A 142,705-nucleotide genomic window follows, 5' to 3' on the forward strand; every position below is an offset into this window, starting at 1 on the left:
GCTTGGATAGGTTAGTTAACGTTTCTGTGCCTCAGTTTCTCCCCCTATAAATTGGAAATCATAACCAATACCCAATAGCTGGGATGACTTGGGTTAATGTGTGTAAAGCCTGGCACACAGTAAGCGCCATGTGAATGTCCGTTATTTTCTTTTACGTTAAAAAATGTCCAAATACCAGTGTTTTAAAAGGAACGTTTATATTAATACCTTCAATGGAAAACCAGTGTCACCTGCTCAGACGAATAGGAAACCATACAATAAAATAAATTTACTGTACTGGAAACAACAACAGTACCGTTAAATTCTGGTTAGGTATGGTGGCAGAACCAAGTAGAGCGGGCAGTGTTAGAGAGGCTCAAGCCCCATTAGTACCAAACAGAGCCGGCTTGCCTCAACTGAAACGGAAGGCTGGCAAGACAAAGGAAAAAGAGGAATTTAAATGCCCTGTCCACGCTCACCTGACAGGTAACCCATCACACTCTGGAAAACACTCTTCTGGGACTTCTCAATATTAAGGCCTTAGATGACTGTGGACACAAAGGGCGCATACCGGCTGAGACAGCTTTCTTAGCTTTTCCTGCCGCAGGATATCTGGGGCGGTGTGTCTGGAGGGGGCCTTGTCCTGAGAGCTCTCTGGTTCCCTGTTGTAGAAAGTTGGTTCACTGGGCACTTGCGGGGATGAGCACTGGGTGTGACACATAAGTGATGAATCACTAAATTCTACTCCTGAAACCATTATTACACTATATGTTAACTAACTTGGATTTAAATTGAAAATTTTAAAAAAAGGAAAAAAAAAAGAAAGAAAGACGGCTCACTCAGTAGGAGACACTTGGCGGGGGTCCCGTTCCTGCCCGCCCACCTGCCCAGTCCCGGTAGAGCTCTGAGCGCTCAGAGGTGGGAGCCAGCGGGAGGGTGGTGGGGGGCGAGAGCCTGGACCGGAGGGGCGGGGCCCACCAGGCAGGGTGGGTGGGCAGGGCGCAGGGGCGGGGCGCCCGGACCGGAGGGGCGGGGCCCACCAGGCAGGGTGGGTGGGCAGGGCGCAGGGGCGGAGCGTCCCGGCTGGAGGGGCGGGGCCCGCCGGGTAGGGTGGCTAGGGAGAGTGCGGGGGGCACCCGGACCGGAGGGGCGGGGCGAGCGGAAGGGGTGTACGAGTCAGAGCCTGGAGTTTTGGGCCAGACCGCGGGGAGGAACTGGGGCGCAGGTGGCTGCGCGGTGAGTGTTCCCCGATCCGGCACCTGAGCGCGGGGAGGGGCTGGACGCCCAGAGTCCGGTCCCTCGGACTCGGATATCTGGCTTCCCAGCCGGACTTGGGGAGGCCTTGCCCTGGTTTTCCGTTCGCGTGTCCCGGCCACTAAATAGGAGGTAGAAGGAAAGGGGGCTTCTGGAGGTAGGGGAGCCCCCTGGCGGGCAGTGTCTACAGAGGATAGGGAGGTTTGGGGGGCGTGAGCAGAACTTCCGGGCCCCGGGCCCAGGAGCCTTTGCTGTCTGGAGAGAAGTTGTGTCTGGCCTTCCTGGTGGGTGTGGAGGGAGAACTTGCAGGATGAGAAGTCCTGAGGCGCAGGGCTGGCCTGGGAATTAGGAGGCCAGATTTCGGGTCTTAAAGGAGGCTACCCTCTCTCCGGGCCTCAGTTTCCCCGTCTTCAGCATGCCTGTGAGGGGGTGGGTGTAGGTGAGAGAGGGCCGGGGTGATCTCTAACCCTGCTTGGGGACTTGAAACTCTTAGGGGAGCCTTCTGCCTCCTCCCCTCCCTTGGTGGGTGTGGAGACCCCTGCTCATCCCCAGGCCCCCACACCAGGGCCTTCCCAGCCTTGCATCCTGTGTGCCTTCCGCCTTCTCCTTTAGTCCTCATGTTGGGGAGCAGCCATCTGGTCCTACTTGCTTTTGAGCAAACTAAAAAGCCTCCCCAAATCTTCTCTGGGAGGGCCTCCCCCAGCTGGACCCCAGGCTGTGTGTCTGCTCTTAGTTTCTTCCCCTCTTTCTGAGCCCTTAGGCTTGTCCCTCTTGTGGCCTCCGTCTCCCCATGGGCTGGTCTTGTCTGCCTGGTCCTGTCCCCTTGGTAAAGACCAGAGTGACATTTCCATTGCCTCTGCTCTCAGATTCTCTTTGCCAATTTGGGATCTGAGGCTGGGAGGCACCCCTATCTGGCCCAGCCACCTCCCACCGAGTGCAAGATCCCTCTGCTGGGTATGCCCAGTGACAGTGAGTTACGAGGTGCCCGTTCAGTGTCCTACGGCTCTTGTTACAATTAGCTAAAATCTATGACTTGCAGATTTCCCCTGCTTGGTTCCACTTCTGCCTCCTGGAACCATGCAGAGTAAATGCATTCTTTTTTATTTTGAAAGAGAGAGAGAGGGAGAGAGAGAGAGAGAGAGAGAGGGACAGCGTGAGTTGGGGAGGGGCAGAGAGCGAGGGAAAGAGAGAATCCCAAGCAGACTCTGCCCTGTCAGCGCAGAGCCCCGTGCGGGGCTTGAACCCATGAACCACGAGATCATGACCTGAGCCGAAATCAAGAGTTGGACGCTTAACCAACTAAGCCACCCAGGCGCCCCAGAGTAAATTCATTCTTTTATTCATTCAAATGATCTTTATTGATACCCTGGGTAAGACAGTGGGGCTATAGTGGTAAAAAAAAAAAAAAAAAAAAAAAAAATCAGACAAAACTCCCTGCCCTCATGGAGTTGGTATTCTAGAAAGGAGGAGGACAGCAATCAAATAAGTACATATGTGATATGTCAGGCGGTGAGAGGTGCTGCGGAGAAAAACAAAGCAGGCATGGGGGATGAGGGCTGGGGTTGGGTATTGCAATTTTATATAGCATAATCAGGGAGGGCCTCCCTGAGGTGGTGACAATTGAGCAAAGCCTTGAAGGAGGTGAAGGGTGAGCTATGTGAATATCTGACGGGAAGGACAGTTCACCTGTAGAGGGAAGAGCATGTGCAAAGGCCCTCAGGTAGAGGCATGCCTGGTGGGAGCAGGTCCAGCTTGTTCTGGGAACAAGGAAGAAGTCTGTGTGGCTGGAGCAGGGTGGGTGAGGTGCCCGTGGGGGATTAGTAGGACATGAGTACTGAGAGGTAAGGGGTGAGCAGGTGGGTGTCTGTTGCATGGGGCCTTGAAGTCCACTGTGAGGACTCTGGTTTTTACTCTGAGTGCATTGGGATCCACTGGAGGACTTTGAAGGCAGGAGTCACCTGCTCTGACTCAGGAGTTAGCAGAGACTAAGTCAGACTGTAGAGAGGTGAGGGCAGAAAGCGTGGAGTGGGGGGACGGCGAGGGGACCACTGTTGTCATTCTGGGAAGAGGCCCTGGGGGCTTGTACCCATGATATAGAGGCCGTGGGGAAATACCAGATTTTCCAATTTGAGGTATAGTTTGAAGGTAGAGTCAGGGAGATCTGGATGGGAGCGAAAGGTAGAGTCAGGGATGGGTCGGAGGTTTTTGGCTGGTGAGTCTGGAAATTTGGCCCTGCTGTCACCCGAGATGGGGGCTGTTTAGGGGATCTGGAGTGTTATGCTTTTCAAGTGTGAGATGCCCATTAGGCAGTCAGATAAGTTTAGTGGGGAGGTTGGAGCCAGGAAGAAAGTTGGGGGCTGGCATTTCAAGTCAGAAGAGCAGGTGAGCTCACCTAGGGAGGGAGACACAACTCTGGGGCTCCCAGCATCAGGAACTAGCCAAGGAGACAGAAGGAGCAGCCGGTAGGATGGGAGGAGAAGTCAGAGTTGGGGGAGTGTTTCAAGGAGAGAGAGCGAGAGAGAGAGCATTCTGATAGATGCCTTTGCGGAGCTAGCCAGTCCAGAGCTGAGAGCCCAGCAATGTGCACGTCACTGGTGGACATCTGGGGGGCCCAGGAGGACGTGCCCAGAGGGCATGGGAGGGGAGGACTGGAGGAGAGCAGTACGGGCAAGAGACAAGGGCTCCTGCTTTGAAGGGAGTCACAGAATTGGGGTGGGAGCCGGCAGAGGAAGAGAGGGCTCTTATTCTCCTGATGGAGAGACTGCAGTCTGTGTGCGGGAGGGAAATGGTCTCCCAGAGAGAAGCTCGGGGAAGGGGGCAGAATACAAGAGGGTTGCAGGAGGGGCGGGGCTGGGTCCAAGGCCCCAGGGAAGGCCTGGGCCCCCCTGAGATAAAGGAGCCAAGGTTCCCTGGGCCTCCCTCCTTCTCTGGCCTGCATGGGCCCAGGGGGCTGAAATTTCAGCCCTTAAGCAAATCAGCGGGCTCAGAGGTCTGGAGAAAGTCGGCTGGCTGTGGTCTCAGGAAGGAAGGAGGTGTCAGGGCCTGGGCCTGGGCCCCGGGCCGGAGGGTCAGGGGAGGCCCACGTGGGTTGCCCCTTTTACTTGACTCTGTTTCATGCCTCTTTCTTTTCATGGGCCTCACCTTCCTCAAGAGAAGACTGTGAAGGACTCCAAACTTGCAGTAACTCAAGTAGAGAAGAAAAGACAGTAGAGAGTCTGAAGGGGAAGTCTGAACAGGTGATAAGGAGGCAAGAAGCTGGATTTTCGGGACGGTTTTTTATGAAATAAGGGTTGACTGGTCATCTGTTTTCTCTTGCTCCCAATTTAAGCTAAAGCAGGAGAAACTTAAGTTGGACATGATGAAGAAATTCCTGAGCTGGCAGCAAGGCCAGGTTTTCCCCCCGGATATTTACAAGGATGTTACGAGAACAATGCCTGCTCAGAGGCAGGGGTCTGACCAAATTGGTCCTTGGGGATTCCGCCTGCTCTGAGGTTTCTGGAAGGAGGCCAGGGAAGAGTTGGGACTTTCCAGCTGCTGGTGGGGGACCAGAGCCCCAACCCTTAGGGCTGGGGCCTGTCTCTCCCTGCAGGTGTCCACAAATCCTTGATATCACCAGTTGGGTGTGTGTGGCTCAAGCATTGTTGGTATGTTTGGGAAGGGCCCCTGCTTGTCCCCTTGTGGGTGAGCACAGTTGTGGGTGTGTCTCAGGTCGGGGGGAGGGGGTCTGTCAGTGCAGGTCATGGTGGACGCACAGGGCTTTCCACCAGGATGGATGAAAATTACCTACTTCTGCACAGTGGCTTGGCCAGCTCTGGCCTCCAGACGATCCTTTCAGGATTTCCCCGGGAGCTGGGGTCTGTGGGGAAATCTAGACCCGCCGGTCCTGTGTCACTCAGCCTTTGCCTTCATGCCCAAGGCCTGCCCCCAGGGGACTTGGCCATGCCCACCAAGCCTAATGATCTTTGCAGGGGGAGAGGGTGACCCAGGCTCTCCCGAAGCAGAGAAGTGGGCTGCTGTTCATTCCCACGCATCCTCTGGGTAAGAGGATGTCAGCAAGGAATGTCAGGTCTCCTGTTTTTGATTCCTGGCTGCACACATACCCGCCAGGCATTGGGTCAGAGGGAGAGCGCCCACCCCATCTCTGGGCTGTTCCCAGAGGGAGGTGGTTCTTTGCCCCAGGTCCTGGACAGGTGTGGCGGTGGGTCTGGCGTTTCTACAGCTGAGAGCTATGCCAGGGCCAAGCCCAGACCTCTTCCTACCTGTCCTGTTCTCTCCTTTCCCCGCGCCCCATCTCTACCCTCCTGACTCCTCTGCTTGGCAGTGGACACAGGGCGGAGGCCTGCTTGTCCAGAGAGATCTATTCCAGCTCCTGACTTACAGCAGCCGCTGCACGGGGGATGCCCTCGCAAGCTGCCAGAACTGCAGGTAACCTTGCTGCCTCAGTTTCCTCATGTGGAGCCCAAGGATTTCCATCCTAAGTGTTGGCAGCAGTCTGGGTTGGAGACGTCTCCTGTCCCTTCCTTTGGCTGGCATATGTGGACCGGCGTAGAATGTTCCAGCCCCTCCCCTTCCTCGGTGGAGTTTTGATTCATAAGCATTCCCCCCACCGTCCCCCGCGCCTCCCCGGGGCTCAGCCCTGTGCCAAGCTTATGGATGCCAGGATGAGTAAGACCCAGGCTTCTGCTTGGGCCAAGAAGGACGGGAGACACATAAACAGTAACGAGGAAAGTTGCAAAATCTCTAGGCACCTTGGCATCTGCTCCCTTGAGTATCTCAGAATGTCTCTGTTTTGTAAAAACAAGGAGGTGTTGCCCTTCCTTTTCCCTTTCCCTTTCCCTTTCCCTTTCTCTGGGCACTGTACCAGTCCGCGTCCCTGGTCCCTGTGACAGTTGCACAATGGAGCCCACTGAGAGATTTTCTCTGCTGCTTGGGGACCCTCCCAGGGCTTGGAGCTCAGAGAAATCTCTTCCCCTCAGACTCCCAGAACCCAGAGTCTGAAGGCGGAGCCCAGAGCAAGCCACTGACAGAGGCATGACAGCATGTAATGTGTGGTGCGGTGGCGGGAGTGAAAGGGAAGGGAGGGCCTGGGGGCAGTTGGGAAGGAGGCGGTGGTAAGTGGGGTCCGTGCTCTCCTAGGCTTTGAAATGACTTAGTTTGCGCTATGATTTTTGCTTCACCTGGGGCTGAGATTTTTTTTTTAATGTTTATTTATTTTTTAGAGAGAAAGAGAGACAGAGTGCTAGTGGGGGAGGGGCAGAGAGAGAGGGGGACACAGAATCTGAAGCAGGTTCCAGGCTCCGAGCTGTCAGCACAGAGCCTGATGCGGGGCTTGAACTTATCATAAATGGTGTGAGATAATGACCTGAGCTGAAGTCGGACACTTAACCACCTGAGCCACCCAGGTGCCCCTGAGATTGTTTTTTAAGTTTATTTATTTTGAAAGAGACAGACAGACAGAGTAAGCACGCATGCGTGAGCAGGGGAGGGGCAGAGAGAGAGGGAGTCCCGAGCAGGCTCCGCTCTGTCAGCACAGAATTCGATGCCAGGCTTGAACTCACGAATATGGCCTGAGCCGAAATCGAGTAGGACATTTAACCGACTGAGCCACCCAGGTGTCCCTGGGTTGGGATCTTTATGGCAGTATTCTGTTCTGTCCCTTGGAATCGCAGTGGGTTACCTACCAGGCATGGGCTCGGGCCCCTGTGTGGAACCCAAATATGGAGGGGATTGAAGGCATGCTTTCTGGAATTGCACTGCTTACGTTCAAACCCCAGCCCCACCTCATCTGTCTGTGAATTCTTGTGTAAGTCAGTTGGCCTTCCCGCGCCTCAATTTCTTCGTCTGTAAAACGGGGCCGACATAGCATCTGCTTCAGAGTGCTGACGAATTCACATGTGAAAGCATTTAGTATGGTGCCAGCATTTTGCCTGTGCTTAGTAGCTATTAGCTGTCATTGGAGAGAGTGCTGCTGTCCGCCTGAATCCAGCCGGCAGGGCATAGCCCTCTCCTAAGATCTCAAAGAGTGTTCATTTCCAGGTTCCTTGGGAACATTGCTCATAATATCAGCGCAAGCCTTACTAAACTTCTTAAGGCAGGGAGGAAGGCAGATGTGGAAACCAGGGGTCTTGATTTAACTCCTGGCTGCTTCGAACTCTCTGTGGGACCTTGGACCAATTTCTTGCCTTCTCTGGGCCCCAGTCTGTACATCTGTATAATGGAGAGTGTGGACTGGGTGATATCCGAGTAGATCTGTGGCCTCTCCGGACTTCGGGTGGGGCCGAATTGCCCCCTCCACTGCCCCCTGCCTGCCTCCAGAGGAGTCCTGTGCTGATCTCACTCTCCTTCCCAGGTTATGAGATGTGCACACAGGAGGCTCTCCAGGCGCAGAGGAGCCAGCTGGTGGAGCTGCTGGTCTCGGGGTCCCTGGAGGGCTTCGAGAGCATCCTGGACTGGCTGCTTTCCTGGGAAGTCCTCTCCTGGGAAGACTACGAGGGCCTCAGCCTCCTGGGCCAACCCCTCTCCCAGTTGGCCAGGCGCCTCCTGGACACTGTCTGGAATAAGGGTGCTTGGGGCTGTGAACAGCTCATTGCAGCTGTCCGGGAGGCCCAGACCGGCTGTCAGGCTCCGGAGCTTTCCTGCCGCTGGGATCCCCACTCACCCCACCCAGCGCATGACCTGCAGAGTCACCGGCCCGCCATCGTCAGGAGACTCTACAGCCACGTGGAGGGCGTGCTGGACCTGGCACAGGAGCGGGGTTTCATCAGCCGGTATGAATGTGATGAAATCAGGCTGCCTGTTTTCACGTCATCCCAGCGGGTAAGGCACTTCCGTTTTGGGCGATCAGAATTCATAGGAAAAGAGTGTTTAGTCACCGAGACTAAGTTGCCTTTGTGGAGTCAGCCCTCTGGGGAGAAAGGTGATGGGATGCTCCCTAACAAGGCAGCCAGGCAGGTAAAAGTTGTTCAGGGCCTGCTTTGTGCGACTTTGGGCTTCTCTCTGGGGACTCTCCATCCTTAATCTCCCCTGTCTCCTTTCCTCATCTGTAAAGCATCAGTAAAGCTCTCGGGAGAAGTCACTGAGTTCATGTGCATGATGCTTAGAACGGTGTCTACCAGATTCACTGCTCGTTTCCATTGGCTGCTCTCAGCTCTGTTCTCAATGCTATTCTGTACTCGTATGCTTTTTGGCTCTCTTGAATTAACAGCTCAACAGATCATGAAAATTCGTTGGATTGTATCTGTATTTAATAATTTTTACGTTGCACTTAGTACATCATTTAACTTAATAGTTAATCGTTAATTATTAGTAAGAGCCTGCTATGGACTAATGTAGCCTAAATGTCCACATTGGATTTCTGATATGGACTTGCATTGGCTCGTGGACCTTCAGAGCTGGGGTGCAACTCCCTCCGAGGATGCCATTCCACGAGACCAGAAAAGTGTCTTGGAAACTCTTTATTCACTTTTCCCCAGACAGTGACCCTCAGGGCTCTTGTGATACAGATGGAACAGTAGCTGACATCCCATTTTATATATTGGAAAATTGATGCCCAGAAAAGGGGTTTGGTGGCATGAGAGTGCCATGTTGGACCAAGTAACTTGACTCGTTTGTTCATTGTTAATTTATTCATTCATTTATTTGGCCAGAATATAGGTAGATGCCTACTATGTGCCAGATTCTTGAATCTTATTGGGCTCGATAAGCAGGCATTCAATAAATACTTGTTGACGAAGCACATGGATTATTGAATGAATTACAGCTAAATTGCAGCATTAGGATGGGCTGAATTGGGGGACTTTCTAGTTTTTATTTGACTATTTAAAAAAGTGTATTTGGCATTTAGGTAAGTGGTTGAGACTGATAGGATAAGCCAGTCTGTCCTCAAGACTGTTTTAAAGCTAGCTCAAGGTGGCTGAGTATTTACAGAGCAGATGTGATGTGGTCCCCTCTCGTTACTCCTTAGTTCACATGAAACCTACAATTGTCCCCTGAGTACTAGCTCCTTGATCCTGGCCCTGTGGGGATTACAGAAGACATGTTAGTTGTTGCACCTACCTTGGTGTCTTTTGTGATCTGTTGAGGGGATCAAATCAGCCCACACGGGAAGTTAAAGAATTGTGTCTTGTCATTTTTGATGGCGTGTTCAACAATGTGGTCTGGTCTGGATGCTCTGATGGGTTTAGAGAAGGTGGCCTCGGGTCTAGAGAAAACAGGGCACTAAGAGAGGAGGTAATTGGGTTGATGAAAAAAGAAAATAGGAGAACTCATGGGCCAAAGAAGAAATCATAATGGAAATCAGAAAATATTCGGAACCAAACAATAATGAGAACCTGGTTTATAAAAATTTATGGGGGACAGTGAAAGCAGAACATTGAAGGAAATTTGTAACCTTAAATACTGATATTAGGAAAGAAGAAAGGCTGCATTTTAACAAGCCAAGAATCCATCTGAAGAAAGGGCTCTGTGGGCAGCAGAAGCAGGGAGGGCTGGGACTGAGCTGAGTAGCTGACAAGAGATCTGCAGGTGGTAGGAGTTTACAAAGGGACTGGGCTGCCTGAGGTTGAAGTTTTTAGAATCCAGTTCTCTCTGAGCCTGTTTTGAGCTCTGGAATGCTATTGTTCTCGAACTTGGTGGCTTTCCTCCAGTGGCTGCATTTCTGACAAGTGTGGGTGGCTCTTGTGGTGTGTCCCACTAACCTTATCTTCCCAATCCAGGACTGCCTTGTATACTCTCATATACTGACCTTATAATTTCCTGTAAAGAGGTGGTTGTCATAGATTGCAGGTTGGGGGCTGAAAAATGCTATGGAACAAATCAAAATGTAAGGTAAAGAACCATATCCTTAAATACCCAATGCTACTATTCACCGAGTGCCTACCATGTGCCGGGCACTGTCCTTAGCCTCTATATTTATTGTCTCTAAGCCACACTGCTACCTTCCAAGGGTGTAGTGTTGGCTATACTGTTTCTTAACAGTGAACACTACTACCCAAACTACCCATTTGAGAAGTGGCCCAGCTAGAGTTCAAATCCAGGCCTGACTGTCTCCAGAGCTTATGATCTTTACTCTCTGACATGAAATATGGGGCTTCGTGGGGTGAACTCGCACAGGTGAGCATAACAGTTGCTAGCAAACCTGAGGCTGTAATACCAGCTGTCCATCTGACTCGTGCACCTGCTAAGGTGGCTAGGGCCAGGGTGTCAGACTGAATCGCTTGACTCTTTTACAATATTAACTCCAACACCTCTAACTTGGGAAATGTAGCATGCCAACAGAGAAACGTATAATGCCCTATATGGTGGTATAAACATGTTCCCATTCACCCATGCGAAGGCATAGAATGTTACTAGTACTTTCCTCGATCGCAACCGCTAGCCTGACTTCTGTGTTAAATCAATTCTTTGCTTTTCTTTATAGTTTTAATACCTTATGCAATGATTCTCTGAGCAATGTGTTTTGTTTTGAAAAACACGTAGCAAGCACAAGCATAGCGGTGTCTGGAAAGGGTAGTGCTGCCTCACTTTCTTGGATGCAGGCTCCCAGGAGCAGGGATGCTGAACAGGGTCTCAGGGACATGGTCTGGCTTCACCTTCTCAAGTTTGTATGGGCTCCTGCTGAGAAGTCAGTGGGCAAAGTCATGAGTGAGTCCTGAGAAATATAGGATTCACTACAGCTGGAGGATCTGGTAGGGCAGATATGAGTCAGGGGCCGGATGTCCAGCAGGAATATGGTCAGAGGAAGTGGGCTCTCTGTGTGTTCGGTTGTAAGCTTGTCAACGGCTCTTCCAGCTCCCAGGAATAGGGCCAGGCCAAACACTTCTGTGGGGTGAAATGGGTGTCCTCAGCTGACCCAGGCAACAGGGGGCGAGAGAAAGAATGACATCAGCCTGTGGCGCAGACACACCAAATATAGACAAGGATTAGAGCCAGGCCTGCCTGGACATTTAGGATATAATTACCCTCAACACATCTGAGTCTTGAGTCACACTGCTCCAATCTTCCTCGACTAGTGGTCTTCTGCTTGCAGTGCGGAGCCGTCATCCCAAGATTTCCCTTTATGGTCCTCTTGTGTTGGTTTTCTTAAATCCTGATTACTATGTCTTCCTTTTCATGGTTTGTTCTATTCTGGGAGATCAGGTCTCACCTCTGCTTTAAAATGAGTATATAGGAGTTAAATTTTAAGCTCTTCTATATCGCAGACTTTCCTCGTATTTGGTCAGTAATTTGGCTGGGTATAGAATTCTGGGTTGGTCATCATTTTTCTTCAGAATTTGAAGATGATCACTCCCTTATCTGCTGTCTTCCAGAGAAGAATTGCTAGAATTCCAAAACTATTTTATAGCTCGTTCTGGAAGCATGTAAAATTTTCTTTTGGCCCTTAACATTCTGAAATTTCACAATGATGTGCCTTAGTGTTTTTCCATTGTGCTGGACACTCAAGGGGCACTTTGAACCGAAAACTCATGTCTTTATTGTCTGGAAAATTTTCTTGGTTACTTCATTGGTGATTTCTTTCTGTTTTCTCTCTTCTCTCTTTATGGAACTACTATTTGAATTTTAGGACTCCTGGACTGATCCCCTAATTTTCTTCTCCTTCTTTTCTGTTTTCCATCTCTGTGTCCTTTTGTACTACTTCCCCTATGATATCTTCAACTTATCTTTAAAACCTTGCATTTTTCATTTTTGCTATCACTTTTAATTTCCAAGAGCTATTTAAAAATGTTTCTTATTATAGCATCCTGTTTTTGTCTTATGGATTCAATTTCTTGTCTTACTTAAGGATCATAATGATACGGTGTGGGTTTTTTGGTGTTGTTGTTACTGTCATTGTTTGTTTGTTTTGTGGGGGGGCAGATTTTATTTTTTCACCCTGCATCACCTTTTTATCCTACAAGTTGCTTTTCCCTTCTCCACTTATTTGGGCTCAGTCTCCCATAGTAGATGCTTTCTTTGGGCATATGATGATCCTTAGTTGTCTTCTCATGACTGAAATAGACTCTCTAAAACTTACTGGAAACTCAGAGGCTGCAGGTGATACTTGTCTACCTTGAGTTTCACTGTAGACATTTTGGGAAGTGGTTCTTTTTGTATCTTGAGACCTTTCCCCCTAGGCTGGTCAAGTTACCAGTGTAGACGTCACAGACCTCCTGCCTGGAAGTAAAGGTCTGACCGCCAGAGTTGTGGGAACCCAGTGAGTAAGAGGGCTGAGGGCTGGGTGGTTATAGTGTTGGGGAGAGGTATCAGCATTCAATACTCATTTTGCATGTGGTCATTTAAACCTTCTTTTAGGGTATGACACCCACTTCCATTATTGTACCTGGTGCCTCCCAGTCCAGGGACCCTGTTTGAGCCTTTCCAGAATGCAAATCTCCGCACTTTGCCATGGCAGGGCAGGGACGGTTGCTGTTGACTTGGAGTGGGTAAAGGAAACTGGAGATCTATTTTATAAACAACTTTGACTTAGCCCTCCTTAATTTGACCATTTCCTTTGGTTCTCAAGGTACCTGATGCTTTTTTTTTTTTTTACATGAAAAGATTTTTTAAAGTTCGTCATTTCTTTCTTTTTATTTATTTTTTTTGACAGAGAGATAGCAAGCAGGGAAGGGGCAGAGAGAGAGGGAGAAAAAATCCCAAGCAGGCCCCACCCTGCCAGTGCAGAGCCCTATGCGGGGCTGGAACTCACGAACTGCAAGATCACGACCTGATCCAAAATCAAAAGTCAGATGCTTAACCGACTGAGCCACCCAAGTGTCCCTGTACCTGATGCTTTTAATCCCAGAGACCTTTATAGATTCTGAGATGTACATTGTGTGCTTTTCAACCTGCCCATTGTTGGATGAGGATTTGGCCTTCGGGGCTCTTCTAAGTCTATTACTATTTATTCATTTGGCAAGTCCTTAAGTTCATGCTCTGTGCCAGGCACTGTTCTAGGTGTTGAGGATATATCGGTGAACAAAACAGACAAAAACCCTTGTCCTGGAAATACTCACATTCCAGTGCAGGGAGACGGGCAATAAGCAAAAGGAGGAAATGGCAGAACATCCTGGGAGGTGATATGTGCTGTGGAAGAGAAGTAGAATGTGTCTGAGGGTTCAGAGTTACAGAGTTGCACCTGTAGGTGTGGGGGTGGGTGTAGATTAGGGGTTTTGTTTTGGGTATCTTAAGCCGGAGGTGTTTACGGAACATGTAAGTGGAGACAGCAGGGAGGTAGTTTGAGATGTGCCCAGCGAAGGTTCAGGGGAGCAGTTCGGGTTGGCGATGAAAATGTGGGAGGTCGTACTCAGAGATGGGATTTCAAGCCTCAGGGCTCCATGAAATCACCTCTCTTCCAAATGATTTGCAGCTTCCAGAACTGTTTTTCCTATCCTTGCAGGTTTATAGATTTATGTCTTTTTTTTTTTCTTTCCTTTTTTTATGTTATTCACTCTTACTCGGGGCCAGATTGGCTGTGTGTTCACTCTGCCACGTAATACCGTGTCTTGCTGTTGTGGCTGTTTTACTGGCGTTTTATTGGGGTGGGGGGAGAGACGTCTATGAAATTGGAGTAATCCGCGGAAACCTTCACACACCCGTCCGTTGGCTTTCTGGAAAGACACCGACTTTTGCTTTCCCCACAGGCAAGAAGGCTGCTGGATCTTGCGACCGTGAAGGCGAATGGGTTGGCCGCCTTCCTTCTACGACATGTTCAGGAATTGCCAGTCCCGGTGGCCCTGCCTTTCAGTGGTATGTATATGTTCTTCTCAGTTCATCAGAAAGGGAAAGAAAGGCTGTACAGATTGAAGGTTAAGAGCGAAACTCCAGAGCGAGACATCCGTTAGATTTCTCCTCACTGGCTGTGCAGGCCTCCCTCAGGCTCAGTTTCCTGATTTCAAGGATAACACCACCACCGACTCACTGGGCTAGTGGGAAGATCGAAAGGGTTCCCATGTGTAATATTAGGGTTAGCTTTTATTCGTGAGCTGCACCGTGAAAACTGGAGCTACCACGCGTTGACGCTAAAAACAGGTGTCCCATACTGGCCAAACTCTGATTATCTGCACTGAAAAGGAGACACTTTTGAGATAGGGCTGTTATCTCTTGATTTCTGCAGTCACTATCAGAAACCCCAGGACCGAGTGGACTTAGATAATGTGGTATCTCTCATTGCACACGTTCACCGACCCATCTCTGGAACGGGAGGGGGCTCGGATAACTCAGCTGCAACAGCTCAGGCGTCCTCCCGGGTGCTCTGTTTGCGACAGTCTTAAGAAATGGCTGTTATTTTTTCCACTTTACAGAGGTGAAAACTGGGGCAGGGAGGGCGAGTGACGGGCTGGGGAGCACAGTGCTCCGATTGGCCCTTGGTTAATGTGTGCCATTGACATCATCAAGCACAGCTGGCTTTCATGCGTTTTACCACTATGACATGGTGCAAGATCCCCAGGGTGACAATTCCGAAGTTGATGATGGACATGTATTTGGGTTTAAAATGAGAGAGGGGCGCCTGGGTGGCTCAGTTGGTTAAGCGTCCGACTTCAGCTCAGGTCACGATCTCACGGTCCGTGAGTTTGAGCCCCGCGTCGGGCTCTGGGCTGATGGCTCAGAGCCTGGAGCCTGCTTCCGATTCTGTGTCTCCCTCTCTCTCTGCCCCTCCCCCGTTCATGCTCTGTCTCTCTCTGTCTCAAAAATAAAATAAACGTTAAAAAAAAAATTTTTAAATGAGAGATACCTTTTTTTTTTTTTTTTCCTTTCTCCCCCTGGAGAATTTTATATTGTTGGTGGCTGGAAAACCTGCCTTAGAAATCAGGGTATTAGAGGGGCGCCTGGGTGGCTCAGTTGGTTGAGTGTCCGACTTCGGCTCAGGTCACGATCTCACAGTTCTTGGGTTCGAGCCCCGCGTTGGGCTCTGTGCTGACAGCTCAGAGCCTGGAGCCTGCTTTAGGTTCTGGGTCTCCCTCTTCCTCTGACCCTCCCCTGTTTGCGCTCTGTCTCTCTCTCTTTCAAAAATAAACATTAAAAAAAAAAAAAAGAAATCAGGATATTAGAGAAAAAGGTGTATATCTTCTGGTATCCGTTCAGGGCTCCTGGTATATCCAGAGGGCATTAAGAGCGGTGATAATCATCAGCTCTGGGAGCAGAAGAGGAGACACAAACACAGGGCATCTCCTTCGGATGCATAAATACAGCTTTGGTATTCCAAGGGTGCTCTGTGAGAATTTCTTGTTCCCTTCTGAGTTGAGAACAAATGGGCCAGTATTTGGTTGGGAGCAGTGAGGCCATGATGCTCTAAGGTCCCCCAACCCTGGGGCCTCTGGACCAGCACTTCCTCATTCCCTAAAAGGGAACTACCCCCTGACACAGGAAGTGGTTTGTTCGCATTGGCTACTGGGCTAATAAAGGAAAAGCAGCAGTCCTGTGGGCATACCCTGTGTTGCAGAGGGCCCGCGAAGAAGATGGGGAAGTGAGTCTTGATTAAAGAATCTCGTCCACGTGCTTGACCCGGGCACCCTAGTGACGCTGAGGCCATTCAGTGTCAGGTCCACTTGGATCATCCAGGATAATCTCCCCATCTCGGTGTCTTTAGTTCAGTCACATTTATCGAGCCCTTCTTAAATTTAATTTGATTTGTTTTAATTTATGTTTTTATTTGAGAGAGAGAGAGAGAGTGGGGGAGAGAGAGAATATCTCAGGCAGGCTCCATGCTTAGCAGGGCTCCATCCCATGACTCTGGGATCATGATCCGAGCTGAAATCAAGAGTTGGACGCTCAACCAACTGAGCCACCGAGGCGCCCCTGGCTAGTCCCTTTTTTTTATTATTAAAAAAAAAAATTAGGGGCGCCTGGGTGGCTCAGTCGGTTAAGCGTCCGACTTCAGCTCAGGTCATGATCTCGCGGTCCATGGGTTCGAGCCCCGTGTCGGGCTCTGTGCTGACAGCTCAGAGCCTGGAGCCTGTTTCAGATTCTGTGTCTCCCTCTTTCTCTGACCCTCCCCTGTTCATACTCTCTCTCTCTCTCTGTCTCAACAATAAATAAATGTTAAAAAAAATTTTTTTAAAATTAATGTTTATTTATTTTTGAGAGAGAGAGAGATACAGAGCATGATGGGGGGGGGGGGTGGCGAGCAGAGAAAGAGGGAGACCCAGAATCTGAAGAAAGCTCCAGGCTCTGAGCTGTCAGCACAGATCCCAACGTGGGGCTCAAACCCCACGAACCGTGAGACCGTGACCCGAGCTGAAGTCGGACGCCCAACCGACTGAGCCACCCAGGTGCCCCTCTGGCTAGTCCCTTTTTAGCAAGTCCAGTAACGTGTTCGTAGATCATACGGATTAGGACATGGGTGCTGCTGGTGTGCCTACCAAATCCTTTAGTAATAATGATAATAAATACCATCTTCTGAGAATTTGTCATATGTCAGACATTCTTCCAAACTATTTTATCTCATTTCCTCCTGTAACAATCCTTCAAGGTGTGGATTGTCCCTAATTCTGGGGATAAGTATACTGAGGCCAGAAAGGTTGAGTGGCTTGTGCAAGCTAATGGTGGACCCAGCTTTCAAAGTCAGGTGTATCTGACTTTAGAAACTGTGCTCCTAGGCTCTTACACCGTTTGTCTTTAGAAAGACACAACCGAGGTTGAGTGGTGAAGGCTATCTGACCAGTATGGCGGGACAGGCATTGGAATGCCGGTCTTCTGATCCCAGCCCAATGCTCCTTCTAATCTACAGATCTTCCCGATGTCAGTAATAGTAATACCACTCGCTAATATCCTTTGAGCATTTTGTGTTGGGCACTGAATGGAAGCACTTGACTTGAATTATCTTAATTGGTCCGTGTAAACCCTATAAGGTAGGGACCACCATTTTCCCCCTTCACAGGGGAGGAGACCCAGGTTAAGGAAGGTTACGTGACTATCATCAAAGCCCGTAGCTTGCAAGGGGACAGCCAGGACTGGCCCGCGCCGGCTAGTGTCTCCACACAGAACATCACATTCCCCCATGCACCTGCTCTGTCAGATGGCGTCTTCCCCACGATCCTGCCTCATTTGCCTCTTCTTCCAGATGCCGCGTGTGAGAAGTACATGTCCAAGCTGAGGACCACGCTATCTGCTCAGTCTCGTTTCCTGAGCACCTATGATGGGGCAGACAATCTTTGCCTGGAGGAAGTGTACACAGAGAATGTTCTGGAAATCCGGACAGAGCTGGGCGTGGCCGGCCCCCCACCGAAAAGCCCCGCCACCCTGGGCCTGGAGGAACTCTTCAGCACCTGTGGCCACCTCAACGAAGACGCTGACACCGTGCTGGTGGTGGGCGAGGCGGGCAGCGGCAAGAGCACTTTGCTGCAGCGGGTGCACTTGCTGTGGGCCACGGGGCGCCACTTCCGGGAATTCCTCTTCGTCTTCCCATTCAGCTGCCGGCAGCTGCAGCGTGTGGCAAAGCCGCTGTCCGTGCAGACGCTGCTCTTTGAACACTGCTGTTGGCCCGACGTCGGCCGCCAGGACGTCTTCCAGTTCCTCCTTGACCACCCCAACCGCGTCCTCTTAACCTTCGACGGCTTCGACGAGTTCAGGTTCAGGTTCACGGATCGCGGCGAGCGCCACTGCTCTCCGACCGACCCCACGTCGGTCCAGAATCTGCTGTTCAACCTACTGCAGGGCAACCTGCTGAAGAACGCCCACAAGGTGTTGACCAGCCGTCCGGACGCGGTGTCGGCTTTCCTCAGGAAGTACCTGCGCGTGGAACTCAACCTGAAGGGCTTCTCGGAAGAGGGCATCGAACTGTACCTGAGGAAGCGCCACCGCGAGCCGGGGGTGGCCGACCGCCTCATCCGCATGCTCCGAGCGACCTCAGCCCTGCACGGCTTGTGCCACCTTCCCGTCATCACGTGGATGGTGTCCAAATGCCACCAGGAACTGTTGCTGCAGGGCGGGGGGTCCCCAAGGACCACCACGGATATGTACCTGCTGATCGTGCAGCATTTTCTGCTGCGCGCCTCCCCGCCCGACGCGGCCCCCCGCAGCCCGGGGTCCGGGCTGCTTCGAGGCAGGCTCCCCGCCCTTCTGCACCTCGGCTGGCTGGCCCTCTGGGGCCTGGGCATGTGCTGCTACGTGTTCTCCTCCAGGCAGCTCCAGGCGGCACACGTCGACGGCGACGACGTCTCTCTCGGCTTCCTGGTGCGCGCCAAGAGCGTCGCGCCCGGGAGCGTCGCCCCCCTGGAATTCCTGCACATCACCTTCCAGTGCTTCTTCGCCGCCTTCTACCTCGTGCTCAGCGCCGACGTGCCACCGTCCTCGCTCAGACGCCTCTTCCGCTGTCACACGCCGGGCGGCTCGCTCCTGGCCAGGCTGCTGCCCGCGGCGTGCGTGCGGCGCCCGGGGCGCGAGGAGGGCGGCGTGGCGGCGTTGCTCCAGGAGGCCGAGCCGCACAACCTCCAGATCACGGCGGCCTTCCTGGCGGGGCTGCTGTCCCGGGAGCACAGGGGCCTGCTGGCCGAGGGCCAGGCGTCTGAGAAGGCCCTGCTCCGGCGCCGGGTCTGCGCCCGGTGGTGTCTGTCGCGCAGCCTCCACAAGCACTTTCACGCCATCCCCCCGGCCGTGCCCGGGGAGGCCAAGAGCATGCACGCCATGCCCGGGTTCGTCTGGCTCAGCCGGAGCCTGTACGAGATGCAGGAGGAGCGACTGGCGCGGGAGGCCGTGCGAGGCCTGAAGGTCGGGCACCTCAAGCTGACCTTTTGCGGCGTGGGCCCCGCGGAATGTGCCGCCCTGGCGTTTGTGCTGCGGCACCTGCGGCGGCCCGTGGCCCTGCAGCTGGACCACAACTCTGTAGGTGACGTTGGTGTGGAGCAGCTGCTGCCTTGTCTCGACGTGTGCAAGGCTCTTTAGTGAGTGTTGCTGGGCGCTGCCCGCTGTGCACGGGTTGGCGGGGGGGGCAGGGGGGGGGGAGGGATGCCACCCCGGAGATGCCGGTGTGGGAGCACCAGGCTGGGACCCAGGAGTCGGGGCCCAGCGCCAGCCCCGCCACCCCTTCTGTGCAACCCCCAGCCCAGCCCCTTCCCGGTCCGAGCCTTCGTTACAACGTAGGAGAATGACAGCCGTGCTTATTGAATGTCCTGGGTGTCAGGCACTGTGTTACACGCTTCCTGGAATTAATTCCTTTAATCTCCGTGACCACCCTGGGCTGTAGGCAGGGACGTTATTATTCCCCTTATCCTCAAAATTTTTTAATGTTTACTAATTTTTGAGAGAGAGAGAGAGAGAGAGCATGAGCGGGGGACTGATAGAGGGTCTGAAGCAGGCTGTGTGATCCAAGACTCAGCTCACGAACTGTGAGATCGTGACCTAAGCTGAAGTTGGACACTCAACCCCCTGAGCCACCCAGACGCTCCCCATTATCCTCAAATCGAGGCTCAGAGAAGCAAAGTGACTGGTCTCGAGTGACCCAGGAAATGGTAGAGCTGGGGTTCACAGATCACACCTTTCCGGGGACAGGTCTGTGCTCCCCACAAGCAGCCTATCTATGGACAGCGTTCAGGGGCTCCATGAGAACCTTGAAGTGATGTGCAAAGTTTTGTGTGCTAAGTGTCTGTATTAGGAACGAGCCGAAATTTAGAAGTGACTTGTGCCCCACGAGAGATTTTAAAATCCCAATGAGATGAGGATTTCAGGATCCGAGAGCTGGAAAGTGGCCACGGACTGCCACCTGCCCTCGTAGCCCGCATGCTGTGCAGGGTCCAGATGAGATTTTCGCCACCACCCGTACTGCTCCCAGCACCCTCCCCCCGCCCCCTCTGAGGGCGGGAGCTTTCCCCCTTGGGAATGTCTGTTCCAGCACCCGTGGGCCAGGTGAGAGCAGAGGGCATGCCCAGGTCTCGTGGCCAGCGTTCTGCAGACTCCCCAACTTCCCTTCCGTCCTTGAAAGGGGATGTCCTGCACCCTGTTTAAAACCGCTGAAAAAGCAGAAGGTAGCTTCAAGTTAAAATCGACTCACAGCCTTCCAGGGCTTTTGGTCTATCCCAGGTGACTTTATTTGCCCCGAAGCAAGGGACAAGCCTTTCCTTGAATATATTACGATGGCCTACTTCCTCTGGGCTACAGCATTAAGACTTTTTTTCTCTCTTTGGAGCAAACATATGGATATCTCTTAGAAATTGTAGGGTGGCCTGTGTTATCCTTTCCATAGGGACCATGGTCATAAGTTTGTTCACATAATGTAATAATAATATAACGTTAGCATATTTTATGCAGCTCACGTGTGCATTATAGGTAATGTATGTTGTGAATATATCAGGAGGAAACAGATGACACATTGAAATTGGGTGGTTTGCGGACTGTTTAGAAGGGACTGGGCAGCAGTTAGGAAGAGCGAGAAGGGAAAGTGCAGGGTCCTGGGGCCAGTGACTGTGGCGGTGGGGGTGGGGACGGGGCTGTCACCGTCCTCAAGCCTGGAGGGGCAGGGCTGGGGGAGAGGTGTGGAGAAGGCTGCCTGATAGAAACTGAGGCTACAGAAAGCTGGAAGGGTGGGGTCTGGGGGAATAAACCCTGGCTCTTCCTCCCCTTCTTGCTCTTGCCTTGACCCCCAGACAGAAAGCCAACACAGGGTGCCTGCTGCTGTAGTCCATGGGCATCAGCCCCTCAGGACCGAGAGCCAGGTAGAAAGAGGAAAGCGGATCTGGCCAGGGAAATGGAAAGATGGCCAGCACAATACTCGATCTCCCCAGGAAGGAGGAACCGCCATATTTTCACTCAAGAAGTCCGAGACCTATCTGTGGGAGTCATTTACCTGATAGAATTATGAGTCCATTCTTGTGGATACTGAGCCCATAGTTCTCAAAGGGGTCCTCGAGCCCTGGGAGGTCAGGAACCGCTGGCTGGGATGATCCTTCTAGACCAGTCCATCCCTAGAATGAATGGATCCTCTCTCCTCAGGAAAGCCTTGCCACTCCCAGGATGTGTCCAAGGGCTGAGGGGGGGGCTAGAGGTCTCTCTCCGTTTTCGGAGGAAGATGAGGATGCTCATCTTCCATGCTCAGCCTAGAGGTGCAGAGAAGCATGTAGAAATGCAGATTCGGAAGCCTACCCCCAGCGATTCTCGCTCCCTCGGTCGGGGCGGGGGGGGGGGTGCGGCCAGGGATCGATGTTTTCTAACTGACATCCCTGGTGATACTGCTCCAAGGAGTCCAGAGCCACCCTGTGAAAACAGCTGGTCTGTGGGAACCAGCTTGATTTTCCATGAGCAATAAAAGACCTTGACTAAGTTCTACTGCTCTTTACTCTCCACACAGAAATTGCCAGCATTATGTGGGAGGGGAAATGATCTGGAGGTCAGGTATTTCCTGTGTGTGTGTGTGTGTGTGTGTGTGTGTGTGTGTGAGAGAGAGAGAGAGAGAGAGAGAGACAGAGAGACAGAGAGACAGAGACAGACAGAGAGAGACAGAGGCTGGCGAGGTGCTCCTCTCCCCCAGAGCCATACTGTATCTCTCCCACTTGAAATGTTTCCATGCCAACAGAAACAAACCCTCAGCCTCCAGGAAGCCTGTCTACAAAGTGCCCCCATATAGCTTTCTTTAGGCCCTGGATCTGACTCTAGGGTTCTGGCTTTCAAAATTTTTTGGCTGCAGGGGGCCTTGGGACAGAGGCGTACAAGGTCATGCTTAACGGTGGGCTTTAAAGAGCCAGACCGCCTGGGGCCCAGATCCTTTAGGTGCTGTGCAGCCTTGGCAAAGTCACTTCACTTGTCTGTGCCTCAACTGCCTTCCCTCTAACGGACATCATAATGGTACCTACGTCGTGGGCTTTTGTGAGGATTAAACACCTTTACTATTGGGAAGCGCTTGGGTCGGTGCTGGCACATCAGATGCCCCATGTGTGCGAGCAGCCGTGATTACAGCTACCTTCTGCCTGCGCCAGGCACTCACAGGGCTTTGTGTGTGCTGTCTCTTTAAATCCTCTCTCAGCCAGGTGAGGCTGGGAATACCATCTTCCCCCCCCCCCTTTTTTTTTTTTACAGCAAATAGCTAGTAAGTGGCTGCTGAGGATGAGAGTTTCCACGGAGGGAAGATTCCAGATCCCCAAGCTGTTAGCCTTTAAGTCAGGGTCTCCCAGATCTGCCCGAGGATGAAGAATCCTAGGCACGGTTGTTAATATACACAGATCCCTGGGCCCCAACCCCGCACCCCACCCCCACTCCCAGAATTGCCAGCTCCAGGGGAGGGGCCCCAGAGTCTGTATTTTAGGGATGCTTTCTGAAGATCTTGTGATCAGGTGAGTTTGGGGGCGCCACCCCGAGAGGAGTGTCAGAGGGGGCTTTCTGGGCAGGGTCTGACGACAGGAGTGATGTCACTGGGGTGAAGTGCTGGACGGCAGGGCCTCCCTGACCACGGCTCACTTGCTGGTGTTCCAGAGTCTTGGCCACTCTTGTCTGACTGGTCTGCCGTCTGGTACCCACCGTCACCCCCAGGGTGGCCTGGCTAGTTCCCGACACACCCTCCCAGCTAGGAACCTTCTGTGAGGCTGCTATGGTGATCATTTCTGTTTTACAACATGGAAACAGTGCCTCAGCCTAGGACTCCAGTGACCCGCCGGGACTCCAGCGTTCTTTAGCAGGAACTCTGGGGCCCCACCTCCTGAGCGGTCCCCCACATGGTGCATGACGTCAGCACCCTGACCAGGGATGGGGGCGTCTCCTCTTTCTTGGGGTGCTCAGCCCTTGCGGTGTTTCCCAGAAACACAGATGCTGGCACTTTGGGCACGAGCAGAAGTCTCTTTTGGGGTCTTGTTTATTTCTCTTTTCTCAGCTCCATTTTCCAAATCTATTTGTCTTTTTTTCTTAGCTTGCGAGATAACAATATCTCAGACCGAGGCATCTGCAAGCTCGTCGAACATGCTCTTCACTGTGAGCAGCTGCAGAAGTTAGCGTAAGTCGGGCTCGAGTGGTGGACATCGTGTCCCCGGCCACGCTCTGGGTCCTGCTGTTTGGGCAGCAGCCGTGAGCTGCGGCGAGGGTGTTGGCATATTTGGAGGGTGCAGGTGACTCCTGGGTCGCGGGAACGGGCTACCCTGGGCTTGGGGTGGTCCCTGACTGCTGTGCTAGGTCTCCATGTCTCCTCTCCTTTGGAACGTTCCAGTCTCTTCAACAACAAACTGACCGATGGCTGTGCACACTCCGTGGCGAGGCTCCTTGCGTGCAGGCAGAACTTCTTGGCTTTGAGGTGAGCCCAGGGCTTTCCTATTCTGTGGAAATTGTTTTTCTTCTTCAGAGCTGAGTCAGTTCGGTCTGGTCCTGGCCCTGGTTCGGCCCCTACTGGGCTCGTGATCTGCTGACTGAATCAGGGGCAGTGTCTCCTTTGAGCAGGGTTTCGCTAATGCTGTGACCTCCCCAGCAAACCCAAGATTGGCTCTGCTGAGGGCTGCCTGCCCTTTGACCTTTGGGCCCCAGGGCTGAAGATGGTTTCTGGGACCCTTTCCTTCCCTGTGTCTAAGAGTGTCACAAGCTGGGGTTACCGGGTTCCCTAGTGTTCATTGAGCACGTGTTGCGGGGGGAGGCACGTGGAGTCACCTGCCACCACAGCTGTGACAGCCAGTTGCTGAAAAGCTCTCAGAAGGTCCTTGCCCAGCTCGGTGGGTGCCGGCTTTGCACTCCAGTCTTTGATGTCTGCCTTTCTGCTGCTCCTGACCTTCCTGGCTCAGTGGGGGTCTCTCTCCCATCTGACACCATTCAGTCACCTGTCCTGCTGGCCCCCGGGTCAGCCTGGCTTCTCTTTCTCCCTGGGGTCTTCTTGCTTCCTGGATTTATGTGACAGTAAAAGAAGACAGAGTAAACCATCGCTTTTGTCCATTCTTCGTACCTGCTGGGCTGGGTTTGGGGTTCGAAGCCGCCATGTTAAAATTACTAACCATGTGGCCCAGTCTCAGGCAGGGCTGCTGAAGCCAGCCCCAGTGGCGCTGTTCTGTACAAAGGACTCTCTTCTTCTTTTTGTTTTAACTTTTTAAAACTTAATTCCTTTTGAGAGAAAGAGAGCGAGCAGGGGAGGGGCAGAGAGAGAGGGAGACAGAATCCCAAGCAGGTTCCGCGCTGTCAGCACAGAGCCTGATACGGGGCTTGAACTCACGAACTGCGAGATCATGGCCTGAGCCCAAGTCAAGATTTGGTCGCCCGGGCTCCCCACAAAGGACTCTCTTCTGTTGCTACCACCTGCTCCCCCAGACTCAGGATGCTGAGAGCGGCTGTGGCCAGAGCGGGGGGCTAGCCTATCCCCCAGGGAAGGCTGTGGGGTAGTATGCTCAGAATTTGAAGCCTGGGTTTTGGGCTGGTATAGCAGAATAGTTGAGAGAGCATGGGGTTCTGGGGCCAGACCAACTGAGGTTTGGATCTAGGATCCCTGAGATTTGAATCCTCATTTGCTATGTGACCTTGGGTCAGCCCAATGTCTCTGTGACTCTGTTTCCCCTTCTGTAAAATGTAGATAATAATTACAGCTTCCTCCTAGGTTGTTGTAACGGTTAAATGAGTTAGGATACATAGAAAGCTGGCGCGATATGGTCAGTGCTTTATGGAGGGAGCTTAGTGGCTAAAAGGTGGTGGGTAATCATGTAAATTCTCAGCGTGTTTATCTGTTTATCCTAGGTAGTTCAGCCCTCCCAGAAGGGATTAGATGCGGAACTATTTGTTGGGAAAAATGCCTCCGAGGGGAAACGGGGAAGGGGGCTGGAGGAGGCTGGGAGAGTCAGCTCACTACAGCGCAAGTCTGACCCTGAGAGACGGGAGAGGGAAGGAAGGAAGGCTGGGAGGAAGCCTCTAGACCTTGGGGCAGTTCTGAGAGCACAGAAGGCTGTGGGGGAGTCCTCCAGCCAGATTTGCCCAGCAGAGTCTTGTGTTTCCCAGTCACTGGCTGGGAGCAGCCTGTGGGAAGCGACCTTGAATTTCCCGGCACAGCAGCCTGTGGTCAGAGGTGTGGGAGGGCACCCTGCCCCTTCTCAAAGAGGATAATAGTGCCTGCTCTGCAGGGTAGTTGTCAGCCAGAGTGGCTTCAAGGGCGTGAAAGTTCTCTAAAAAGAGGAAAAGTGTGTTATTAATTCCAGGAAGCCTGGGGTCGTGAGTAAGAGTTCTGGGGACCTCTCCAAAGTTCTCTGAGGTATCTGGATACGGCTGAACCCTCCCTCCTCCAACCTCCCAACCCCCCTGCAGAATCCCTTGCCCTTTCCCAGCAGCTTTGGCGGAACAGGTGAAAGCCACCTGCAGCAACGAGGGACCCAGGAAAGCTGCAGGGGGCACGGAGTCTGGCACCAGCTGGTGGCTGAGACAGGAGGAAAAGGTGTGACAGTGGGTCACCCTCCCTCCCCTGGGGAAACCACCTCGTAGGACAGCTGACAATAGTGCCTCCTGCCCATACCTGTCACACTGCTTTGCAAAACAAGTTTCTCCCCACTTTTTCCCCTTTGCAGCTGGAGAATGAACTAGCGGGAGTCACGGTTGAGTAAGGTTGGCCAAGCAGGAATAGACTAGCACCCGGGCAGTCTGCTCGACAGGCAGGAAGAAGTCGGGCTGCCTCAAAGCTTTTCTCCACGTTTCTGTGTCTGGGACACACTTCCTCCACCAGCCCGGGTGCTTCTGGGCACTAACACCCCCACGTCCGTCCCACACTCCTTCAGCCTCCCTGCCTTCTTTTCCAGGCTGGGCAATAACCACATCACTGCCTCGGGAGCCCAGGTGCTGGCTGAGGGGCTCAGAGCCAACGCCTCCTTGCAGTTCTTGGGGTAGGTTGGATTCTGGGGCAGAGGGGCCCCCGTGGGGGCGGGTTGGGGGACTTAGCAGGTGCAATTTTTCAGCTGGAAGGCCCCAGAGGCAGCGGGAGAGAGCGGGTGGCCCCTGGCTGCCTCAGTACTTGCCTTTCACTCAATAAACAGGAAGTTCAGGATGTGGGGGGTGGGCAGTGCCCCTGAGTGGGTGGCAGGAAGCCCTCTGGTCCTCACTGGTGCTAGGGCTGTGCCTCTCACCTTTGGGAGCTTCTGAAGAGTGCCATTGCCTGGGCCCCACCCAAGGGGTGAGAATCAAGGGAAGAGAAGTAAGTGGACCAGGCTGGAGACGGGACCCAGGACAGCAGGGGGCTTTGCCGGGTCCTTCTGAGCGTTTGTGGCTGCAGGGTCATGCCGAGCCTTCCAGTGAGGGGAGAGGAGTCAGGCACAGGCTGGGAGGGCAGTCCCACAGACCACAGGTCCCCAGAGTATGTGTGTGTGGGGGAGGGGCTTCCTCTGGTGGCTGAGTGACTACCCCCCCCCCCACCCCCGCCCCTAGAGTTGCAACCGGGCAGTCCCCTGTAGCCCTGCTGCTGTCCTGCCTTACCTGGTGTGAGCTGGCATCCATTTGATGAGAAATGGGAGTCTGAGAACCCAAGACTGTAGGAAGGGACACTAATCTTAGGGCCCAACCCATTTCCTCGGCCGGCAAGCTGCCCACAAGCTCAGCCGGAGCTAAGGGCGGAACCGGGTTGCTTGAGAGATCAGCACCTTTTCCACGCTGCATTACCAGGAGCACAGAGTCCAGTACAAGGGTGGCCCCAGCCCCACCAAGCTCTCTCCTGCTCGAGGTCACAACCAGCGTATGCGGGCTGTTCTCTTTCAACACCTCTTTGTTAAGGCACCTGTCTGCACCAAGCACTGTGCTAACCCCCCTGCCCGCCCCCCCCCCACCAGATACTATCATATGACACAAACCGTTCTGAATATTGGTTTTTGGTTTTTTTTGTGTGTTTTTTTTTGCCTGCTTAACAACATATCTTTTGTACCATAACGACTTCATTTTTAAAACACTAGCTGGTTGGTATTCCACTGGCTGGATGCCTGTAATCTATGTAACTGGCCCCATGTTGGTGCGCCCTTACGTTATTCCAGGTTTTTCGCTATGACGTAGTTTTTTGCTCTCTCCCCAGGGGCGCAGAACAGTGCTGGCACACAGCCAGAGCTCAATAAATATTAACCAGATGAATGAAAGCGTGGTGAACATCCTAGCTCGGCTAGCTTTGCTCACATGTGCACAGACAGGTCTGGGCTAGCTTCCCATATGTAAAACAGCCAGGTCATAAGGAACGAGTTGGGCTCCACCTTTGAAAAGGGAAGTTTCTCAATTTCTGTGGGCCTGAGGGGGATGACCCAGGAGGTGAAGGAGTATGACACCGTGAGGAAATGGGGGACATTAGGGAAGAACAAGAGAGAGAGCTGGCTTGCGGGAGAAGAGTGAGATTTGTTTTGGGTGCTCCCAGAGGGTAGTTGAGGACCTGTGGGTGGCAGGCACCAGGAAGCAGATCTGACCTACATATCAGGAAAAATGTCGCCACGCTGTGAATTGACTTTGAGAGTGAGTGACTGAGTTCCTTGTCCCTGAGGACGTGTGCTGGGTGGGCCTCTACTATTCTGTAAGTCTGACTGAAAAATGAATTCAGTTTCACCATCCCTCCCAAAAGGTGGAGGCAGATCCACTTTGCTGGGGCCTAGGAGCCCCTCTCAGATCTTTCTGGAAGGTCCCAGAGAGGCAGAACCATGGAGAGGAAGGACACTGTTCACGCATGTCTAGAACACATAGTAGTTACTCCCTGACCAAATGACAAAATCTGTTGGCCTTTTTAGGTTCTGGGGCAACAAGGTGGGTGACGAAGGGGCCCAGGCCTTGGCTGAAGCCTTGGGTGATCACCAGAGCTTGAGGTGGCTCAGGTAAGCTTTGGGGTCTGCATGGTCACAGGGAGCCAGAATGAGGAAGGGAGGGGCCTGGGCCAGTTTTGAGGGTCCTTCATTTGATTGAACTTTGTTCTTAGCCCCCTGTGTTAGGCAGTGAGATGCGAAGAAGACCCTTGGGTTTGGAGTCAGGACACTTGAGTCTTTCTGGGTGACTTTGGAGGTGTTCCTTCTCCCCTTAAGGGTCTTGATTCCTATCTGTTAATTGAAGGTTTGGAGCTGAATCAGATATATTTAAAAATTTCTTTTTAGGTTTATTTTGAGAGAGAGAGAGAGTGTGTGTGCATACACGTGCGCATGAGCAGGGGAAGGGGAGAGAGGGAGGGAGGGAGAATTCCGAGCAGGCTGCACGCTTACACAGCGCAGAGCCCCCCATCACAGGGCTTGAACCCACGAACTGTGAGATCGTGACCTGAGCCGAAATCAAGTCTGATGTCCCAATGACTGAGCCACCAAGGCGCCCCTGGATCAGATATATTTTATCTCAAGGACCAACTGCAGTCCATGAGTAATGGCTACCCAGGACATCACGTTGGAAAGAGTTCTAAGGCTGCTTCTTAGCTTAATGAAAATGAGCACTGTAGTCAGTTGGTAATGTCTGAACAAAGCAGACCAGGATGTGGGGCTATGTGCGTCGTGCATTTTGCCCTTCCTGGGTTACCTTATCTCTGAGGTCCCTCCCTGCTCTGATGTGTTTTTGTTCCTTGATTCCGTCCAGCCTGGTGGGAAACAACATCGGCAGTGTGGGGGCTCAAGCCTTAGCCTTAATGTTGGAAAAGAACGTGACACTGGAAGAACTCTGGTGAGTTGAGGGGTTCCCTGCTTTGAGGAGGCCTCATTCATTCCCTGGCCTCCTCCATGGAAGTCGGTAAAACAGAGGTGGATAACCGAGTGGTTGGGCTGTTGGGTTTGTCCTTCTATGTGCTGGGTGCGTGAAGCTGATAGAGCCTGGCACGTAGGTGCTAATTCTTTGAATGGAATTATATTTCCTGGTTTGTCGGCTTGTATACTGCCTCCGTGTGGCCTAATGATTGAGGCCCGAGACTCTGGAGTCAAGCAGACTGAGCTTCAAGGCCTGCTGTGATCTCAGGCAAGTTAAATAATAAGCTCTGAATCCCAGGTTTCTTACCTGGAAAATGAGGGGCTGACTGCTTCCAACTGTGAAGCGTATATGGTTACATGCATAAAGTCTTTTTTAAACACAGGTGTTCCTTTCCCAGGTTGTATTTTATTTTTAAAAAATGTTTATTTTTGAGAGAGAGAGCGCGTGCGCGGGAGAGGGGCAGAGGGAGGGAGACAGAGGCTCGGGAGCGGGCTGTGCACAGTGCAGAGCCCGACGTGGGGCGTGAACTCACAAACCTCGAGATCGTGCCTTGAGCCAAAGTCAGAAGCTTAACCAAATGAGCCACCGAGGCACCCCACGTTTTGTGGATTCTAAGGGAGGCTGAGTGCCTAAGAACGCGGGAGAAGTAGAGTAAAGGTCTCCCTGGAAGGTGGAGTGGGGTTTGGGGCAAGTTAAAACGTGAGCCATAAACTGTGCTCACACTGTTGACCTGAAGCTGATTCTAAGTCTCCCGTCCTTTAGATGCCACTAGCTTGGACTTCTTATGACATGTTCTGGGCAGTTCCCAGTTCTATCAGGGAGATAAATATGCTGATTTCTCCAGGAAGCAGAAGGCCTTTGAAACCCATGATCACCGTCACAAAGTGGATATTGTGGTGGGATAGCTCTGCTGGTGTCCCATTGATTATATCCTGAGTGGACTTTGCCACTTGGAAATTCTTGTTAGAGGCATGCCTCGCCATTGAGTGTATCAGTTATGACTACACTAGGCTGCAAGTGAGGGAAGAACTCTAGGTACAGTGGCTCAAACCAGTAAAGGGTTTCTTTATTCCGTGTCCAACCGGTCTGGAGGTAGGTGGCGTAGGGCTGGTGTAATGGCTCCATGAGGCCAGCAGGGGTCCCCAGTCGGTGGCTTCGCCTGAAGCCGTGGTTGGTTGCCTCATGGTCAGCAGATGGCTGCTGTACCTGCGACACTGCTTCCGTGTCCCCAGATTCAGTCTGTGTATCCAGGAAGGGCAGGAGGCCCAGGCCACCTCTCCCTTTTATTTTATTTTTACTTTTGTTGTTGTTTTTATTTTTAAAGTTTATTTTGAGAGAGAGAGAACACAAGCAGGGGAGGGGCGGGGTGAGCGGGAGAGAGAGAATCCCAAGCAGGCTTCGCACTGTCAGCACACAGCCCGACGCAGGGCTCAAACCCAAGAACCGTGACATCATGACCTGAGCTGAAACCAAGAGTCGGATGCTTCACCGACTGAGTCACCCAGGTGCCCCAAGCTCTCCATTTTAAAGAGAATTTCCCGGAGCCCCATCTGTCAACCTCCCCTTATGTGTTCATGGCCGTGTGGATGTCACTGGCTGTAGTGGAGAGTCAAAATGTAGTTTTTTCACCAAGCGCATGCACATGGTTGCCCAAACCGAAGGAGGCTTCCATTAGTAAGAAAGGGAAAAGGATATTAGATCACTGGGGCATGAGGGTACCTTTTATATAGAGGAGCCCTGGGGTGAATTCTCTCCCAGAGACGTCCCTGGAGTTGAAAACCCTCATACTCTTACTATATCTTTTCTTACTTCATCGGCTAAATATAGATTTTCAGATGTTGGATTTTCTTTTTTTCAAAGTTTTTTTTTTTTAATGTTTTTATTTATTTATTATTTTTTTGAGACAGAGACAGAGTATGAGCAGGGGAGGGGCGGAGAGAGAGGGAGACACAGAATCCGAAGCAGGCTCCAGGCTCTGAGCTATCAGCACAGAGCCTGACGCGGGGCTCAAACCCACGGACTGCGAGATCATGACCTGAGCCGAAGTCGGAGGCTTAACCGACTGAGCCACCCAGGCGCCCCAGATGTTGGATTTTCTAACTGGGGGGCAAGCAGGCTAATCCTTATCGACATCGTCTTCCGTAACAAATGTTACCATATGAACAGGATTTTCTCTCTTTTTCTTGCCAGCCTGGAGGAGAACCATCTCCAGGATGAAGGTGTGTGTTCTCTTGCCAAAGGACTTCAGAGGAATTCAAGTTTGAAAGTCCTAAAGTAAGGAACCTGTAAGGAGCCGGGATGATAATGACAGGCCTTATAGGGGGCAGCGTCGGGGGAGAGGGGGGACAAGGGGTGGACATGGGCAGCTTCCCACCTCTCTAACTCATGCAAACGTGGCCTGGCAGAAAACGGCTGGTAGAGTCAGGGTTCCCCCAAACACAGACCGGGATCCAAGGGCAAGTTATTTACTTGGGAGGTGGTTCCAGCAAACCCTGGTGAGGGGTCAGGGAAATGAAGCAGGGGAGGGAAGGGAACCCATGGCAAGTGGCCAAGCCTGTTATGGCCCTGGTCGTCCCCGAGGGCAACCGCCTCAGACTTGCTGTGGGGCTCCAGGAGCCCCTACCCAACAGAGAAGCGAGGCAGCAGGGGTATTTATCTGCCAACTGCCTGTCCTTCATTTGCGTGCTTGTGGGGATATTAATTTTCCGGCACTTCTGGCTTGCCCTGCGCGAGGACCCTCCTGGGGTCAGGAGAAAGGCCTCAGGCAAAGAGGGGAGGTCTTCCCAGCAGGCAGCCCTCAGAGTTAGAGGTGAAAGCTGAGGGCGTTTGGGTGGGTTGCCGACAGCATCCCTCTCGCGGGGCCATCTTTGGCTCAGGCAGGAGCCAAAGGGAGACCTGTTCTAACGGTCATCGTTAGTGGTTTCTCTTGGGTTATGCAGGCAGGCGTGCTTGCATTTATTCATGTGTGCATTCATTCATTTCGTTGTTGTGCATTCATGCATATATTCACCCACTTATGTATCGATGCAAGAAATATTTCTGGAGCACCTGCTGTGCCAAGTGCTGTTGGAGGCTAGAGGATAGAGCGGTGGAAAGAACAGAGCAGGCCTCAGCCCCCTTAGCTCTTGGATTCTAATGGGAGAGGCATATAATGAACAAGCAGTCCAATACACAAGATTATATATAATAAAGGCTCTAAAGAGTATTCAAGAGGAGATGTGCCAGGGAGTGGCTGGAGAGGGCAGGGTCGCAGCTGCCTGGGGAGAGCCTCTCTGAGAAGGTGGCATTGGAGCTGAAACCTGGATAATGAGGAAGGTTACTGTTCTTGCAGTGCTGAGGTCTCAGGAATGCACATTCCAAGAAGACCGAACAGCAAGTGCAAAGGCCCTGTGGCAGAAACAAGCTCGGTTGTTTTGAGAACAGAGGGCAGGGCCAGTGTGGTTGGACTGTAGGGGAAGGTACAGGGGGAAAGAGGCAGGGTGAGGGGGCCACGTAGGTCTCAGAGCCATGGGGAAGATTTAGGGCTTTATTCTAGGGGCAATGAGAAACCTTTGGAGGAGTTTAATTAGGACAGTAACATCTGATTTACATCATAACAAGATTGTGCCGGCTGCTCTGTGAGGAACAGATGGAAGACGGGTCAGGGGGAATTAAGGTCCTGCTGTCTTCCAGGTGGGAGATGGAGGGGTCCTGGATCAGGCCGATGGCAGTGGAGAAGGCGGGTGAAAGCGAGCAGGCAGTGGTGGAGGTCCTGCGGAGCATCCAGGACCTGGAGGGCTGGACAGCAGCAGTGGTGGGTGGCTGGAGGCGATGGGGACCACTGGTGGCGGGCTCGGCGGGCAGGCTCCCACTCTGCGTGGACAGGGAGAGTGGATGCGAGCAGGAGCCCAGCTCGCGATCATCACGACCCTGTGCCGGTGCTCTCCGAGGCTGGTGCCGCGCTGCCGGGGGGCGCCAGAGGTCTCACTGGAGAGGGACGTCCGGGCATCATCAGATGGCTCCTTGTGCTACAGGACGGGGTGGCATCCGCCCTGGCAAATGTGGCCCGTGGAAAACACTCGCCTTCAGAGGCAGGCAGACAGCTGCCTCCGGGAGAGTGTGTGCTTCGCTGCCAGCCCGCCATCCACTCTGGCAACACTTGTTTGTGTTGCTTTGCAGGGGCGAGCAAGTTGCCAAATGTTTGGGGGAAACACTTCCACTCGTCACTTGGGTGAAACCGGGCTGGGAGGCCCCGGTGATGCCTGGGTGGTCTAAGCTGGGACGCCAGGCTTTGCGCGGTACCTGGTTTCGCATTAACCGGGTGTGGCTGTGGCACATTTGTCCCCCCTCGTTGTCATGCATTTACCCCAGCCAACCCCAGGGGCTGCAGGGGTTTGTCCCACGCTGCCTCGGCGAGTCTTATAGTTAAGTGCCACCGATCTACATCATCCCTCACTGTTTCCCCATAAAAAGCGAGCTTCTTATGTATCTTTTTAAAAAAAGCTAGCATCCTTCTTTTTCTGGGCATAGTGACTGCCAAATGCTGCTTCAGTGTGTGGGCTCAGGCACCTGACAGCCTAGGTTTGGACCCCAGTTCCATCGTTACCCGCCGTTTCTCCTTGGCTTTGGGCTCCTGTAGCCTTGGGTGTAAACAGGGGTACGAGGCGGACCCCCTCTCAGGGCCATGAGCATTACTGGCGTGATGGAGGTGTTGAGCAGGCTCATGGTAAGAGCCCAGCAGATACTGGCCGTTGTTATCGCTGGCACTGCCTTAGGGTCGGCTTCCCGGATGTTCCTTACTCCGTGGAGGTGGCAGACAGGTGGTGATGTCTCGAAGGCCAAGCTGTGAGCAAAAGAGCAGCATGGGCCGGTGGCTCCTTCCCTGCTGTCCCTGACGGTGTGAGTTCTCCCCTCTCAATTCCCAACCTTGTATTTTCTCGATTCCACGCCCCTCCCCTGCCCACCGCCATACGAAAATATTACTGTTCGTTGATTATTTCCTATCAGTTGGGTATGGTGCCAACTGCACCACAGAATATGCCATTCTTTTCATTCTTATGTTTCATGAGGCAGGTGCTCTTTTAGGTCTGCCTTTACAGATGAGGAAATTGGGACTGATTTGCCCGAGATTAAAACGGAAGTGGTGTAAGCTGGATTGGGACCCAGGAAGTAAAATGTACATACTTAAAAAAAAAATTTTTTTTTAATGCTTATTTATTCTTGAGAGAGAAGGGGGGGGGTGGGCAGAGAGGGAGGGAGGCACAGAATCCAAAGCAGGCTCCAGACTCTGAGCTGTCAGCACAGAGCCCGATGCGAGCCTTGAACTCCCGAACCGTGAGATCGTGACCTGAGTTGAAGTCGGACGCCTAACCGACTGAGCCACCCAGGTGCCCCTAAAATGCACATACTTAACCACCATGCGATATCGCCTTCGTAAGGGAGTAGCTGCTTCATTACACAAACACATCTGGTGAACAGAGGAGAGAGGGGTGCCTTTCTCTTTAGGCATTGAGGCTCACTGGGAATCGCAGACAAGAGAGGGACATGTCGAGGGGGCCAACTCCCAAAGCCTCTTTTCATTGGACAGGCCCGAGAGGAGAACCAACATTCCTGAAGCTCACCTTTCTGTCTTCCTCTCCAGGCTGTCCAACAACCACATCACCTACCTTGGAGCTGAAGTCCTTCTGCAGGCCCTGGAAAGGAATGATACCATCCTGGAAGTCTGGTAAGGCCCCCTCGGTGGGCCTCGTTATGTCTCTGAGCCTCACTTGTCCAATCTGTAAAATGGGGCCCAGAGGGAGGGGAACTGGGTAATTTTTCCTCCTGGCTCTGACGTTCAGTGGCATTCTGTCTACAGTGGATCTGATTTCTCTCTGGGAAAGATGTTTTCACGTCTCCAAGCATGGACCAAGTCATTCATTTTTAAATCCCGGGTATTCAGAAAGGTCTTAGTTACAGGTAATAGTGTAGGAGGATGAAGAATGAAATACACACAAGAACTCAGGGGCCTTACACCTGCCTTCCCAGGTCGAGGATGTTATATCAGAGCCTCTGGGTGGAGGCTACATTGGCGGTGGGGGGGTGGGTACTGTTGCCTAGTGTTTCCAGACCTTTATAATTAAAAGCCACATTCCTTCATGTTTTGTAAAAAGCATCGAGTCACAACTACAGAGATTTATCCTCCTTCTTTCCAGGGACGTATTTATAACTCATATAATAAGTACAAAAGCTTCCCCTGACTTTACACGTCATGAGTGAATGTCACTATAGTGTTTCAGGCACTGGTCTAGAAGCCAATCTTTATCTGTCTATCTATCTATCTATCTATCTATCTATCTATCTATCTATCTATTGCACAAGCAGGGGAGGGGCAGAGTAAGAGAGAGAGAAAGAATCCCAAGCAGGCTCTGCTCTGTCAGTGCACAGTCCCATGCAGGGCTCGATCTCATGAACCATGAGATCATAACTTGAGCTGAAATCAAGAGTTGGATGCTTAACTGACTGAGCCATCCAGGTGCCCTGAAGCCAATCTTTTAAAACTAGCAGATCCCCCCATGAAAATCTATATTTCCAAGTTTTCTACCGAAACTTCCCTCTCTGGGCCCCCCCACACAAAATGCCAGGAAGTAAGCAGAGTAGAGAAGGGCTGATCGCACTCTCTGTCAGCTGGGAGGATGGGCTCAGGCTGACTGCACCCCCTGCCCCAAGCCTGCTGTTTTGGACCAGGCCCCCTGTCTCACCCCTGCAAACTTGTGGCCCCTGCTTTACATACGCAGACTGACTGGTTACGCCCTCAAAAATCATATCAAGGCAGCAGCACTAATACATATCCAATGATGAGGTTTAAAATAAAGATGTCTAGGAATCTGTCCTGTGATGAAGAGCTTTTCCTTTCTGTATGGTTGTGTAATCCCTATAGGCAGTGAGATCCTCAGGCCCCTGGCAGAGTGTGAGTTTTTGTTTTAAACCCTTACACGGTCAGAGGAAATGTCACATTCTGTGTCCGAGAGGAGGAGGCCAGCATCAGGTTGATATTTTAAGGGTTCTGATGTTATTTGCCGCCTGTTGGCAGGACTTGGGAGGGTATCAGGGCTTGCTCATTGCATTCTTGACAGATTCTGCTGTTGCCTTAAAAAGAATCGCCTGCCTTGGGGAGTCAGGGCTGGCTGGGTCCGGTGTGGATTCTCTCTGCAGAGTCACGGAGGCTTGCTTTGTCACACACAGTGACTCATGAGCTGCCCTGGTGGACAGAGGCTAACACCAGCACAGGAGGGCTGCAGCGGGGCCTTGGGGCCAGGCCATTCAGGCGCAGGTTTGGAAAGGAGCAGCCTCCAGTTAAAAGCACCGCTCTGGCTCAGCGTTCGCCCAGACCTCTCTTTGCTTTATCCCCTTTAGGCTCCGAGGCAACACTCTCTCTCCAGAGGAGACTGAGAGGCTCAGCCAGAGGGACACCAGACTCTTGCTCTGAAGCCCGGAGGCCAACGTTCATCTCAGTTTGTTTGTGAACAGACCGTGGGTTTGGATCCCAGAAGCTGGATTCCATCTGGCAGCAGTCCATTCACCCAGAGCCGAGTCCTGCCCGGGACAAGCACAATAGGTCACCTTTGTTCTGGCAGAAGAAGGAGCAACCGTGCCCTTTAGAGTAACTCTTCTGAAGCCTGTTTTGCATCCCGTTCTTCACAAGAGTCGATCTGTGGAACGTAGAAGAGGAGCAGCTCCCCGCCGCCTCTGGCTGATCCGACGTGGGTCAGTGGGGCCCATGGAGGTTACTGCATGCCTGGTGCTGTAGAGACCTGGACCCACAGGAGCGGCCCCCCTTCCCACCTGCCTCACAGTGAGGAGGGGGGATTCAGGGAGCAGCTTTCTGCCATGTTTTAACTCACGGGTTGTTGCCCATCCAGAAGTTCCCCACATCTGGTCCCTCCCCCCATCCTGGATCCCTGCATGTGGCACTTCCTCTGAGGGTAAAGTTTCAGAATACAGGTGTTCTCAGCTTTGGTATTTATAGCCTCCCCCCCCCCCCCCCCAAAAGCCCAGGGTGGGAAGGGCTGCAATTCACCTGCTCTTCTTCCTGATACTTAACACATGATCGAAAGGGGACACATGACAGCCGTTCGTTCCCTAAGATGGGCTAGATTTTCCAAAAAATAAGACGACACTACGGCAAATATCACACGCACAATTTTTTTTTTTTTTTTTTTCAGCGAAGTCAATTACTCTTCAGTTAAGCCTTTGGAAACAACTCCCCACCCAAATGCAGCTTTTTAGAATCAGAATTTTGAATAGTCCCACCAGGTCTCTGGTTGATGCCTGTGAGTTGTGACAGCAGACCCCCGACATGGTTCAGTGTTACGTGATACAGAGTTATGGATCAAAAGTTTACAGGGGCGAAATCAAAGACTTTTCCTTATAAGGCAGATGTTTTTCTGGATTTTTCAAAATGATGCATTGTTGAAGCCTCCTTAAACCATCAGGTGCTGGTCCAAGTGTTATTACTTAAACGTTACTTTTTGTGCAAACTGGTTACTATTTATAAACCACTTGGTTTGATTCCCTCCAGTTTGTTTTTGTAAAAAACACGACCATGAATTTTATGCTGTAAATAGTCACAGGGAAGGAGAACTGTTGAGTCCTCAAAGCTGTGGGGGTCTCAATAGATGGTGACCAGAATGTTTAAAAGATATTCGTGAATGTTGTCAAATATTAAAGCACAATTTTCTACTTGGAGGGGCAAAAATGATGTTTTGACTAGATAATTTATTGTTTAGGGCAAAAGCAATTCATAGAAATAGGCTTGCAATCAAAGCCCTTTGGGCTTTGGTTTACAAAGATCTAACCAGCGTGAAGTTTTTTTTTTTTTAATTTATTTTTATTTTTTTTACATGTATTCATTTTTGAGAGACAGAGAGAGAGACAGAGCACAAGCAGGGGAGGGGCAGAGGGAGAGCCAGAGTGCGAAGCAGGCTCCAGGCTCTGAGCTGTCAGCACAGACCCTAACACAGGGCTCCAACTCAAAAACCGCGAGATCATGACCTGAGCCGAAGTCGGACGCTTAACCGACTGAGCCACCCAGGCTCCCCACCCAATGTGAAGTTTTAAGCTGTGTTGGCGCCTCCTGGTGCCCCTCGTGGCTGAAAGGCAAATGTGAGGAGGCCCCTGGGCCTCCCTTGATTCTCTCCCAGTGGCTCCAGGAGTCTTTACCAGGAAAAGGATGGAGAAGGTTCGGGAACAGCTCTCCTCAGCAAGCAGCCTCCTTGTTGAAATCCTCCTCAGCGGCATTTAATGAACAAGGGCTCAGGTGCTTCCTCACCGAAGTGACATCCGCCTCCTTGAAATGTTTTGTGTGGGCCTGGCTCGCTAAATGCTGCGGCCTCTCCGTGGGCTCCTGTCTGTGAGCGTGCTTGTGGGCTCTCCGTTGGTGGCATTAGGTTCTGTCCAGACCACTGTTCTGATACAGAAGATCAGGAGGGGAGTGGACACCGATGGGCCTGCTTTCTCTGAGGCGTAAACATGGCAATGCATTTGTGTGGAGGCATCTTGGATTGGAAAAATCGGAAAATTTCATTTTCCTTAAACCCATTTGGTGATTATTTACCAGCCAGATACGTTAGGACAATCGGTGGATGAACAAAACACACACGATCCTTGTCGTCAGGGCAGTTGGGTTGAGGGGGCAGGAGAGGTGGGCAGAAAACTAGTGAACTGGAAGTTATATAAAAATAGAGCCCACTGTAGTAAGCACTAGGAAGGAAGTAAAGGTTCAGGATGGGGTGGGGGAACCTTCAGATTGGTCAGAGACGGAGAGGCTGGGACCCCAAGAATGAGAGGGGGCTTATTCACAGAGAACAAGTTGTCTGAAGACCCTGTCATGGGAAAGGGCTTGGTGCGTGTAGTGGGCTGAATAATGGCCCCAAATACTTAGCTCCTAATTCCTTGAGCCTGTGAATATTGCCTTATGTGGCAAAAGGGACTGAATTTAAGTGATTATGATGAGGATCTTGGGTTGGGGAGATGGTCCTCGATTAGCTAGCTAGGCCCTAATCACAACCATGCGTGTCTTTGTAGGAGCGAGGCTGAGGGAGGCTTGACACAGGAGAAGGTGTGACCACTGAAGTAAGATACTAGATTCCTGGCTTTGGAGGTGGAGGAAAGGGCCCCATGGGTCCAGGCGTGCGGCTCTGGAAGCTGGAAAAAGCCAGGGCACAGATTTTCCCCGAAAACCTCTGGAAGGAGCACAGGTCTGCTCCCGCTTTGGTTGCAGCCCATTTTGGAATCTGGCCTCCTGGCCTCCAGGACCGTAGGAGAATTAATTGGTGTCATTTAAGCTACGAAGACTGTGGTGATTTGTCACAGCAGCCGCAGAAAACAAATATGGTATGTTGAGGGCAAGCTAAGAGGAGAGCATCACCACGTGGGTTTACGGAGGTAGGTAGGGTCAGGTCACGAAGGACCTAGTGGACCGTGGTCAAGGGTTTGGGTTTGATCTTGGAATAATAGCAAGCCAGAGGAGAGTTTTCCAGAAACATTCTAGGAGTCGATTCCCGAAGGTTTAATATGGAATGGATGAGAGAAGAGGGGGAGGGAAGACTCAAGGCTGGCTCCTCGAATTTTGGCTGGGACACACCATCCTGGAGCTCAGGTGGGAAGACAGGTGGGAAACAAGTTTGGAAGCAGGAGGGACCTTGTTTTGGATTGTCACGTTTGGGACACCTAAGTGAAGTCAAGGGAAGACGTCAAGTTATGCCGTGAGTCTAAATTTCCAAAGTCTAGCAGATCCACCAAAAACATTCTAAGCCGGGGCAGGTAACTTGCGAACAAGTCCGCAGACTTCCAGAAATCGCTTTGCAGATTTCAGAAGTCGCTTCTAGAATAGGAGCAGACAAGATATCAGATTTGTGGCCAAGAATACCTAATTTTTATATGCAGAAAGAAAAAAAGAGGGGGGTACCAGAGCAAGAGAATTTTTTTTAAAGAGCTGTAGTCTTTCATTATATTCAGCATCATCCTAGAAGGGAAAAAAAAATGTCAATCTGAGTGTTCCCCCCAACCCCCCCCCGCCACCGCCGCCGCCGCCACCCCCCCTCCCACCCCCAGCTGCCGCCCCACAATTGCGCCCAAACCAGATACTGGAATGAATACACCTCGCAGAAGTGTGGGAGGTGGAATCACATTCTAAGCAGGCTGAGTTGAGACTACATACAGCATCATTTCATTATTGTGCCAACACACCTTCACGCTTCCATCCCACCCAGGAGACCGGTGCAGCCCAGGGGTGACGCACACAGCAGTGGGGGGTGCACACTCTGGCAAGGCCCACACGCCAGGGAACATAGGCTCGGGCCCTGGGGGGCAGGTTTTAGGTGAAGAGCAAGGTCACGAACGACATCGGGACCATCCTGAGCCATTCCCCTTGGAGAATGACATCGGGAGAGACTGCAGCTGTACAGGCTGACAATCCAAGATTTTTGGAGTCCCCAAGATTCCTTTTTCTTGCTCTAAATTTTTTAAATATTTTTTTAAGCTTATTTAATTTGAGAGAGAGAGAGAGAGAGAGAGAGAGAGAGAGAGATAGAGAGAGAATCCCAAGCAGGTTCCATGCTGTCAGTGCAGAGCTTGATGGCAGGCTCGAACTCACAAACCATGAGATCAAGAGTCAGACGTTTAACTGACTGAGCCACCCAGGCGCCCCTTTTTGCTCTAAATTTAATCTCATGTATCATTGCTTCTGGAATAGTCCACAAACCCAATCTCCTAAGTATCACCCTTCCCTTATCAATCACCCTGAAAATCCCTGGTCTCCCTTTTTCACTTGGAACAATTTCTTTCTTGACATCTTCCGTTCCACATCCTCCTCCCCCTCCCCCGCTCTCCCCTGTGCCTTCCGGGAAACAAGGGCCTCCTTAGGGGCCCACCCTTGCCCGGATTACCTCACCAGGGGGATAGCCGGCCCCCCTGCTTCTGCCCTTGACTCATGGTGTGAGCCTGTTAAAAGGGAAGTCAGGTGAGCTGTGCTCTGATCGAAATTCTCCAGAACTTCTCAATCTAATGCAGAGTGAAAGTCAAGGTCTCCTCCCGGCCCGGCCCACCCCTGTGTTTTCACTGGCCTCCCCTTTGCCACTCATACTCCCATTCGCTGCCCTCCAGCCACACCGCTTCTTGGCCGTTCCTTGACAATGCTAACTGCTTCCAGGAGGAAATGCCTATTTCCTCCTCCAGGAACACTCTTCCCTAGGCAGTGGCATGGCTGGCTTCCTCATTTATTGCAGGTCTTTGTTCAGGTGTCAGCTCATCAAGGGCGTCCTTCCTGAACAATCCACCCAAAATAGCAGTCCCCAACCACTCTCTTCTCCGCTGCCGTGCTTAATATTGGCTTCTCAGCACATACCGCCTGATGTACGTGTGTTTCTTCCTTTCCCTAGAATGCCAGCTCCATGAGAACAAGAGCCATGCTCGCTGTAGAGTCCACGGAGTCTAGAATGGTACCTAGCGCATAGCAGATGTTCAAATACTTGTTAAATGAATGGAGAATCTACCTGCCTAAAGGAGGCAGAATATAGAAGTTGCGGAAGATTATCAAAACGAATCAACTTTTTCCTCTCACCATTAGTGTCTCCTCCCTAAGGGAGGGAGGTTTCCTGCATCATGGGATCATTTCTTGAAAAAAAAAACCAATTTTTTTAAGGTTTATTCATTTTTCAGAGACAGAAAGACAGAGCGTGAGCGGGGGAGGGGCAGAGAGCGAGGGAGACACAGAATCCAAAACAGGCTCCAGGTTCCGAGCTGTCAGCACAGAGCCCGATGAGGGACCTGAACTCATGGACGGCGAGATCATGACCTGAGCTGAAGCCGGACGCTTCACCGACTGAACCTACCCAGGCGCCCCATCATGGGATCATTTCTAATGTATTTACTGCCCCAAATAGGATTCCAGATGTAGCGCAAAGGCCCCAATGAAGAGCATGAGACCCCCTCTCTCTGTGGGTGTGTTTTTCAAATCACACAGAAATCATTTGTCATTGATAACAGCAAATAGCTCAAACAGGAGAGCATGGGCTTATAGTTCAGCAGGATTAGGGTAAAGATGATTAATGTAATCCCTTTTATTTTATCAAAAAGAGCTTTTGGGTGACCAGGGTAAAAGCCCTCAGACAGAATGTTCCAGTGGCATCTGGAATTTCCCCTCGCTAAGAGATAAGCACATCCCCGGTGTGGTCGTCTCTCCACTCATCCATTGATTGGAATACCACGCTGGGCTATCGTGGAGAAAGCGCCCACACAATACCCTTGCCCGTAGGGGCACCTGCTCCAGTTAGCCCCATGGTTTAGAGCTTATTCTGCATGCCCCCGACTCACAGGAGTGGTGGGGGAAAGGCTGGACGCTTGGGAGGCTGGGTGAACCACCGCCAGTTGCCATTTCCTGAGATGGGGGCACGGGAGGACTGCGGTAGGAGTGGAGGAGGGTCAGGAGCTCGCCTTTGGCTGTGTGGGGTGGAGACGCTGAGTAGGCAGGAGGCTATAAAATACCGAATTTGGTGAGGCGGGAAGTAGGAGGGGGTCTGTGATAGCCATTTGGGGAGCACGGGGCAGGGGCTGAGAAATGACCACGACTAGGAGGTGTCACTCTAAGGCACAGGCCCCTGCCAGGTGACCAGGTTTCCAGCCCCTGGGGGAGAGAGATCCATTTAATCCACCGGCCTTTTGCTGGTTTTCTGCTGTGTACAATGAGAGAGCTAAGCGGGACAGTTTAGAATCATCGTTCACTACTCTGTTAAAAGCTTTCAGCGGGATCCCACTGCTCTTAAGCTAAAGACCAGAACTTGGCCCTGGCTCACAAGGTCCTGCCTGAACGGCTCTGTCGTGCCCACATTTACTGTGCTCTGTCTCTTTCGGTTCCTTCCACATGTCACGCACAGTCCTGTTCCCGTTGCCTGAAGGGCTCCCTTCACCCTCATCCACTAGCCATGCTTACTACCTCATCTTACAGGTGACTTCCTCAAACGGGCCTCCCCTGAGTGCCCGACCACCTGGTATGTATGCTCAGAACGGTTCTCCTTCCGGGGCTTACTCCAACCTGCACTTCCCCGCCGGATGCCAAGGGTGACATCTCTCTCGGACACTGCCATTGCTTGCTACCTGCTCAGTACCGCAACCAGCAGTTGTGTGTATCCAGGCCAGGCTGAGTGGAACAGGCGGAGGTGGTGAATAGAGGAGGTCAAGCAGGGCCCGGAGCCGTCTGCAAAGACCCTTGGAAGAGGGAGGACTTTGGTTGGGCCTTAAACAAAGGGAGGATTGGACAGCAGAGAGGACAGGCCGTTTCAGTCGGGGAATCTGTCTAAACAGACCTGGGAAGAGCCCTGACCTGAAATCAGGAGAATCAGGGTCTCAGCTCAACTCCTGGGTGACCTGGGACGGGTTATTTGCCCCCTCGGGACCCTAATCTCCTGTCTGTAAAATGAGAGGCTGGCTTATCAGGGACTGCAGATAATAGCATCATGACACTATTCCCCCATCTCATCCGCTGGCAGACATCTCTTTGCCCCGAGAGCCTGAATACAGCTTTACAATTGTTTTCGACACAGTGTTCTAGGCAGTCATTACCAATTGATAGGAGATGGTAATTGAGATCAGCCCTGTGTATCGGGCCTGGCTTGGAAGACAATCTCTCGGATGAAGTCAGGCTATGACATTGTCTGATTCAGGGAATGGGTCGCGGGAGGACTGAGCAAGGGTTCTGACAGCTGCGGGTAGGGCAGAAAGCCCTACCGAGGGAAAGGGCTCAGCAGCACTGGATGCCATCATCAGAAAGGACTTGAAGATGTTCTGGCACCGTGGTGGCAAGCTGACCTTCAGGGGCCAGTAGATAACGTTAAAGGAGAGAAATGTGCCAGGAGAATAAAATGGGGAATGGTAAGGAGTGTGGTAAGATGGGGAAAGGGAGACCACGTGCCCTGTCTCAAAGGATTCTTTCTCTCTCACTCTATTTCCTCTTCTCATGCTTACTCCTCACTGCACAGATCAAACAAGAACAATCTTCGGGATGAATTTCTTGCCCGGACAGCCAGAACGTGACCTCTGAGTCCTCACGACTTTATTGGAGAATCTAGATCTGGGAGGTAACAGTGTCATCTAAGGCCACACTATGGGCCAGACCTGTTGATTTCCATTTTAGTGCTTTTTACTGCAGTGTGGTCATGAGGCTTGGGACACAGGCTAAGGATGCACTAAGGAGAGACAGGAGTGGACTAAGGATTTCAACAGATGTCCATTTCGTCCTGGGTGTTTATGGCAAAGGAGATGGGTGGCCTGTTTCCCAGTACTGTTAGTAACCACTCATGTGACTTCTTTTATGTAGTTACTGGTTTAAACTCCCCAGATCTTCAGAAGTGTCACTTTCCACTGGGGAAATTTTCCCTCTCATGATTAAACACAGCCCCCCCTCCTTTCCTTAGTATTAATCACCTTCTCCTATAATTGGTACTTAAAATGTCAAAGGAGAAGGAATTAATTAACAGGAGTATCCAGTGCAGCAAGGCATGGTATGCTGCAAGGCTCTGGGACTGATTATAAAAAGCACTTCCTTAAATATTTTGAGCACTTTGGGGAATCAGAAACCTCCCTTCTAATTGAAAGATCCTTAACTACACCCCAAGTCCTGGCTGGTGGCCAGGGGTGCAGAGCTGAGTGAGGCGGCGTGTGGAAATCCCTTCTTCGCCACTCTAGGGAGACGTCCCTCCAAACTGGGATAGGTGGCAACAGAGGTTCAGAAACGGCAGAGGTCCCGGGCCCAATCTGAGGGAGAAGAAATTTAACATGACTGAGCTCCTGCTATGTGTCAGGAACTTCACCTACGGTGCTTCTGTAGGACAGGTCATAACGATGATCTCCATTTTACAGATTAGGATATTGAGGCTTAGCATGGTGGTAAGATCCTCAAGTCGCGCGGCTACTAATTGAAAGAGCAAAGGATTCAAATTTAGGTCTGATTCTAAAGCTTTGCTTTTTCATGGGATCCTGAAATCCTAGTCCCACCTCGCGTCTGGACTGCTCTCCACCCTGGCCCCAAACTCCCTGCAGGAGTTTTGACAGCTAAGCCCCGAGCCAAGACCCCGGCCTGGGAGGTGGAGCAGGGCGCAGCACAAGAGCCCCGCCCCGGCTCGGGTGTCAGCCAATGGTAACGCGGCACCCAGTCTTTTGCCCAATCAGGCAGAGCTCTCCGTCCCCCCTCCCCGGCTCCTCTGCCCCTCCCCTCCGCTTTCCCTTTGGCTCGACCGAGCTTGACGGAGCGGAAAGTCCCTTCAGCCGACTCCGGGCCGGCAGCCATTGGAGGAAGGTCTGTCACTGGGCCGCCCAATCAGCGCGTGCACAGAAACGCATCTCGGGCTGTGATTGGTTAGCGCGGCGGTTGCCCCCTCGCCCCCGCTCGCTCTCACCCCCCTGGGCGGCTCGGAGGCGGGGCAGGTGGGGGCGGGCCCAGGTAGCAGGTTCGGCTGCGCCGGGGCCGCGCGTCGGAGGTAAATATTAAGGCGGTGGGTGTGGGGCGCCGGGGCCGAACCGGGACGCGGGCTAGCCGAGCTGGGGAAGGGGCGACGCCCCGCCGCCCGAGGTGAGTGAGAGAACGGGCGGTTGAGCCGGCGAGCGGCTGGCGCCTGGGTCCCCTCGGGCGTCCCTGCCCGGCCTCCGGACGCCTCCAGCCGCCGCCGCGGTCGTCGGGCCCTAGGCGCCGGCCCGTTAGTTGCCCTGGCCCGGAGCCGGCCAGGCCCGCGGGGTGTTGAGCCCGCTGACGTCAGCCCGGGCTTCCTCACCCCCGGGGCTTCCCCCACCCTTTCCCCCGGCTTCCTGAGAGGGCTCCCGAGCCGTGGGAGCCTGGTCGCCGCCGCCGGGACCTCCGGGGGAGCGAGGACTTGGGGTGAGAGCCGCGCAGGAAACCGTCTCCGCCTGCGGTCTCCCCCATTTACAGACGGGGAAACCGAGGCACGGGCCGCTGGCCGGCTCCCGACGGTCGCTGTTGGCTTCGGGAGCCCTGGGCTGTATTATCTCCTCTCGGAGTCGAGGGGGGCGTATCGTTCCGTCGGTTTGGGGGTGTTGGTGGCCCCTGTCCAGGAAGAGCAGCAGTCGGGGTTCTGGCCTCGTTAATGGCGTGTTCTGCTTTTTCTTTCAGTTTCCCCCTTTCCAGGGTGAGGATGGTTTTGTACAACCTGGAGTTCATTAGTTGAAAGGTGCGCTCTGTCGAGACAAGGTATTCTTTTCCTTCTTTTTGTTTTTCTTTACGATCGTATTAACGATCTGTGGGGGAAATCGGGAAGTCTTGACAGAAGATCGTGTTCCTGGATTTGGTTCTCAGCTGGGTCAGCTGCCCGGTTATTCATGTACTTGGCATCTTTTCTATTCCACCCTGTGGCATTTGCATGTTTTAGGGTGGTTGTCATCTTCCAGCCACCCAGCCTTGCAGTGTCTCTCAGCCCCCAACATCCCTGCCCCCATCCTCTCCCCAGTCTCCCTGAGTTGCAGCCTCAGCTGGGCTGAGGATCATTCCTTACCTTGCTTTTGAACTGGGGCTAATAGAGATCTTAATAAGATTGTTCCTTTTGCAGTCATTGGCTCGCTGGAGAAGAATCCAGGCCTTGAGGGAGGTTGTTCATTCAAGTGCTGGTTTTCTGCACACCCCCTCACGCCCCAAGTAGACTGAATGGCCCTGAGGATTTAGCCTGCCAGTTCCCCACTGGGTAGTGGGTGGATTTGAACTAGAACAGTATTAGGAGAAAATGATTTGCTGGGGGTTCTTGTGGAAGTTCATGTACTGTGAATGTTGATATCACCCAGAACATTCTCTAATGTTCTGCTGCAAAATGTTACAGTATTGCCCTGAAGAAGCCTTCCTCTGGATGGTAACTTTTGCGAAGAGCCGATAAGACCAAGGCACTGTTACACAGAACGAGCCCGCAGCAGCAGTGATTTCTTGTGGTCTGGCATGCCTAAACTGTAATTTTGCCTGATTTATGGAAGTCTTTAACTCTAACCCAAGAAGAGACAAAGGGGTCATTACCCTCTTCATGAAACGATTAATATTTTGTTCCTGATTTCCACACTCTGGTCTTAAATTTGTCAAGGTACTTTGATTGGTTACACAGCACTTACAGGCATCAGACATGGTGTGACGATCTAGGAAACCAATTTCAGATGAACCTCAGAACTTGTTTTTGCAATTGTGAAAGATTTCTTGTTTGTTTCTCTCGTGTAGCAATGTAGGGGGGTTAACACTGACCATGACTTCATTCATTCTGAGATGTGGTAAAGTGTACTTTTTGTTTGTTTCCCTTTTAACCTGGAAGAGGCTTTTAATCACTTAACCAGTGAAGATGAGGAAATGGAATTTTGGCTTTCGCTTTTGCACCTGAGTTAACCAAATCGTCTGTTCATTTCACATCTACGGAATGCCCATGACGTGCCAGGCACTGGCTCGGGAGCTAGAAATCCGAAGATACAGGACTTGGGGAATTCACAGTTGGGAAGTGTCGTGGCCAGGTTTAACTCTAGTGCGACCGCAGGGTTCCTTGTTCATATAAATACAGATGCAGGAGCCAGGCCATTTTTTAACTTTGTAAGTCCTGCCTGCTTTACAGACTGAATCCTTGTGTGCTTGGGTCACAAGTTAGTATGTGAAGAAGAATAAAACTGACTCTCTTTTCTGCTCATGGAATCTCTGTTTTCCAGCCGTTTAGTAGTATAACGCTTACAAACTTGTTCTTTTAGTGAGAGATATCCTTTCTTAAAATGGTGATTATTCTAGCTATCTAGAAGCTTTTGGAAGAAGTCCTGTGTGTCTTCTTACTTTGGTATTCATGCTGACCTTCCTGTCCCTGCCATTCATAATTAGGGGCAGTATTTTAGTATTGTCAAGTTTTTTTCTGATTTACACAGTCTCCTTTGGTTTCTGGAACAAGTCAGGACATTTGAGAAGATGTGAAACGTTCTTGAATTAGATCTGTCTCTGTTTTCTTCAGTGAGGTTCTTTGAACGGTATAACCTGATAGCTTGGGAATCAAAAAGACATTGTGTTTTCTAGACAACCGTTGTCAGTTGTATGCAGCTGATTATGTTCATTTGTACCACATGTTGTCTTTTAGAACGTGGTAATTGTGACCTTTAATATTTTCCTATAAAATGTATTTCTTGACCAGCGTTTCATTGCATTGATAGGAAGCTGGTAGTTATTTGTATCTTTCAACCCTCATCTTGATTTAGTGACTTTATTTTAGTGCCATTAGACTCTCATTGATTCAGAATCCAGACCCTCAACAAGCTCAGGTAACCAGACACATTTTCAAATCTTTGTGACCCTGAACCATTCCCTCATCTGGAATGTTGTTAAAGGAAAGGCCTTCTTCTGTTCGATACGGTTTAGAGTTAAATACATCATTGCATTCCGCCTCTTTGGTAATCTTCATTCAGCACTTAGAGTAATTATCAGGATATTCATAATCACTCCATTTCCCAGCCTGAAATAAGTACGATGGCATTTAGATGAATCATTTGTGATATATTTACACTCACAGTGAAGTATACGATTAGAGGCAATTTTAAACCAATTAGACCTGAAAGGTAGTAAGAGAACACAAAGTAGGGCAGTTATCATATCTTAAATCTGCCATATTTCCCAGTATCTAACACTGTGCTGAGTGCACAGAAATACTCAACACACCAGCAAACCTTGATTGATAACTCATCGACGGTGTCTTTTATGTCTTTCCCGTTGCAGTCTTTAGTTTTTACGGCTTGGGTGCTTAAGACTTAATTTAACTATTGTGCATGTCCCAGGGAAAGAAGAATGTTGTCATAATATTCATTTCTACGGTGGAGGAAAGTCTCTTGATTAACCTATATCTGCTGCAGTGCCAGTGTATGGAGATATTAACAATCATGAAATTTATTATCTTGTATCATTGTAGAGTCATCAAGTTCCCCATTCACCTTTCTCTGTCAGTTGCAATGAAGAGAATCTGTGTTTAATGTAGTTGCAAACCTATTCTTTCTTAATGTGTACTTTCCGAAAGAGGAAAGGCCACCGCCTTTTTATTTTTGGGTAATGCTTTTTCAATATTTTATGAACTTTTGTTCTGTCCGTTCTAGTTGTCTAACGTGATCCCTGCTTTTATCGACTTTAAGCTCACTGCCACTTGTGCTAACTCAGGTTAGAGAAGAGCTCTCCTTGTGTGCTCACTGTAAAATACAGTTCTTAATAACTGTTGTTAAATTGCCTTCCACTTTTTTATAAACCAAAGTAGTTATATTAAATTTTACTGTGGACTGGCTCTTAAATGACTTGCATAAAACACTTCTGTAATCAAATTCATTTAAAACATAGTGTCCTAATGCATTACGTATAGCAATTTAGTTTTGTCTTGGTAATATTTCATGACCCACTGGTGGGTTTTATTTTAAATCATGACATGACGTAGTAATCTAGAGAGCCAACAGGGTAGGAATTGTGGGTATACAATATTAAGATTCAAGGACGTTCTTAATTTTAATATTTGAGGTGTAATTTTTAGGAATTTTAAGAAGTCATTCCTTTTCTAAATAGAATTACCATACTTTCAAAAGCAATTTTGGTCATAAATATTTAAATACATTTATAAGGAGAACAAAACAACACACTTTTTTAGAAGTTGCTCTTTGAGTCTCTCCTCCTTCCGGGAAGTAACCCAAACGGGGTCAGTGCAGTAAAGCCTCTGTGCTTTACTCCTAAAAGGCTGTTCAGAATTTATGTATACCTCTTTTAGTTACTGTTGTTTGTTTTTTTTTAAACACACAAACGTATTTCACCCTCTGGCTTCTCAGAACCGATTAGAAGCAGTAAGTTGGAAAGCAACAAGGCCATAAAATGAGCCAAATACACATTGCGGGAAACCACAGAAAATGGCTGATTGCAAGGGAAAATCAAGGACTGTAAATCTACAGAAAGCAGACCCAAGAACTCGCAAAGCCTTTCAACAAAGTAACAAACATCTTTGTATATTGAGAGTCAGGTGACAACTTTATATTCATATTGATAACTCAGTGATTCAGAAAAGGCTATTTCCCTGTTGATTTTTGAGAAGAATTTTAGTCAGAAACAACAAATACTTCATTTTGGTACCTTAAAGGAATGCAGCCAAAGTAAGGATTTGGGTTGCTGTTTGAGTAGCCTTCATGAGGGGTTTTGCTCATAATGGTGCCAAGATAGGGGTTTCCACAGGTGTCTTATGTAAGTGGCAAATATAAATTGATTCTATTCCTGCCGAAGTAGACAGTGCCCTCAAGTGGAATTAAGACAAACACATTATAAAAAAAAGAAAAAAAAAAAAAAAAAAGAGAGAGAGAGAGAACCACTTTAAGCCAGCTCTACCCCTGCTTTTTACTAAATGTTGCACAGGTATTTCAAGAGTATTGGTTTAAAGGGATGCCAAACTCTTTATCTGGTCTTGGGTAATTTACATCTCTCATTCTGGGTTGTAGTGGGACAGACTTTTAAAAAACCTCACCATTAGAGAGCACTTCATTATCTAATGATGCATTCTTTGTATAGACTTGACTGATTATTTAATCATTAAGTTAAATTATTAAACTGAAAATTTGGTTCTTTTCTTTTTGGAGTATTTATTTTTAAATTCCAAGAGGAAACTAGAGAAATATGATAGTCCAATCAACTGTTGCTGTTACTCAGAATGGTGGATAAATCTACCTCAAAGAAGGAGGGAAGAAGTAACTGTGTTTAGAAACCAAATAGCCACACTCGTGTCCCAGAGAATACATAAGGACTATTTTTTTTCAGTAAGATAATTAATTAAAATAATGAATTCTGAATTTGATTTAGTGAAATCGCATAGTGTTTAACCCCCAGTTAAGGTAGGGTTGCGAAGGCTGTTTTAATTGTGCAAGACTAGTATTGTAAAAATTTTCAGTGAAGATTTGAAACTGGAAATAGTCTTTTTATGTTTTTCTTTCTAGCAAAACATAGTTAAAATTGTGGTGTTTGTTACTGTACTACAGTTATGTTCTTTGTTATGTAGTCCAAGTTTTAATGGCTACAAAATTGATTTTTAACATCTTTACTATCATCAGATTTACAATACCTGATATTTGAGATTATGAGAAATTAAATGATGGCTCCGATTAATATGGTTAACATTTGCCTGTCTAAGGACAAAATGTACATGATGAAAGGAATGAAACTGAATCAGAGATCAAGTAAATGATCCATTATCAAAATAGGGAGCACAGATAAATGAATCGTGGTTACAGTTTCAGAATATGATTTATGTTTTTTTGATAAAAGATGTTCAGCATAATAATTATGATGGGTAACTTTTCACTTAAACCACGTGTACAGAAACAATAGCCTCTTTGATGTCTGTTTTGCTGAAATGCAGCAACTTACTCATTTAGGTTAGGTCTGATCTATTAAAAACGCTACTTTTTAAAGCTTAAAAATGCATATATATGTTTAAATCTGTATAGAATGTTATCTTTTACTAGAATTTGATTTTATACATTGCATTGCCATGGAAACAAACATTACTGTATTGTGTTTGAAGCTACTTTACAACTGGATCTCCTTAATTAAAGATGCAACGTTACAGTAGGTACAAGTGATGCATGTCTTTTAGCCTTTTTAGGTAATTTTGGAAGTATTTCATTTATGTGTGTGCTTTTACTAATCAAATGAGATCTTAAGTCTTTAACCTTGATATTAGCTCATGTAGAATAAAGTGTAAAGTTTCTTTTTGCTTGTCCTCCAGGCATTTTGCTTTGCTGTCTTGTTACAGCATGGACACCAAATTGCTAAAAATGTGCTTTGGGACTGCCAGTGAATTTATCTTTTGTGGTTTTCCTACAAACTTAGTAGTTCCCTTTTTTTTGAGTTAATATTTCGGAGTTAATGTCACCATGAGTTCAGGCTTATGGAGCCAAGAAAAAGTTACTTCACCCTACTGGGAAGAGCGGATTTTTTATTTGCTTCTTCAAGAATGCAGTGTTACAGACAAACAAACGCAAAAGCTCCTTAAAGTACCAAAGGGGAGTATAGGACAGTATATCCAAGATCGTTCTATGGGGCACTCGAGGATTCCGTCTGCAAAAGGCAAGAAAAATCAGATTGGATTAAAAATCCTAGAGCAACCACACGCAGTTCTCTTTGTTGATGAAAAGGATGTTGTAGAAATAAATGAAAAATTCACAGAGTTGCTTTTGGCAATTACCAATTGTGAAGAGAGGTTCAGCCTGTTTAAAAACAGAAACAGACTGAGTAAAGGCCTCCAGATAGATGTGGGCTGCCCTGTGAAAGTACAGCTGAGATCCGGGGAAGAAAAATTTCCTGGAGTTGTGCGCTTCAGAGGACCCTTATTAGCAGAGAGGACAGTATCGGGAATATTCTTTGGAGTAGAACTACTGGTAAGTTTGATAAACCTTTTTAGTGAGCTTGTGCGTGTGTGTGTTTCTTTCTGTGTATATTTGTATGCACACATGTTTGTTTGTTTTTTTTTACCCCTTTAAATTAAATACAACAGAAGTTTTTCCAGAAATCTCCCATAGTTTTTAATATTCACAATTCTTAGGATTTACTTTTTAATGATAAATTGAGATAACGTAAAGATGATGCATTGAAAACTTTTTAAAAACTACCTAATGTAGTAGGAAATACACATAGATCATGTAATTGTTGAAGGGTTTCCAATATTAGAAATTTTAACATTGTCTGTGTTAAAAGTGAGCTCTGCCAATTATAATTGAATTAATCATCTCACAAAATTATGAATTACTTTGTGACCGTAGTAACTGTAGGTCTTTCAGTTTTTCTTAGGGTGTGCTATTAAGTTCATGAAACTTAGATATAAGATTTTCAAAAAATAAGGTGCGGCAATTTAAAATGGCTTATAGTTGTCCCTGATAATATATGTGAAAATGACCCAGGAACTTATTTCTCCTGAAGGGAGAACCAACAACTCCGTGATTCATTTCCAAAGTTAATATTCTCAAGAGCTTAAATGTCAGTTACATTTTTTACATTCTTGCATATAGAATTTCATGATCAAAAAGTTTCTAAAGCAGCCAATTGTAAACCAAGTAAGAGATCTGAATCCCAGCTATACTGTTTACTAGTTGGGCTGCCAGGTTACTTAACCCAAGCTACTTCTCCTAAAGCTGCTTCCTCATCTGTAAAATAATGAAACCAGCACACAGCTTGAAGCGTTTTTTTGTGATACATTGATTCAAGAGTCAGTGTGGTGGCTGGCACATAGTAAGTACTCAGTAAATGGAGCTAACGTTATCGTGGTGTTAAAGTAAATTTTTCTTTTTATGACAAAGTTATTGTTCGTATTGAAATGTAGAATCTAGCCCGGCTCTCTCACAGTGGAATTATGACTTTTAATTAATTAATTAATTAATTATATTTCAGCATCAGATACAGCTTCTTTTTTCCTTTTTTTTAGACACTCAAAATTCACCAGCAACTGCTAATAATTATATTTCTTATCTCTGTCGTTCAGAATTTTCCCAGTGATTTCTCTGAAATCCCCGGAGTGGATCTTTGTTTCTTATGGGTCATCTTACTTCCTTTCTTCTCTACCTATCAGTCATTTTTTTTTCCCCCCCCTCTCACTTGAAAACTAGGAAGAAGGCCGTGGCCAAGGTTTTACTGACGGGATATATCAAGGGAAACAGCTTTTCCAGTGTGATGAAGACTGTGGAGTGTTTGTTGCGTTGGACAAGCTAGAAATCCTGGAAGATGATGACAATGGATTGGAAAGTGATTATGCAGGTCCAGGGGACACCGTGCAGATGGAACTTCCGCCCCTGGAGATAAACTCCAGAGTTTCTTTGAAGCTCGGAGAAACCACAGAGTCCGGCACGGTTATATTCTGCGACGTCTTGCCTGGGAAAGAAAGCTTAGGATATTTTGTCGGTGTGGACATGGTAAGAAACTTTTGGAATAGATTATCTTTGTGGGTGTATCTATTAGTTTCATGACCAGTTTAGGTACAAATTGAGCACTTTGAGTATTTAAAAGGGTAACGTAAAAAACATCTTCTAATTTATCTTTGGTAGAGGAACATTGACGTGGGACAGGAGTCTAGATATGGAGTTACATTTACTCTTTTTCCAGTTTGAATAAACTGGAGTAATGTTTCAATCCTTCAATTTGCTCTATGATGGCTGACCAAGAAACAGGAAAAAAAAAGCCCCACCCAGAGATGTTCCATGATATCTTGTTTTTCTCTATCTTGAAAAGATTCCCCCCGCCCCCCCTTCTCTTTATAATATTTTGCTAATATGGATGGCAGTCTGAGGATCCTCTTGGCAGGCTACCTGGAGTTTTGCCCCACTGGCTTTTCCCCACCTCTGTCTGTCCTTTAGTTGGCCTGTGCGAGTGTGCATTCCAAACCCCTCTAGTGCGCTCCTGGAAAGGAAAGTTCTGGCAAACACAGTATTCCTCATCTATTTCCAACGACAGCATGTTGTACACATTGGTGCTCAGGGCAGTTGTCTGACTGGCTTGTCTCTTAATCTGACTCCATGAACAGCACTATACTCCTTGGTGCTATGTTGGAATATAAAATAATTAAATATAGAAGTCTATTTTGGAGGGAACTCTTACATATCCATAAGATGTCAAAAGAACAATAACAAATAGATCTTCTGTGTACAGAAATGCACACAGGGGTCCAAATAGAATATTTAAGTGCTCAGGGAATGTAAAAGTAATTAGAACAAGGTAGGCTTAACTAGGGGCCGATTTCTGGGTGAAACAATGTATTATTAATGAATCTTCCTATGCAGATGGGTGTTATGTAGACTAGCATTTGTTGTCCAGTAAAGTAGGAGGAATCCTTTCAATTCCTTGGTTGTCTGTGGGCTTACTGTACCTTGATTATTCTTGGATCTCATTTTTACCAACACAAAACCAAAAAACAAATAAGCAAAAACACACCAAAAGCTTTATTAGCGTGGCAGTTGTTTCTGATATGTTCTTTTTTTCTTTTAGGAAAAATAGTTAAAATTTGCCAGCGTAAAATCTTGTGGAAGATCCTTTTCTGGAAAATACAGATTTTTGTATTCATGTTTTATTGAGACAGGTTTTAAAACTGTATTGCTTACTTTCTAGGATAATCCTATTGGCAACTGGGATGGAAGATTTGATGGGGTGCAACTTTGTAGTTTTGCAAGTGTTGAAAGTACAATTCTCTTGCATATCAATGATATCATCCCAGGTATGTTTTCTTTGTGTTTTTATGTATTAATAAGGCAGGGTTCCTAAGATGTGTTTTGTTATGTAAATATAAGCTTCAAGATGCATTTTTGGAAGTTGACTTCTTGTCCTATGGAATTGTTATCAAATAGAATATCCTGTCTTATCTCCAAATGAGAATAATACTTACAGACTTTTTATTTCCAAAAGCATATGAGTGTGGGGTGGCATTTATACATTATCGTTAACTTTTCATTACCTGTTGATTCTAAGTGGGGGAAAAAGCCCTTTCTGATCATTGGAAGAGTTAGAAAATAAATCACCTGCTACCTGTTTGAGTAAGAGCCTGGTTTAAACTAGAAGCCTGTAAGCAGAAGTTGGTCACGTCATGTGACATAATATACTGTGGAGAGGATTCTTCCTGCGTGCCCTTTGAGATTTCTTCCAGTTTTGAGCTGCTGTAATTGATCAGGATTCATGACTCTCGAGTCAGATCACCCAACTTTACACCTTAGGAAAACAAAACAAAACAAAACAAAAAAACATTAAGCCGCCTTTTATTTCCTGTAAACAAGTAGCACCTAATGGCCTCTGTCAACTAACTGATAAATTCCCATTGATGGCAAAAATCGACAGCATCTCCCCCCCCCCCCCCCCAACCTTAGCAGAGTTCCAGTTACAGGCTAGTTGGCTGATAGTATGTTAATCATGAAACTGACAGAGGCATTCATAGGTGGTGCTTTTAATTGATCATTATGCAGCCATGAATAAATGTCAGAAAGCCTACATTCAGTAGCCACCAATGTATGCATCCATGAATTAGATGACTTACACTTCTTCACATTCTTGACAAGTTTATAAGGTCATTTTTTTTTTAACTTAAAAAAATATTTATTTATTTTTGAGAGAGAGAGAGACAGAGAGAGAGAGACAGAGAGAGAGGGAGACACAGAATCCGAAGCAGGCTCCAGGCTCTGAGCTGTCAGCACAGAGCCCTATACGGGGCTCGAGCTCACGAACCGTGAGATCATGCCCTGAGCCGAAGTCGGAGGCTTCACCGACTGAGTCACCCAGGCGTCCCCCCAATTTTAAGGTCTTAATTATTGCCTGTTTTGCCGATAAAAACTGGGGCTTAGCTAGTGCTGAGGTTGGCTAGGATCAAGTAGGTGGTAGAGCCAGAATTCAAATCCAGACCTGTCTGATTGAAAGGCTCTGCTCTTTTCAGTCCCTCCTCACCCTTTGTGTATACACTTTGGATGTGAAGACTTGCATAGAAAAGCATCCTTCTCAGCCTCAGATGGATACTTGGGAATATTGTTTCCATGGAAATGGGTTTTGTCTCTAATTCTATAAAAGCTGAATTTCACTGAAGCAGGGATCATAACCGAACAAGATGATTTTTTCCGCTCCGGTATTTTTTTTCCCTTCTTCCTCATTTTGATGCAGAACACTTTGGAGTTTCCCACAGGTCATTTCAGGTCCTCAGTAACTTTTTTTTTTTTTTTTTTTTTTTTTGTAAAAATGAAGGGGCTATTACTAGATGATCCTTAGGATTCCTTCTAGCCTGCACTGTTTGCCCTTCTCCTGTTCCTTGTTGGCTTGGCAAGTAATAAATGCTTGTTTTGCTGAGTTACAGAATGCTTTCTACTTTGGCTTTTAGCTTTATAGCAAGAGTACATTAATTGGAGGTATGGGGTTCAAATAAGGGCTTGGTTTCGATTTTACTTTGTAAAAGTCTGACAGACTCGGCTTTTCTTGAATTTTAGGGTAAATCCTATACCTACCGCCTACCTAGACTCTCCAAGGAACATTTTTACTGTGCTTGCTTTTTCAGGTATCCATTCCTGTATCTGTTCACTAACCCATGTTATTTCTGTATGCATTTCAGAGTACGTTGCAGACACCAGCACACATATAATTAACCAGAGAGAAGTTTAGGGTTTTTTTCTTCCTTTTGAGTTAAGACAGACACGTAACAAAATACATGTTGTGTCATTTGAGTTTTGACTAATGCATATACCCTTGAATTGGAAACCCTTATGAAGTTACTAAAATAACTTCTAATAAGAAAAATATTTGCATATCTCAAATCAAAATAACAAAAAAAGCACAGTAAAACATCTCATTTCCATTCTTATCTCCTCCACTTCCGGTACCTCCTCATTCCATCCCTTGCCTCCCACTGCTAACTATTTTTATTAGTTTCTTGTATATCTTTCCAGAACTTCTTTATACAGTATAAGCACATATTCTCCCTTCCCTTTTTAAATAAAAAACATACTATTTATACTATTCTGCACCTTGTCTTATTCTCTTAAATCTATATCTTGGAGCTGTTGGTATACTTTTCCACTGCATTTATTTAACCGGATTCCTACCGACGTATATTTGGATTGTTTCTAACTTTTTACTATCACAAAGTAATAGTATCCCACATGTGCTAGCAAATCTATAGGATAAATTCTGAGAAGTGGGGTCATTTGGTGAAAAGATCCATGAACTTGTATTGTTCTAGATATTACTACATTGCCTTCAGCAGTGTATATAACAGTTACCAGCAGAATATGAGGGTGACTTTTTTTTATGGGCTTTCCATGAGAGTATGTTGTTGAATTTTCTCCCAGTCTGCAAGGTGAAAAATCTATTTCAGTATAGTTTTAATTTCCATTTCTCTTTTGAATGAGGTTAAGCATCTTTTCCTATGATTAAGGGCAATTTGTGTATTTCTTTCTGTGACCTGTATATTCATACCTTGTTTATTTTTTTAAATTGGATTATTGGCCTTTTTTCTTACCAGTTTCTTTTTTATGTGTTAGGAAAGCCAACTGTTTTATGATATGGGGTGTAAATGTTTCCTACTTGCCAACTCTCATTTGTAACTCGTCCTTTTTTATCTGGTTGTCCTCATTTTTGAAAATTATGGTAAGATAAATGTAACAATATTTACCATTTTAACCATTTGTCAGTGTGCAATTCAGTGACATTACATACATTTACTGTGATGTGAAACCATCACCTCTATCTATTTCCAGACTTTTTTCATCATCTCAAACAGAAACTATATGCATTATGAAATAACTCCCCTTTCCTCCCTTCCCTCAGCCTCTGGTAACGTCTGTTCTCTACTTTCTGTCTTTATGAATTTGCCTATTCTAGATACTTCATACAAGTGGAATCTTCCAGTATTTGGTCCTTTGTAAATGGCTTGTCTCACTTAGTGTCATGTCTTTTGACTTTGCTTTAGGTGTTTTTAGCCGTGCAGAATTTTAAAATTTTTATGTAGTTGAATTATGAGTTACTCCAAGGTTATATAGGCATTTCCCCATGTTTTCTTACATGGCTCTTGTGGTTTTATTGTATATACATCTTTGATCCATTTTTATTTTATGTGATATATAATGTGATATATGGATCTAGTTTGGGTCCCCCTCCCCAGATAGCTGCCCAGTTGTCGCAACATCTTTGATTAAAAGTTCACCTTTTTCCTGCTCCTTTGAGATGCCACTTTTCCCATACGCAGTTCCCATATAGACTTTGGCATATTTCTGGACTTTCTCTTCTGCCTGCTCATGCTTCAGTACCACACTGTTTTTAACGATTCTTTATAGTATGTTTTAATAGGAGCACTAGTCTTGCCTCATTGCTCTTCTGAATTTTCCCACCGTTCCACATTGTCTTTAAAAAGGGTAATAGACACATTTAAGTCTACAATCCATCTAGATTTAATTTTGTGTAGGAGATGAGGTACACATACCCAATTTGATCTACCAGGCTCGCTGCGTATAAATCAAGCTTCGACACGGGTATATATGGACCTCTTCCTGGGCTCTACTCTTTCCTTACACTAAGACGTCTAGGCCTTCATTATCATAGCTTTACAAGAAGCTTTATAGCTGGAGAGTACACTTCCCCGTTTGTTCTTGGCTATTGTTGGCCTTTGCCTCTTCGTTGTAAATTTAACAGTCGGCTTCTCCGACATTACAGGAGAGTTCCGTTGGGATTTTGGTTGGAACTGTAGTCAACCTGTAGAGTAATTTGAGGAGACGTTTTCATTATACTGAAATTTCTAATACGTGAACATCGCATTACCTTTCATTTATTTAATCTCTTTTTAGTAAAATTTTATACATTTCTCCATTTCTTGCATGCATTCTGATACATTATAAAGTAAAACATGTTTTCTAACAATTTTCTGTGATCTATAGAAATACAGTCGACTCGTAGAGAACAGTTGTATTGAAACCTAATTCACATACCATATATCTCCCTCATTTAAGCTGTTCCATTCAGTGTATTTTAGTATATTTACAGATACGTGCAGTCATCACTATAGCCAGTTGTAGAACATTTTCATCACCTCACAAAGAAACCCTGTACCTTTTAGCTATTACTGTCCTATCTCTTCCTCCTCCTTAGTCCTAACCAACCACTAATCCACTCTCTGTCTCTGGATGTTTGTCCATTCTGCACGTTTCATATAAATAGAATCACTTAACATGTGGTCTTTTGTGACTGGTTCCTTCGTGTAGCAGAATGTTCTCAAGGTTCATCCATGGTGTAGCATGTATCCTTATTTTATTCCTTTTTATGCCCAGATAATATGCCGTAGTATGGATGTACCCCATTTCGTTTATTCATTTGTTAAAGGACACTTGAGTTCCTTCCATCTTTTGCTGTACATAATGCTGTTATCACATTTGTGTACAAGTTTTTGTGTGGACGTATGCTTTCCTTTTTCTGGGTACATACCTAGGAGTGGAACTGCTGGGTCACTTGATAAGTGGGTTTAAGCATTTGTGGAACTGTCAGACTGTTTTCCAAAGCGGCTGCACCATTTTGCATTCCTACCAGCATTGTATAAAGGTTCTGATTTCTTCACACCCTTGCCTACATTTATTATTATCTGAGTTTTTGATTCTAGCCAGCCTAGTGGGTAAGTGTTATCTCAGTTGACTTTTGTGGGCTGAGTTTTGTTGCAGACAGTCTTTTTAAAATCTTTTTTTAAATTATTTTTTAAATATTTATTTATTTTTGAGAGAGAGAGAAAGTGAGCATGAGTAGGGGAGGGGCAGAGAGAGAGGAAGACACAGAATCTGAAGCAGGCTCCAGGCTCTGAGCTGTCAGCACAGAGCCTGACGCGGGACTCAAACCCTCTGACCGCGAGGTCACGATCTGAGCCGAAGTCAGATACTCAACTAACCTAACCACCTGGGGGCCCTTAAAATCTTTTATTCTCAGTGTATCCATAGATTACTTTTTTAGTAACTAGTCATTATCATCTGCAAATACTAATAGTTTAACTCTTCTTTCTAATCCTTGTATGTTTTATTTTTAAAATATGGTTTCTTATTGTCTTGGCTCTATGAACTTTTAAATGCACGTTGAATAGAAGTGGAGGTGGTATCAGCCATCTTGATCTTGCTCTTGATCTATTAAGTATGATCTTTGCCATAGGATATTATTGTGGCGGCCGTCATTTATCAGGGTTGAGAAGTTATCTACTGCTCCCTGTTTGCTAAGAGTTTTATCATGAATGGATGTTGAAGTTTATCAAACTTTTCTATTTACATAACCCCGTATTTCTTGTCTTTTAATCCAATTTCCTAATAGTAAATAAGCCCTCACATTTTTTTTAAATTTAATTCTTATTTTTTGACAGAGAGAGAGAGAGCAGGGGAGGGGCAGAGAGAGAGAGAGGAGGAGAGAGAATCCCAAGCAGGCTCCACACCGAGAGCACAGGGCCCGATGCGGGGCTTGAACTCACGAACCGTGAGATCATGACCTGAGCTAAAATTCAAGAGTTGGCCACTTAACCGATTGAGCCACCCAGACGCCCCAGCCCTCACATTTCTTTCTTTTTTTTTTTTTTTTTAATTTTTTTTAACATTTATTTATTTTTGAGACAGAGAGAGACAGAGCATGAACGGGGGAGGGGCAGAGAGAGAGGGAGACACAGAATCGGAAGCAGGCTCCAGGCTCTGGGCCATCAGCCCAGAGCCTGACGCGGGGCTCGAACTCACGGACTGCAAGATCGTGACCTGAGCTGAAGTCGGACGCTCAACCGACTGAGCCACCCAGGCGCCCCTAGCCCTCACATTTCTGATATAAATCTAATTTCATCATGATTCATACGTTGCTAGGTCCAGTTTGCTAATCTGTGCATGTTTTAAAATAAAAAAAAAAATTACATGTTTAAAATATTTAAAAAAAGTTTAAAAATTACATGTATTTAAATTAAAAATTTTTTTTATAGTGGTAACATGCACATAACATTTACCATCGTAACCATTTGTAACTATACAGTTCAGTGGCATTAACTAAATTCACATTTTTATGGAGCCATCACTACCATTCATCTTTGTAACAGTTTTCATCTTGTAAAATTGAAACTCTATACCCATTAAACAGTAACTCGCCAAACCCCACCCCCAGCCTCTGGCAACCACTCTTCTAATTTCTGCCTCTATGCTTTTAACTCCTCTGAGTACCTCATGTAAGTGGAATCATGCAGTGTTTGCCTTTTTATGACTGGCTTATTTCCCTTAGCGTAATGTCCCCAAGGTTGATCCATGTTGTAACATGTGTCAGAATTCCCTGTATTTTTTTTTAAACTGATTTTTTTAAGTGTCTTTATTTTGAGAGAGAAGGGGAGAGGCAGAGAGAGAGGGAGAGAGAAAAGCCCAAGCAGGCTCTGCACTGTCAGAGCAGAGCCCAACGTGGGGGGCTCAGTCTCTTGAGCCATGAAATCATGACCTGAGCTGAAATGAAGAGTTGGATGTTTAACCTACTGAGCCACCCAGTGGCCCCAGAATTCCCTTCATTTTTAAGACTACATAATATTCCATTATATGTGTATACCACATTTGTTTATGTGTTTATCTATTGATGGACGCTTGAGTTGCTGCTGTGTTTTAGCTATTGAGTATTGAGAATATCGCCGCTATGAACCTGGGTGTAAAAATATCTCTTTGAGACCCTGCCTTCAGTTCTTTTGGGGATATATGCAGACGTGGAATTGCTAGGTTATATGGTAATTCTGCTCTTAATTTTTTGAGGAACCACCATAAGGTTTTCCACAGTGGCTGAATGATTTTGCATTCTCACCAACAATGCACAAGATTTCCAATTTCTCCATATGTTTGCTAACATTTATTTTCTGTTTTCCTGATAGAAGCCATTTAATGGGTGTGAAATGGTATCTCATTGTAATTTAGATTTGCATTTTCCTAATGATTAGTGATGTTGAGTATCTTTCCATGTGTTTATTGGCCATTTGTATATCTTCTTTGCAGATATGTCTATTCAAGTCCTTTGCCTATTTTTTAATTAGGTTGTTTGGGGTTTTTTTGCTGTTGTTTTAGGAGTTCTTTATATATTCTGTATATTAATACATTGTCAGATATATGATTTTCAAGTATTTTCTCCCATATTTTGGGTTTCCTTTTTGTTCATAGTACTCTCTTATAATCCTTTTTATTTTGGTAGAATTAGTAGTGATGTTCCTACGTTCGTTTCTAATTTTAGTAATGTGAGTCAACTCTCTTTTTCTTAGTCCATCTAGCTAAAGTTTTCTCAATTTTGTTGATCATTTCAAAAATCCAACTTTTGATTTCATTGCTTTTCTCTGTTGTTTATTTTGTATTTTGTTAATCTCTGATCTAATCTTATTTTCTTCCTTCTGCTAGCTCTGGGTTTAGTTTGTTCTCCTTTTTCTAGTCCCTTAAATGGTAAAGATAGGTTGTTGCTTTGAGATCTCTTTTGTTTTTCAATGTAAGCATTTATAGCTATAAATTTCCCTCTTAATACTGCTTTCACTGCCTCCCCTAGATTCTAAAATGCTGTGTTTTTGTTTTCATTTGCTTCTAAGAATTTTCCAATTTTCTTGTGATTTCTTGTTTGATTCATTGGTGGTTTAAAGTGTATTACGTAATTCCCACATGTTGGTGAGTTTTCCAGTTTTACTTCTGTTGTTTGATAATTTCATCCTGTTACGGTCAGAGAAGATACTACATATGGTATCTGTTTTTTTAAATCTATTGAGAGTTTGTGGCATAACATATGCTCTATCCTGAAAACATTCCATGGAAACTTGAGTAGAACGTGTATACGGGTGCTGGGCAGAGTGTTTTGTGTTTGTTGTTGTATCTAGTTGTTTTATTGTGTTTAAGTCCTCCATCTGCTTACTTCTGTCTGGTTCTATCCATTATTGAGAGTGGGGGATTGAAGTCTCCAACTGGTGTTTGTGGAACTATTTTTTTCTCTTCAACTCTCTGTTTTTGCTTCATGTATTTTGCTGATGTGTTATTAGTATGTAAATGTTTAAAATTGTTATATCTTCGTGTTGCATTGAACCTTTCATTAACATATAAATGTTCTTTGTCTCTTGTAATCTTTTTTGATTTAAAGTCTCTTTTGTCTGATGTTAGTATAGCCATCACTGCTCTCCTTTGCTTATTATTTGCTTTGGATATCTATTTCTGACCTTTCGCTTTAAATTTCTATGCCTTTGGAGCTAAAGTGAGTGTCTTATAGACAATATATAGTTGGATCATGTGTTTATACATTCTTCAAATTTCTGTCTTTTGATTGGAGAGTTTAATCAATTTACACTTAAAGTAATTACTGATAAAGAGGAACTTCTTTCGATCATTTTGCTATTTGTTTTTTATAGGTTTTTTTTTTACCTTTATTTCCTGCATTAATATTGTCTTTTGTGTATAGTTGATTTTTATAGTGAAATGTTCCTTTTTCATTTCTTTTTGCACATATTATAGCTATTTTCTTTGTGTTCACCACAAGAATTACATTTAACATCACAAATTTTAGTGATCTAGTTTGAATTTATAATAGCTTAACTTCAACAACATAAAAAAAACCTCTTCTTTATAGCTCTACCCCACCCCTTTCAGTTCTTGGTATTACAAAATTACATCTTTATACATTGTACACCCTAAAGCATAAACTAGTTAAGTGTTATAAATGCATTGGTTTCCTAAATTATGTAGAAAACAAAAATGTACAGTTACCAACCAGAGTTACAGTGATACTAGCTTTTAGGCTAATTGTTTTTTTAAAAAACGTGTTAGTCTCTTAAAGCATGTAAAAAACAAAGTAGTATTACAAACTGTTGTTACGGTAATACTGGCTTTTATAATTGCCAATGTATTTACCTTTATCGAGATCTTTATTTCTTCCTGTGCTTGCAGGTTACTGTCTGGTGTCCTTTGATTTCACCCTGCAGGTGCTCCCTTGGGTGTTTCTTTTAGGACAGATCTAATGGAAACAAACTCCCTCGGTTTTTCTTTATCTGGGACTATCTTAATTTCTCCCTTACTTCTGAAAGACATTTTTTCAGATACAGGATTCTTGGTTCACATTAGTTTTCTTTTAGCACTTTGAATACATTGGCCCACTGTCTCCTGACCTCCAAAGTTTTTGATGAGAAATCTGCCTATGTCTTTATTGAGGATCCCTTGTATGTGACAAGTTGATTCTCTCTTGCTGCTTTCAAGGTTCTTTGTCTTTTGAAAGTTTGATGCTAATGTGTTGGTGTGGGGGTCTCTTTTACTTCACCTTACTTGGTGTTTGTTGAGCATCTTGGACATTTATGTTCATTGCTTTCATCAAATTTGGGAAGGTTTCACCCCGTAGTTCTTCAGACATTCTGTCTCTTTCTCTCTCTCTTCTTCTGAGACTCCCACAGTGTGCATGTTGATTTGCCGTGGTGTTCCACAGGTCCCTTGGGTGTGAGTTTGCATTTCTCTGATAATTATTGATGTTGAACACCTTTTCATATCAACTGTTGGCCATTTGTATGTATTTTGAAAACTGTTCAGTTCTACTGCCCATTTTTAGTATATGTGCTGCCGAAGCGAGCACTCTTCTGCCCATTTTTAAATCATGTGTTAATTTCTTTGCTGTCGAGTTGTATGAAATGTTACATATTTTGGATATTAACTCCTTGGTAGTTATATTATTTGCAAGTGTTTTCTCCTATTCTGTCGGTTGCCTTTTTATTGATTGATTCTTTTGGTGGGCAGGAGCATTTTAGTTTGGTGTAGTCTCATTTATTTATTTTTGCGTTTGTAGCTTGTGCTTCTCTTGTCCTGTTCATGAAATCACTGCCAAGGCCAATGCCAAAGGACTTTTCCTGTGTTTTCTTCTGGGAGTTTTACAGTTTTGGGTCTCACACTTAAGTCTGATTTATTTCAAGTTCATTTATGTGAGGGGGTGTAAGACAGGGATGCGGTTTCATTCTTCTGCATGTGGTTTTCCAGTTTCCCCACCACCACTTATTGAAGAGACTACTACCCTTTTGCTGTTGAGTATTCTTGGTTCTTGTCAAGTATTAGTTGACCATATATACATAGGTTTATTTCTGGGCTCCCATTTTTATTCTCTTGGTCTTTGTGTTGATTTTTATGCTAGTACCATATTGTTTTGATTACTATAGCCTTGTAGTATAGTTTGCAATCAGGGAGTGTAATGCTTCTGCCTTTACTCTTTCTCAGGATTGCTTTGGCTATTCAGGGTCTTTTATGAAAGTGTTATTTTTTAATGAATTTTTCCATTTAATCTTTGTTTCTAAAGTTTTTAGCGTAGCATTATTCTTAAGATCTTGTATTTTCTGTTAAATCTCAGCAGCATCTGCAGATGTGTCCTTGTTTTCATCCAAAAAAATTGTGTCTGTTTTCTTCTAACAGCTTTTTACTAAGGTTTCTTGCTTTCATTTATTCAAAAAAACTTATCTTTTGGCTTTCTTAATCTTAGCTAGGTATTTGTTTTCTATTTTAGTAATTTCCGTTTTTTATTATTTTCTTTTTTGGCTTTTTTTGGATTTATTGTTTTTCTTTCTAACTCTTTAAATGGTTAGTTTAATAATTTTTAGTTTTTCTAATGTGAAGCATGTAAGGGTATAAACTCTATGTACCTATTTACCTACATTCCACAAAATTTGTTATGTAGTTGTCTTGTTACCATTAAATTTGAAACATTTTGTAATTTCCTTCATGATTTTATTTTTTTTAATCCATTTGCTTTATGGTCCAAGAATATGATACTAATCCTTTGACGTTTGTTGAGGCCAACCTTATGGCCTCATATGTGATCAGTTTACAGAGATATTCTGTGTATGCTTGAAAAGAATATGTTCGCCCCAATTGTAGCTGCGTGCATCGCATGTGTATTTGACATGTCCCTTAGATCAAGCTAATTTATTATGCTATACAAATTTTATGTATCATTACTGAATTTTTAATTGCTGGATCTATCAGTTACTGAACAAGATATATTAAAAATTTCTAACACAATAATGGGTTTCTTAATTCTGTGTTTGCTTTAATTTTGAACTAATTACTTGCTGCATATAAGTTCAGAATTTTTGAGTACTTAGAGTTTGAAATTGTTGTATCTTCCAGGTGATTTGAACTATTTGTCATTATATAGTAGCTGTCTTCATTGCTCGTAACTCTTTTGTCTTAAATTCTGTTTTGTATGGTGTGGATAGATTGTGTTTGGTTAGTATTTTCCAGGTATTTCTCTTTTTCAGTCAGTTATGTTTGAGGCATGCTCTTTTATAGCAGTATATGGTGGGAAATCTTTTTTTCTTCATCTAGTTTGGCGATTTGGGTACTTTAACTGAAGGGTTAATCTGTTAATAGTTATTACTAATAATTAGATTTATTTCTATTGCCTCATGTGTTTTCTATTTGTCCTTCTTTTCTGCTTTACCCCCACTGTGCTATTGGACTGAGATGTTTTCCCTCCCTTTACTCATTTCATTTTCCTACTCTCTCTCCTGCTTGTTTTCAGATGGCATATAATTTGAAGAATCTATTCTGATGATCTTTGTCTTTTCATTGTTGTGTAACCTGGTAGCATTTAATGTCATAATTGGTATTATTATTGAGTTTAGAACTATAATTTTATTATCTATTCTTTATTTGTCCCTTTTTCCTTCCTCTTATACTTTTTTCTACTTTTTTGAAGATTATTTGAAAAATTTTAAGAAGTGTATGTTACTCTGTTGACTTTCTAGCTGCGTTCCATCGTTATATTGCTTTTAGTGCTTTCTCCAGGGATGAAGTATATATCCTTAACATTTTAGTGTAGTGGGGGTTAATATTGTACTACTTTACACAAAATGTAGTTGCCTTGCTACCATGGAAGTCTAGTTACCCCTTCCCCTCCTTGATACTATTAAGTGTCATGTATGTTACATCTACGTACATTAAAAACTCACAAGAATATGTCGTATTTCTTGCCGAAATAGTCATATATATTTTAGAAATGAAAAGATCCAAGTATCGGGGCGCCTGGGTGGCTCAGTCGGTTAAGTGTGCGACTTTGGCTCAAGTCATGATCTCGCCGTTTGTGGGTTCGAGCCCCATGTCGGGCTCTGTGCTGACAGCTCAGAGCCTGGAGTCTGCTTCAGATTCAGTGTCTCCCTCTCTCTCTGCCCCTCCCCCACTCTCACTCTGCCTCCATCTCAAAAATAAATAAATATTTTAAAAAATTAAAAAAAAAAAAAAGATCCAAGTATCCACTCGTTAACATTTCCCTTCATCCTGAAAAACTTTTGTTGTTGACTGAGGATGCAGTTCTTCTAGAAATGAATTTCTTTTAATTTTAATTAACTTTAATTAATTCATAATTTTCTTTTATCTGAAATGTATTTATTTTGCCTTCATATTTGAAGGATATTTGGGGTGTGTATAGAATTCCCTGTTTGGTATTTGTGTTCTTTTTTGTTCTGCTTTCCAGGGGTTTTCTTCTATTTCCTGACCTCCGTATTTTCGGTGAACATCAGCAGTCATTTAAATCATTGCCCCTCTGTATGTAATGTAATATGTGGTTTTTCTCTGGGAACTTTGATGATTTCTCCTTATGTTTGACTTACAACAGTTTATGATGTCCCTCGCATTGTTTTCTTCATGTTTATCCTGCTTGGAGTTCACCGAGCTTCTTGGATTTGTAAATTTGTGTCTTTTAACAAAGTAGGAAACATTCTGACCATTATTTCTTCAAGTGCTTTCTTTGTCCCTTTCAGTCTTTCCTCTCTCTGTGACATCAGATAGATACATGTCGAGAGTTTTTGGTATTGTGCCTGAAGTCCTTGAGACTTAATTTTTTTTCCTCATACTTTTATGTATCTGTTCTTTAGATAATTTCGACTGTTCTGTCTTGAATTTTACTGATTTCCCCCTCTCTCGTCCGCATCGTGTTTTTAGGGCTTAAATTCATTCATCTAACGAATTATTCTTTTCAGAAATTGCCTTTTTAAGGTTTTAGAAATATTTTAAGACTTCCATCTTGTTCTTTTTTGTTTGTTTCTTTAAATAGTTTTTATTTCTCTGGTAAGATAATTGCTATCTTCTCCTTCACTGTGAGCATATTTTCTTTTACCTCATTAAGGATAGTTCTAAGTCCTCTTTTAAAATTCTTTTCTGCCAGTTCCAACATCAAAATAGTCTATGGCTTGGTGTGCATTGTGGTTTTTTCTTTTGAGAATGGGTCACAGTTTCCTTTTTTCCCCCCTCTTTTCTCTTTTAGTGTGTGGAGCAGTTTTGGATTATAACCTTGTATTGTTCCTTTCCACTGAATTTTGAGTCTCCTTCATAATCTGCCTGTTGTTTTTTTTTTTTTCCTCCTTCACTCTCCAGTGCCTGCTGGCAAAAGTTGTTTTTTATATTTTTTCAGAGTTTAAATCTATTTTTTTCAGGAAAAGCGGTCTGATATGAGCTTACTCCAGCATAACAGCTGTATTTTTAATATGTATTTTGGAATGTGGAGAGCATTTATTCAAGAAAAAGGGGGATTTCTCTGGGCAGGCATGATGGATTTTATGATGAGATTTTGTTTTATAGTTTTCACCCCCCCCCCTTATTTTCAAGTTTTTATTTAAAGTCCATATATACAGTGTAAATATGTAAATTCCATACAGAACATTCGGTGTAATGTTAGTTTTAGGAGTAGAATTTAGTGATTCATCACTTAACATACAACACCCTGTGTTCATCACAAGTGCCCTCCCTAATCCCCATCACCATATAAGTTTTTGATTGTCTGAAATACAGTATTGTTTTACTATTGAATTTCCAAGTTTAAAAAAAAAATTGTTTTTAAGTGTTAATACAAAACCTTTATAAGAAGGTCATTTTATTTCTAAGCCAGGTAGTTCTGAACCTTGGGTGATACTGAGCCCAGGGAACATTTTGTAATGAATGTCTGGAGACATTTTTGATCATCACATCTGGGGTGGGAGTACTACTTGAATCTAGTGGGTAAAGACAGAGATACTGCTAAATAAACATCCTGCAATGCAGAGAGCAGCTCCCGCAACAGAAAATGATCTGGTCCAAAATGGCAGTATTGCTGAGGTTGAGATATCCTGTCCTAAGCAAATTACGTGACTTACGCTACGTTTATAATGTTAACTTGCTGGATGGCTAAGGGGAATACCTTGTAAAATAAAATTTCTTTCATTATTAAGGTATTCTTACAGGGGTAGCTAGTTCTGTGCTAATGTTGTTTTTCCAGAATCACATGGATAAATGTAATTTAACTTGTCTTACCAAATCAGATATGTTTGTGGGTTTCCATAAAACAGACCCTTAACTGAGAGATGCTGTGGGGCGGGGTTTGAATGGGTGATGGGGATTAAGGAGGGTACTTGTGATAAACACTGGGCGTTCATTGCATGTAAGTGATGAATCACTCAATTATACTGTATGTTAACTAACTGGAATTGAAATAATATCTTGAAACTGTGAAAAAAAAAATCCAGAGGGTGCTTTTGAAAGCCCCAAGCCTTTTTGGTATAACCATCCTTTTTACCTACCTTCACTGAATTTTGAGTTTTGCATTTTACCAGTAAATGTAATTCATTATGTCAAGTAAGTTGGGAGACTAGGGAAATCGTTAGTTTAGTGTTAAAATTTAAGGAAAGAAAAGATATCTGAAATATAGAGTTGGCTTGTGTATAATTGATTTTGTTTTTCTTAGTCTGCAGTAGGATAAAGATTTTGAAATGCCTCCCCCCGCCACCCCCCCAAACTCTAGCTAGAGCTGTATTTCCTTCTGTATATTTTTTCCATCTCTCAGTTAGGTTTGAAATGTAAATGATGTTGGGTTCTACAGTAGCACTTAAAAAGAAAATGAAAGGAAAAGCTACCATTTCTGTTTTTCCTGTGGTGGAATTATACATAACCTGACAAAGGCATTCTGTAATAGTATTTATCTTCAAAAACACTTACAATTCTATTTTATTCAAATAGTGATGTAGGATTAAAATAATAAAAATTAGTTACATGAATCTCTTGGGAATCACTTGTCAGGCACACTTTGATCTTCTAGATCAGTGGCTCTCACTGTCATTATTCCCGGCTCGCAGAGCAGTGACAAGAAAGGAAAATAATGCTTTTTCTTTTTTCTTTTAAAGCTTGATTTCATACACCGTGAACAGAAGATAATTAAGAACGATCCCAGCTTTTATAGTGTAACCCACAAATAGTACTTTTCGCCAACAAAATAAAGCTCACAAATAGATTTAAAAAGTAAAGTTGTCTAAATGAAAATTAGTTTCTTTGAATGGGTCTCCATCTCTATTTCATGTCATCATTAACACCCTTTCCTGGAGAGAGAAAACGAGTCCTGGTGTCTCCTTTAGTTCCTGAGGTTTTTTCTGGCCCAGTTGCCTTCATTTGTAGGACAAAATTAATACTCCCGGCATTTAAAACTGTTTTGAAGCAGTTTAACAGCTGGTGAGGTTAGGAAAGAATTCATCTCCGTCAATTGCTTGTTACGGTGGTCTTCTGAAGAACACCTTTGACGAAAAGAGTCCTCGGTCTGCTTTTCAATTCCCTCCCCCCCTTCATTTCTGCTTTTCAAATGTTAAAAGCTCCAACATAGCTAATTTGACACGTTCACGTTCTTAAAGCTGTTGTGTTGGAGCATATCATTGAGTGCCACCCCTAAATTACACACTTCTGCTTTTTCTGGTCCAGCTTGTGTCTTCTTTTTTTAGTGTTGGAGGTTGGGAATGTAATGCTAATTTTGCCTTGTAGATTACGCCTTGCATGCACATTGGCACAGAATTTATAAGGGTCTCTGAGATCTTTCCCTCCCAACAGTGACCTCCGACTACCTGCTCTCCTTTTGCATCTTTCTTTTTTTAAAGTTTTTATCTAAATTCCAGTTAGTTAACATACAGTGTAATATTAGTTTCAGGCGTGCAATGTAGTGATTCAACACTTACAACCACACCCAGTGCTCATCACAACAAATGCTCTCTTTAATCCCCATCCCCTGTTTTCCCGATGCCCCCACCAACCTCCCCTCTGGTAACCATCAGTTTGTTCTCTGTAGTGAAGAGTCTGTTTCCTGGTTTGCCTCTTTCTTTTTTTTCTTTTTCCTTTTTGCTCTTTTTTTTTTTTTTTCCTTAAATTCACCACAATCAAGATAGCATCCCTGTCACCTACAAAGGAGATGTCCTTTGTGATCACTTCCTCCCACTTCTGTCTGCCCTGTCCCCCCCAAAATCCAGGCAACCACCGATTGATCATCTTTGTGTCAGTATACATTTGCTCATTTTTGGGAATTTTATATATGTGGAGTAACTCAAGACGTGCTCTTTTTTTGTCTGCCTTATTTCAGTCAATATAATTCGTTTTTGACTCATTCATGTTTTTTTTTAATTGCTGAGAACTCCATTCTGTGGTAGGCTGTAATTATATATATTTTATAAGTATATTAACATTTAGTGTAAATAATTTATGTATTACTTAATACGTATTAGTATATTACAACTATAAAACATAGTTTACATATATCATCGATTCTTGCTGATATTTAGTCTTTGACCCGGATTCCTGACACAGAGCTCCTAAATCCCTTGGAATTTCCTAGGTGATGGGAACGTCTTCTGTTCTAACGAAGTGATGACTCCTGGTGGGCTGCTGGATGGGGACTGGTCCCTGGCAAGACCAAGCTTGAACTTCCAGCTCCAAGCACCATCCTCTGGAAAGGGGGGAGGGGCTGGAAATGGAGTCAGTAATTCATCATGCCTACTTGATGGTCTCCGTAGAAACCCCTAAAGTACAAGGTTTGGAGAGCTTGCAGGTTGCTGAACACCTGGAGGTGCTGGGAGAGTTCTGTGCTGGAGAGGGCAAGAAGGCTTTGTGCCTCTTCCTTATACCTTGCCCTGAGTATCTCTTCATCTGGTTGTTAATCTGTATACTTTATTATATCCTTTATAATAAAATGGTAAATCTGAGCGTTGCCCCTTAGTTCTGTGAGCCATTCTAGCAAATTATGGAACCCAAGGAGGGGGGTCCGGGAACGCTGACAACCTGGAACTTGTGACTGGTGTCAGAAATGAGGGCATTCTTGTGGGACTGAGCCCTTAACTTGTAGGATTTCCTTCTAACTCCAGACAGATAGTGTCAGAATTGAATTGACTTGTAAGACACCCAGGTGGTGCGGAAAACTCCCCACATATTGGGTGACCAGAAGTGTCAAAAGTGTTGTGTGAGAGTAAAGGAAAATGCACTGTTTGTTTTCCCTGTAAACGTATGGATATTACCATTTTATTTAGCCATTCACTTGTTGATGGCCTCTGGGTTGTGTCTAGTTTTTGGCTCTTAGGAATAATGCTGCGATGACAACTCGTGTGAGGTCTTTGTATGGTCAGAGGCCTTGGTTTCTCTTGGGTAGATCCCTAGATGTGGCATGGCTGGTGATTGTTTACCTTGAAGCAAAAACGAACATGCTAGACCTGCCAAACGATCTTTCCAAAGTGGTTGTAGTATTTACATTCTGTGTAGCAGTGCGTGCAAATTCCACTTCTTCCCCTTCCTTGCCAACACTGCGTGTGGTCAGTCGTACAGACTTTAGCTCTTCTGTTGGTGGTAGCTAATTCTGGTTTAACTCACATTTCCCTGTGACCCCTTTTCATGTGCTCATCTGTCATCTTGTGTATCCTCCTTGGTGGAGTATCTGTGCACATCTTTTGCTAGATTAAAAAAACTTTTTTATTATTGAATTTTGAGAATTCTTTACAAATTCTGATGATAAGCCCTGTAACAGATATACGATTTGAAAATATTTGAGATTATAAAGATTTGCATGCAGTTGTAAGAAAGAATACAGAGAGATCCTGTGTATCCTTTTCCCCAGCAGTAACATCTTGTAAAACTAGAGTACAGCGTCACGGCCAGGGTGTGGACAAGACGCAGGACATTCCCATTGCCACAAGGATCCTTCCTGTTGTCCTTTTTTCACCATGGTCCTTCCCTCCTTAACCTCTGGCAGCCACTAATGTGTTTTCCACTTAGGTAATTCTGTTATTTCAAGAATGTTATACAGATGGAATTGTACAGCGTGTGAGCTTTTGAAATTGGCTTTTTTTCTCATTCTCTGGAGACTCGTCAGTGTGTGCGTATCCCTGGTTTATTCTTTCCTAATGCTGAGTAATAGTCCCTGTCATGGATGTACCACTGTTCTATCACTTACCCATCAAAGGACATCTGGTTTATTTCCAGTTGTGGGCTATTATAAATAATGCTCTCATAAACACTTGTGTACAGTGAACAAGTAAACGTAAGTCTTCATTTCTCTAGCATAAATGTCCAGGTTTGCAATTGCCAGTTGTATGGTATTTGTATGTTTAGTTTTTTAAACAACTGCCAAACAGTTTTCCAGAGCGGTTGTACCATTTTATCTCACCACCTGCAATATATGAGTGATCCACTTTTTCCACATCTTCACCGGCATTTGGTGTTGTCACTATTTTTTTATTTTAGTAGTAATATCTCATTGTGTTTTTTTATTTTAAGTTTTACTTATTTTTGAGAGCGAGAGCACGTGTGCTAGTGGAGGACGGGCAGAGCGAGGGACAGAGAGAATCCTAAGCAGGCTCCGTGTTCTTAGCACAGAACCCGACGTGGGGCTGGAGCCCACAGACCCTGAGGTCATGACCCGAGCTGAAATCAAGAGTCAGCCGCTTAACCAGCTGAGCCACCCAGGCACCCCTCAGTGTGGTTTTAATTTGATTTTCCCTGATGGCTCACGATGTTGAACATCTTTCATGTACCTGTGGCCATCCATCTTCTTTACTGAAATGTCTCTTCATCTCTTTTGCCCATATTTTATTTGGATTCTTGCTTTTTTACGGTTGAGTTTGGGGATTCTTTATATATTCTAGATACTAGTCCTTTGTTGGATGTGTGGTTTGTGAATATTTTATCTCAGTGTGTGGCTTGTCTTTTCCTCCTTTTAACAGGGTCTTTCACAAAACAAAGGATTTTGATTTTTATTAAGTCAAAGATACAATTTTTTTTTAATGGAACATGATTTTGGTATTAGGTCTAGCAATTTTTTTTGCCTAGCTTTAGATAGTGAAGATTTCCTCCTAAGTTTTTTAAAAATCAAAATATAATTCACACGGCAGAATATTCACTCCTTTTAAAATGTACAATTCAGTAACATTAAGAACGTTCACAGTGTTGTGCAACCATCACTGCTGTCTAGTTCCAGAACTTTTTTATCACCCCAAACGGAAACTCTACATTCATTAAGCAGTCACTCACTCCCCTCAGTCCCTAGCAAACACAGATCTGCTCTCTGTTTCTGTGATTGCCCTGTGGACATATGGACCATTCACTATATGGACATTTCATATAAGTGAACTAAAAAACATGGCCTTTTTTGTCTGGCTTCTTTCACTTAAGCATAATCTTTTTAAGGTTCACCCATGTTGTAGAATAAATCAGTACTTCAGTCCTTCTCATGGGAAACAATATTCTATTATATAGATATAGTACACAGTTGACCCTTGATCAATGTTATGGGTTTGCACTGTGTGCATCAGTGGATTTTTTTATAGTACAGTAGTGTAAATGTATTTTCTCTTCCTTATGATTTTCTTTTTAAATTTTTTTTTAACGTTTATTTATTTTTGAGACATAGAGAGACAGAGCATGAACAGGGAGAGGCAGAGAGAGAGGGAGACACAGAATCTGAAACAGGCTCCAGGCTCTGAGCTGTCAGCACAGAGCCCAACACGGGGCTCGAACTCACGGACCGTGAGATCATGACCTGAGCCGAAGTCGGACGCTTAACCGACCAAGCCACCCAGGCGCCCCCTTATGATTTTCTTAATAACTGTTTCCTTTCTCTAGCTTGCTTTATTGTAAGAATACAGTATGTAATACATATAATATACAAAATATGCGTTATGTTGTTAACATTGACTACCTTATGCGTAAGGCTTCTGGTCAACAGTAGGCTATTGATAGTTAAGTTTTTGGGGAGTCAAAAGTTATCTGCAGATTTTCAGCTGCATGGGAGTCAGTGCCTCAAACCCTCCTGGTGTTCAAAGGTCAACTGTATTTTCTTTACCAATTCATCATCAGTTGGTGGCCGTTTGTATTTCCAGTTTTTGACATTTATGAAAAGGATGCTATGAACATTTGTGTATAAGTTTTTGTGTGGACCTACTTTCAATTATCTTGGGCATGTGCCTAGAAATGGAATTTCTGGGTCAAATGGTAACTGTATATTTAATCATTTCTAGAACTCCAGGTTGTTTTCTAAAGTGGCTACATATTTTACATACCTACCTACAGTGTGTGAGAATTCTGATTTCTTCACATCCTTGTTCTTTCTTTTTAAAGTTTTACAGTTTTTCATTTACATTTGAGTCCTTGATTCGTTTTGAGTTAATTTTTTATGAGGTGTAAGACTTAGAGCTGGTTTTGGTTTTTTTTTTTCCGTTTTAATGTCAAATTGTCCCACCACCATTTGTTGAAAAGACCTCTTTCTTCCATTGAATTGCTTTTGTACCTTTGTCAAAGATCAGTTGGGTATATTTGTATGGGACTATTTTTTGATCATTTTTTTCTTTTGAGAACTTCTTTTAGATCTGCTGGTGACAAATGATCTTTGTTTCTCCTCATCTGGAATGTCTTGCCTTCCCCATCACTCCTGGAGGATATTTTCACTGGTTATAAGATTCTGGGTCAAGAATTCTTTTCTCTCAGCACCTGGAAAATATTGTGCTACTTCTTTTGGGCCTCCCTGGTTTCTGATGAGAAATCTGCTCTCATTTGAATTGCTTTTTTTTTTCCCCTGTAGGTTTTATTTTTCTCTGGCTGCTTTCAGGAATTTCTCTTTGACTTTAGCTTCCTAAACTTTAATTATGATGTGTCTTGGCATAGAATTTCTTTGGGTTCATCTGTTTGGTGTTTGCTCAGCTTCTTGAATTGGTAAATTTGTGGTCTCTTGCTACATTTCGTCAGTTTCAGCCTTTCCTTCTTTGAGTACGTTTTCAGCCCTAGCCCCGTCTTTCTCCTCTCCTTTAAGATTCTGATGAAATAAATGTTAGATCTTTTGTGAAGTCCCACAGGTCCCTGAGTCTCTGTTCTTTTTCTTTTGTTCTTTTGTGTGTGTGTTTTTTTTTTTTTTTTTTTTGATTCAATTTTCCCTGTGTTGTTCATACTGGATAATTTGTATTATTCTGTCTTTAAGTTCACCCATGACTTCCTGTGTTTCCTCCATTTTGCCATTGAGCCCATCCACTGAGCTTTTTATTTTCGTTGTTATTTCATTTTCACTCCTTTATATCTTCCGTTTCTTTGCTGAGACTTTCTGTTTCTTTGATGAGGTTTCTGTCCTGTCGTTTTGTTCCAAGTATGTTTATAATTGCTTATTGAAGCGTTTTTATCAGGGTTGTTTAAAATCTTTGTCAGATAATTCTAACCTCTCTGTCATCTCGGTGTGGGCATTTATTGACTGTCTTTAAACATTCTTAGGAACTTCCTGGTTCTTGGTATAATGAGTGATTTTTGTTTGAAACCTGGACAGTTGGGTGTTAGGTTTTGAGACTCTAGATGTTACTAGATCTAGAGCCAGCTTTTAGCCAGCTTTCTTCGACCCTGCTATGGCCGGGGAAGAGGAGGGGAGATGCCACCTAATTATTGCCACGTGGAGATAGAAGTCTTCTTCCCTTGGCCTCCTCATTCCTGCTGGGGAGCAGTGGATGTTGTGGCTCTTCGCATGGTCTCCAGTGACATTGTGATGAATGTGGCCTTATTGCTGGTGGGTTACGGTGAAAGTCCTGACTCTCCACTAGACCTCTTCTGATACCAACCACCCCAGCAGGTAAGGCAGAGATGGAAGTCTGGGCTCTCCATGTGGTCTCCACTGACACCATGGAGGTGGGAGAACTTGTCATCAGGTGGTGGCTCCCGACTTGGCTTTCTCTGATATCACACAACTGGGGCGTTGGAGCACTTTGTAACAGCCTCACATGAGTGGAAGTCTGGGCTCCCCACTTGGTCTTTTTGGAGCGGGTAGGGCCAATGTTTTTTTCCTGTGGTGTTTGGCTGGTGTTGAGTGATTACTGTCTAACATTTTTCGGTCTTACTAGGTTTCCTCTTTTCTCATCCTTTGACGAGAGAGCGCTGACTTGTTGGGGCTTTCTTTGGTCTGTGCCCATTAATGGCTCCAGATTGCTGGCTTCTTCAGCGCTAAGTCTGGGATACATAGGGCAAGAAGAAAACCCAGGGAATTCGCTGCCGTGTTGTTCTTTACGTCCAGAACTCCTTAGCTGGTCTGCCTTCTCCTCTCCACCTTGGTAGAATCTTCTCATTTTGTATGTTGTGTCCTGAGTTTTTAGTTGTACTTATCATGAGGCATAGGAAAGGTATGTCTACTCATTTCCCCAGGAGTGGAAGTTGCCTCTGTTATTGTAAGTTAACAGCAGATCTGGGGCATCATTTCCTATTAGTACGTGTATTGCATACTTAATCTTTTGTTTAAATTATGCATTGTATTTCATTTTATGAACGTGCCATGATTTTTTTTACCAGTCCCCTTCTGATGGACGTTTCGGTTCTTTTTAATCTTTTGCTCTTACAAGCAGTGCTTTAGTGAATAACTCCATGTATATGCATCAGTTTGCATGTGTTCCAGTGTAGCTAAAAGATAACTTCCTGTCTTATCATCTGGATCTTCTTAGACAAGATAGAAGAGTCAGTGTCTCCTAAAGTAAATCAGGAGAATTTCATTTTAGACAGATATCCTTGTGAAAAAGTCACTCCTTGTACGATGTGTGCTTAGAGCTACTTTCCCACAGTTGACACACTGATTCTAGTTCTGAGCTGGTGATGGACACAGGACAGAGGCAGCTCCTTTTCCTTACAGCAGCCCTCAGATATTCAAAGCTGAGTGTCTCTGGGACCTTCATCTTCTGTGCTCCAGCCTAAAAACTTTGTGTCATTTTAGCCATTTGGCTGTGGTATGATACTCTGAGTGAGACCTGGTTTGTTGAAGATGGTTTTTTTTTTTTTTTTCTTAACACTTGAGCATCTAAAGGGAAATGGAATACTGTAATCCATTATGCGGGCTAATGGTTGCTATCGACAAACTGACAAAAAAAAAAAATTGGGGGAAAGCCCTGTTACCGTCTGAGTTGTATTCCCAGCGACCCCTGTAATGCCTTCCTTGCATTACAGATGGATGAGTGCATTTATAAATCAGTGAATTAACGAATACTGAGCTGACTCTTGAATGAAACCCCCAATTTTCTTTCATGCACCCTTCTACTTCTAATTCTATGCTTGTATGGTTGATTTGGAGGACAGCAGCAGGACCTTGCTTTTGTCCCTGTTACACTTGATGTCGTCAGTGCCCTTCAGTCTTCTAACATTTTCAGATCGTTCTGGATACTAAGTGTGTCTTTGCATGTATTGTTTCTCCCTCAACACCACGCCATCTGTACTCATCTGAGTATTTAAATGGGATATATGGTGCTCACATTCATGTAAGATATTCATAAGATATTTTTTTGAAAAGGTAACTTCCTGGAGGTAGAGTTGCTGGGTCAAAGGGTAGGTGTATTTTCTATTCTGATAGATAATGCTCTATGGGCTTCCACAAAGATTGTCTGCGTGAATCACCTTAAGTGTCGTCTATGTAGACAGCACTCCTGCTCGTACGAGACAGAGCCCAAAAGAAGGTTAATTTGAAGCACTAGACCTGCATATGCAACTCTGATGTCCTCTGATGGGACCTTCCGGTTTTGTGTTCAAAGAATTTTCATGTAAAATGATCTAAAATAGGAGGAAAACACTTATTTGGATCAGTAATCCTGCCTCATAGAGGTCTTTGTGTAGTTGCTGTGTATATAGTATTTTCGGTATCTGGTTTTATAATACCTCATTTTACCCAAGTAAACTTATATTTTCTCCAGTAGCTTTCTCCGTGGATATTAAACTCTCATTTGGGTCTGAATTATGCTCTTGTGGCTGATGATGTTAAGCAGCACATCAATTAAGGGATTTCTCTCAATTTAATGGGTCATTCAAATTCACAGGCATCTCTCCTGCTTTGATTGTTACTGTTAACTAGTTTATTGTTATGATTTTCAGCCCAACATTCTCGAAGGGATTTTTTTTGTATTTCTGATTAAATTAACAAGAGTGATGGATGAACTGCTACTTTTATAATTTTTTACTGAATCATAATTGACAGAGAATACTACATTAGTTTCAGTTAGACAAGATAGTGATTCAGTATTTTCATACAGGACAAAAAAAATGAATGCCATGATAGGTCTAGTCACCATCTGTCACCATACAAAGTTATTGCAATATTATTGACTGTATTCCCTATGCTGTACCTTACATCTCTGTGATTTTTTTTTTTTTTTTTACTACAAAGAAGTTTGTACCCCTTGATCTAACCCTTCACCCATTTGCCTGCCCACCTCCCCCTGCCCCTCCCAGCAACTGCCAGTTGTATCTAGGATTCTGTTTCTGTTTGGCTTTATTTGTTTTGTTTTTTTTAGATTCTCCACGTAAGTGAAATCATACAGCATTTGTCTTTGTCTGACTGATTTAACTTAGCGTAATACCCTCCAGGTCCATCGATGTTGTGTGTGTGGCAAGATCTCATTCTTTTTATGGCCGAGTAATATTCACGTGTGCGTATCACATCTTCTTTATCCATTCGTCTGTTGGTGGACACTTAGGTTGCTTCCATATCTTGGCTACTGTAGGGATACACATACACTTTTATCATTTTGGATGTTGTCCTGCTGTGTGCAGGTAATGGATACTCTTCATCTGGTTTCTTTTACTCAACACAACGTCCATGTTGTGTATATCAGTAGTTTATTCTTTTTTTTTTTTTTTTTTTTTTTTTTATTGCTGTGCGGTGTTGTATAGTACGAGCAGGTCACAACTTGTTGAGCTACTTTGCTGTGGAATGGATTGTCTCAGCTTTTGGTTATTCTGAATAAGGATGCTAGGCACATTTTTGTGCATGCCATTTGGTGAACATAGCATGCTGTCTCTTTTAATAGCAAGCAGAATTGTTTTAATCTCACAAAACTGTCTGCCGAATTTATTCCTTATCTTGCTTACTTTCCCATACTTACCTTTCCCTGAGGTGGCAAGCTCTGAAAATCCATTCGAGGCCGAAGGCTTTGGTTTGGGATCATGAGCATAGTGGTGGCAAGGAAACCATATTTGGTATGTCACTGCTGGAGGGCAGGTTAGATGTGGCATGCGACCCCTCCTCTGCATACAATTCGGTAGGAATATCTGTTCCTCAGAATCGGTATCTGACCTACTCTCGGACAAAGTCTAAGTCTGTCTCCTAAGGTAAATCAGGAGATTTCATTTTGGGCAGATGTCACTGTGACACGGCAGAAGATAACTACTGTTTCCAACTCCAGTGCTTGTCGTATTCCCGGTCTTTGAAGCCCTCCCCTAATCACCAGCAGGAGGGTCCCAGTCCCCAGTGGCTCGTCCATGTGGCCTGTTACCGCCAGGCTGCCTCACTTAAGACCATTTGCTGCCTTTGTTAGAATTACCACTAACTGTATCATGCATGTAGGGTACAGTATGCACGTGCATATCTTTTGAACACAGACTTATGTGTAGTAATTACAGTTAATAGTGGGAATTCGTTTTCTTTAGTCAATTTATATGCTGTAATTTGGGAACTTGCTAGTGACTAAGAAATTTTACCTTCCATGGTAGCTTTCATCTGTGATATTTGGAGATATTTGAATGGCTAATCATCAAAGTATCAGTAAATAGCTTTTACTATATCACCTGGTTGAAACCATGGTTATTTAGTATAATTTTTGAATTAAAATAATTTTTCATTTGATCATATTCTGAGACCCTCAAGATATAGATTAACACTGCAATCTCCCCCCCTCCACCGTGATTTATATATATTACCAAACATGATTTATATGTAATTCATTCAGTATTATTTCCTTTTTTCTAACAAAATGGCCTTTTCCTTGTGTTTAAAATGTAAAAAATTATCCTATTTTTTTCTTTCTGTTCTCAAAAATCCACTGTGGGTGCTATCGCTTTTGCTGATACACAGCTTTATCAGGTATGACTCCTAAGTGTCATGTTGGACTCTACAGATATGTTGTTGAAATTTCCAGGGGAAAAACGGCAGATTGACTTTTCTACGTTCGTTTGATCAGTATTTGTGAATATCTCATGAAAATTACTGGCCTTTTAAGGTTTAGAGTCGGCTACGTATCAGAAACAACTTTGCCAAATTTATCACACCTAATATTCCAAAAAGGAGTTTCAAGTGTTTTCTTCAAAAATATTGTTGATATTTTTCTCTGGCTTTCTTCATCATTAATCTGTGTAGGCTTTTTTGAGTTTTTCTTGTTTATATGTTGTATATGTTTGTATACTTGTCAGTGTTATTCTTAACATATATGATTTTTACAACTGATACATATTTCTAACCAGATTTTTTCCAAACTGTGTTCCATGAAATACATTAATCTGAGATGCTAAGTAGACTGGGACAAAAAATATTATAAGATACGTTTATTCTATCCCTCTTTGAAAGATTCACAGTACACATCAGCATATTAAAGGTTCTGGTGTTATGCGGTAAAGAAATGTGCTTCCCTTTGTTTATCTCAGCATCTTCTAGAAATACTTGAGTGTGGAGCACTTCCTAACACACTGGGCGTTCTGGGGACACCTGGGGACCTCCTGCAAAGAACTTAGTGGAGCTGTCTGTCCCCATAGTAGTGTTTTAACACATCAAACAATAGTGACTAAATTGATTAGATTTCCAAGACATTAAAGCACTTAGCTGAATTGTATTTGGGTCATATTTTGTAGAAATTACGTTTTGAAGTACAGCATTGATTTTTTTCCCCCCGTATCCTCTTTCAGTACTTTTGTCGACCTTTAAAAATTTGTAAAACTGCTGTTGGAAATGCTGCCTTTTTGTAGGAAAGAGGTATTTTTTGGCTGCTGTTGTCATTGCTTGCTTAATTGTTTCTCTTCTGTAAGAATTTGCTTGTATCCTTAAAAAAACACATTTACCATTTCAGATAGCGTGACACAGGAAAGGAGGCCTCCCAAACTTGCCTTTATGTCAAGAGGTGTTGCGGACAAAGGTTCATCCAGTCATAATAAACCAAAGGCTACAGGTATGGATCAGTAGGCTACGGTTCTTAGATATTTACACACTATCTGATCTGCCATAGCATTGAAAAAAGGTTAAAAGGTTTTACTCCTCGGTGTACACGTAGGCTCTCTTCTTCCCAACGTGTTTAGTATTTTACCAAAAATTGTTTATAGACGCTCTTGCTAAAGCCAAGAGTTCCCAGCCTTTTTTTAGGCGATGAAAAGTTTTCCGGGAGGACCTTGTTGTCTTTTGTTGGTTTCTGTCAGCTGGTTTTTGGAAGCCCCTACTTGTAACATTTGAACCTCGAGTTTAGAGTCGCAACTGTACAGAAGAACCATATCTGGATAATGTTAGATGGGATAAAGCATATCGGGAGTAATTATGTGGATTTTGCTAACAAAATGTGGCACAAGTTAAATTCCAAACTGCTAAGCAAGAATTTTTGTCTCTCTTCCAGAAACTCCCTCACAATGCATGTGGAGTTCTTTGCGTTTTTCTTTGGCTTCCACATATTTTATAGTTTTAAAGGATGGTAGTTCTACAAGCGAAACAGCTCATTTAAAAAGCTGTGAGAATGTTTGTTAACTCAGATGTGGGTTAGGAGAAGAATATTGTTCCCTCAGTTATCTGGTGAACAAAACTTGTCTTGGCCCGTTTTAAAGGAAATTGTATTTTAGGAAGTATTTTATGTGACCCTGGACCTGGGGCGATTTAGGATTAAATAGGACACACACGTAATAGTTATCTTCTAAGTCAACCTGTAGATCTAGATAGGATCGCTCACACGTGTTATTCTCACTTAAGTATAAATAGCCTACAGATTTTCTGAAGACATGTGGTTACTTGTGTTGTAGCAGATCTTAGTTATAAGCATAAAGTATAGAGCTATCTGCTTTAAATTGAAAAGTTAAAATCAGATTTTTTATGGTTTCTGGAGACCCCCCTGGTCGCACTTACAGCATTTCTTCTTAGTACTGAGGCAGGGTAATGCCTTGAAAGGTCTGTAATGTGACCACACTCACTCTTTCTTACGTTAATAAATCTAATCTAGAAAAAAATAATTCTGCTTCCTGTTTTCAGAGACGTGAAGCAGTGAAGCAAGGAATTTGATGACCGAGAATTCCCAACTGTTTAAACTTTATATTTTTTCAACTTAATTTGTGCATTGATTTAGGTCTACAACATTTAAAGATCGCTTTCTTCCGAAAGGAACTGTTTTAAATTAACAGGTTAAATTTGGGAACTAACAGGTTCATCAGGGGAAATTGGGGAATGGTGCTGTTGACATTTGGAAATAAACCATAGTACATGAAGTAATTTTTAAAAGCAGTTGGTCTTAAAAAAAAAAAAATAGCAGGCTTTTCTTTTAAACTTATTCCTGTTCCCCTCCTATATTGATTCTTGGGTGAAAGAGTTTTTTGACACTGCCAAAATGGTTCCCAAATTTTTAAAAGTTGAAGACGCTAATAAAATACATTGCGTTTGTATACATCTATTGCTTTCTTAAGCAATTGTTAACATCATATGTGTGTTAATTTCTCTCAGGGAAAAACTTTCACACCATATTGACTTTATTTTTAAAACAAACTTTTCTTGATCCATAGGACCTACCTCAGACCCTGGAAATAGAAACAGATCTGAATTATTTTATACCTTAAATGGATCTTCTGTTGACTCACAACCACAATCCAAATCAAAAAACACATGGTACATTGATGAAGGTAATCTGTAGTTTTAGTGTTCTTTATTATATTGATCTTGTCCGTTTAGCTCGTCAGAAAAAAATGGCTTTTTCACCAGTGTATATAGTTTTGGAAACAGAATGAGTAGAACATTCTTTATTAATATGGCTGAACTAAAATATTGTACACAATTTGAACTGCACTGCTGTTAAGACTAATACATCATTCAGAAAATGTATTAGTAGCTCGTTCTCTTCCCTTACCTGATCTTTAGGGTGGATTTCTAGAATCAGTGGAATCCTTTAAAAACTTTTCTGTCTCGTCTTTCTGTGTCTCTTTTAAAAACACTCCCTTTTTGCCTTCCCTTGGTTCAGGGACATCATTTTTTTTCGGGTTTATTATTTACTTAGTTCTTCCCGTCAACAAATATTTATTGAGTGCCTGCTATGTGCCAGACACTCTTCTAGGCACAGAGGCTATAATGGTGAGGGAGGAATAGACATACATGGTCCTTGCCCATTTGGAATTTATGATCAAGTTGTTGAAATAGGCATTAATCAGACCATCACAGAAACAGAGTCTTGCAATCATGATGAGGGCAGTGAAGGTACTTGATACTGTGAGAGTCTATTAAAGGTGGATTTTACTTATAGGGACTCAGAGATGTTTCTCTGAGGAAGCAGCATGAGCTTAAGTTTACCAGAGGAGTGGGAGATAACACAGCGAAAGGGGACAAAGAACCTTTTCGGCGGAGAGGATGGCGTATGGAAAGGCGTCATGGAAAAATGGAGCCTGTGTTTGCTGAAGGCTAAAAAGAGTCAGAGTAGCTAGACCAAAGAGAGAGGCAGAACATTTTATGAGAAAGGCAAATAGGGCCAGGGCATGTGGAGCCTGGTGTGCTCTATTTAAAGGAAAAGAGGAAGCCACAGAAGGATTTTCAGCAAGGGGTGACATGACCAAGTTTGCCTTTTGAAAATCATTCTGGCTGCAGGGTAGACAGTGGCTCGAAGCGGGGACCATGTGGCTACAAGGGCACCGCTGAAGGTTGTTGCAGGGCTCAGAAATAGATTCCAGCAGCTAGGGCGAGACTTGTTGGGGGAAGGGATGGTGGGGGGGGGGTGGGGAGGGGATGGTGTAGGAGATATTTAGGAAGTGACTTGAGGAGACTCACAGATGCACTGAGAATGAGAGCTGGGGAATAAGAGGTGTCAGAGATACCCCTGGTTTCCCGGCTTGCAGGCTTCTCGAATTGTAGAGGAAGGTGATGAATTTGATTTTGAGTATGTTGAGCCCCAGGGGCCCCTTAAACTTCCCAGACGTGATTTGTCAAAGAGACAGTTGGATATATAGGTCTGTGGCTGAGAAGAAAGTTAAGAGCTCTCTGGAGACGTACATCTGCAGGTTGCCCTCACATATTTGGTGATTAAAGTTTTGTGAATAGTGTCACCTGAGGGGAGGGTGTGGGGTAAGACTGAGCCCTGAGGAATGTAGTGGCTGGGAGGAGGAGAAGTCTTCAAAGGAGACAGAAAAAGCCACCAGAGGGAGGTGAGGAAAATCAGGAAGTTGTTGGGTCAAGAAGTCACGGAGCTGGCAGCCTTGAATGCTCCTGAGAGGGCAAGTAAGGCGAAGATCACACAAATACCTGCTGCATTTAGCCAACGGAAGCCATGATGACCTCAGTTACGCTTCTGTGGAGTGAGGAAATGGAGACGTGAAGTTTGGGCCTCATCCTGGACTCTGCTCTCTCACGAGTCACATCCAGCCGTCACGGAGTTTTCTGGATCTCCTCCTCTTCGGTATCAATAGACTCTTTCCCTTTTCTTCATTTCTGCAGCCACTGCCTCCGTTCAAATCCTTTTTTGCTGTCTAGTTAATAGAACGGCCTTCCACCTGGTTTGTCTACCTCAGCCTTGTTCCTTCTGAATCGATTCTGAACAATAATAATCCTCCTCGCCACCGTCTTTGTGGTCACTACCACCGTCATCACTGCGGCCGACGTTTCTTGACGACTTACTACGCCAGGCATTGTGTTACACCCTTTAGATGCATTATTTTGTCCTCATAACAACGTTATGAGGTAGGTGTTTTTACTTTCTCTTTTGTTACAGTGGCTAAATATCTTGCCCAAGGCCACACAGCTAGTGTTAGTGGCGCCGGTCTTCCAACCCAAGTCTGTGTCACACCTGGCGCTTTTGATCACTACACTGTGTTTCTCTTCACATTGCTCTTCGACTGCTTTTTCTGAAGATGTCTCTGCTCATGTCTCTCCTTTGGTTCACGTCTGTTAATTTTTCCCTAGCCCTTGGGAGGTAAAAACGCGGATTCCTTAGTTTGGCCTGCCCGGACCCTTCACGGCATAACGTCTTAGTCGTCTCTCATTTGTCGTGCACTCCTGCTCCCGCCATGCTTGGAGTGGGGCCATTTTGGAATGTGCCATACTTTCTCTTTTCTTGGCGCCTGTTGTTCCTCTTGCCTGGAAATCCTTCTTCCTATTCCTCCCACTCCATGCTTTGGCTTACTTCTGTCCATCTGTTCAATCTCAGCTTGGGTATTATTTTCTCCTGGAAGCCTTTCCTGTCTCTCCTAGGTTAGGTGAGGTGCCATCGTAACTGTTTGTCGCCTGTCTCCTCTGCCAGACTGGAGTTCCAAGTGCCTCGCACGGGGCTTGGCACGCGGTACGTCTAGGAACTATGTGCAAATGAAATGAAAATAAGAATTTAAGAGTACTGTAGAACTCTGTAGTGACTTTTTAGCTATCGTATGGATTATCCACAAATGTAACAGTCCAAGCCCACTGTCAACATCACTTGGGCTTAGATACTCACACGGGAAATGACTTCAGTGAGCTCTTAGATTTTGTCTTCTCCGTGCCTTCATTTCTACCTGAGTAGGGTGTTGTGAAGCTAGGCAATCACAGGGCCTCATCAATCCCCAGGACTTCTTCCTAGCCACAGAGCAGGAATCTTCCTTAAATGATGCCTCCCCAGGAGATTGTCTCTTGATAGACTGCTTTTGTTAAGGTCTGGCCCTTTTGTTAACAGTTGTTAGCTCTCTCAAAAACCTTGGGAGTGCCCAAACAACAAGGGTCTTACTGGCAGCGTCTTAGGGTGAGTCACAGCCCTGCTGGCTTCTGCACGTGCATGGCCCATCCAGAGTGGTTAGGGCACAGCCCGGCTCTCTCACGCTGTTGTTCCTCGTAGCCTCGTGAATGCTTTTCCTACGAGCTTGTTTCTTTCTAGGGAACGGAAACTGGTACAAGCTGGGGTTTGTCATAATCTAGGTAACATTGATTCTTCAGGTTTATGCTATAATTGTATCCTTAGACAGTTTCTGTGGTGTAAGAGAATATTTTTAACTTCTTGATTCTAGTCTAACATTGTATAATAAGTTTATATAAGAATATTGATCCTAAGTGGGATATGTAAAGTGATGAAATCTACGTGGAGTAGGCCTTCATCCTTAAATTAGAAAATAGAAGTGATTTCAGTGTGAAAGAATATTTCTTTTCTATCATTAATTTCACTTGTACATTTAAAAAGCTTTTTTTTCAGGGCATCTGGGTGGCTCAGTCGGTTAACTATCCGACTTTGGTCAGGTCACGATCTCGCAGTTTGTGGGTTCGAGCCCCACATCAGGCTCTGTGCTGACAGCTCAGAGCCTGGCGCCCACCACTTTGGATTTGGTGTCTCCCTCTCTCTGCCCCTCCCCCACTTGTGCTCTGTCTGTCCATCTCTCAAAAAACAAACATTTAAAAAAATAAATAGAGGGGCGCCTGGGTGGCTCAGTCAGTTAAGCCACCAACTTCAGCTCACGTCATGATCTCGCGGTCTGTGGGTTCGAGCCCCGCGTTGGGCTCTGTGCTGACAGCTCAGAGCCTGGAGCCTGTTTCAGATTCTGTGTCTCCCTCTCTCTGACCCTCCCCCATTCATGCTCTGTCTCTCTCTGCCTCAAAAATAAATAAATGTTAAAAAAATTTTTTTTTAAAAATAAACAGAAAGCTTTTTTTCTATAACATTTGATTTATGCATTCAGTTTTTTCTTAAAACAAATATCGAGTCTTTTCTTGTGTTAGTGGCTATACCAAATGCTATGGATTCAACCACAAATCCACATGAAAAACCATAACAAAATTCCTGTTCTATGGAGCTGGTTGGTATTCTGGTTGGTATGACACATAGTGAACATTTAGAAAGACAAGGTAATCATCAATTGTGACATGTGCAGTGAAGGAAATGAGCAAGGCATGACAGCAGCTGGTGGGGAGCCAGCCACCATGGAGTGTTTTGGAAAAGTCTCTTTGAGGAAAGGGTATTGGGGTTTGAGGTCTGGATGATGTGAATGAACCTGTCAGAGAAAGAGCTTGGGAAGAACATTCTAGGCAGAAGAGATAGTAAAGGCAAAGGCCTGAGGTGAGAAAGAGCATTCGAGGAACAAGTAGGCCAGAGTGGCTGCAGCATGGGAAGCAAGGAGAATAGGTGTGTACAGTGAGCTCGGATAGGTGGGTGGGAGCTAGGTCATCCAGGACCTTGCAGGTCTCAGTGAGCAATTTAGTTGCCTGTTACAAGAATGCTGGAAAGCCACTGAAAGTTTTTAAATGGGGGGATGATATAAGATCATGTAAGATCTTTAAATTTTAAAAAGATCTCTCTTAGAGTTGTGTGGTGAATAGTTTGGCCAAGAAGGGGGACAGACCAGGAAAGAGACTGGTTACAGGGCAAAAGATGATGCCCTGTGGCTTAGATTAGGGAGATGATAGGGGTGAAGGGAAGAGGATGAATTTGAAATATATTTTGGAAACAGACCCAAATACTTGATGGATTTGGCTTTTGGGCTGGAGGGGTTGAGGGTTTGAGAAAGAAAAGAATGACTTTTAAAAGTCCTATATTTAATATCATTACTAAAGAATCTTAAATGGATAAGGTATAAAGAACAATGAGAAAAGAAGTACATTGAACACCCATGTAGTCACTACTCACTGTAAGAAAAACATGATCATTGCCCTTGAAATTCCTTGGTGCCTCTTCCTAGAGCCCTCTTTTCACGCTCTCCTCTGAGCTTCCATCATCTTTAATTTATTCTCCTGGTTTTCATGATAACTTTCTACGTTTGTGTATCTAAACAGTATAGTGTTAGTTTAGCATGTTTCTGAGTTTTATACAAACGAATCAGCCTGTGTGTGTGTATGCTATGTAGTTTCCCCCTCAATATTATGTTCCAAGATGCACCACAGTGGTTTATGTGATTATAATTTTTGTTTTCATTGCTGTATAGCATTCCACTCCATTTCATTCCATTGCTGCAAAACATATAAATATACCACAGTATTCGTCCCCATTCGACCATTGGTGGACATTTGAATTGTGTTTATTTTCCTGCTATGATTAACAGCTTAGCCGTTAACCTTCTTACACATGTTGAGGCTATATAACCAGGAATGGAATTATTGGGTCATGTGATATGCACATCTTTCCTTTACTAAATCATGCCACGCTGTTCCCAGAGTAGTTATACCAGTTGACGCTTCCGTCAGCATTTTGGGAGGGTATTGTTTTTCCTCATTCTTACCAACAGTTAATATGCTAAAAACTTTAACTTCTGAAATGGCTTCTCACATTGCTTGTGACTTTCTTTTATCTACTTTATTGTGAGGGCAAGAATCTTTTCATTGATTCGTTGGTGGTTTGGGTATCTTCTTCTGAATTGCCTTTTTAAGCCTTTTGTCCATTTCTTCTTAGTTGTGGTTTTTTTTGGGGGGGGGGTCTTTTTTATATTGGTTTATAGACCTTTATCAAATTTGAATCCTTTGTCAAATATATGTATTTTAAGTGTTTTCTCCTTGTTTGGCTGATATTTTCATTCTTGCTATGATGCCTTTTAATAAGTAGCTCAGTTTCATTGTGATCATATTTGTCAGTCTTTTTCTTTGTGATTTGTATACTTATGTTCAAGAAATTTCTCTCTGCTGTAAAATCATGAAGAACATTCTTCTGTATTGTCTTCCAGAAGTTTATGGTCTTGCCTTTCACATTTGTCTTTAAGCTACCTGGAAATGATTTTCGTGTAGAATATATTCAGTACAAGTCCAATTTAATTTTTTTTTTAATGTACAGGTAATTGATGATCTCAATATTATTTATTGAGAAGTTCATTCTTTCCCCACTGATCTGCAGTGCCTGGCTGGCAACTGTAATAGTTCTTTTAAGAAAATAACTTTTGGTTTTGCTTCTCTTTTTATGTGTTTGTTTTCTCTTAAATTATTTTCTGCTTTTGTATTTATTCTGGCTTTGATCCTCTTTAGTGTACATTTGTTTTCTTTTCCATTAATTTCTGTTTTGTGTTTATTCTTTCCTCGTGACTGACTTTTTGGGCAGTTAATCTGTTCTTTTAACTTCCTAAGTTGTATTCTGAGTTCATTGCTATTCTTTTTTTTCCCTGAAATAAACTATTCAGTTTATAAATTTCTTTTGTAAATACTGTGTTAGCTGTGTTCCATGAGTGTTTGTTGCTTTTTCTTTTTCTCTTTTTTCTTATTTTAAAAATTTACATAGTCATTTCTTTTTTGATCCTTTAGCTATTTAAGAAGCATCTTTTGGGGTGCCTGGCTGGCTCAGTCTGTTAAGCATCAGACTATTGGTCTCCACTGAGGTCATGATCTTGCGGTTTGTGGGATCTGGTCCCGTGTTTAGCTCTGCGCTGGCAACGTGGAGCCTGCTTGGGATTCTCTCTCTCTCCCTCTCTTTCTGCCCCTGCCCTGCTCTTGTGTGCGCATGCTCTCTCTCTCTCTCTCTCTTTCAAAATAAATAAATAAACTTGAAAAAAAAAGCATCTTTCTAAATTTTTGGTATTTTTTTGGTACCGTTTTCTAAATTATATTATAGACAAAGAATAGAACCTATTTAATACTAACCAATAATGGATTTTTTTTTTTTTTTTTTTTTTTAGTTTGAGCCATCGGGTGCCATTTACCTAGGTAGAAAAATTTGGAGGTGGGAAGAGAATGTGGAACACTGTTTTGGAGAGATTAAGTGTGCAGTGCTTACAAGAATCGTACTAGAGTCAGATGGGCACTTAACACTAGTCGTGTATACTGATTTTCTTTAGAGATGTGGGCATTTTTAATACTCTCGAATATGTTTCTCTAAATAAGAACACTTTTTTTTATAGTTGCTGAAGACCCCGCAAAGTCGCTTACAGAGATATCTCCAGACTTTGGACATGCTTCACCACCACTGCAACCTCCTTCCATGAACTCATTATCTACCGAGAACAGATTTCACTCTTTACCATTCAGTCTGACCAAGATGCCCAATGCCAATGGAAGCATTGGCCACAGCCCGCTTTCTCTGTCAGTTCAGTCCGTAATGGGAGAGCTAAACAATGCCCCTGTCCAGGAGAGTCCACCCTTGGCCATGGCTTCTGGGAACTCCCATGGTCTGGAAGTGGGCTCACTGGCTGAAGTTAAAGAGAATCCTCCTTTCTATGGGGTAATTCGTTGGATCGGTCAGCCGCCAGGACTCAACGAAGTGCTAGCTGGACTGGAACTGGTAATTGAATTTGACTTAAACATTGCAGCTCTTCTCTCTCTGGAGTTTTGTGCAGTTTTTTCCCACTTATGCTTTTTTTGTGTCTAAATGTTCTATTCGTCAAAAAAGCCGTCACTAGAGAAAAATTTTATTACTGTGTTGCCTGGCTTCTTTGGCACCCATGAAGCATCCGGTCCGTTTGTTCCTGATGTCAGTTGATCTGTGTTCAAGGAATGAAAATAGATTTTTAGGCTAATGTGTTTAGACTCATTATATTAAGCAACATAGAGTAAGGAAAGCAAATCTGTTATCAGCTTTCTTTTTCTTCCTCAGTCTCCCTCCCCGACTCAGTTCTAATATTTGTATCATACATTGTAAGATTAATTGCCATTTTTAGAGATTTTTTGAGATCTTAGTAGAGGGAAAGGTTTTCCGTTTGGAGATTAGGAAAGCATATTGTTTGGCATTTCACGATCTGGAGAGGATACTTTGAGTACCCCTAGCTTTTATTTATAAGATGTAAAATACTAAAAATTTAAATGTTTGCATGCTAGTGAATGCTACTTTGGGGGAGGTTGTTAAAATAAACAGCCTCCGCCCCTTAGTTCCAGTACATGTGGAGTTGATGTGGGGAAGTCACACCTTTTAACCAGGGAAGGTCTAAGCATACATTCTGGAAGGAAACACAGTGAGGACTTCATGCTGGAGTCAGGAATTTCTTAAATGATCAGTTGTGGGCAGAAGCGCTGCTTAGCCCACCCTTTTCCTGATGGAGTTCTCGGGACAGGATTCCGTGATGACGGAATTCTGAGAAAGGGTGAACCAGAAACCAATTGTAGAAACCATAATGCTGCGTATGCTGTGCCGCACGGTGCAGAATAACGTATAGCGAAGCATTTCTTTTTCAGGAAGATGAATGTGCGGGCTGTACAGACGGAACCTTTAGGGGCACACGGTACTTCACTTGTGCCCTGAAGAAGGCGCTGTTTGTTAAGCTGAAGAGCTGCAGGCCCGACTCGAGATTTGCATCCCTGCAGCCAGTTTCCAATCAGATCGAACGCTGTAACTCGCTGGGTATTTGATGCCTTTCATTTCCTTACAAATCTGCAATAACTCTGGTTCTGATCTCAGGCCATTTTGCAGTAGGCCACAGTGACAGCGTTTCAATATATTTCTGGCCAACGTTCATCAGGCTTGTAAATCAGTTAAGATTGCTGCTTGGTGTCTGAGAGAGTGACAATGGTCCCAAGAGGGGACTTTTGAAAAAAGTATTAGTCAGGAAAACAGTTTTCTCTTCCTGTTGGTTTCTGGCATTTAATTAAAAAAAAAAAAATTTTTTTTAATGTTTATTTATTTTTGAGAGAAAGAGAGAGTACAAGCAGGGGAGGGGTCGAGAGAGAGGGAAACACAGAATCGAAGCAGGGTTCAGGCTCTGAGCCGTCAGCACAAAGCCGGATGCAGGGCTCGAACTGTGCTCTGCGAGATCATGACCTGAGCCGAAGTCAGACACTTAACCGATAGAGCCACCCACGCGCCCCTGCCGGCATTTAATTTTTAAAAACACAGAGGTAGAAATTGAAATGTGGCCTTCTTTTGGCCCTGACTACCTTCCCGATGTATCATAAAAGCATATCAATAACCATATCTGATTAAGAAGGTCAGCATTATTATATGAAGCAGTTTTAGATGGATTGATAAAGGACAGATCCCCTTCATCACTTGTAATGGGTGACAGTTTCTTGATGTTCTCCCTTTCCAGTTTTGGGTAATGGTCGTGAAGCATCTTGAGGGTTAAGTGACTATCAGTAGGAAAGCCATCTTTATGAAGAACATTTTTCCTTACAGTTGAAGTACATTTTTTTCCAAAACTTTGGAAATTTTTGTTTTCTGACTTGAAGACGAAGCATCTCAGACCAATAAAACATTTGGGGAACAAAATATTTTACTTGGCACATGTTGTTTATACACTACTGAGTACTCTAAGGTGTTTTTTAAATGGTGGAGGAAGTGGGGCGCCTGGGTGGCTCAGTCGGTTAAGTGTCCGGCTTCGGCTCAGGTCGTGATCTCGCGGTTTGTGGGTTCGAGCCCCGCGTCGGGCTCTGTGCTGACAGCTTGGAGCCTGGAGCCTGCTTCGGATTCTGTGTCTCCCTCTCTCTCTCCGCCCCTCCCTCACTCGCACTCTGTCTCTCTCTCTCTCTCTCAAAAATAAATAAACATTAAAAAAAACTAAAAAAATTTAAGCGGTGGAAGAAGTGAGATTGAAAATGAACAACACCATTGTCACTGGCCACGCTGAAGAACCATGAAACCAAACCCACCTTTAACTTAGTTTTAAGTTGGGAAACAGATTTTGCCTCACGATACAAAAATGTATCTTAAAACGAAGAAGTCTATCAGAGTACATGGTGTAGTAGTCGAAAAGGATGCTTTTCATTTTCATTTTTATGTTGGCAGCATTCGGAGGCTACTTGAGTGAAGTAGTGGAAGAAAATACCCCACCCAAAATGGAAAAAGAAGGTTTAGAGATAATGATTGGAAAGAAGAAGGGTATCCAGGGTCATTACAATTCGTGTTACTTAGACTCAACCTTATTCTGGTAAGTTTAAAATTAGCGCGGAGACACGTGTGCACGTGCGTGTGCTTGAGAGGAGCCGCTAACTGCCTCTGAGTAAAGAAACTGGGTGGCTGGGGAACAGGGAAAAAGGGAGGTTTACATTTCACTGTATACCCTTGGAAGCTACTGAACATCGTCTCAGGGTGCTTGTATTAACAAATTAATATAAAAGTAATGTGGCGAATGATCAGTAAGAACGATAGTGTTATAGGTGGGACAGATATTCTGAGGGTGTCTGGGAAACCGTGTAACTGAAGACAGTAAGTACAGTATCTTTGTCACGTATCAAACAACATGACTTGATAAGTCATTGGCTGCTTATGTGTTTGCGTAAGGAGGAAGTGTTTGCTTCCTTCGCTAGGTGGAGGCAATCGTAAGGCAGCTTTATGTTAAAGAATTACTTTCAGTAGAAGCACAGATGCCCTCGTATACGTAGTTGATTCCAAAGTCCAACGACTTAACGCGACAAGAATTTTTACGCTGAGATCGAACCACGTACGTTGCCAGTTTAGTTGAGCATAAGTGGCCAGGTCTATACAGCCACATTGTAAGAATTAGGAAGTTAATTGGGGTGTTAACATTTTAAAAGTGGGAAGAAGAATCAACACGGTGGGCTATTGGGCAGGATACTGTCCGTCTCTTCAGTGTGTGGACAAAACAAGCCTTACGGAATTGATGCAGTCCTTTTTAGATTTCGTGATACAAATCAGCCAAATTTCCGTTTTCTTTGGTCCCAGCAAGTCACTGCTGTTAGTCGCTCACAAGTGATTTTGGCATTCAAAGAAATTTATATTTCTGCAAAGGGCTGCAGGGAGAGAGTAGTGTGATATCTAGTGTAGGTTGTCATTGTATGTGTGCGTGCCTTGAGAAGTAGTTCCCGACTTCATCCTCTGTTGGGTGTCGACTTTGACTCAGATTTGTAGGCCCCTTTTCAGCTTTTGCAAAGAAGTTCTCTTAATATTCTTAAGGCCTATTTTTATCCTTTAACACGGTCAGTCTATATTGTGCTTTCTCAAGATTGGTGTTTTTAACATGGAAAGATCTCTAGCCCCTGTTGATTGAACCACAGGAACCTTAGCAGGTGTCTTTGGTACCTGTGTTAACGAAAAGCACGAATTTGTAAGGTTCCTTGTTCTCCAGACTTGGTTGTTTTTTCTCTCGTTACATTCTTTTTAGTATCTGTGTCCCCAAACGTAACGTGTACAGAATAAGGAAAACTATTCCTTTTATTTTACAGCTTGTTTGCTTTTAGTTCTGTCCTGGACACTGTGCTACTTAGACCTAAAGAAAAGAATGATGTAGAATATTATAGTGAAACGCAAGAGCTACTGAGGACGGAAATCGTGAATCCTCTGAGAATGTAAGCAGAAGACCCAGAATTGTTTTGCCTTTTGATGGTGTCCAGTGCTCTGTCGTTTGGTACAATAAGTAATTCACACCTGCTTTCATTTATTAGGGGATGGGTGGAAATTCGTTCTCTCGATAAAGCATTTACAGTTTTTTAACCTTTACTGTCTTATTTAATTTCTCCCATCTGGTCACGGTGTAGCACATAGTGTTTGCCATTAAATGATGAAAGCATTTTGGTACAGTATAGTACAATTTAGTAATTGCAGTAGGTTCGAAAAGCTGATAAGAAGTACTTGTCTTCTGCTCTAGCTTATTCCAGCCGTGTGCCTAACAGTACACCCTCTGGTCTAATTCGCATGTCTGGCTTCTTAAACTTAATTTTATCTGGGAAAAAAAGGAGCAAGGGAAATTTTTATTTAATTTCTTATTTTATTTTAGAGAGAGAGAGAGAGGCAGGGCTTGAGCAGGGGAGAGGGGCAGAGAGGGAGAGAGAGAATCGGCGTGGAGCCTGACATGGGGCTTGGTTCCATGACCCTGATCCTGACCTGAGCCAAAATCAGCAGTCAGACGCTCAAGTGACGGCCAGATGTCCCATAGAAAATTTTAATTTATAGAATAGCTAGTGTTGAATACTCTTGTGTTGGAAACAGATGAGGTGTATTTTATTAACACATTTCTTGGTTAAAGGAATCCATTTAGGCCTCCCTGTACATCGCTTAAAAAAATGATGTTTTTGGTCATTTCCTAGTTTGTGAATTATAAATATGTCTTTGGTCACTGAAAGCAATTTGTAGTGATACAAGCACAAGTAATAAGACATTAAGTAAAGACTTTTCATAAGTGGTGGTAGCAGGGATACATGATAATGCCACATTATAAAATTTAAACTATGAAGTTAGGGCCATACATTATAAAAGACATCTGTTCACTCAGGAATATAGAGAGCCACCTATGGAATTTAAAGTCCATATTAAGATGAATTTTTAAGTCTTGTGGCACATTTTTATTTTTAAAAGAGTTTGAGGGGTGCATGGGTGGCTCAGTCACTTAAGTGTCTGACCCTTGAGTTTGGCTCAGGTCATGATCTCACGGTTCGTGGGTTTGAGCCCCACATTGGTCTCTGAGCTGGCAGCATGGAGCCTGCTTATGATTCTCTTCCCTCTCCCTCTCTCATGCTCACTTGCTCTCTCTCTCAAATAAATAAAACTTAAAGAATTGTTTGATACAAGATTTTGATGAAAAAATGCAAAATATTGAACTATAAAGAGCATTCAGAATGGCCTACTATGTAACATGGCAAAGAAAGTAAATTATAAGGGAATAAATTTCTCTACTTCTGTCTTTTGTTTTCTTTACATTCTGTAATGGTGAAAATAACTGTTTTTTTTTTTTTTTTTTTTTACCCTTTAAGATAATTATGAGGCTTGATTTTTACATCAGTTATTTTATCTTATGCAAATTTTTAAATATACCCTCCGTTTCTTCCCCCAAGTAATTGATAATGGAACAAGACAGATCAAATCCAAAACTCTGAGTCATGTTACCACTTCCTTCCTTCCGTCCCAGACACCCTAAGTCCATCAATAGACATTACTTGGATACTGTTGTCCATCCAGTTGAGAATCATGATTAACCAGACTCTGTCGCCCTGTCCACAGCAAGGACCTTGTTGTGATCAAGATTCCCTGTGTCTGCAGTGTTCGTACCTCTATTATAGCTGACTGGTTTTATTTGGAACTGAAACCCCTGCTTTCTCTATTTCAAGCTTCTCAAAGGCAGAGATCCTTTTTTTCCACCTTACTCTTTTCGTATTCCCAGAGGCTGACAGGTTAGATTACTGTGTAAGTGGTAGGTGCCCAGTATATGTTGGTTGCAAAGGGTTAATGAGTGAGTGAAGAATCAATATACAAAATGGATATAAGATTAGCTAGTCCCCATTTTTCTCGTTAAACATGTGGTGGCCTCTGAGGTTTCTTCTGAAGGCGTTTTTAGCATAGAATTTTGTCAGGGATTAACCTGAATGTATTAAATGTGTCCTGTATTCAGACAAAGATGAGAGAAAACGTCATGCACTCATGCACGTGATGACCGGCTTGATGGCACACCTTCAATAGTTTCTTATCAGTGCCCTTTGCCATTCCCTTTGGTGGATTTTTTGTCCTTTAGTATTAAAAGGACTCTCTCTTTAAGTTGCTTTTTAAAGTAAATGCTTTGCTTTCTTAAGCAAATAGTATTAAAAGACCAGTCTTGGGCAGGGGGCAGCACCTGGATGGCTCAGTCTGACTTCAGCTCAGGTCATGATCTCACAATTCATGGGTTCAAGCCCCACATAGGGCTCTGTGCTGACAGCTCAGCGACTGGAGCCTGCTTCGGATTCTGTGTCACCCTCTCTCTCCACCCCTCCCCCACTCATGCTCGCTCACTCTCTCTCTCTCTCTCTCTCTCTCTCTCTCAAATAAACATTAAAAAAATTAAAAAAAATAATCAATAAAAGACCAATCATTGTACTTTAAAAATGCTTTTTCTGTATTAGTATATGACAGCTATTTTTAAGGCGGAGTAGTTAGTGTCTGGGATAATTCTGATGCTAGATTTTTAACTTGCAAGCGTCAAGAAGTAGCCTGTAATTGTGATTTTCAAAATAATTGTCTAGCCTATTAATTTATGTATGACATGTTGGGATTATAGAAGAATGTGATTATCAAAAGTGCTATACTAATTTAATGTATATGCCAGTACTAATTGTTTGTTATCCACGTAGATACGGATATGTGTGTGCAACAAAGATTATGAAACTGAGGAAAATACTTGAAAAAGTTGAGGCTGCATCAGGATTTACCTCGGAAGAAAAAGGTGACTCTTAATTTATAGGATATGCATTCAAAATAACTTGAAAGCATATGCTAAATTATTGGTGGAAATGTGTGTCTCTGTAGCTTTGGGGGTTTTATTTTTAAACTAGAAATTCCTTTCCATGTGATGTGCGTTTTTTAAAAAGTTTTTACCTAAATTCCAGTTAGTTAACATACAGTGTAATATTAGTTTCTCTGGGCTGTGCAGTTTTGTCCCCTTTTTGTAAAATGCTTTACCTCTTCTAAAAGTGAGTGATACGTGGGAAGCTGTCTAGTTGCAGGACCTTAAGGGAATAAATAGGTTTTTTCTTTCCTTCCAGTGTGATATTTGGCATTGTTTCCCTTTCTGTGCTGAAGGGTTGCATTGGGTCTGTCCCCAGTTTTCCAGGTAGCTTTTCTTGTTATAAAGGGAGTCAAAAAATGGCTAACTGGAATGAAGCTTATGGTCAGAGACCATATTTTAATCTATTCTGAGCTAATGGATTTGCTCAGAGATTCAGCTCCTGACTGTGAACATGTAAGCAGCACACTGTCACCAGCTGTCATGTTAAGAGACTTGATAATTCGTTAACTCACAGGAAAAAAACAAAGTTACATTTCCAGCTTTATTCTACTTACCCCCTCAGGAGAAATTAAGGTGATCTCATTATACATGAATTATTATACCTTTTCATATGCAGTAAAGTTATAACAAAATTAGACTGTCGTACTTTATCATAATTATTTAAATACCCTTTATGTTTTTCATAGGCAGGAAAACTTGAGAACTGTGGTTTTAGTTAAAACAAATTGATTATGAAAATGAAGTCAGAATAAGAATATAACATTATAAAAGAATAATTTAAAAATTTTGTCTGTGACTTGAGTTTTTATTTTCTTCTAGATCCTGAAGAGTTCTTGAATATCCTGTTTCATCATATTTTAAGGGTAGAACCATTGTTAAAAATAAGGTAACTTTTAAATTATTACGGAAGCATTGGAAAAAATAGACAGTCTTCATTTTCTCTGCTGTCATTCCATAGAAATGATTTCTTTAGTGATTACATAATATTGTATTTGTTTAGGAATCTTAATATGCTAGGTTCCTACAATGCAAATTAATTTAACTATTTAATTAATTTGATCATTGTCCTCGCCATAGTATCATACTTAACTGGAAGAATGAATCCAGCATAAATTTGTGCTTTTAATTTTAACCCTAGTAATATTGCAAATCATTTTCTTATAAATCTGAACGTATCTTATAATTTAATCAATGAAAGGTTCTAAGGGAAATTAAAGATTCTAAGAGAATCTTATTCTCCCATCCAAGTACTAACCAGCCCCGACCCTGCTTAGCTTCCAAGATAAGACGAGATCGGGCGTGTTCAGGGTGGTACGTCCGTAGACAAGAGAGAATCTTATTCTAACCCAATGAGATACCACGAGAATATGGTTTTGACTATCCGTCACTCAGAGAATTAATTTAGCCTCATAGTAGCTCTCTTGTTCCCTGTTTTGTAACTTACCTTTTTTCTCCTCTGTCTTGAATGACAGTCTTGAATCTGATGCACCCAGGTTCTTAGTGAGATATTCTAAATGGATGAACTTTGTGGATGGTTTAATGTTCACAGTCTACGTGCTGGACCCTTTTACAGTGTAGCTTGGGTTTCTCTGTTGAAAATCTTGCTCATTGGGGCGCCTGGGTTGCTCAGTCGGTTGAGTGTCCGACTTCAGCTCAGGTCATGATCTCACTGTTAGTGAGTTTGAGACCCATGTTGGGCTCACCGAAGCCTAGAGCCCGTTTGATCCTCTGTCCTGCCCCTCTCTCTGCCCTTCCCCTGCTCATGCTCTCCCTCTCAAAAATGAATAAACATTTCAAAAAAAAAAAAAAAAAAAGTCTTGCTGATTTACTATTTACTTCCCTAAGAGCTAATCACAGACAAATACTCTTACTTATCTTTGGGTCCTAAGTGATGTTGTTTGATGCTAGTGTTGAATTGATGGATGAGAAGGAAGGGAAGGAGGACAATACCACAGTTACAGTTTGATATTGTTTTGGAAGTTCTAACTAATGAAATAAGACATGATACATAAACGTCAAGAATACATATTTGTTAATCTATTCAAAGATGGTAATAGCTATATGAACACCTAGAAAATCCTAGAGAATTGTTCAGAAACTGCTAGAATTGACAAAAGACCTTGTAATTTGACCATGTAGAGAGTAATCATGGCGAAATCAATAGCACTTCAATATGTCTTCTAGCAAATATGAAAAAGGGACACTTTCATACTTCATAAAAGTACAAAATGCCGAGAAATCAATTTTATTGAGATGGGTTTTTTAAAACCCATCACAGAGCTAAAAGGTGATTTGATTAATTAGGGAAAAAAGATTGTATTCCAGGTAAAAATATTAAATTACTTAAAGATGTTAATTTTTGTAGAATCACTTGCACATAAGCAAGATCTTAACTTTTTTTTTTTGAACTCAGTGAAGTGACTTTAGAGTTCTTTACAGGATGAAATGGGTGAAAACATTGAAGTTTGAAGGTTTTTTAAAAAAGAGTTCTATTAAAAGCTCTAAGGCAAAGCAATAGACATTAAACAGTGTGATACTATATAAAAGTAGAAATGTGGATCAACAGACCTGAATAGAAAGCTCAAAAATAGAATTTCAGTATAAGTCAGCTTTCAAACACAAATGAGGAAAGAAAGCTGTGTTTGATACATGATATAGGAAATCTAACAGGCAATTTGGGAGAAAAAAGTCACTTTTTCTTCTTGAAGAAATAAATTTCAGATGATCAAAACAGTTTTTTTTTTTTTTTTTTTTTTGTAGCCTAACACACCCTAGGTATGTAATAGACTCTGGTAATAACCTAGGATGAAGACAGCTATGATTCTCAGGGGGTAAGGAGGGCCAGACACATGTAGGAGTGCATCTCAGTGCTTGAAGGTCTTGTGCAGTTTGAAGAGGGCTCTGGAAAGTTCTGACACCCCTTGAAGGGGTCACTGTTCCCCTTCCCCTTCAGCAGCCTCTTCATGTGGAGAATCACTGGTTTAAAGATCATAAGAAGATATAAAAAGATCCTTTAAATGTTAGCCCTTCTTTTCCAAGTGTCATTCTTCACCTGTGTACCCCTTTCTGGTGGGGAGTCAGCTGATGTAACAAATAAGGGGAGGGGTACTGTAAAATCTGAAATAGTGGAACAGTCTGAGAGGCTGCATGGTAGTCTTAGAGGACTGAAGTGGCAAAGGACTTAGCTACCCAGGGGGATAAATGCGGATTTGATAACCAACATAATCAAATAAACAAAAATAGAATTCCCAGAAATAGAGCTTTAAAAATGTCTATCTCCACATATATACTTTATGGCCGGGAGGGGGGTACGTCACTGAATGCAGTATGTACAGCTGAAGAAAGAATTGCTCATTTGGAAGATCAATCTGAAGAAAGTACCTGGAATGTAGCCCAAAGGGAAAAGAAGTTGGCAAACGAGAGAGGATAAAAGACATGGAAGACAGATTCTTAGTGCAGTTCTAGAAGGAGACGTGAGAGAGAATGGGGAAGAAGAAATAGTTTGATAGTTACTAACTGAAGGTTTTCCAGAACTGGGGGCAGACTTAAGTTCTAAGGAGAAAGATGCACAGAATTCCTGAGCTAGAAGAGCCAGGACTGAATTGTCTAACTCAGTGACTTATCACAGGATGTACTGTAGTAAGTCCAAGCTGAATTTAGAATAAAGGAGTAGTATGCAAGAAACAAGGATGAGTCAAGGTCGTAAATGTGGGTAAACTAAGCCTTCATACTCAAAAAAACAATGGTAATGATAGTAGGGGTAATGGTGACTCATTCTGTGTGGGGTGTTAAAGAGAAGGTGAACCTAAAATCATAGCCACCAACGAGAGGATAGGGCACAGAGGTGAAGCGTGCCAAGAAAACTAATGGAATCAAATCGGCAACAAGAAGCGAAGATACAGGACAATTGTCAGGTTGTGTTACCGAGTACTTCTCATTATAGAACATGGTCTGGGTATTCTTATTACACAGATATATTCTATTCCACAGTGCAAGATAACCCAGAACCTGTAAAGAATTTTAGTGGCTACCCATTAAGGTCTGTGTTGTGAAGGTAGACAGACCGATATCCTACAATTCCACGAATGTTTTTATCTTCTCCGTCGATGTCTGTTTTATTCTAAGGCTATTGTAACCTTTGTACCCTTCTGCTTCTAGATTTTCTTAGTGGAAAACAAGCAATCTAAATTTGCAGTGTTGTACAATAACACCAGCTTTCTTGTCATTCTTGTATTTGTGTGTCTTAATGACCAGCTAATTACTCTAGGGTTTTAGCCTTCTAAAACTACAGTAATGAGACTTGAGTGCTTGCTGGTTTTTTTTTTTTTTTTTTCCTTTCCCAGCCTCCACCCAGGCTCCTAATCCTTCTGCTTCAATATCACAAAGCTGTTGGTCTTACAGAGTCACTTCTGGCTCTCTTCTCTCAATGTGGGTTCCCATCAACCACGATTCTCCTTCCTTGTCACCGTTACTATTTCGAGTTCTCACGACCACTGACCTCTGCTGCTTTATGCTTTCTTAGTTTCCTGTCTTATTTTTTTTCCTGTTCCCTGTAAAATTTTTTTATGCTTTTGGCTTTCACAGAAAAATGCTGGTCTCCTACAGTCATCAACAACCAATTAAAATACCGATAACAGCATAACCTTCAGGTTTTTTGATTATCATTTGTGTTTATTTGTGGTGGGTTCTCATGAATCTCCTGGATTTGTTAACAAATAAGTTTTGTTTATTTCAGGTGTAAGTTGCTTTGGAAAACTGAGGGTTTCTGAAGGTTTGTCTCTGAATAGCTGTTTCATTATGAAAACCATGTTAGTAATTTTCTATGAAAACTTGAAATCTAGCTATAAGTAGGCTAATTCTGTACCCAGAAATTCTGCTGAAAAGATAAATCATACACTTAAAGATAATTAATCCTTTTGGTAGAGTTCGTTTTAAAGGCTAATGGCATTCTCTAGTAAAATATGTAAAAGCAAAATGTTTAATATAATGGCAACACTGTGACTGGCGCATGGAAGGAGCTTACTTGGCCTTTGTTGAATAAATGAGCGACCATCTAAAGAGACAGCATGCTTTCGTGGAAGGAATGATAAGTGGTTGGTAGGGCACCTGGTTGCCACACGTAGTGCTGCTTTAAGTTGCCGGGAAGCAATGATTATTTTTCCCTAGATCTCCAGGCCTTCATTTCAGAAATGAAAAGTTTGGTCTAGAAGGACTTCAAGGGTCTGCCCCATTCAGATATATAAGAGTTTGTTTTCCTGTTTCAAGCATTAAATGCAGTTTAACTTTTAAACACTCAGTCAATAGTTTAATGGATTGTCGATTAAAAATGATTTTTAGATGTGGACAGATACATTGAAACCAAGTTAGCTTCTGGTTATTAGTGTTCATACAGTGCTTCTTTGACTGCAGATGGTATTCCCTTATTTTTCTGCTGATCACTACGGGAACTTTTGAATATGAAAACTGAAATAAGAACTCACTTTTAAGGTTTTATGCAAAGTACACTTAATCTAAATTACTGTCTTTCACCTGGTGTTCCGCCTACCCAGGATTACACCTGCAACCTCATACGTTCTCTGTCCTCAAATGCTGCTGGGACAGCTTCACATTCTCATTTAAGCATTTTGTAAATAAATGGTTTTTTCCTGTGTGTTTTTAGATCAGCAGGTCAAAAAGTGCAAGATTGTTACTTCTATCAAATTTTCATGGAAAAAAATGAGAAAGTTGGAGTGCCTACAATTCAGCAATTGTTAGAATGGTCTTTTATCAACAGTAACCTGAAGTTTGCAGAGGTTAGTGATGATTGTATTTTATGTGACAGTCCTTGGTATTTTTAAGACTACTACTAGATTCGATAACTGTTAATCTTGCCCCATTGAGAACACACAAACGGTTAGCAAAACACAAATTAAAAAAAAAAAAAGTTCAGAGTTTCAGTTGTGTCCTTGTAGAAAACGTCTTAGAATTAAGATTGAACTTTTTGGATTTGTGGTGCCAAAGAAAATATAAAACTAATTTGTAACTTGAAAACTTTTAAGTAGTATTTAAAGCAAAGGGAAGACTTACGATTTTTTAAAAATTCTCATTAGTTTTACCCAGCTTAATATTTAACGTAAACATATCAGCCAAGTATATCAAAAAAGAATGTTTACTTTTCCTTCAACAAGAGACAAATTCACTTATATTGGTCTGTTAATGAACAAGTGATAGAAATTATTTTTCTTCTGCTGTTTACTGAATATCTTCATGATCTTAGTAGTACATGCTTGTGATTCACTTTTATTGTATTTGTTTCTGAAAGAATGTTCTGGTAAAACTTTGAACAGTTACAGTTATCTGTTGAAATACAAGGAATGGTGTCCTTCGGTGACAACAGCTTCTTTATTGTACTTGTCAAAACAAGTTTTCTTTCTTTCTTTCTTTCTTTCTTTCTTTCTTTCTTTCTTTCTCTCTCTCTCTCTCTCTTTTCCTTTCTTTCTTTCTTTCTTTCTTTCTTTCTTTCTTTCTTTCTTTCTTTCTTTCTTTCTTTCTAGGTTTATTTATTTTTGAGACAGAGAGACAGAGCCTGAGTGAGGGAGGGGCAGAGAGAGAGGGAAACACAGAATCCGAAGCAGGCTCCGGGCCCTGAGATGTCAGTATAGAGCCCGACGCGGGGCTCAAACTCACGAACCGGGAGATCATGACCTGAGCCGCAGTCGGATGCTGAGACACCCAGGTGCCCCTCAAAACAAGTTTTCTAGAACGTTGATTTTAAATATAAACCCACAGTAGAATGTTAGATTGTCATCTTACTCTTAGTGACCCAGGGTTGTGGAACTGCCTGACCTCTGGGTGTCCGTGGAAGGGATCCTGAAAATATGCAGCTCATTGGTGCCCTGCCCTGACGCTCCACTTTCAGGCTCGGATTCCGTTCGCAGGCCATCGATGTCATGGCGGCACCACACCCTGGGGTGCCAGCCATGGCTGCTTCAGTTTCATAGGGAACATTTTTTTTTCAGCACTTTGATTCTAAAAATATATATATCTTGTTTTTAGGCACCATCATGTCTCATTATTCAGATGCCTCGATTTGGAAAAGACTTTAAACTGTTTAAAAAAATTTTTCCTTCCCTGGAATTAAATATAACTGATTTACTTGAAGACAGTAAGTATAAGATTTTTTGTTTGTTTTTCAAAAAAATTTTTTAACGTTTATTTTTGAGAGAGAGAAAGCACGCGCGCATGCATGAGCAAGTGAGGGAGGGGCAGAGAGAGAGAGGGAGATACAGAATCCGAAGCAGGTTCCAGGCTCTGAGCTGTCCGCACAGAGCCTGATGTGGGGCTGGAACCCACAGACTGCGAGATGAAGACCTGGGCCAAAGTCGGACGCTTAACCGACTGAACCACCCAGGGACCCCAGTTTTGTTTGTTTTTCAGAAATAGGCCAGTCTCACTAATTATGAGTAAGAGTCTTACAGGACGCAGTTCTTCTGAAAGGCAATTCAGTATCTTAAGAGCCTGGAAATATTAAGCTAGTACTTTCGGTCCTAGATATTCTGAGAAAATAATCAGAGACGGAAGTAAATATTCTCTATGCAAATGTATTTATTGTCACACGATTAAGAAATCAGAAACAATAGGAGAGGAGAGTAGTTAAATGAATTTTCGTGACTCTGTACAATGGAGTACTGCCATTATAATTCATGTTTGTGAAGACCAGAATGTAAGAAGGTGGTTATGATGTAAAGCTAAGTGCAAAGGTAAGTATGTTGATACTTCCTATAAGAGGAGACACGCACACGCACGCTCACACACGGTTTATGTAAATATGGAGGTATAAGTCAGTCATCGGAGAAAACTCACAGTAGTGTGGACAGTGGTTGCCTCTTGCTAACTGAAATTGTAGATGCTTATAGTTTTCTTTTTGTACTTTGCTGTATCTTTGAATTTTCATCAGTAGGCATTTTTTAATCATGTGAAAACACCCTAGAATATACTATTTTTAATTTTTTAAAACATTTATTTATTTATTTTGAGAGAGTGTGAGCAGGGGAGGGGTAGAGAGAGAGGAGAGAAAGAACCCCAAGCAGGCTCCACACTGTCAGCACAGAGCCCGACATGGGGCTTAATCCCACGAAGCGTGAGATCATGACCTGAGCTGAAACCAAGAGTTGGACACTTAACTGACTGAGCCATCTAGGTGCCCCTGCACTCACTTGAGGGGCGCCTGGATGGCTCAGTTGGTTGAGCATCTGACTTCAGCTCAGGTCATGATCTCACGGTTTGTGAGTTCGAGCCCCGCGTCAGGATCTATGCTGATGGCTCAGAACCTGGAGCCAGCTTCGGATTCTGTGTCTCCTTCTCTCTCTGTCCCTCCCCGACTTGTGCTCTGTCTCTATCAAAAATAAATAAATGTAATAAAACAAATTTTTTTTAAAATAAAAAATGGTCACTTGATCAGAGAAAATGTCTTTAAAGATATCCTGTGTCCAAGGAAATACAGTAACATTTATGGGGACCGGGAAGGACAGACCTGTTTGAATCTAAGTCCTTAATAAAGCTTAAACTTTTCCTTTTAACCCTTTTAATGGGAGAATACGTGTTTAAAGGCCCCCTGACCCCTCTCTCGCCCCTACCGCTTTAGCCCCCAGGCAGTGCCGGATCTGCGGGGGGCTCGCCATGTACGAGTGTAGAGAGTGTTATGATGATCCCGACATCTCAGCCGGAAACATCAAGCAGTTTTGTAAAACCTGCAACACCCAAGTAAGTGTGACTTCACTCAATGGATGTTCTCTTCTGAAATCGGAGATTATTTGAAGTTGGAAACATGTCAGGTTTTTGGAAAGTTTTCAGAGTCCTTATTAACTTGAATTCATAATCCAGTGGGATTGTTTACGTGTCTTCTGTTTACTTGGTGGACTTTTTACAAGTACTCGGTTGCTGTTTGCAGGGGTGGATTCAGTTAGGGTGAGTGGAGCCCCGTCGCCGGCAATACTGAGTCCGGCCCGTGAGCGACATTCCCTTCCTGTTCCGTTTCAGGTCCACCTTCATCCCAAGAGACTGAACCATAAATATAACCCAGTGTCACTTCCCAAAGATTTACCCGACTGGGACTGGAGGCACGGCTGCATCCCCTGCCAGAAGATGGAACTGTTTGCTGTTCTCTGCATAGAAACAAGCCACTATGTTGCTTTTGTGAAGTACGGGAAGGACGACTCTGCCTGGCTCTTCTTTGACAGCATGGCCGATCGAGATGGTAGCTGAAATACCTTTCTTCTCCCTGTGGCCCTTTTCTCCTTTGCGCTGGCATAGTTCGTGGTGGGTCGTCTGTGCTGAGTAGTAGAAGAGTGTGTGCGAAAAGCCTTCGAGAAGTGTCTTGGGGACACAGGCTGACAGTCTCGAAATGCATAGACAGCATTACTAAACTAAGGAATAATATCGTTGTGATATTTTGACACACAGGTGATTTTTGTAAAAAGAATCCTAGAATTCTCATTTTAGGGCTGAGAGGTTTTACTTTCGGCTTTGTCTTCTTTTACTTTCGCGCTCCTCCCATTTTCTGTTCAAGCCATGGTCACCGTTTATCGGGCGCCCATGTGCCGAGCTCTCTGGGAAGCACACTGAGTCTCCCACAAAATCCCTGCAGATGGGGATCACTCCTCTTTCTCTGTTGTTGAGGCTGAAGCTAAGGTGCCTAAGGTCACATAGTTTGTATTTAACGCCGTCTTTCTGACCTCGGTGCTTATGTTTTTTATACTGAACTACGTTGTCCTCTAAATGACAAAGCAAAGACTAGAATAAATGTCTTCTTTGGAAAAATCAGCCTATTCTGCAGGTAACGTGTTTCTTCCCCAAATGGGGAGCATGCTACCCCTTCTAGGCCCTTCTCTGGGATGCGTAGGCATTATTTAACAGATGCGTTAACGAGCCCACGTACAGTACCAGGGGCTCTACTGTAACTGACAAGCATCCCGATGTGAGACGTTGGGAAAGGCCATTGGGAGGGTAGGCCGGGAGAGGCTTTCGGGGGGCGCCTAGCACCACACCCCCCGGCGTTCTCATTCACTCTAATGACGTGTGAAGCAAAAGGTTTAAAATTTTTGGAAGTGCAATAGTATTCATTTTGCTAGATCTGCTCTAAACTGGATGATCGCATGGTGAGACGTGTGAGGGTGCTTCTGTCTGGGAAGGGACACGGGATGCGAGGAGGTGGATGCGTGCTTACGTGCACGCGGCACTGTTCCCTAACTGAATACAGACAAACCTACAAAGCGGGTTTAGAACTTTGCTCAAGATCTGCCTCCTTTTACCAGCTTTATTCTGTTGGCCCCAGAATCCTCTCCAAGCCCAAGAAATGAGAAAACCGTCAAGAGTTAAAAAGAGGCTTTAGCGTTTAAAAATCAGGAGTGAAACCAGGTCCTTCTGATCTGGAAAGTTAGCTTCCCTAAATTTAGAATTGTAAAATTGCTTTGGTAGGTCAGGGCAGCAGAAGGTTTAGAACTTTACTGCCCTAAATAGAGCTCTTCCTCTTTTCCGTAGGTGGTCAGAATGGCTTCAACATTCCTCAGGTTACCCCATGCCCGGAAGTAGGAGAGTACTTGAAAATGTCTCCGGAAGACCTACACTCCTTGGACTCCAGAAGAATCCAAGGCTGTGCGCGAAGACTTCTCTGTGATGCGTACATGTGCATGTACCAGAGTCCAACAATGAGTCTGTACAAATAAGTGGGGTCATCTGGGCAGGGGCGGAAACTGAATGCAAGGCTTTAGTGTTGCATTTTACCTGAGCTGGCAGTCTTGTTCAGCATCCATTGCCGGCAATGGATGCCTTTGTGGTGATGATCCTTCAGAAAAGGATTCCCGTGTTTAAAAAACAAATTGCTTTTGTGTTACTGAAGTATTTAATAAGAAGCCTTTTGCACTCTAGAAAGTATGTTTGTGTTGGTTTTTTAAGAAGTCTAAATGAAGTTATTAATCCCTGAAGCTTTAAGTTAAGTGCATTGATCATATGATATTTTTGGAAGCATAAAATTTTAATTGTGACAGTTTAAAACCTCTTTTAGTCCATTGAGAATGTAAATAAATGTGTCTTCTTTATGGACCAAGGATATGAAATCCTTTTTCCTTTTAGCTAACGGTTGCCTTGAGGAAGAAATATTTTGGTTTTATTAAGTGTCTGCTTTCAATCCAGTTATTAAAATCGTACTGAGTTTGATTTGTTAATTCTTTCCTGTATACTGCTGGTTTCTGCATGTCAGCAATCTGCCGAGTTTCTGTGTTTCTGCAGTAGTGGTCAGAAAAATACTTAAATTCCATTCATGGTGTTGTTTTCTATTTGTTCTGCTTTTGAGATAGATCTAAGTGATCTTGTCATAAAACGTCTATTTTTGATGTAATTTTCCTGGGGATTAGACTGCACAGCAACTGAAGCTCTTCATTCATAGTTGTAACTGTCAGCTAAGAGGTTTTGGGGTTCTTTGTTTTTTGGTTTTTTGTTTTGTTTTTTTGGGGGGGGTTGTTAAGGAACTCTATTTTATGGAACCGGGCACAATGCATTTTATTAAAGGATTGGGGTGATAAATATATTTCTACACAAATATATGGTCCATCAGAAAATAAATTTGAATATAGACTACTCATTAAAACCTCCCTGAAGAGATGTTTTGTCTGTGTAAACCTCTCCTGTTGTAAGACCGTCCAGAACTTCAGTGAGCTCAGCCAGTCTGCTCACTAAATGCGGTTTGATTGCGCAGGAGATAATGGCAGTTACGATATTTTATGGAAATTTTGGCAGCAGCTTTATCCTCCTTCTGATTGCGTAGAAAATGGATGTTTTCTCAGCTAATGTCCACAGTGTATGTCTAGACCCCAAGTGGATGTCGTAGACTAGAACCACAGATTATAAATGTTAGTGCTGTGGAATGTGCTATGGTCTGTGTTTTCTTCGAGTGTCGTTTTGTGGCGTTGTTGTCCTTCTGGAAAGACTTCCTAACCATGCAGAAAGACAGAAAAGTTGTCATGTGTATATAACATATGACTTTATAAAACATTTAACGTCAAAACAAAGTGGAAAGCATCTTTATAAACCCTGCAATTACTTCTTTTTTTTTTTTTAAAGTCTCGTTTAGCTTTGGTTCTATCATTCCATTTTGCTAATATTCATTAGCTTTATAAATTGTAGTAAGGTACAAAAACTCATTTTGTAAGTTTTTTCATTTTTGAAATGAAAAAGTACATACATTTTGCATGCGGTTTTGCTAAATGCTTGGGTGGGGTGGGGAGGTGGCTACTGAATCAGGGGTTTGGGGGTGAGGAGCCCAGACTGTGGGGCTGGCTCTGCCCCTGCCCCCCCCCCCCCCGGGTACTAAGGGAAGGGCCTGGGGTGACGATGTCTGAGGCTCTGATCTTCTGTAAGTCCAGTCACCCGTTAGTAAATAGGTGTTGAGTGAATAAATGGATGAATGAGCGTATCAATGTGATTTTTGAAAAAATTATTTGGAGGAATGACTAGGAATCTCTACCTAGGCAAGATGAATTGAACAGTTAAAAAAGAAGAGAAAGTTCCTTGTCCGTAAAAATTAAAATGCAAGTTCAAGAAGGTATGTCCTGCCCAGCCTCTTCTGGCGGAAGACTTGAAGAAGAGCCATCCGGGGCTCCCCATCTCCCTCCACCCCCCACCCCGTATGGAGGCTCTTTCCAGGGGGCAGGGCCACATCTGTCAGTTATCTCTAAGGACATTTCCTTCAGGTAGACCCGTACGTCTGTTTAGTGTTGCCTGGGGCAGGAGGCACTCGGGATGCCAGGGCCGGCCGTAGTGCTCCGTGTGGAGGGCTGGGCTCTCCCCCTGGTCCTGGACGGTCCCTCTGGGCGGCCCCTCCTTGTCCCTGCCCCGGCACAGCTGCGTGGGAAGTGGGCGCCATCAGGGCTGGGCTGTGTGGTACCAGTGGTTCATGCATCTGCGGATTTATTTACATTTTAGCCCTAGATGTTCTCTAACATGTTCCCGTTGGCTTTTAAAATGCGTTGGTGATCTCATTTTCCTTATCATATCCAAAATCAAGATGGCAATATAGTAGAATTATTTATAACATGGTTTGTGATTCATAGCTACAAATAGAAAATATGACAAGTCCTGGTCCCCCACCTCCAACTAAATTCACACTTGTAAGAGTGTGTGTGTGTGTGTGTGTGTGTGTGTGTGTGTGTGTATTACCCCCAATATATATGTATATATTTGGGGGGAGAGAGGGAGAGAGAGGAACCCTGTTGTGATGTAGAGGCTAAATGTATTTCGTCCCTCCCAGTCAGCTTTATAAAGGAGTTATAGTTTGACTCCGTCCGGGAAGAATGTTTTGTAAGACTGAGAAAACACACTGAAAACCAAGAGAAACAGTAACAAAATTCAGCAACATATAGTTGTTACAATTGCTGAGGATTACCTCCTTAGAATAGTTTAGGATCTTTATGATTCACGTTTGCCAAATGTTATAGGTAAATGGCTTCTTTCTATCCCTTGGATCCATTTATTTTTTCACCTAACATAATTCAGGAACAAGGGGAAGACAGAGTAATCCATCTTATGCAGCTTGTATTGTCATTCAAAGTCCCGTTGTTTGAACTTGGCGTCTTCATACGTTCAGGCTTCACTCCCCTCCTCTAGCTGGATATCCAGCTAGATAATTCTGCACCTGCTTGGGTGATGGCAGACAGAGATGTGAGCCACTGGACATTTAGGACTGTGTCGGAAGGAATAGGAGACGTGGTCCTTGCCTTGAAACAGCTTAACGCCTACTTCTGACAACAGGATCCCTACAGATGTTGGTGACGTGTGAGGGCGACAGGTCTCGGGGAAAGCGCTGGGACACAAACAGCAACAGAAAAACTAACGGACTGGGGGACAAGAGACCTAGTTCCACCCTTTTCTCTGGCCCTTGCTCTGTTAGCCTGAGAGGACTTCTTGACCTCTTTAGACCTTAGTGTCCTCTGTATAACAAGGGCGTTGGAATATCGAATTTCATGGGGAAAAAAATACAAACTTCTAGGTCCCGGGCATGCCCGTTGGGTCTGACTCTTCATGCGTGGAGCCTAGGAAATTTGTTAGTAAGAGACCCCGCGAGGGGAGCCTGACCGCTGGCCAGATTTGAAAACGACTGAGCTAAAAGATCTCAAAATTTTCTTTTCTTTTTGCGATTGTGCGGTCATGTAATGTTATCACAGTAATTACAGAAATGGGGGCAATTGGATGTTTGTCACATTGTTTGTCTGGGTTTACATTTGAATTTACGTAAGAAATGCATTTTAGTATACATATACCTCAACCCCCTGTTTCCTAGAGGCTTTAGCGGTCTTTGGAGCACACACAGATCTTCAGAGGATATCCGATGTTATTTGCCTGAACACTTGTCTTCCATTTTATTTCTTTAGGGGGAAACCGAGGCTCGCTCTGGGTACCAAAGAAACGGGAAAAACAAAACTGTGGCATGAAAGTAAAGAAAAGAATCGTTTCTCACTATCTGCTACTTTAGGATGCAACTTTTAACATTTATATGCGAAGACTTTCCTCTGGGCTAATGGGGCCCCTTATCATGAAGCCAAAAATGTCCTTGTTAAAGTAGGTGGAGTGTGATGCTTAACGTTAAATAGAAGTCCTCCTTCTCTGGCAGTGAGTGATGTTAGCCACGCACCCACGACCCCCCTTCAGCGAGAGGAACGCTTGGACCCCCCGAGGCGGGTGGGGCGTGTGGAGGAGGAGAGCGTGTGAACGTGGAAGCCAGTGCACAGAGGGGAGGTGGGGGAGGACAGAAGGTCAACCCCTTCCCGCATGGGGTGCACAGGGCTCGCAGAAGACAGAGCTCCTGTGCGCCTCCTGGGGCGGGGACAGGTTGCTCACCGCTCAGAGAGACCAGGGCTGTAGAGAGCGAGGCTGCCTGTGAGGAGCGGACGCTGCACCAGTCTGTTCTGCTTCCAGAAGTTTCACCGGAGGGAAAAAGAGGAAAGGGGGCCCTTCGTCTTATTCTACATGCTGGGGCAGCTGCAGGGTGTCTCCGGAGTCAGAAAGCAGTGGTCAACAGCCAACCAGCACCGGACCCAAGGGTAGTGGGGACGCGGGGAAGGGGGTGCTCCCTCCCGACCGCAGTAGGGCTGGCGTTTGCAGGCCACTCCAGAGCCCGCGTGGTTTCCGGACCTTCGGTCTTGGCCGTCTTCGTTTGACCACACGGTATGTTAGTCTCCCTGTCACTAGGTCAGGGGAAGGGCCAGTTAGGGAGGAGGGCTGTCCTTCCAAGCACCCCAGGCCTCACATCTCTCTTGCACGTTTAAGTACTGTCCGCTTTTGCTTGGTACTTTTTCTGGAGAGAGGAGGTGGGGGACTTGACCGTCACTGGTTCCGTTTTGTAAAATGGCCCGCAGTACCGTTGAGTTTTAACTCCAGAGAGTCTTAGTGTCCTGTCACAAGCATTTTTTTCTTTTTTAAGCCCGTTTGGAACTTCCCAGGGAAGTCGAGGTTATTCGTAAATGGGTGTAAAGGAGCACATTTGTACCGCATTTCGCATATCTGGTGTCTTGTTCAACCATTGTTTTTTTCTTTTTGGCTTGAAGAATATGCCGTATTTATGAAGACATTTCTTTAAAAATAACACCACATAAACTATCCCTTTACGATCAGATTGCTCTGATTTAGCCTTAATTTTGTTAAACTTTTTAGAGATGAATGAAGTGCTCTGCTGTGGAAAGAAATGTACTATATACTATTTCTGTATCATTAAAACTAAATTTTTATGGTTCCTTTTCCTTGATTTCTTTGGGGAAGGGTTTCGGGTTACGGGACAGCGGGGGTTGAGCACAACCTCTTAACGTTGTTGCGGGTGCCAGGATGGAAGGTTCCTTTGGGGGAAGAGCTCTCCCTGGGAGCGCACACCCTTGTCCGGCCTCTGGCCTCGTTAGACTGCTTTGGAAAACCTGTCAGACTTCCCCTGCTCTGGGCGACGGACCGACGGTCTCTGGGTTACCTCATGGCAGCATGGCGCCCTGTCGTTTCTTGGAGTAACTGGGCATTTCCAAGCTCTGGTCCCGATTAAAGCTCAGTTCTAAACCACTCCAGTGAGAGGTTGCCCTCCTGCGCTTCCTCACCTCTAAACAAGGGCACAAGGCTGTTGACGAGAAGAATCGTGGGTCCCTGTCCCCCACAGCCACAAGGAGGTGGTTACATGCTTTACTCTTCTGTGTAATCCAGAGAAGGGATTATATGCTACCACACGATGGACCCTTTTATCCACTCTTAGGTACTGATGAAACAAGCCTTCCTTGGGACGCCTGGGTGGCTCAGCCGGTTGGGCGTCCAACTCTGGCTCAGGTCATGGTCTCGTGGTGCATGGGTTTGAGCCCCACATCGGGCTCTGTGATGACAGCTCGGAGCCTGGAGCCTGCTTCGGATTCTGTGTCTTCCTTTCTCTGCCCCTCCCCCACTCAGCATGGGTGCGCTCTCTCTCTCGGTAGTAAATAAACATTAAAAAAAAAAAAAAAAAAGTCTTCCTCAAGAATGACTTGGAGTTTAGTCACTTTATGCCAAGGTAGGAAAGCCCGACGGTCTGAGTGATGCCGGTAATAATAGTACATTCAAGAATTTCCTTTTTCCTTCCTCCCTGTCTTTCAATTTTTTTTAAATTTATTTTGAGAGAAAGACAGCCTGAGTGGGGGAGGGGCAGTGAGAGACAGAATCCCAAGCAGGCTCCATGCTGTCTGTGCGGAGCCGGATGTGGGGCTCGATCCCACGAACCTTGAGATCATGACCGGGGCTGAAGCCTGATCCTTACCTGACTGAGCCCCCCAGGCACCCACTTTGCCATTTTAACATCCTTTGGCCTTTAGTCCGGGGTTTGCATACTTTCTCATAGATGCCACTCTTTGTGACTTGGGGTATGTTAGTGTGACAGTGAGGGCTTCTGTTCTTGTGCCCACCGGTAGATGGGGGCCACCAAGAGAAAACGAGTCCCGGTCAGAGGAGAGCTGACCGGCTGGCAGGGAAAAACCACCGGCCCGGCTCGGCGCTCTTCTCCTGACTGTCCGCATGTCGTTCCATATTAACGTCCGCATGGTGGATGCACTGCCTAGAACAGCCCTTCCCAGTCCTGGCTGCACACCGAATTCAAGCACGGGGACCCCAAAGTAATGCCTATGCTGCCCAAGCTATTAGAATCTGCAGACGGGGCCGTCCAGGCACTTCAGATTCCTCGAAGCTCTTTACATCTGTCCCGTTGTCCCGTGTGCGGCAAGATTGGGAACCACTTGTCAGGAGCGATGGAGTTTTTTGAGACCCGTAATCTACTCGTCCATCAATCTCTGGTAGAACTGTCTGCTCCTGTAAAAGTCCAAGATCATGGACTTGGACGAGCTCCCAAGGGGAAGTAGAAAAAATGTAGAGCTTCTGGCCCAAGCTCTTGGGAAACAGCCTCGGAAATCTGCGTGGGACACGTTCTGGAGGTAGGAGAAAGCATTTGGAAGCAGGATGAATTTCACTACTTACGAAGAGGAGTTGAATAAAAACACCCTTAAAGGGGCACAATGCAGATGCTCTTTTTTTCCCTTCAGAGAACATTCCAAAGGGTATGTAAACGTAGATGCCCCACCAGGCTGATTAGGTGAGCAGTAGAGGAAGTCTCAGGAAGAGACGTGGTTTTGGGGGGGGGTGACATCACACAGAACTGTGGACGGTCACATCTGTGTGAACTGCCAGCTTTGGAGGACTGTTCTGCAGTGCCAAGTGTCACTGGAGGGAGAGGTGGCTTCTGAGGGGTTAGCAAAGAGGCGTGCGAACCCTCACTGGACAGCATGAGAAGAGAGTCATTGGTCCAGCGGTGACTTTCATCACAGACGTGCAACTGAAATTTGCAAGTTGCCCGCTGCTTTCGCCTCTGCTTCCCTAAGAACTCAGGAAGGCTCTTAAATTTCATGCATCAAACCACTCCCTTACAAATAACCCCCGAGTCTGTTTTAAATACTGCCTTTGGAAGGAGCTTGTGGTTGCACTCGGGTTTGAAGAGTCGGGTTGGAAGCTGACTTTGGGCTGTCTTTTGAGCGCCTCCCCCGATTCCTCCCCACTTTGTGAGGTGTTTGAATGGGACCTCGGAGGGCTAGCCTTGCGGGTGCCAGCTGGTGGCAGGCAGAGCCTCAGCAGCCTGTGGAATACGTGAGGTCAGGCCTTGGACCCTGATGCAGGCTTCGTAGCTGTCCAATTGTAAGTAGCTAAGGGGAGGCGGGGCTGCTCCCTGGAGCGTGGCACGGTGGGGTCATCATCTTGCAATCTCTATATTTGAAACAAGCGCTTGACTCTTTCCGGCCGTCTCTGCAAACTTTAGGCTGTTTGGTTCAGATGTATTTCAAAACTGTGCCCTGTAGGTCGCCCCTTGTGGGTGGGAGGGGCCGCTGCGCGTAGAAAGATGAAGCGTGGTTTCAGGTCTCTGTTCAGAGGTCAGAGGTCACCCCCTCCAAGAGGCCTCCTTCACAGACCACATTAACCCGTGGCGTGCTGGCAGATGTTTAACAGCCAGCTCTCCAGGGAGAGAACAAGCCCTGATGTGTAGCGTTTGCCGATTTTGTGGTGGGAATACTCTCACCGTGGCCGATCGCGTGCTACCCGTGGCGCCATCTCTACAGGCGGGTTTGGGAAGACGTGCAAGCAGGATTGCGTGGAAGTACGTAGCATTCCCACCATCCACATATGAGAGACATAAACACCCGAGCACAGACCGGCGTCGGCATCTGCGGCTGTTAGACCAAACCCACCTCACCACTGCCTGTTTTTGTAAGTATCATTTTACTGGAACACGGTCTTCTCCCTTCCCATTACACATCTACGGCTGCTTTTGCATCCCCGCGGGGGAGCTGAGGGCTTACGACAGAAAACTGTATGCCCCGTTCAGCCTAAAAGATTTACTATCCCGTCCTTGACAGAAAAAGCTTGCTTCCCCCCAGCATAGATAGTTGTCAAATGTAAAGTCATTACGAAGTGATGAGTTTTTAAATAGAACTTACTTAATTAAACTTTTTTCCCCGAGTATAGGTGATTAAACGTAATAACTTTTAAATGTAACTTATTAGCTGTAAGTTTATATAATTTAACTTTAATAATAGATGTATTTAAGAATTGGCTCACAAAATTCCCGACAACTTAGCAATTGGCTCCGAAGAGCCAGCGGCAGTTTACTGCTGACGTCACCCAAGATGCACCTGCCGGCACCGCGTGGCCCTGGCCCTCTTCATATTCTGCAGGGCACCTTTTGCCCAGACCTAATGGGTTCTTGTGGTCTCTCTGCACTAGAAGCAGGGACTTTCTGTAGGTCCTTCAGTTCCCTTTCCTTAGCACTGTGAACAGTTCCCTGGCACAAAGTAGGTGCTCAAACATTTGCCGAGGAGAAAGAAGAAAATTTCAGCCTTTGACGCATGAAAGCCGCCCCATTCACTATCGTCTATGTGGCCCGAATTAGATCACGGCCCTCATTTCTTTTGAAATAATACAAGAGGTCCTGGCCTCCGGTTCTCCACATAATGCTTCTGCGGGGACGTGGAGACATCACAGAACTTCCCTCATAAGGCTTCATGAACCTGAAATGAACCCACGCACGTACAGCGCTTCTCACAGCGGGGTGGGTACTCAGCGACCCCTCGGTAAACGGTCACCTCTAGCAGCAGCAAGCGGCTAATATAATCATGCATTTGAGACGCAGATTGCAAGTCTAATCGACACATCGCTCTCCAGGTCGCTTCTCCCTCCCGGATCTTATTTTCTTTCAGGTCACACTCAAGTCTCCAGATTGCTTTTTCAGATTGAGAGGTTTCTAAGCAAACGTGTCCTCTTGGCGCAGCACCGCCATCTTGTGGCCATAATGGGTTATGGCAACGTCCTGGATCTTCACTCCCAGCTAGCTGCCAGCCGCCAGGTCCCCGGTTTGGGAAGCAGCAGGTGATTTACGAAAGCAAATGTGGCAACGAGTCAGGGCTACGCACACCAGGCCACAAAGTACATCCAGGAGGGTTTAGGCTCCCTCTGCGTCATTTCAGGACAGCTGGCTAGTGTGGGACATTTCTGCTTGGGACTGTCCTCTCCCACTGTCTCCGCCTTGTCCTTGTCTCTCTGGCTACCTCCAGCTTTCAGGTGTACTTCTGCTAACTTCAGACGAGTTAGTGCCACCTACTGGACGAGGACCGTAAGGTCCGATGTGAGGTCTTCGCTAGGGGAGCTGCATTGGAATGGAGTACAAACCCGTGGCTTCGTGGGAAGAACAAAGGCCAATAATAGGATCCTGATGTCAAGCCCCTAAGTCGGCGCACATTTCTCTCTTCACTAGAAACATTCTTCGGTGAGGGAACGGGGCACAGGACTGTCGGTGTGAGCCAGTGGCTACTGTGTTAAGGTTAGTACAGCTACAGTTGTCAGGGTCTCTGTATGACAACCCGTCACACGCTCATCGATTTTTCAGAGCTGCCCCGCCCCCCCCCCCAACCCTCATAGAATTAAACTCTCCAATCCGGGCTCTGGAATCTGCATTGTGAGCACCTCCCCCTTTCCCCACCGAGTGAATCCTACCTGCACTGAAGTTTCAGAACCACTGCCCCAGACCCTCCCTTTGTAGAAAAGACTTTTCTTTTGGCAAAATCCGGAAAGAATTCACACTTGGATTAAGGCTTTAATAAACTACTTTTTGTGCTTAGGCACAGCGGGCATTTCTCTCTCTCTCTTTTTCTTTATTTTGAGAGAGAGAGAGAATCCCGAGCAGGTCAGCGCAGAGCCCAAGGTGGGGCTCGATCTCACGAACCATGAGATCATGACCTGAGCCGAAATCAAGATCTGGACGCTTCACGGACTGAGCCGCCCAGGCGCCCTGAGAGCCGGCATCTCTTACAAAGCCACGGCTCCCACCCTCACTCATTTTGTGTGGCGGATTGAAAATAGACCCCAAGCCTCGGTCACACCTGGCCCGTCCCAGGTGCTCATACTGCCGGCCGTGTCTCACCCACCCTCTCTGCCCTGGTTGGCAGGATGCGGCCAGGCCACACGCCTGCACCCAGGCTCAGCACAGGGCCATGTTGCAAATACCCCAGAACTGGCGGTCCCCCCCTTCCTGGGTGGCTTCTCTCTGTGAGCCTCAGTTTCTCCATCCCTAATACAAGGGGATTCGACTGTAGTCTACACTGTCCTACCTAGCTGTGACATCCTGGGGGTCTGGAGCTCTATAAGCCCCTTTAACATGTTGCACTTCTAATGGTATTTGGTCTTCTGTGTGTACAACCCCCTCCTCAGACTACTGACTTCTCCCGTTAGGTTCTTCCTCAGCCCCCAACCCGAAACAGTTACGCACGAACTGTGAGTCACGTGGGTGTTCAAAAGACATATGCTTATTTTTTAAAAAGCCTTCATATCTTGTATGCCTTACACTCAGCAACTCTATTGCTAGGACATTTTCCTGAGGACATGATGCTCACAGAGGTGCCCAAAATTAGCCATATGCGTATAGGCAACGTCATTTTTTTCTAATTTTTTAACGTTTATTTATTTTTTAGAGAGAGAGACAGAGTGCGAGTGGGAGAGGGGCAGAGAGAGAAGGGGACACAGAATCCGAGCCGAGCTGTCAGCACAGAGCCCGACGCGGGGCTCGAACCCACGAACCGCGAAATCATGACCTGAGCCGAGGCCGGACACTTTGCGCCACCCAGGGCCCCGTCGGCAACATCATTTATAATTGGCAAACTTAAGTGTGCAGGACCTTGATCAATCCGTGGTCCAGCTGGACTGTGTATGCAGTACTCTGCAGCCATCGGAGATGCTTCTAGAACATTTTTTTCTGACATGAGCAAAGGCCTATAATGTATTAGTTGAAGAAAAAGTGGGTTATAAAAATTCTTATTAGTGGGGAGATGCTTCTAGAACATTTTTTTTCTGACATGAGCAAAGGCCTATAATGTATTAGTTGGAGAAAAAGTGGGTTATAAACATTCTCGTTAGTGGGAAACCCACTGACTGCATAGATTGCAGCGAGTGCAGATGAGTTTTACGGTTTCGTGTTTCGCCTTGTCGGTAGGAGCCCAGCGGAGGCCTGTGGCTGACCGAGTGGCAGGCCATGCCGGCTGTGTAACCGGGCAGGGGCCCAGATCGGAGATCATGGATGTGGGAAGGCATGGGGGCTGTGGCTCAAACGTCCTTTGGGAGTTTGGAGTAGTCCTTTGGGAGGTCATTTAGCACGGTAACGACCCAGGTGCTGTTTTGCAAACAGATCACGCCCACCTCCGGGCAGTGGGTGGGAGACAGGAAGGGAAGCTGGAGGGGCCCATGGGAATCAGAGGGCTTTTCGGACCCCAGGGAGGGAGGGGACGGCAGCTGGCACGGGAGGGTGAGGCCACCGAGACCTCACCACATCAGAGGTGTGGATGGGGGGCCCTGGGGGTACTGCCAATGGCTGGATCAAGACAGAAGCTCCCAGATCAGGAAGACTGTGCGTGGGGGTCTTGAAGGGGCAGCATAAACCTCCAGGATCACTCTGGGGAGACTGAGGCAGCTGAGCAGCCGTATGGCAGGGAAAGAACAGATCTAATGGTACGCTGTGTTCTGATGTAATGTAGACTCCAGCGCATCCCCTCTGGCCTCATCTCCGCTGTCTGCTGGGTGTTCCGTCCTCTCTGTGGCCGCCTACAAAACACCCTCGTGGCTTCCCTCCCCCTCTGAGTGGCCAGAACAGAGAGGTTCATTTTATGGGCAGAGAAACTGAGGCCGAAGGAGCTAGACGATTTGGCCAGAGTTCCCAGTCAACCACATCCACCGTGATGCTCGCTGGCCGGCCACATGGGCTCTGGAAGTGGGAGCCAGACTCTCCCGGGGCCCTGCCTGCTTCACCGCCTCGTGTGCTCGGGGTTCTGGGCAGGGGGCCCCCTGGAGCCAGGAGGCCTGGCAGGGGCTGTGAAAGATGACGCGTGTTGGGCTAACACGAAGGGTAGCAGTGGGCAGGACTGTGCGTCTCGGGGACCCAGAGCAGGGGCCCGGAAGGAAGTGTGGCATCGCCCGCATTCCTGTTGGTGGCCGAGTGGCCTGGGGAGGGGGTGGAAGAGGGGGGAGTTGGGACAGCAGCTGGGGTGCAGGGGGAGTTGCACAGAACTCTGTAGCCGTGGGTCCTAATGGGGAAACAAAAGCACGGCTCTACCCTGAGGGAGGCGCGTCTGCGCCCTGGGCCTTGGTTTCCCCACTTGGTGAGCATCAGGCCCTGGGGTGGGTGCTCCCATGTGTGTTCTCTCATGCTTCCAAGAGCCTCCTCCCTGGTTCCCAGATGAGGGACCCGTCGAGGCCCGGGCAGAGGCAATGGGACTCGAGCTTGGGTCCTTCCTGCTTCTGCGGTATGCCTGCAGGACTGTGCTCCATCCAGGTCCTCTCCAGTGGGGAGCCCCTGCCTGCCAGCTGAAGGCCCAACCTGATGCTCCATGGGTGCGGCCTGGCATTTGGAACCATCCTCCGGGCCGCGGTGCGGACTTGTCACCACCCTCCCGGGGACGGGCACGGCAGCGCTGAGCTGGGATGGTATTTAGGGATCCCCCAGGCCACCTGGTGCAGGCACAGCTCTGTGTGGCCTCCGGGGGCAGGAACCTGGGCCCCCAGACCTGTGCCGGACCCCGGGGTCACTCCGCTGCCCGCCATGCCAGCTGGGCGCATCCGCACGGGCTCTGTGAATATCCCATGCCCGTGCGCCCTTCCTGTCAACCTCAGGGACCCTTCCAGCACCGGGCGGCCTCCCTCTGCTCTGCCCGGTTTTGTCTCCTGCCCCCATGGCTTCATTTTGCCAGGTTTGGGGCTTCGTGTAAAGGGGGACACGGCTCCCGCACGGTTAACGCAAGGTCTGTGGTTTGCATTCATTCGTGTGCACCAGAGGGCGTATTTCAGGGCTCTGTCGTGTAAATATCCCATAGTTTGTTTACCGAGGCTCCTGCTGGTGGACAGGTGCGCTGTTTCCAGTTTGGGGCTATGAGCGCTATGGTGCCAGGAACCTTCCCGAGCATGTTTTGGGGGGCGGCACTCGCACAAGCCTTTCCCGTGAACGCCAGCCCCGCAGTGGATCTGCTGGTCACAGGAGACGGGTGCGTGTCGAGCAGCGGACCCTGCCACACCGTTTCCCAAGGCGATTTTCCAATTTGCACGCCCTCCTTTCCTGATTTTTCTTAGCTGGCGTTGTAGTAGTGAAACCGGAAAGGCTCTGAGGGCTGGCAGCCTCATTGAGCGAGCCAGAGCCTGAGCCGGAGACCATGCGCTGGGCCTCGAGAAAATGAGACGATTTTAAGACCCACTGATCACAGCCAGCCAGTGAGGCGCCCCCAAACGAGGCAACTGCCTCAGCGAAGCCCTCAGCCAGACACATCGGGTCCCCGCTCTGCCTCTGCGGCCGTGTCTCCCGAATCCTCTCTCCTAGGTCGGAGTGCCTCTAGCCGCTTTGGGTTTGGTGTTTCCTGCCTGATCCCAATTGCTGGAGGCTCAAATAAACTCTTCAAAAAAAAAAAAAAAATTGTAATGTGCCTCAGTTTCCCCTCCCCTTCCCACCCCGACCCCCACGCCAACTTCACTGAGCTATAATTTACGTACAGTGTTTTAAGGAAACACGAGTTTTGACGAACTTTCTCTTTGTGTTTAAGTTCAGTCTTTGTTCTGTTACCTCCAGCTCATAGGGTGTGTGTGTGTGTGTGTGTGTGTGTTTCTCCCCTGCCCTCTCTTTTCAACCCAGGCCCAGCACAGAATGAGAGAACTCTCCAGAAGGCGAATTGGCAAGCGGGCTTTGTCTGCCGTGCCGTTAGCGTCAGGGGACTGGGCCTGTGGAGCCGCTGAGGTTGGGTCCAACCCTTCGTTTTAAAGTTGGGGAGGGGCGCCTGGGTGGCGCAGTCGGTTAAGCGTCCGACTTCAGCCAGGTCATGATCTCGCGGTCCGTGAGTTCGAGCCCCGCGTCAGGCTCTGGGCTGATGGCTCGGAGCCTGGAGCCTGTTTCCGATTCTGTGTCTCCCTCTCTCTCTGACCCTCCCCCGTTCATGCTCTGTCTCTCTCTGTCCCAAAAATAAATAAAAAAAAAATAAATAAATAAAAAAATAAAAAAATAAAAAAAATAAAGTTGGGGAGACTACAGCCCACACCATTGCGGGGACCGCAATGTTCCCTGGGATATCCACTTCAGGTGGCGAATCAGAGATTCGCCTGGGGTGTTGTTTGCGCCCAGCCGTGGGACGGCCCTGAGTGGGGCTGGTGCTCGATCCTGAGCCCTGTAGGCTTTCGGACGCGACCGGCTCCTGGATGTGAGCTGGGCTTCCCTAAATGCAGCGGGTGCGGCGTCCCAAATGCTGGCCTTCCCCGGGGTTCTTGGGCCATCAGGATTCCCAGTGACCGGGGGGCCTCAGATGCTGCCTGTGCAGCCGGCCAGGTTGTCTCAAGCTCCTGGTTTGATCATGACATCTGTAGCTCTCTGGCACCCTCCGTGTGACAAGGCCTTCCGGGCGTCAGACCAGCCCCATCCCTACGCCTCCCTCCTCGCCAGGTTGCTGCTTCCTGCTTCAGGCTAAGACGGGTAGGAAGGACTCAAGACCCTTCTGGAAAAGATATCATTCTCGCTTTCTTGAGCATAGAGGAGGCTCCAGGCTCATCTGAAGGCTTCCCGTGTTCTCCCTTTACCCCCAAGGTGACGATACCCCCCAGACTCCAATCCCCAGACACCCCCAGACTCCTTGGGGGCTGCCACAATGCTTTATACTCATCCGCCCGCTGCGGTAGTGAGGCCACCAGAAGGCAAAAGCCACGTTGTCCCCGTCCCCCAAGCACCCCTCACGGGACGCCCCAAGTGGGGGTGTCCCATGTTAGCTGGAGGACTGAGTGATTCACACGCAGGGACATTTCCCAGCTGAAGGTTCTTCTGTGCCGCTGCTAATCTGCTTGTCCAGATGTCCCTCCCTGGTCCCCCTTCATCCATACGCCTCAGAGGCCCATGGCAAGAATCTTCCCCACCCTTCTCCAGCCCAACCCGAAAATCTGGGGTTAGCAGGACACAGCCTGCTGTTTGCAACTGCGAACACCCAACACAGGGGTGTGGGTCCATCATCGCCCCAGCGTTTCAGGGCCTCACGAGGCGTGGTTCATCGCCCACAGTCTCCTCCTGCCAGACTTCACCCGCCTGTAGCAGGGAGAACGCTCTTTTGTGGACGGGCCACCTCCCCGGGGGCCCCCAACTCGGCTTAGATGCTCTGTGAAACCAGCCACCCTCGCACTGCTTGGAGCTGGCTCACTGTCTGCTCCCTGATGAGACTGGGCCTCAGTGTCCCCACCTATACAATGAGGAGGTGTCCTAGACCAAGGCTCCTCAGGGACCAGGCAGGTAACAGAGAGAAAAGAAGTGGGTTCGTGCCTCATAGAGACTGGGGGCGGGGGAGCAGACCAGGGTATATTTCAAACAAAGTCAGGAATTTCCAAAAGTGAGGGTTCCCAATTTGTAAAATGCTGGCAAACATTGAGTTTCTGGGCATTGTTTTGATGGTTTTTAATGTTTTATTTACTTTTGAGAGTGAGTGAGCCAGCAGGGGAGGGGCGGAGAGAGAGAGGGGGGCAGAGGCTCCGAAGGGGGCTTTGCGCCGACAGCTGCGAGCCCGACGCGGGGCTCGAACTCACGAACCCGCGAGATGGTGACCCGAGCCGAAGTCGGACGCTGAGCTGACTGAGCCACCCAGGCGTCCCTGGTTTGTTTTTTAAACACAACGTGGGCCACCGATTGATGAGCGCTGGCCCAGACACTGTGCCCCAGCCCCTCTGGGTCCACATTCCTCCCTTACAGGGCACCGGCTGGCAGGGGCAGGCTGCACGACCCAGAAACGGGGGACTTGGATTCCGACCGCATCCTCCCCTCTCCCCGGGACAGCAGCTGTCACATCACATCGTCTCCGTGGCGGGATCACCTTCCTTTTGGGGCACCGGGGCTGGCGTGCGAAGTTTTGATCAGATTGCCTTTTGAATGAGTTGACTGTCATGAATGGGCAAAGGGCACCAGCATTGTGTCTTAACTATAACTGTTCCAATTAATTATGGGTTTAATTAGCATACATCGAGAACAGCCCTGGAAAATAATACTTCATGGGTTACAGATGCCCTGGCAGCTGTTACATGAAGTGTGATACCGGGCTGGGGTAGAGATAGTTATTAATAAATTACTCCCATTGTCAGACACCCTTATTTATACAAATTAGCAGGGGATACATAATCAACTTTAACTGTATAATTTATAATAATTGATTTCATTTTGACTGACCACTAGTCGGTTACCAAATACCCTCGGAAGAAAAATTGCCCTATTAGGGTAAGTTTAATCCTAAACATAGCTAATGAATCCTATTACTTTAAGGTCATATTTGAAGCTTTTGTTAATTGTCAGAACCATTTTAAATTGATTAGAGTTAAATTAAATCAATGTAATGTTTAGAAAAACAATATTTCTAATGGATGAGGCCAGGCTGACCTCGAATAAACATATTTATCAACCGATTCCTGGTGACGAGAAAGGGAACAGCTGGGCCCATAATTCACATTTGTCTATAATATGGGAAATGTCACCAGGCAATTAGTTATGTCAGGTAATGAATAGGGAGCATGGGGACTCCCCTCTGGCAGCTGGGGTGGATGGGGGTAGAATGTTCCGGACACAAGCGGCTGCTCACCTCCTGATGGCTTTCCTGTCCCCAACCTCAGCTCAGTGCTTCCCAGCTCCCTCGATGGCCCGTTCCCCGGAAGTTGCCTGCCCCGGGGGCCACTCCATGCCCTACCTCCCAGTCTGCACTCTGGTCTTCCTCCGGGAGCTGGGATGCTGCCCTTGGCCTGGACCGCACCTCTCTCCCCTCCTCACCCCTCCGGGTTCACCTCAGCATCATTGCCACGGGGAAGGCTCACTTGACCCCACGGCCTCCATCAAGTCCCCCAGGTATGGGCTCTCAGGACAGCATGGGTGCCCGTTCCCAGCTGTCATCTCACAGCCGTGTGACGATGGGACCATCCGCCGGCCGTCTGGCTCCCGCACCAGGTTGCAAACCCCACAGGACCCGCCGTGTGGCTTTACTCAGCACCGGGCTCCCATCTGCTGACTGCTAGCAGGTTCTCCGTGAAGGCTTGCTGAATGATTGAAGGGACGAACAATACAGGACACGGGACGATATCACGCCGCTCGGCGTGTCCTGGCCGGAAGGCGAAGAGTGCCATCCACCACTCCCTGAACACTTACCAAGGCCAAGGGCTTTGCAGGCACGCAGCTGGCTTTTGTGGCATTGCCACCAGGTGGGCATCGGTACCCTCACTGTACAAAGTAGGTTAGTCACCCAAGTTGTCTCAGCCGGAACTCGAACTCAGGTCCAAGAGAACCCAGAGCCCTTTCTGGGGCCTCGGTCAGTAGGGCTGCCTGCAGGAGGGGCTGCTGGGGAGCCTTGAGGGAAGGTTTGGGTTTCCCGCAGGGGCAGGGAGGATGCTCGAGGCTCATTCTGGCGGCCGCCTGCTGGCCCAGCCCAGAGGGGTGGTGTCTGTGGGGACCGGTGGGCAGGCTGGGGTTCCTAGGCGGTGTCTCGACCTGGGGTGAGTCCCTGAGCAGAAACTTATTCACGGTGTTAACTCGGGCGGTTCACCCTGGCCTCGATTTCCAGGGCTGTGAAATGGGCCCCCAGCCACTCGCTGCTCAGAGGAAGGGCCTGGAGCACAGCCCTGCCTCCGCCACACCTGGTCCCACAGGCCGAGGGGATTAGTTTCGAGGGTGGGGATCTCCCACTTCCTCCAGCTTCTGCTTGAGACCCTGGGGCAGGGTGCAGGAGGTGGGCCGGCTGGGGTCTTTCGAGCCTGCTGAAGTGCGAAAGAGACCAGAGAGCCCTGAACGCACAGGGGTGCCCAGGATAGGAAAAGCATCCGGACTCCCTGCCTGGGGTTAATATCACGGGGGGCAGGGGGCAGGTGGCAGGGCTCGCGTGTTCCCCGCATGGTGTGATGGGAAGGGCACGCTGCCTCTGTGTTCTTTCCCCAAGCCTGTAGCTTCGTCTAATCATGAGAGGACATCAGACACTCAGACACCTGACTGCTACTCTTCTAAAGTCACGCAGACCAAGGAGAGTCTGAGAAACTGTCACGCGCCTAGGAGACGTGCTGATCCAGTGCAACGGGGGGGGGGGGGGGGGGGGGGGATCCTGGCGGGGGGCGGGGGGTAGCCCGGAAGAGAAAGAGGGCATTTGTGTAAAACCTGGTGCTGTCTGGAGAAAGTCCCAAGCTGATTTAATAGGGCCGTGCCAGTGTTAAGTTTCTCGCTTTGACAAACGTCAGTTACGCTGACATTGGGAGATGAGACGAAGGGTACATGTGACTAGATTATCTCTGCAAATCTGTTGTGAATCTAAAAATATTCCCAAACAAAAAAAAGTTCCTTAAGAAATTACTGATGTGACCATGTGGTTAAAAAAGAGGTCCAACAGTATGAGAGTGGCAAGAAGGTTCCCTCCCGCCTATGCGTCTCCGTTCCAGAGTCCCTTCCCTGGGGTTGAACATCTTTACCAGTTCCTTAGTTCCTTCCAGAAGTCTTCTTTTCATGAACAGACACGGGCAAATTACTATCCGCCTCCATCCCAAGTGGGCTCTGTGCTGGGAGCAGAGAGCCTGACGCGGGGCCTGAACCCACGAACTGGGAGATCAAGACCTTGGCCGAAGTTGGACCCTTAACCCACTAGGCCACCCAGGCGCCCCAAGACTGGTCTTATTTTAAGCGGAAAGAAATCCCACCACCTCACGTGCAGAAGAAAGAAGGACGCAGAGAAGTGACATTTCCTGGGTACTGACTCTGTGACGGGCGCCATACAAGGTGCTTCATAGACATACAACTGATTCTCCTAACGGCCCCATTGGGTTCTAGTTCCATTTTACAGATGGGAAAACAAAGGCTCCGAGAGGTGAAGACCGTACCTAACTCGGACAGGGGGCACAGTGTCTGGCCCTAGGCGGGTCTTCGGGAAGCGCTTCTCAGGATGAGCGAACGAATGAGTATTCGTATGAATTGTGTGCCAGTTAGACACGTCTCATCCTGTCGCCTTCCCTGGGTGCGTGTCTGCCTCTGTGTGCAAATGTCCGCTTTTTGTAAAGATGCCCGTCGTGCTGGATTAGGCCCACCCTCACCTGATGACCTCTGGAAAGTTTCCATCTCCAAATAGGGTCACATTCTAAGGTGCTAGGTAGGGGTTAGGACTCTCCCAAATCGTTTTTTGGAAGACACAATTCCACTCCCAACAGGTGGCTTTAGGACTCAACTTCATTTGGCTAAATGTGTTGCCATCACCTGGCTTTCTCCTCAGTGTCACGTGATTCTGTTGACACCCTAGGTCAGGGATGACTTCTGTATCACTGACCCCCTTCCCTGATCTGCTGATCAGGGGACTTTTTAAACACTTTTTTTTTTTTTTTCTGAGACAGAGAGAGACAGAGCATGAGCAGAGGAGGGGCAGAGAGAGGGGGAGACACAGAATCCGAAGCTGTCAGCACTGAGCTGTCAGCACAGAGCCTGACGTGGGGCTCGAACTCACGGACCGTGAGATCGTGACCTGAGCCAAAGTCGGACGCTTAACCGACTGAGCCACCCAGGAGCCCCTGATCAAAGAAATTCTTAAGAAAAATTTTATTATTTGTTTTGAGAGAGAAAGAGAGAGCGAGGGGCAGAGAGAGAGAGAGAGAGAGAGAGAGAGAGGATCCCAAGCAGGCTCCACGATGTCAGCACAGAGCCTGACACAGGGCTCGAACTCACATACAGTGAGGTCATGACCTGAGCTGAAATCGAGAGTCGGTCATTTAACCGACTGAGCCACCCCGGTGCCCGATTAGAAGACTTTTTACGGAGCCTGGCCGTGGTCTCAGAATCCTAGGCACAGTTCTGCCGGGACCTACTTCTGCTCTGTTCATCACGTCTGACCTAGACCTTCATTCTGCTTGGCTCGGTCCCGTTCCCCCTGTTTGGAGCCCCTCAAAGCCCGGTGCAGGGGTCTGCTTTCTGTCCCTGTGAAGCATTTCCCGATCATCCACACAAAGAGTATTTTCCCTGTAGGAAGGGCTCTTGTTGGAAGGACGGGACCTGGGGATGTATTTGTACAAACTTTGCCCAAGAGTCAGAGAAGCTCGATGGTTTACCTCAACGTAAGGGAAGGGGGCTGATAGAACTGCAGGGAGGGCACGTGCCCCTCATTCCCATGTCACCCCTGTGCTTGTACTCGGTTACTCCCCTCATTTACCTCATTTGTTGTGCCCTGACAATGATCTCTTTGCCAGGGTAGTTGATGAGAGCCTCCATCAGATAGAAAATGGCGGGCCAGCCTCTTTGCCTTTGAAGGAAGCCTGTGTGGCCTCTTCCTGGGGGTGGGCTGAGGGGAGGGTGGGCCTTGCCCGGGGCTGGGGGGAAACAGCCCCTTCTACTGCAGGAATTGCAGACCCCTCCAGACGTATTTTTTAAGACCTGGTGCTCCCTGCTCTGAAGAAATCTGGGGACCTTAGTTTTGGCTTGCTCATGATTTGGGCTCTAGATTTTGGTATCGCATGGAGATTCTTCCTGAATGGCTATGCGGAGGAGGGGTGGGAAGCAGGACGGAGGGGGCAGAGCCCTCCAGGCTCATTCACCAAAAGTAGAGGCTGGACATAATGAGCTCAGTAGTGGCTCCCCAAAAAGCTTTTTCACCCCGGCCCTCGGAATGTGGCCTCAGTTGGAAAAAGCGTCTTTGTAGATGTAGTCAAGGTAAGGATTTTGAGATGAGATTATCTGGGATTAGAGAGGGGCCTAAATCCGGTGAGGAGGGCCCTTGAGAGAGACAGAGACGAGGAAGACACACAGAGTGACACAGGAGAGGCCATGTGAAGACAGAAGCAAAGGTGAGAGTAAGGCGTCCAGCAGCCAAGGGGCGCTGACTGCCGGCAGATGCTGGAAAACACGGGAGAACATTCTCCTTCAGCCCCACAAGGAGCGTGGCCCTGCTGAGGCCTCCATTAGGACTTCTGGCCTCCAGGACGGCGAGAGAATACACTTCTGCTGCTCTAAGACACTCAGTCTGTGGCAATTTTTGCAGCTCTAGGAAACAAAGACGCTGGCAACCATTTCTGTTGCCCTGACAGTTGTGCAGATGAGGACAGGAAGACTTCCCATGAGGCAGGATGTGAGGTTCACAGAAGACTCTGTAAAGGGCGGTGGCTTTTTGTGGGCCCCTTCACAGCTTCCCCAGAAGACCTAGAACCCGCCTTCTACCGAGCTTTCTCTGGGTCTGCCCTCCACCATGTCAGACCCTGGCGTGGCCTCAGTCTGAGGACCCTCGTGAGAGAACACAAAAGAACCCCTTTGGTGGGAGGCTGTGGGGTGTGGGGCAGTTCGGGGAGTTGGCGGGAAGCAGTGGCATGGTGGTTGGGAAGAAAGAGAAAAATACCTGGAGCTCTGGAACCTGGGGCCCCCCAAAGCCAGGCTGCCATGCTTGTCGGGCGGGGTGTCGGGCCAAGAGAGGGTCTGGGAAGGGTGTTGCTTGGAGGCCGGTTGGATCGGGAGCTCCTCTGGGTCAACCACAGACCCTGAAATCCCACTAGTGAATGCTCGGAACAGCTGGGAGGGGCGATGCCTACAGCAGTCACACCCCAGGTCTTGTCTTCCTTCTATAAACTGAGATTCTGCCTTTCCGCCCGCCTCCCCACAGGCACGCTGACCCTGCTGACCTGGGGGGGCCAAGCAAAGAGAGCATCTCCGCCCCGGTCGACAGTCACTACCTTCCGAGGTACAGAGGGAGAGCTTCCGTGCACCAGCTGATAGAGGCGGCCAGGACTGCCGCGCGGAGCTGGTTTCTGCATTCCGACGCTTTCCCCGGCCGCCGTGTCCACTTCCGGTCTGGCAACCACGCGGAACAGATTGCCAAGGGACCCTGAGCTTCGTGGGAACAGCGTCAGCTCAGTGCTGAGCGTGTACTTGGAGATCCTGAAATGTTTTCTTTTGGTCAGGCTTATTGAGGTATAACATACAGTAGAAACCAATTCACAGAGCGAACGCTCTCGTGAGTAGTGTTGACCGTATGCAGTCATGTATCAGCCACCATCGGGATACGGAACATTGCTTGCAGCCCCCAAGCTTCCCTCACGCCCCTTGGCGTCACTTGCCTCCCCACCGCTAGTCCCTGGCAACCGCTGCTCTGATTTCTGTTCTCACGCGTTCGCCTTTTCTTGAAAATCATGCAAATAAAATCATACAAATTGAGTCTGGCTTCTTTCACCAACTGTCACGCTTTCGAGATTCGTTCATATTATTGCCAAGGTCAGTGGTTCATTCTTTTTATTGCTGAGCAGTATTCCATCACATCCACTCATTGGTTAATAGATTTGGGGGGTGTTCCTAGTTTAGGCCACAAAGCATTTGGATGTAGGACTTTGTGTGGACGTGTTTTCATCTCTGCCAGGCACGAAAATGCTGGATCATAATGTAAGGGTACATATTAGGACTTTATCAAAGATGGGCAACAGGTTTTCCAAGAGAGTTCGGTTGCTTCACATTTTTACCAGCAAGCACAGGGATTATCAGCCTCTTAAATTTTAGCCATTTGACAGGGGTGTAGAAGTATCTTAATGTGCATTTCTTTTTTTTTAATTGTTTTTTTAAACCTTTATTTATTTTTGAGACAGAGAGAGAGCATGAACGGGGGAGGGTCAGAGAGAGAGGGAGACACAGAATTGAAACAGGCTCCACCCAGGCTCTGAGCTGTCAGCACAGAGCCTGACGCGGGGCTCGAACTCACGGACCGCGAGATCATGACCTGAGCTGAAGTCCGATGCTTAACCGACGGAGCCACCCAGGCGCCCCAATGTGCATTTCTTTAATGAGTAATAATGTTGAATATCTTTTCAAGAGCTTATTTGCCATCCATATCTTTATCTTGGTGTAGTATCTGTTCTGGTTTTTGCCCAATTTTTTTCTTGGATTTTTTGCCTTATTATTGCGTTATAAGAGAGTTCTCTCTGTATTCTAGATTCAAATGTTTTGCCCAGTGTTTCTCGGTATATTTTAATATTACCCACCTCTTCATTCCCCAGGACCTTCTTAGATGTTTTTTCCTAATGTCCTGCCATGAAGTTTACTGCCATGGACATATGCATTATTTCTATCTGGAGGGCCACACAATGCTTGTGATATTTAAGCATTTTTTAGTCCCCAAAGAAGTAATTTTTGCCCCCCCAGGGGTCAATCACCTCCATTGAGAATGCATGCTTTAATCAGATACAAGTTTTGCAAATATTTTCTCTCAGTCTGTGGCTTGTATTTTTATTTTCTTAACACCATCTTTGGAAGGGCAGAATTTTAAATTTTGATGAACTCCAATTATTTCTTTATATGATTTGAACTTTTTGTTTTCTATCTAAAATGATTTGTCTAAACCCAGGTCACAAACTTTTCTTTTATGTTTTTTTCTGGAAGTTTTATATTTTTAGCCCTTACATCTAGGTTTATGATCTATTTCAAATTACTTTTGGTATGTGGTACCATACCAATGGTTGAGTTTTTTTTTTCTTTTGAAAGGAATGCTCAGTTTTCTTTCTGTTTTTCAAATGTTTATTTATTTTTGAGAGAGAGAGAGAGAGAGAGAGAGAGAGAGAGAAAGAGAGAAACAGAGTGTGAGCAGGGGAGGGGCAGAAAGAGAGAGACACAGAATCCAAAGCAGTCTTCAGGCTCAGAGCTTTCAGCAAAGAGCACAATGTGAGGTTTGAACTCATAATCCATGAGATCATGGCCTGAGCTGAAGTTGGGTAATTAACTAACTGAACCACCCAGGCACTCCAGGAATGCTCAACTTCCTAGCACCATTTATTAAAAATACTATCATTTCCCCATCCCATTACCTCTGGCATGTTGCCAAAAATAAATTGATCCCTATGCAGGTCTATTCTGGACTCTCATTCCATTGATTTATCTGTCATTATGCAAATACTGCACCATCTTCAGAATAACAGGTAGTCTTATAGTGAGTCTGAAATTAGTATGATTCCTCCAAAGATGAAAAAATTCGATCTTTTTTCAAAGTTGTTTTGGGTATTCTTATCTTCCATGTAAAAATAGAATAAGCTTGGCAATTTCCACCAAAAGCCTGCTGGAGTTTTGATTGGGATTGAATTGGATGTCTAGACATATTTGAAAGAGAACCAACATTTTAACAACGTTGCGTCTTCTGATCCATGAACATGGTATGTCTTTGTGTTTATTTTGGTCCTAAATGTTTTTTCTTTCAGTCATGTTTTATAGTTTTCAGCACACAAATCCTGCACATATATTATTAGGTTGATCCATAACTATTTCATAGTTTTTGAAATTATTATAAATGGTATTTTAAAATGTCAATTTCCAATTGTTCATTTCCAGCACACAGAAATATAAATGATTTTTGGTATATTTATTTTGTATCCCTTGACCATGCTAAACTCACATAATAATTCCAACAGCTTTCTGGTAGATTTTATGGTAGAAAAAACTCTATGGTAGTTTTTTTTTTTTAATGTAGATGATCATATTGAATGTGAAAAAGATGACTTTTATTTCTTTTGCTTTCCTTACTGCACTGACTAGGCCCTCCAATACAATGTGGAATAGAAGTGGTGTGGATCTCTGTTATTAGATCTATTGACATTTTCATTTTTCTTTCCTCAGTCTGTTGCTGTGGTGAATTTACACATTTTTGAGTGCTAATCAATTTTTCATTTCTGGGGTAAAACCCACTTAGTCATGATAGAATAGTCTACTTATTGCTGAATTATACTTGCTCATTTTTTTAAAAAAAAATGTTTATTTTTGAGAGAGAGAGACAGAGAGATGGAGTGCAAGCAGGGAGGGGCAGAGAGAGAGAGGCAGACACAGAATCCGAAGCAGGCTCCAGGTTCTGAGCTGTCAACACAGAGCCCCATCTGGGGCTCAAACTCATGAATGGTGAGATTGTGACCAGAGCCAAAGTCGGAACCTTAACCGAATGAGCCACCCAGGCACCCCTGCTCATTTTTAAAAAGTATTTTCAAGTCTATGTTTATGAGGGACATTTATCTCTAGTTTTCTTTTCTTGCCATGTCTTTGTATGGTTTTGGTATCAGGACAATGCTGGCTTCATAAAATGAGTTAGGAAGTATTATTTCTTATTCAATTTTCTGGAGGAGTGTTATTTCTTCCTTAAATGTTCAGTAGAATTTACCAGTGAAACCATCTGGGCCTGTTGTTTACGAGAGGATTTTAACTACGAATCACATTTCTTTATGGAAAGTTATCTGTTTCATTTCAAACAGGCTTTGATAGATTTTTTAAGGTATTTGTCCATTTCATCTATGTTATCAATTTTATTGGTATTAAGCCACTCTTAATATGTTTATCATTTTAATTTCTGTAGAATATGTAGTTCTATCCCTGCTTTCTTTCCTAATCCTGTCAGTTTGTAGTTTTTTTCTTTTTCTTTGATCATTCTGCCCAGAGATTTACTGGTTTTATGGGTTTTTTCAAAGAACCATAGTTTTTGTTCTCTTGATTTTTTTCTTATTGTTTTTCTGTTTTCTATTGCATGAGTTTCCGTCTTAATCTTTGTTTTTTCATTTCCTTCTTTTTGGTTTAACTTTCTCTTTTTTCTCTAGTTCTTTAAGGTGGATTGGGGTCATTAATCAGAGACCATGCTCCGTTTCTTTTTTTTTAAATTTTTTTAATGTTTATTTATTTTTGAGAGAGAGAGATAGAACATGAGCGAGGGAGGGGCAGAGAGAGAGGGAGACACAGAATCCGAAGCAGGCTCCAGGCTCTGAGCTGTCAGCACAGACCCCGACGTGGGGCTTGAACCCATAAGCCATGATCTCATGACCTGAGCTGAAGTCGGAGGCTTAACCGACTGAGCCACCCAGGCACCCCAGGCATGCTTCTTTTCTAATGTCAGCACGAAGGGGCCTACCGAATCATATGGCTCCTGATGCAGAGCTTATAACACAGCCTGGACTTGGCAGTAAAGCCCTTTCTTGCTTCAGGTCTCACTTAAGACCCGCAACCTTCCACATAACTCAAAGAATGGGCAGGAGCGGTCCTCCCAAATGTGGGAGTGTGCTGCCTCCACAATCCAAATGGGTCCAGCAAGCACTGGGCTTCCTTCTTAGTGGTAGGGTGTGCACAGTACAGTCCTTTGTGCTTTATTTTGGGGGGGACGTTCCACGGTTCCAGATAACTGGATCCTTAAAAGCTTTGCTGTGCCTACCTCTGAAGCACTTACAGCCCTTTGGGGAGCATGGGCTACAGTCCTTTGGGGAGCATGGATCTTACCTAGGCATCTAGAGGATTCACCTCTTTTTGCTCATTTGGTCCGGTTAACATGACGTCATCGAGACGGAGAACGGATGGCAGGTTCTGTAAAGTGTCCACATGGCCCAGGTCACTTCAGATTATATCAGGATATAAATCAATATTACTACGTTCCAGGGATGGTTGTAAATGGATGCTATTTTTCATTGGATGTAAACGCAAACAGCTTGTGATCCTCATTCACGATGGGCAGGTGTAGTGGGTTGGATGGTGGGGTCCCCCCAGCCCCAAAGATATATCCATCTGGAACCTATAAGTGTGACCTTCTTTGGAATAAGGGTCTTTGAAGATGTAATTAAGTTAAGGAATCCAAGCTAAGATCATTTGGGTTAGGGTAGGCCCTAAATCCGATGATCAGTGACCTTAGAAAAGAAGGGAAGGTGACACACGGGGAAAAAAGCACGCAAAGATGGAGGCAGAAGCTGGAGGGATGTGACCACGAGCCCAGGATGGCCAGCAGCCACTGAAAGTTGAAGAGGCAGGGGAGGATTCCCCCCTAGAGTCTTCAGAGGCAGCTTGGCCCCCCAGGCACCTTGATTTCCGACTTCTGGCCTCCAGAGCCGTGAGAGAATACGTTTCTATTGTTACAAGCCATCCGGTTTGTGGTCATTCATCACCGCAGCCTCAGGAAACTAACACGGTGTGGAAAAAGACACCGCTGCCAGATCAGAAATTGCAAACCACATGCCTGAGCCTGTGCCGCTCTAGTAAACGCACCACACTTGGCGCAGGGACCGCGATTCGGCCACCACTTGGTTGAATTTTCCTCCACCCCCTGCAGTGATAGCTCTGGCGTCTCTACTCCATTTCTAAGCGAGCAATCGCTTTTTCCAAGCTGGTTGCAGCCATCCCAGCTGTGTATTAGACCCACTTCCTGGGTGTTCAAACCTGTGTCAAGGGAGAGGACTCCCCGGTGCCGGGGTGGCTCAGTTGGTTAAGCGTCCGACTCTTGATTTCGACTCAGGTCATGATCTCACAGTTCGTGGGATCAGAGTCCGTCATTGGGCTCCTTGCGCTGACAGTGTGGAGCCTGCTTCCTTGGGATTCTCTCCCTCTGTCTCTCTGCCCCTCCCTCATTCATGTTGTTTTCCTCTCTCTCTCTTTCTCTCAAAATAAATAAACTTAAAAAAATATATTTTTTTGTTTTTAAAAAGGAGAGGGCTCCCTTGTCAACTAGTGTTCCCTTCTCCAGCACTTTATTCTGTCCACCTCGGCCCAGCACCTTCAGGATTCATCCCTGTGCACTCTCCCAGTCCTGCGGGCTTGTGTTCATCAGTTCCTACAGCTCCTGTGGCTTATAAACCCCCCGGCCCCTTCGCAGGCCAGCACAGCTGACCCCCACTGACATTTGAAATTTTTCCAGTGGCCAGGAGGAGAGGTGACAGTAGCCCCTGAGGAAGGGCCACCAGTGTCTCACAAGCCAAGGCGGGGGGGAAGGCTGCATCTGCAGACCCAAAGTTCAGACTCCTAGGCCCTCCTTGCCGGGGTCCTGACGCGGGTATAGAAAACTTGCCCAGGCCAAGAAGTCAGATTTCTCTGCAGTTCTGTTCCCGGCGGTCAGCTCAAATGTCGGAGCTCTGGCACAAGGCCTCCACCTGTCCCCCACACCGCAGGGGTGCCACAGGCAGAGGTCTCAGCAACCGCACACGTTTCTCCATTTCTCCGCTACCAACAGTGATGGGTTCTCATTTCCAGCCGGCTAGCGACTTCAGAATCCCATCCCCTGCATCTGCTTCCTAGGACCACTCCTGGTACCAGCGAGATTCGCTCAGGCTCCCTAGAGGCAGAGGAGTGTACGTCCTAGAAAATACCAGAAACAGCTGGAAAAAAAAAAATTCATGATCAACATGGAGTGGTGCATTCCAACGACACCACAGTTAGTCTTGAATTATGTTAGCTTTGAATTAATAGGGGGACTTTTCGGATGCTGTTGGCCCCTCCCAGTGTTCCTTTCTGGACCGCTCTTGTGCGGTAGGCCAGTAGTGGCCTCCAGGGGCCCCTTCTCTGGAGCAGTGCCTGAGGTTGGTACTTCACCCTGAGAGTTAAACCCCAGCACACAGCCAGGGCAGCCCGCAGCTAATGGCGGGCCAATCAGGGGTCCACGGGACTCTGGCCTCAAGGGGGACAGCCGCCATGTGATTTATGCTCCAGGGCTCTCTACCGTTGCCAGGGCCCAGACAGAACCGGCTTCCGCTCAGGTTACAGTCATGCGCTGTTCTTTTGTCTCTCTTATCCTGCTTGATTCTCTCCCTTACAGGCTTCCCCCGGAAAAAACCTTCTAGGGTCATCGTGTGCTCCTGACGCACATCATGGTGGCTGTTCGGTCTTCTTCAAAATAACTTTATCCCCTCCATTCTCTAGTGCAGAGTTACTGATGTGTAGGGTTGTGTGTGTGTGTGTGTGTGTGTGTGTGTGTGAACACAGCTTCTACCACTACTACCACCTTGTAATACATGCTTGTGTGAGGTTGTGAAAGGATTAAGAGATATTTTGAACCATAAGATCAGGTAACGATAATGCATATCAGTCGCGAAACTTGCTGTCAGAAGCTGTGATGGAGGAAGCCGCGTGGGTGACTCGGTAATGACAAAGGACGGCAGGTCTTTCTTTCCACGGACTGAAGAGGCATCGCCGTGCCTCAGGAACAGAAATGGAGCCTCAGCTCACATGGGCCGCTAGCTTTGACATTGCACAATTCCTGAGGAGTTGTTTCACCGTGAGGGGGCTTTCAAATTTTGCATGTCACGTGGAGACATTGTCGTTCTTGTATTACATGATTTCAAAATCACTTCATTCAATTTCATATCCGATAGAACACTTGGCACCTAATACTCTTCTAGACTCGCCTTTTATATTTAGCTTCTTGATCAGGTGGGATTTATTTTTATACATGATGTGAGGTAGGGATTGAATTCTTTTTTTTTTTTTTCAAATGGAGGGCCCAATGTCACCACCTCATGTATCGAAAACTGCATCATTTCCCTGATTTTTCTTATAGATACATGTCTATTTCTGGACTTTCTATTCTGCTTCTTCGTTTTTTTTTTTTTTTTTTTTTTTTTGTCTAATCCCATACACTTCACGTGATTTTCAATACTCTGTGGCCCGTTTCAATATTTGGTGGAACAGATGCCCAAATAATTTTCTTTTCAATTTTTTTTTCTTGGCTATTCTCTTGCATTTTCTCTTTCAAATAATATTTGGCATTGTCTTGTCTGGTTCCATAAAAAATCCTGTAGGGACAGTGATTGGGGTGGTAGTGAATTTATAGTTTAACTTGAGGAGATTTGACATCTTTATAATATTGAGTGTTTCCATCCAGGTCTATGGTTGTGCCTTTCCATCTATTCAGGTCTTCTTTTATGCCCCACTGTAAATTTTTATAGTTTTCTTCTCATAGATCCTAAGCATTTCTTGGTAGGTTTATTCCCAGGTATTGTGTATATATATATATATATATATATATATATATATATATACACACACACACACATATACATATATATGTCTATATATATATATACACACACATATATATGTGTATATATGCATATATGCGTATACACATATATATAGACATACATATATATATATTTGTTTGTTTGTTTTTGTTTTTGTTTTTGTTTTCTGTTTTCATTGTGAGTGAGCCTGGAGGGTTTCTGGGATTGTACTTACATCACATAGGCTCCTTTAGGCTTGCATGAAAAGATATGTTCCCAGCTCCTGAGTGGGGGAGGCTGTACCTGCACTTGATAAATCAGAGGTGAAATTGACCACAGAGGTGGGTTTGCTTTCTTCAGCCTGCCGTCCTTGGGGTTTCGATTTGGGTTTGGATGCTACTGCAGCCTCCTGTCTGGTGGATGGAGGGCAGGTGGGCTCCCTAGGTGCCAGTGAAGATGGATGCTGAACAAGGTCATTTTCCTGATCCCTCGGCCAGACGCTCCCCCACCCCACCCCGTATTTGTTTCCTCTGAACACAAGGCTACTTCGGGTCTTCTCTTCCTTTTCTCGGTAGCTCTGGCTCCGGTGGTTTTCACTGTGATTTCCTCTGCTCTTGCCAACCCCTTCCCATCTGTCCCTTCCCTGTCTTCCAGGAAGTGTGGACAACTTCTCCAGCGTGATTATAGATTCACTCTGTCTCTGTCTCCTTTAAATATGGCTTCCCTTTCCAGGCGGCTGGGGGCAGGAGGACGGGGAGATGGGGATACCTGGAAGTGTTTTGTGTGCTCATTTTTCTGAAGTCGGGAGAACCTTAGGTACGTTTTCACGACGGTGCAGAGAAAGTTGACGATGCAGGAAAGAGATGCTAACCGATGCGGGGCGGTCCCTTGAGGAGCAGGTAAAGTCCCTTGACTTTAGACAGGCAGCCCAGGTCAAGGGCAGGGGCAGTTCACGTTCATGAACTGGGTTCCCGTTTGTGCCTTCTTGTGCTCTTGGTGAGATAGGACAGGTGGGAGGTTATCATGCATTTCTGTTCGAGGCGGGGAGGGTTCTCCCCACAGGCTGACCAGACAACCACCGAGGCCACTTGGCCCCCGCTAGGTGGGTGCCTGTGCATCAGTGGAAGCGTGCCCTGTGCACCCACCTGACAGGCTGTGGCTGGGTGTGCACCTCACCGTTAGAACAGCGGTGGTTGTAACCGGCAGGCGAGCCAGGGGTTCGGACGGCGCAATCCGCAGCTTCTGTCGCTGGCTCTGAGCTGGTGCTGTTTGCACCGAGCTGGACCCCAGGGTGGGACTCCCGGGAGCGTCCCACGAAAGCAGAGGCTTCAGCAGAGAAGTGACAGAACCCTGTACCCAGTGCGGACAAGTTGGAGAACTTCAGTGGGTGACTCATTCTTTCCCCAAATTCCTCTTTCCCCCTCATTTAATTTTTTTTTTCAGAAAACGTGTGATTTTATATGCTTTTCTCTGCATGTATTAAACAAATTGCACAGCTGAATAGCTTTTCTTAAAACCTGGACATTCACCAAAAAGAAGTTTGCCAGCACAGACAATTAAGCTTTCTTCTTTGAACAATGGAGTGACTGACTGGCACATTTGAAATGCAAGCGTGTTTTTTTATCCCACTGTTCATCCTTCAAGCTGATAAACAGCAACAATGGGAAACAGCTGGGACAGGAAAACATTTGAGTTTGTATTTTCAAAGCAAGCAAGAAAGAAACCCGTCAGTGTGGGCCAGATCCCGTCTTCCGCCTGAGGGCGAGCCGGCATTTGGGGAGGGAAAAATACTATACATATTTCTAATCAAACATTACATATTTATTAATGTGCAGCTGGTGTATTGTATTCCGAGGGTTGGGGGGGTGTCTTCCCCCACCCCCACGCCACCCGCCTTGTTCTTATAATGTGTCTTGTCTGGCAGGCTGGTATTGTTCGATAACTGACGTTACTTTATAAGAACCCAGAGCCGCGTACATTTAATAGGAGTCATGGAGACAATTGCTCTCTGAGCACTTCGGGGCCCTGTGACGTAGGTGCCATCTGAACCTCAGCTTCCGTTCTGAGCGCAGGGCGGCTGGACAATGGAGGTATTCTGGGAACAGGTGCACTGGGGGCACTGTATCTGGGGAAGTGCCCAGCACCTTTGCTGCCACCCCCGCACCACACGCTGGGGTCCCTTCGATGAGGGACGCGCCTCCTGTCCGTGCGTCCATGCCCTTTCTAAACGTGGGAGCAAATTTATCTTGATGCTTATTGAGATTAAACTCGCCGTGCGTTTCGTTGGGAGCAAGGGTTGCATCTGGTCATTAGGTGGGGAGGCTCACCTTGTCAATTTCCATCGAGCGCTGGCACGAGCGATCACTTTATCATCATTTGTCAGCAGCCCGGACAGGTTTTACTCAGCTTTGATTCCTCCCGGGCCCTGCTGTCATAACTTCATTGGCTTTATGGTAGCAGCTGAGCTCCCTGGTGCAATCGTCTAATACATCTACTTTACCTTAATATTGGTGATATGTTAAATGTAAGCGAACGCGGAAGAGACTAAAATATTAAGCTTCAGACAAGCCACACGCTCCTGCGACAGCCCCAGGCCCGCCCTCACCCCGTGTCCCCATCCGTCTTTGGAAATCCCATTGTACTGGGCGAGGGAGGGAGTCCGCGTCTCTTAGAACATACTTTCCCTTTCCATCTGCTTGCTGAGGGGAGCGGGGGAGCGGGCAGGAGGTCAAGGCCTTCACACTCAGCTTCCCACTGGGGCCAGGCCGCCAGTGGAACGAGCAAGGCCTTCGGCAGGCAGGCGGTAAGGCACCACCACGGCTCACACGCGCTGAATGCTGCCACTTGGTGAATGCCTGCCCGGCAGACCCAGAGGTTTGGATTTTTTTTTTTTTTTCAAAGAGAAACTGGAATTCTGAATTTTTATGTCCACTGTTGTAATTTTTAGTGTTGGCACTGAATTCAATGTAAAACCCCACTCTGTGGATAACATGTCTGGTGGCTTTGATTAATTATTACCATGATGATGATGATGATGATGATCATGACGAATGGCATCTAGTGCGAGATAACACTGAGTGCTTGTCACCTGCCAGACACTGTTTGGGGAAGGTTTTATCCTCACAGCGATGCTCTACGACAGGGAGCGATGTTATCCTTGTTTTACAGGTAAAGAAGTGGAAGCGCCAAAAGTAACTTGCCCAAGGTCCCATCCTCGCTGTTCTGCTGATCGGGTAATTTGCTTCTAGAACCTCGGAGATCTACTGACAAGGGACTCTGGGCCTGTGTGGGAAACGCGGCTCGCGTCTGAGGATAGACTTCTCAGCAAAGGCCGACTTCTTTCACCCTTGCATTTCAGAAGAAAATCTATGCTGCCCTTAAAAAAATACCTGTT

At 45.6% G+C, this 142,705-nt stretch overlaps 2 protein-coding genes across 6 annotated transcripts; both read left to right on the top strand.

The window, feature by feature from the left end:
• The first annotated feature begins 1,173 nt into the window (after positions 1-1,173).
• On the top strand, positions 1,174-36,755 carry NOD2 (nucleotide binding oligomerization domain containing 2). The gene is made up of 12 exons (XM_042919344.1): positions 1,174-1,215; positions 7,583-8,049; positions 13,851-13,956; positions 17,270-19,088; positions 23,036-23,119; positions 23,330-23,413; positions 25,875-25,958; positions 27,825-27,908; positions 28,648-28,731; positions 30,943-31,026; positions 34,373-34,456; positions 36,127-36,755. The coding sequence occupies exons 2-12, from the start codon at positions 7,591-7,593 to the stop codon at positions 36,197-36,199; spliced, it is 3,045 nt and encodes a 1,014-aa protein (XP_042775278.1). The 5' UTR covers positions 1,174-1,215; positions 7,583-7,590; the 3' UTR covers positions 36,200-36,755.
• Positions 36,756-45,187: 8,432 nt separating this feature from the next.
• On the top strand, positions 45,188-110,146 carry CYLD (CYLD lysine 63 deubiquitinase). 5 transcript variants are annotated; one of them, XM_042920660.1, is made up of 18 exons: positions 45,188-45,242; positions 45,890-45,967; positions 51,510-52,161; positions 53,383-53,685; positions 54,875-54,980; positions 82,350-82,448; positions 84,031-84,147; positions 91,273-91,652; positions 92,540-92,705; positions 94,086-94,227; positions 95,483-95,605; positions 98,357-98,448; positions 99,331-99,397; positions 104,171-104,303; positions 105,547-105,655; positions 107,135-107,253; positions 107,530-107,746; positions 109,030-110,146. In XM_042920660.1, the coding sequence occupies exons 3-18, from the start codon at positions 51,658-51,660 to the stop codon at positions 109,212-109,214; spliced, it is 2,862 nt and encodes a 953-aa protein (XP_042776594.1). In that variant the 5' UTR covers positions 45,188-45,242; positions 45,890-45,967; positions 51,510-51,657; the 3' UTR covers positions 109,215-110,146. The 5 variants fall into 5 exon arrangements, with proteins under 5 accessions (XP_042776594.1, XP_042776596.1, XP_042776593.1 ...); XM_042920662.1 differs by having other exon boundaries at positions 45,191-45,242; positions 45,890-45,947; XM_042920659.1 differs by lacking the exon at positions 45,188-45,242 and adding an exon at positions 45,249-45,334.
• Positions 110,147-142,705: the final 32,559 nt, after the last annotated feature.

Source organism: Panthera leo, chromosome E2, assembly GCF_018350215.1.
Source record: "Panthera leo isolate Ple1 chromosome E2, P.leo_Ple1_pat1.1, whole genome shotgun sequence".
Taxonomy (NCBI): Eukaryota; Metazoa; Chordata; class Mammalia; order Carnivora; family Felidae; genus Panthera; species Panthera leo.

Excerpts from the sequence above, each read along its gene's own strand:
- NOD2 (XM_042919344.1), top strand. The coding sequence starts at position 7,591 with ATGTGCACACAGGAGGCTCTCCAGGCGCAGAGGAGCCAGCTGGTGGAG. Across the intron at positions 8,050-13,850 it reads TTTTCACGTCATCCCAGCGG|GCAAGAAGGCTGCTGGATCT; the intron begins GTAAGGCACTTC and ends CTTTCCCCACAG. Across the intron at positions 25,959-27,824 it reads GCCTCCTTGCAGTTCTTGGG|GTTCTGGGGCAACAAGGTGG; the intron begins GTAGGTTGGATT and ends TGGCCTTTTTAG.
- CYLD (XM_042920660.1), top strand. The coding sequence starts at position 51,658 with ATGAGTTCAGGCTTATGGAGCCAAGAAAAAGTTACTTCACCCTACTGG. Across the intron at positions 54,981-82,349 it reads TATCAATGATATCATCCCAG|ATAGCGTGACACAGGAAAGG; the intron begins GTATGTTTTCTT and ends TTACCATTTCAG. Across the intron at positions 107,254-107,529 it reads GTAAAACCTGCAACACCCAA|GTCCACCTTCATCCCAAGAG; the intron begins GTAAGTGTGACT and ends GTTCCGTTTCAG.